The sequence below is a fragment of the Mya arenaria genome, chromosome 9 (assembly GCF_026914265.1).
Source record: "Mya arenaria isolate MELC-2E11 chromosome 9, ASM2691426v1".
NCBI classification, from domain to species: Eukaryota; Metazoa; Mollusca; class Bivalvia; order Myida; family Myidae; genus Mya; species Mya arenaria.
The window spans coordinates 29544012-29651137 of NC_069130.1; the positions used below are offsets into that span (position 1 = coordinate 29544012).

Consider the following 107126-nt stretch of genomic DNA (forward strand, 5'->3'; position numbering starts at 1 on the left):
GATTGCTACTATAGTATTTTCCCAGATCTACTGGCTTAATGAGATTGCTATTATAGTATTTTATCAGATCTGGCTTAATATGGGAGTGCTAGTCTAGTAATTTCCTAGATATACTGGCTTAATGAGGTTGCTAGTCTAGTATTTTCCCATACTTACTGGTTTAATGTGATTGCTAGTCCAGCATTTTCCAGTTATATTGGGTAAATGAGATTGCTAGTCTAGTTTTTGTTTACCAGTCTACTAAAAGATAAAGATAGAGCTGTTATCGTTTTCGCCCCATTTCCTCTTTTTCCTACGACGTAGACTCATGTTTATGATGAATGCCGCTCTTCCAAGTACTTCGTGGTAATATAAATATCCTACCGTTGCTTAGAACTTTACTTTCACCCGCAAATTAAAGTAAAACTTTAAGAAATGGTTCAAGTAGGTGGTCTACTGTGTGGTTCCTTTTTGATGTTATAATAAAAAAAAACGATAACAATATTCAGCTGATGCTCATTTTTTTCTCTATGTGCTTAACAGATGTCCTTTTTAAATAGAAGTCTTAATCTTATAAAAGTCAATTAGGCGAATGGAAGAAAAATCTAATTGTTCATGTCAATTTTTATCTGGCCACGTAAAATAGGAGAAAAATGCCCCTGTTCTTGAAATAGCAAGAAGTATGTGTATGCTTACGTATGAGCAATATATTGTATCTAATAAGTTCCCTGTTGTGTGTCAAATACTTCATGTTCAAGACAAGTGTCCACATTGAGCAATACTTTATAATTATGTAGCTAACCACTTTCTTCTCGTACAGTCTTTTCAAAACTGGCGTAAATGGTTTAAAAAATATAGACAATCGAGGCAGCCTGTAAAATTATTCGTAATCCAGACTATTTAAATAGGTAAATATAGTTTCAAACTTTCAGAATTGTATCTGCATAACATCCAGAAGGCCATGGCAAATGTAATATTCAGTATTTACAGGTGAACGCATATTCAAAAACAATATTACCAATATTATTTGTCCGTATACATAAAACATAAATAGCAAAAACAACAAGTAATAAAGCAAAAAAAACATGGATATTCCGAATTATTCCTGTGGCCATACTACTACTATAGTTTATTCTTGATGTAATAGTGCTCAGTGGTCAGTATGATATTTTACCCTTAGCTAACAATAGTTAAAACCAATTAAAAGCTTTGGTATGTCCACCTTACCACAGTCTCTGTGCACCATACCCTTGCGCTGCATCGTATAATATATTCTCATTTTCAAGGAGATAAATTAATATCAATTTAGGATTCATATTCAATAATAGGAATTTTATTCATCCATATATGTTTTCAACGATAGGATATATGCAAATGTAACGTCATTTTATGACGTACTTGGAATTTTGATCCAGTCTTGAGCACGCTGACGGTTAGTATGGGCATTAAACGTGATACAATAAAGAGAGAGAGAGAGAGAGAGAGAGAGAGAGAGAGAGAGAGAGAGAGAGATTCTTTATTTCCTCCGATATGAAGAGACAAAACACATTAATCAGAACATAATACAAAGAAACATGTAGAACAAAAGATTACTTATATTATATACAACAAACATATATATCAGGTAAGAAGGCTAACTTTAAATATTACAATGAATAATAATTTATGGTCACTATGAATCTATACATATATACATGTACTTATATTATTATATATAGTGAATGAAACAATAGTTTTTATAATTTTTATAATTTCATTTACCTTTCTTCATTCTACGACATTTTATTGTTAGTTTTTTTTACATATATAATCATTTCTTGTTTATATTTTGAATTTATTGCAAACTATTTTGTACAGACTTTTTCCTGGTTATAATTATTCGATGTGAATAACTGTCAACAAGCTATTATTAAAGACACGAATGCTTATCTTGTTGTCCTTCTTATCAAAAGCATGCCTCTAGTTATTGTTATTTTATCGTCAACAATGACGAAGTAAAATGAAGGTGTAGAACAGAATGATTATCGTAAATGTAATTGTCCGTATAATTTGAAGCTATTTTGTTGCCATGGTGATTTCGCGAATCATATGTTAGGCATGAAATCGTGACTTTTATAAAGTGCTCATGAATTAAGTAATAATCATAAACAGGGGGGAAAGGAAAGGATGGATTTTATTGTACAATGTAAGTAAGTAGACAAGGTAAATAAACCTATATGCACGCTCAATGACAATATACCAGTATTCAGTGTGGTCGCGAGGGCGGTGTTTCATTGTGCACGCTCTCCGCATAAATATTACAAAAAAAATCTAATTTACAAAAAACATAAAATGAACTATAATAAGTTCATTATTTCCAATCAATTTCAGGATGCGCTTTCCTTCACACCTGAATTAGTTTGTGAACATGGTAAATTTAGTCCACTAGTGTAGGTAAAGGTTTTAAAAACTGTATTTTTTACAACGATTGAACAAGTTGTTTCAACAATATATGTATCGTTGGCGTGTATGGAACCCGGAGGACAACATTTTATTAAGCACCCTTGTCGGCACGATGTAATTCGAGAAAGTGGTCTTGTCTTGTAGGAGTACCTGGAGAAAGCCCTCTTGTTCGGCTTGGTGACCACAAACTAAACTACCATGTGCCCAGGTCGGGAATCGAACACTGGCCATCTTCACTGTGTGGGAAGGGACACCGGATATAGCTCAAAAAGTGATAAGTAAACAGACAATTATGCAGTTGTTTTAATTTACCAGAGGTAAGATCTTGCTGTGTTAACGCATATCTACCGTATCCACAAATGAAGCAAGTGTTTGAACTAATAGCTGAATGCTAAATTTGGCCTATGGTATACTTTAAAGTGCTTACCATTTAGCAGACCTCGTTAAATGTTTCTTCAAATCTGAGATGATCACCTCAAAACTTACTGAATTTCGACAAGTATTGTTATTTTTAGGAAATATATCGAATAAATAAAAAATCTGAATCGAAGGATTTCACAAGAATAAGCTCAACTATTTTCATTGTAAGAAATGGCAATGTAACTTTTAAACTATTAAAGATATGCCCTTAGAATTGTTCACAGCACTGTACAGTATTACGTACTGGGGATGGTTTCAAAGTTGAGAAATGTGTGTCCTGGTGATAACATGTAAAATGGGAAAAAAATTGATAGTAACACTGTTAATATACACTATACATGTATATGTCTATTTCGAACTTTCAAATAATCTGCAAAAAGTGAGAGAACAATTTGATAAGAAATTATTGGGCAAACTTTAGTTAACAATGAGTTTGATCCGTGCTCTCCTAAATGCAAGCTGCGTAAATATCAGGGTTGGTCACAATACATTCTTTCTCACTGAAGTGAACGAGCAGAGACCATTATTCTGTTCTAAGTAATACCAATATCGACCCAAGCTTAGAAAAAACTTTACGTGTTCCAAATTTGATCACAATATCTCATTCCCTACTGGTGACTTTCTGTTTGCAAAAACATACCTACTTGATTTACAAAGCAATATTATATATATGAATAGCAAACACCATATAAATTCTACGGCCATATGTTTTGTGTTACTCAATAAATCAGATTACCGGCGTATTTCAAATATTTAGATATTGATGCTTGTGAAAAACAATATCATGGTTGACTAATATGTTTGAATGAAACAGTTTTAAGTGCATACAGATACAAAGAACAACAACATGTTGGACAACATCGAACAATTTCCCTCGAGCTCGCGTATAGATAAATAGCCGTAATCATTATCACAGTCTCGTTTTTCTAAATACATCGTTACTATCCTCAGTCCACTTAATAGCTATCCCCTTTGCAGATATTTATTTGCTTCATCTATCCCCAGTACACTGCCAGGGCATCAAAAGCTATGAATATCTCCGTAACAACAAGAGATATCATATTGATATTTTACACATTACTAGATTATGTAATTACAATGAAATCGTTCGATTCAGTTTTTATTTTTATTTTCAATTTGTTGATTTATGTTTGAAATCGTACCACATACATGAACATTTGTGAGCGATCATGCAACTTTCGGCGAGAATTGGGCTATTATACAAAAAGAAGAGACACATTTCCATCATAGTCGTATATTGCACAGTATCAAGTATTTCAACACTCTTCGATTTTGTTAAATATATCATCATAAAATACAAAAAAATGATAGAAAACTGTCCATGTGTCAAAATCAAACGCTTATCGATTGATCACTTTTTGAGCTATATCCGGTGTCCGTTCCCACACAATGATCTTTGTGAGGAGCAATTGCGCTAACCGGACAACCATTTAATGTGTTTGCGGCTTACGTTTGCGAGTTGGTTCCTCTCTTGCAGTGTATGCGCTGCGATGCAACAGGGATACAAAATAAAACAATTAGCTAGAGTGGGCGACTGTTAGCCTTACTTGAAATAAGGGCAGATATCATGATATTGCGATGCAGTTATCAAAATAAAATAATTTGCCTAATAACGGTCATCACGTGAACTTCAAACGCAGTGATTGCCCATGACATACTGCAAAGGGATCTATCCGCTGCGATATGTGTTTGTCAGGTATCAAGTTTTAAGTTTTATTCAATAATAAATTAAGGCATGTAACATGTCTGTGATTTACATATAAAACTGACACCAAATGTTTGAATTTACACAATGTAAGCTTAACTCAGAGGAATTGTATCAAGATATTCCTCAATAAAATATTTAATCTTTAATTTCCCAAAATATTTACAGAATATGAAGAAGTATATACTGAGCAATATAGAATAAAGAAACGAAGTAAACGTAGTAAACATATTTAGCATATGTGTGTTTTATTATGTATACATGGCATAAATTTAAGGTCTTGTATTTCAGTGTATTTTATAATGGGCCAACATTATGATTTGAACTAATGATTCTAACAGTATATGTAGTGCTTATTAAATTACTAAAAGGATACTGAAAGGAGTTTATGGGAATACTATAAATGAGAAGTATATTTAGAAGTTTTTTTTGTTTTTTTAAGTATATTTAGAAGTTACATTATATATGGCACATACAAATATTGCTTTGTAACTATCTTAACGAAATACAATTAAAGGGTTTTACGGCTATGTGTGTATATGCAGTTCAATTTAACACGTCATTTTAACAGCATGTATAAATAAAAGAAGGAAACAATAGAGAGTAATAGGTCCGCCCGGTTAGCTCAATCGGTAGAGCGTTGGACTGTAAATCGGACAACCCTGTTACGATTCCCGGGCGGACCAGGTTACTTCTGTTGTGATTAGTTATGAAATCCTTTCTACGACTAGTCGCACTGTACCACTGCCCCTGGCATGTACAGAAGTTGTCAGTTCCTTGCAGAGGTGAAGGCACCTAGTATTGGTTAACCGCCTGATAGTCTGCCCAGGATATGTGTGCGGTGGTTGAACTGTCACTCTGGGACCCTTCAATGTGCTCACGCCGGGGCCCGGATTATAAACTACTAACACCACCTAGAGCGTAATAATTAATCAGCAACGCGGCTACAGTCATTTTGGTAAACGTTATTTAATGGCGCTTATCTGTACTTCAGTCAAAGTAGGCCACGTATACACCGTTAAATATAATTGTATGCACTTTGTAGAAATAGTGCGCTGCTGTTAGTATACAAGGTTTTAAAGGTGCTCCATTCAAAAGTCGCATTGTCCATTGAATATGATCCAAGTTATTTAGGCATTCGTATTCCCAATTGCGTAATAAAGTCTGTTCTTACTATAAATGTTGTTGTTTTTTAAACAATTTATACACTAACACTGATGTTGGAGAACTAAAATAGTACCATTCCAGTCTTGTAAAACAGGCCATTGTACCTAATTTGTCACACGGGACTACCTACCGGAAGACGATTAGTATTCAGTGGTGCGACAGGGAATCGAAACTGCGACCCCTGGATTGCAGTCAAATGTGTTACCACTAGGCCACGGATTCGCCACGCACTGTTATCTTGTTGAAAGGTGGGGTTAAATACTGAATACCAAAAGTCAATGTCCGATTGGCAATATCAATATGTTATGTTTAACGACAGTAAACATAAAATTCGTAAATATAAGCTGAACATTTTCCAGAATATTAATCCTTACCAGATCTACAACCTACCTACTAATATATATTATAGTTATTCAAATTTAATATAAATTAAAAAAAACTCGTATATTAAATCAAAGGTATCATTTGCCGTCATCAAGTGATAAGTACATCAATACCGGAAGCCTTTGGCTAAATTTCATCCAATACTTTGAAGAAAAGTGTAACAAATAAGACAAACAAATCTTTAATTGTATTTCAATAACAAATTGTTAAGTTTCTGGCAAAAAACAATGAACAAGACAACACTTTGCTGACAAAAATAATAGGGGTTGAAAAGTCTTTGATATAAGGGTTGAAAAGTCTTCAATATGGCTATTAAAATATTTCAACTAGGGGTTGAAAAGTCTTTGATTTAGGGGTTGAAAGTCCAAACAGGTAGGGGTTGAAAAGTCTTTAAAATAGGGGTTGAAAAGTCGAAGGGTTGAAAAGTCTTCGTTTTGAGAAGGGGTTGAAAAATATCCTGCTCCCATATATATATATATATATATATAACAGTATACAAAATCTCAAATTCAGCTTACCATCAGAATTGCTTCAACAATGAAAAGAAGCCTGTGACAAGTTGGGTAAACCCTCAAACGAAGTTAACTTAACCTGATTTAGATCCTTCAGAAACGAAGGAAAAGTAAAGGTGACAAAGTTTAATCTCGCATCGCGGGATACCTGAATACCGGGACCGGTTTTTAGCTCACGACGATCTTTTTGTCACTCTCGCAGGTGCTCGAGATTTAGTTGCCAAAGTGTTTATGTCAACTAAATTTCAAGACTTTGCATACGAAAGGCAGAAATGAAACAATTTTATCAATAATCACCTATTGCTGGTACCATATGTTTTTTTTCTAATGTCTGTTATTAAAGCAGAATGTCAGCTGCTGTCTGAGTTTCCACAGTATTGATAAATTACTTAAAACAGTGCTTAAGTTAAGTGGGTGGAGTAAAATAATTATATTTTCATTTGAATATTTTACAAATGCTTTATCGGAATTGGACAAAACAGTCACAAAACACTTGGTTTTTTATGCTCTTTAATGTGTTTTCCCTGTTTTATATCGATCAGTTCTAAAATGTAAATGTTTTTGAGTAAAACAAAATATGTTCATGCAGACAGGTTGTAGTGTTGTGATTGGAACAAACTAGTTATCAGAGATTGTTAAATAATGTAGCAATTATATAATAAATTCTTGCTATTATTTGAATGATTAACTTAATAACAAACAAGGATGAAGTTAAAAATAAGATATAATTTTGGTGAGCAGTTACTGTTTTTAAAAAGAAAAAAAAGTCAGTTTCAATTTCTTTTTTTGAACACATATTTCACCTAGCCCGTTTGTAATGGCTTTGCATCTTTATAAATTTATGTTGTTCAGTTTATCAAATAGATGGGAAACATTTTGTGTTTCTCCTGATTCACTATGCGTATTCTAGTCATTGTTCCTCTCTCGTTACCATTTATTAGCTTACTAATTGTCTTTCAAGTTACTACTCATAATTTCACACTAGTAAGTGTAATGTAACAGGTAATGTGTGTAGGATAAACCCCCCACTAGTCATTCTAAAATGCCGTCCAGGCATTTTTTTTAATGATGGTTAGCCTATATTAAAAAAAAAAGCCTGGACGGCATTTTAGAATGACTAAACCCCCCACCTACATGTATTTTGGCAAATATGGACAAATCTCGCTTTCAACTGCCGCAAATGTCATATTCAACTTGCAATTGCATGCCCTAAAAAACGATCCTGTGTCTTTTTTGTGGGTCAGATTTCAGATTCTGTTATGTGAGCAGTGCTGACCTTCACTCTAAAATTAAAAAAAATAAAATTTGTTTGATGCAAAGTATTCCATCGCTACCATATTATAAAGCACCTGCTCAGGATGCTGATGTCATGCATATTCAGTATACCCTATTGTATACAATGACAGGTGCAGATGATAAAAGTCACATGATAATGAAAATGTCATGTGATGCGTTGTCAGGCAGAATAAATGTGTGTATTGATTTATTGAAGCTACGTGTTCCATGGACCATTTTTTTTTAATTAGACACCTGGATGTGTATACAGCTATGATGATTTTGATATTTTTGAATCTATACATGACTGATTAAAATAATCGAATTGAGCACATTTAAAAGCATGCAGAATGGGGAAGTATGGTTCTTATTTAGCATACAGGGTTCTCAAAAATACATCTTTAATGGGACATTTATGGTATTTCTGAGTAGAAATGTTGTCAAGTGTAATGCAATGATAAATTGTACGCTTTATAAGATATAAATATGGTAAATGACCCAAGTAAATGCCAGAGGAGAGAATTCGTCCATCTTCATGTATGCAGAAATTGGGGGTTGGCCTTTTTTATCCTTCTCCCATCAGTTACATGACAGTCTGATCATGTTCAAATTTAATATGATCTCCTGGTCATTGTTATGAACATGGTTAGCATTTTTTGTGTTTGTGTTCCACTTTTCAAATGATTGCCTCTCTTTACAAGGAGTTATACACACAATATTGAACTAGTATGTTAATACTTTTGTATACATGTATAATACTTTATATTTGCAGTCTACACATTATCTCCTTGCTGAAGTCTTAAAACAGCTGGAGCTAGCGAGATGGAAGAAATAAACAGTGACATGCCCTTGTTGGAGGGAGATGAGTTTTTCCGTAACCTGGATATGATGGAGCAGGATTTCCTCATTGAGGGGGACATTCAGGACTTTGACGGTGATGATGAAGAGGGAGAGCTACAGTCAGAAGAAGATGAGGAAACAATAATTGAGTAAGTTTGTTTTGGTTGTAACTAAGTTACACTGAGTTGTAACATAATACAGGGTCAATTTGAATAACAATTCAAGTTGTAAGGTACATGTATGAACTGTTCTACAAACATACCAAAAGTTTATATCCTATGGAAATAGTAGTGTACATGTAGTGGCTTATCAATGTAAAGCAGCTTTTATTGATTAAAATTGGAACATGGATTATGGATAGGCTGTTCAGTGTGTGGTTTAAAAAAACAATTATTACATGTATTTCATTTTTAAAGTAGCCAGTGTTGACACCTTCCCTGTCCTTGAATGAAACTCAAAATATTCATGTCTATACATGTACATGTAGCCGATATCATGTCTGATAGGATCTAAGATCACTCCCTTGTTTTATTTCAGGTCACCAGACTACCCTGAGACCCCAGATGAAAAGCTGTCAAAACAGGAGCAACTGCGGATGATGCATCTCCGCAGCCACCTTAACCAGCTCATGGAAAAGGTTAAACACCACCATTACATGACTGCCAAAACAAGGTGAAGAACAAATACAATTTGATTTCTCAAAGAAAATCTGTGGGCATGAAAAACATTAGTGTTTCATGAATATTGAACAATTCACAATGGTTTGTTGCTCATAAACTAAAATCATTATTGATTTGATAAATATCTACATATATTTAATTGCTTAAAATGTTATCCCAATTCATATGCAATGTTCATAGGTTCACCCCTCATATTTTAATACTACTTTCACATTCAGTGATGAGCTGAAGCAGAATAGGAACAAGATCTCTGAGTTAGAGGCAGAGAAAGGGAGGGTGAGAGAAGAGCTTCAGACCAGGAACACTGAAGGAAACCAGTGAGTGCTCTAGGGATGCTGATATCTTAAAAGGCTCTTATTAGTTACAGATGTTATCACTTATGTATCTACATTTAATGATGCTGTCTAATTTCTAAGACATAGTTTGTTCAGGGTTTCCATTCAAGGAAGTTTGGAAGTATATTACTCCCTAGTAGAAATGGGTTAAAACTTCCAAAATTGATTCGTTGGAAGTACAGCACTTCCATAGTTTTTAAGAAAACTTCCAAAGTAGAACTTAGCTTTGAAGTTCAAAATATCAAAACCTTGTGTCAATATTACTTTTATGGTCACAATTTCAATCAGTCTTTGAGTAAAATGAATTACTATGATATAAGTCTTTGATTTTGGCAAGTTAAAGTTACTTGATTTTTAACATACTAGTTGAAAAATAGTGGAAATGATATTGTATTCGGGAGACTTTAACTTCCACATTTCAGTGAAAACTTCCTAAATTGATGGACTTCCAGTTTCAAATTCTTAACGGAAGCCAGCACTGGCACTAACATGATACTAAATCACTATCAATCATCCTCTGCTCTCAATCTCATCACTTGTAAGTGAGATTTTTTTCTAAGTGGAGACACCCTAAGACATTTGTTCATGTAATACATATTTAACAGTGTTTATTTAATTTGTAAGAGATTTAGTAGTTACTATTTGCCCAATGTTCCCCAATCTCCAACCCTAGGTCAGCAGTGTACCGTCTCCGCTCCCAACATGACAAACTCTGCCAGGAGATACAGGATGAAAAAGAGGTGGAGAAACTCATATGTGAACGACTTGATAAGGAGGAGTAAGTCTTTTGCTATCAACCTTGTGATTTTATTTTTGAAATAAAGATGTCTGCTACCATATATATCAGAAAGTTGTGGTTGTAAGTACCCTACTGGTTTCAATGGAGGGTACTATAGATTGACCCTCTGTCTGTCCATCCCAAAAAACTGTATGCTGCAATAAATAAAGAAGTAATTAAGCTAGGCGAATGAAACTACATGTATGTCTCTGGATATAGAGAGGTCCTGGATGCATGGATTTTAATCATTAATAATGAAATCAGGTCTAGGACGACTTTGGTTTCAAATCACATCATTTGTATTGCCCTTTTCAACTTTCACCTTTGAATGAGCCAAAAAAATATACTTTGCTGAATATATGACTACCAAGACAATATGGTAATACAGTACACCATTTATTATGATTACTGGAAAATGGTCTGTCAGTTACACTGTTATATTCGCTCTATTTCTATTACAAGATTTCATTGATTTTTATAACCCTGGGGTCCAAACTTCACCTCATTAACATAAAACCCACATTCCACACTTCATATTTCCAAACATGTTGTGGAACAGAATGAAACAAGTATGGGGGGGAGACGTATGTTTTTGTTCCAAATCTTATTGTCTAGTTTAATATGTTATTGGTTATGGTTAAGGTAGAGACTTGTTGTGTTCACTGTTCTGATCATTTAAAATTGAGTTTTAAATTGGCTATTATGGCTCAGCTGGATGCTGCATTTCTTTAATATATTATATTTTAATATGAAAGCAAATATTAAAAAAAACACACACTTTTCCTGCAATATTGTACTAGTTTGATTATATACCATTGATATTGGTTTTGTAGAAGTAAATTAAACCAGCTCTGTACAGATTGTTATTTTGGTTGAAACATTATCATGTTGCCTGTTTGATTGAAACATTATCATGTTGCCTGTTTGATTGAAACATTATCATGTTGCCTGTTTGATTGAAACATTATCATGATGCCTGTTTGATTGAAACATTATCATGTTGCCTGTTTGATTGAAACATTATCATGTTGCCTGATTGATTGAAACATTATCATGTTGCCTGTTTGATTGAAACATTATCATGATGCCTGTTTGATTGAAACATTATCATGATGCCGGTTTGATTGAAACATTATCATGATGCCTGTTCGATTGAAACATTATTATGTTTCCTGTTCGATTGAAACATTACCATGTTGCCTGTTTGATTGAAACATTATCATGTTTCCTGTTTGATTGAAACATTATCATGTTTCCTGTTTGATTGAAACATTATCATGATGCCTGTTTGATTGAAACATTATTATGTTGCCTGTTTGATTGAAATATTATCATGATGCCTGTTTGATTGAAACATTATCATGTTGCCTGTTTGATTGAAACATTATCATGATGCCTGTTTGATTGAAACATTATCATGTTGCCTGTTTGATTGAAACATTAACATGTTGCCTGTTTGATTGAAACATTGTCATGTTGCCTATTACATTACCAGGTACGAGTTGAACAAGGTGGAGGTGGAGCGAGGCAAGTTTCTTCTGGCAGAAGATGAGCTGGTCAAGAAAGAGGACCGCCTGGCGAAGGAGAAGACAGACCTGGCTATACGTAGACTGCGGAAGGAAGAACGTAAGGCTGCCCAGGCTGAACGCAACCTGCGCAACCAACAGAGGTAGTTATGGGAATACATACTTGATGTTTAAGGAAAGGAAAACTCAGGACTGCTCAGGTTGAACGGCACATATATCAGTTATATGCAATTACATTTAACATGGGTAGGGATTGTTATGTAGAATTTATTACCTGGTAGTTTATAGATGTTATGAGATGATGTTTTCAAGGACTTTAGGTAGTATTATTTTGTTTTGAGTTCATCTTATAGTTTGTTTTGATGTCTAGTCTGTTTTCATCAGAGTCAAAGATAAAGACTGAAGCAACTTTTCATCGCTAGTTTCAACAGTTTCCGAGGGAAAAAAAAGAGTTTGACTGTCCACTTGTGTTATTGCAGGTTCCAGTATGAGACTATGAATCAGAAGCAGCAGTTACAGAGAACCCTGGCAGAACAGGCCATGCAGAGTCAGGAGAAACACAGCAAGTTTGTCTCAGAAACCATGGTCAAGTGAGTCCAAAATTGTTAAATTACAATAACTTCCATTTAAAGTTTGTTAATTGATGTTGAAAAAACACCATTGTTATTGTCATTTTACCATGGATAGTGTATGGTAAACAAACATAACACCAAAAAATAAACTCTAGCAACTATTTCAACATCAATTCACACATTTAATCCATGCATATTTGTCTGTTGTGCATTTACAGGCTGAAGAAGCGTCAAGAGGATGAAAACCAGCGGTACAAGGAGGAGATGAAACGCAAGATGGACATGTTGCTTAAACTGAAGTCAGACATACAGTCAAATAGGGTAGGAGGATACTATAGTTATAAGATAGTTATTATAGATTAGAACTTTGTGAGATGAATATTTTCATGGTTTTCCCTAAAGTGATTGTGTTGGGCTCTTTGCTAAAAACTGAAGAAATAATTAGAGAAAATCACAAATTGTAATAGTAATAAATAAAAATCCTTTTGCGATTTTGATTAAAAAAACAAAAGACAGGTTCATTGAGGTTCTTTGATAAAAATTTGAGAATGAAAAAACTTATGATTTTTACACATTTACAAATGCCAAAAATAACAATTTTGTAATTCTTTGCAATGTGTTTGACATCCAGGAAAACTTGAAGGCATTACGTGCTCGTGACAAAGCAGCAGAAAAACGTGAAGAAGAAAAATTGGAGCAGGTTAAACAGAAAATTCTTGATGAGGGAGGCAATCCTGACCAGATACTCCTGGTGCAGAAACGAATATCTGATATGCAACGGCAGAAAAGGTAAGAAACTAGAAGGCTGGGTTCTGGAGATGATGTGGCAGTGTTTTATAAAAGGGAGACAACCCTGACCAGATACTGCTTATGAGGAAATGTATGTGTGACCTGCAGGCACAGAAAATGTGCAGGCTTGACAATTTAGTTTGAAAATGGGTGTGAGAATGTTTGACAAGTAGTTGGCTCTTGACAACATTCCCTGGAATATATGAAGTGTTAGAAACTGAACTGAACTGAGTGTTATTTTTGTTCTGCCATTTAGTGGTTATTCTGCTGCTACATTATTGTTTATAGACATCTTTACTACAAAAAGTTATCAATATTTGTAATACACAGGAAGACTCACCATTGGTAATAAGACAAAAACCATGCTTCTGTAAACCTCATATCATGTCCACTTTCAGCACCTTTGAGCTGGAGCAGAAGGAGCGCCAGGCTGCAATCATGGACAAGATCCTTGCGGAGGAAGAACAGATGAGGCGTCGCAAGAAACAACAGCCCCTGCTCTGGTCAGATCCCAAACGGGAACAGACTAAGGTAGGATTTGAAACTTATGATCTTTAAATATGAAAAAAAAGTGGTATCAGACAAGGTGACCTATGACAAGCCAGCTCTTGGTTGATTAGGCAGAAGATCCTACCTTATGGATTTGTACACATTCTGGTTATATAAATATTATCTATAAATGGAACCAAAGAACTACATGTATTTCCTAGGGATTCCAAGCATTGTATTCTGCTCAGGAAACAGAATCCACAAGTGTTCTCTACATAATGAACTTTACAGAATGTAATATTGTCTGTTAAAAGATTAACATTTTTACTCCTAGATTCTAGGGCCCCCAAAGAAGAAGCCCCTGAAGACATTTCAAGAGTACACAAAGCTGAGTTCCGAGGATACAGATTTCAACCTAGACCTCCAAGATTCTCTAGATGATCAGGTAATGTATGGCTGATAGAAATATACTTTTAATTTATGATGCAATGAGTGACAGTTGTCCTTGATGTTGTTACGGGTTTAAATTGTTTCAAGTTTAAATCTGTAACCATATTATTTGGTGAACACAGACACTGGGGCTTTAAGAGATGAGATCCATTTTATTAAAGGGAGAGAAGTATGACATGGAGAAGTTTGCACCAGAAAACACAGGAGAGATAACTATACCTGAGCAGGGGCGAGATGAGGCGAGTTCGGACTCCAGTGACGAGGAGGATCAAGGTATGGTGTTCTTGCCACACTGCCAGTAATCTGCACACCTTTTGCTAGTCTTGTTCAGAAATAAAAACATCAAAGTACTGTCAGGGCTTTTGTGACATCTTAATAATTATGATGCCGATGGCTGTGTTGGCGCCATATTTTTTTATTGATCAATAAAGTATTTGTTGAGTTTTGCCCCTTTATGGACTGAGAAAAGCAGGCAGATGTTTGAATTCATACATGGAGACCTTTATAATGTTGATGTCATTAAACTTAGCATAGTAGAATAAACGGGTCCTACTAAACACTGCAAAGCCTAGCAAAGTCAAGCAAAGCCTAGCAAAGCCAAGCAAAGTCAGTTTTATTTTTATTTATTTTTATGAGTTTTATATATTTAGTTGGAAAAATGTATAATTTATTGCAAATATTGTGTTAAATTCATAAAATTACATTAGTTCAATATTGCAAAGTCCAGCAAAGCCTAGAAAACCCTTTCTAAACCTAGCGAAGTCAAGCAAAGTCTGTTTTATTTTTATTTATTTTTATGAGTTTTATATATTTAGTTGGAAAAATGTATATTTTATTGCAAATATCGTGTTAAATTCATAAAATTACATTAGTTCAATATTGCAAAGTCCAGCAAAGCCTAGCAAAGCCTATCAAAACATAGCAAAGTCAAGCAAAGTCTGTTTTATTTTTATTTATTTTTATGAGTTTTATTTATTTAGTTGGAAAAATTTATAATTTATTGCAAATATCGTGTTAAATTTTTAAAATTACATTACTTCAAGATTGCAAAGTCCAGCAAAGCCTAGCAAAGCCTATCAAAACATAGCAAAGTCAAGCAAAGTCTGTTTTATTTTTATTTATTTTTATGAGTTTTATATATATTTAGTTGGAAGAATGTATAATTTATTGCAAATATTGTGTTAAATTTGTAAATTACATTACTTCAAGATTGCAAAGTCCAGCAAAGCCTATCAAAACCTAGCAAAGCCAAGCAAAGTCAGTTTTATTTTTATTTATTTTTATGAGTTTATATATTTAGTTGGAAAATGTATATTTTATTGCAAATATTGTGTTAAATTTGTAAAATAACATTGCTTCAAGATTGCAAAGTCTAGCAAAGCCTACCGAGACCTAGCAAAGTCCAGCAAAGTTAGTTTTATTTTTATTTATTTTTATTTATTTTTATGAGTTTTATATATTTAGTTGGAAAAATGTATATTTTATTGCAAATATTGTGTTAAATTTGTAAAATTACATTACTTTAAGATTGCAAACTCCAGCAAAGCCTAGCAAAGCCTATCAAAACCTAGCAAAGCCAAGCGAAGTCTGTTTTATTTTTATTTATTTTTATGAGTTTTATATATTTAGTTGGAAAAATGTATAATTTATTGCAAATATTGTGATAAATTTTTAAAATTACATTACTTCAAGATTGCAAAGTCCAGCAAAGCCTAGCAAAACCTAGCAAAGCCTATCAAAACATAGCAAAGTCAAGCAAAGTCTGTTTTATTTTTATTTATTTTTATGAGTTTTATATATTTAGTTGGAAAAATGTATAATTTATTGCAAATATCGTGTTAAATTTTTAAAATTACATTACTTCAAGATTGCAAAGTCCAGCAAAGTCCAGCAAAGTCAGTTTTATTTTTATTTATTTTTATGAGTTTTATATATTTTGGTTTTACAACGTCTAGCAAAGTCAATAATCGTGTAGTAAAGCCAAGCAAAGTCTAGCAAAGTCAGTTGTATTTTTATTTTTATATGGAATTTAATTATTTTTAATAAGCTTTTGTTTATGTTAACTGCTTTTAATGCATTTAATGATGTATGTGTCATTACTTTAAGAACTTGTAGCAATGTACAAACTATGTAGAAATACAATCTTGCTTATGTTCTCGCTGTGCAATAAAACACAAAAATTTCACAGGAAGTTTGACTATCGTTAAGATACGTTTCTTAATAGAGCGTTCAGTTACCGTTGATCAAATATTAACAGAACTGTTGGTTCATGTTTGATCAACGGTATCCAGGCCACACCACGTGGAGGCACTCTTGCCACGGCCCTTTAATTCTTTTTAAGTTGTAGCATGTTATTATGAGATGTTTTGTTGTTGTTATTTACTGTAAGGAAGCATGTTATGTTTAAAGTTTTATCATGTTATTATGAGATGTTTTGTTGTTGTTATTTACCGTAAGGAAGCAGGTTATTTTTATAGTTTTAGCATGTATTTACGCGATGTTTTGTTGCTGGTGTATAGTCCCTTTAAGTGACACTTTTATATAAATAGTTTTTTTTGTGAAAATGAAGTTAAACAAAGACTTGTCACAGCCTTTGTGTTGTGGTCAGCATTGAAACTTAAACCAAGGCCATAGCTCAAAAATTAATGCTGTTCATGATTTTGATACTGAAAAATCTAACAGATTATATATGCAAAGAAAGGTACTTGGCAGGTGACATGTATAGAACTCGGTACATTACGGAAACACAAATAATACGACATTTGTCAGGTGTCAAATGGCTTCAGGTGTCTTTTAATGCACAGGGCCTAACTGACACAGGCCATAAACAACATCGCAGCCGGCCGCTGTCAAGTTTTCGGCCACTGAATACATTCACACCTCCGCCCCCCCGTCCACAGCCAATGAGAATATTCACACCTCTTACATAATGTGGCCTGTATTCCTTGGCCAATGAAAATATTCCGTCCCATCCCGCTCACTCCGCCTCTTTATAGGTTAAGCCAATCAAAATAATTCATCGCCATTATTCAAAATGGAACTGACTTAGCTCTAATTTCTTTTACTTTGCTAGACTCAGGTAGTGTATCATGCACATATGCCTTATTCTCTTTATCATAAAATCATTTCATCTACAAAGATGTCTTTTTGTATTTTAATATTACTTATGCGTGTTAATTCATTGACTTTGTTCAAAATATAACTGACTTTGATTGACTTTGCTAGACATTGCTTGACATTGCTATAATTTGCCTGACCTTGGTTGAATTAGATATTGTATCATGCAAGTATTTTCGTTCTCATAAAGTCTTTTATTCAACAAAGACATCCGTTTGTATTAAAATATTACTTAAAAATGTTAACATATTGAATTTTTTAGGAATATATCTGACTTTGCTAGGCTTTGCTAGACTATGCTTCGGCTCGACCTTGCTCAACGTAGATTGAATTTGATATTGCAGCATGCAAGTATGCCTAATGTTCGTTCCTATAACAACAATTACTCAATAAAGACAACTTTTTATAGATTTCAATCTTACTTATGAGTGTTAATTCATTGACTTTGTTCAAAATATCCCTGACTTTGCTAGAATTTGCTCGACGTAGCTCGACGTAGCTTGAATTAGAAGTTATATCAGGCAAATATGCCTAATTTTCGATCACATAAAGTCATTTATTCAACAAAGACATCCTTTTGTATTTGAATATTACTTCTGAGTGTTAATATATTGACTTTGTTCAGAATAAATCTGACTTTGTTCAGAATATATCTGACTTTGCTAGGCTTTGCTAGACTTTGCTTCGGCTCGACCTTGCTCGAAGTAGCTTGAATTAGATATTGTAGCATGCATATTTTTTGCTCTCATAAGAACAATTATCAAACAAAGACATCTTTTTTTAACATTTAAATTTTACTTATGAGTGTTAATTCATTGACTAGGTTCAAAATATCTCTGACTTTGCTAGGCTTTGCTTGACTTTGCTAGACGTAGCTTGGATTAGAAATTGTATCGTGCAAGTATACGGTATTTTATTTCTCATAAAGTCATTTATTCAACAAAGACATCTTTTTGTATTTTAATATTACTTATGCGTGTTATGTCATTGACTTTGTACAAAATAAAACTGACTTTGCTTCAATTTACTCGACTTTGCTTGACTCAGATATTGTATCATGCAGATATCATGCAAATATGCCTTATTCTCGTTCACAATAAGTCATTAATACGACAAAGTCATCTTTTCGGGATTAAATAACGATTATAAGTCCTACTAAACTTACTTTGTTAAAAAAAAAAATGACTTTGATTGACTTTGCTTGGCTTTGCTAGGCTTTGCTTGACTTTGCTAGGCTTTGCTTGGCTTTGCAGTGTTTAGTAGGACCGGAATAAACAAGTACTTGTGGTATACAAAGTTGTCAGGGTGAACTCTGTAAGATGGCTCTTCATTTGTTCCCAGTATTTAAAGGAACCTTGGGCTGTTAACAACCTACCGGTAAGTCTGTTTCATAGTGATATGCATAAATAGGACAACAAATCCTTAGCCCGCTTTCTTTCAGATGAGACAGCTGTTGACCTTGCAAAGCCTGAGTTTGAGGGGCTATGGGACCACCACAAGCCTTACACTGTGCCCAAAGATATTGACTCCTCTCCACTTAAAACACTGGGTGCTTCCAAGATGGACAAGGTAGGGAATGCTGGCTAATAGTTTAGTATTGAAAAAAGACAGAAACATATGGTGTGCATTATGTAGTGTTCCCTCTCACATTTAAATTAGAGAACAGTTGCTTTGACCCTGAAAATGCGTCTTCATAACAATACTAGGACCAAGATAGAGTTTAAATTATAGCCTATTACATTAATTCAAAAGTCTTTATAAGTGTATGCTTCTGTAATGCATTTGAACTTATATATAATAATATGCAACTAGCACGTAAATATATAAGGTTATGAACAGAACAACTTTTGACTTGGGCCAACCTGGGCATCTATTCCATAAACCAAAACATGATTTAGAAGTTATCAGTCACAGTTGTGCCTCTCTTTTCCAGGCGATTATGTCTGAAGTGTTGGAAAAACACCGGGCAGGGATAGTGGTGAAGCAGGTAGCTGCAGGGAGGGAGTTTAAGGGCTGTCCATTCTACAGCAAGCCGGATGTCATACACTTCAAGGTGGGTGTGAAAGTGGACTATTTAAAGTCGATGTTATGACACAGTTGGAAGGGAATCTAAGGGCGGTCTTCTTTACAGCAAGATAGTCTCCTTATGATAAGTTGAAGACATTTTTTATCAAAAGATGCTTTAAAATCACATGGATTTGTTTAAGTAAGAAAAAAAGTGATACAGACATTAAATGTCCAGTTCCTAGATTACTTGCTGACTTTCTTGTATGCATAATTTGCAGGACTTTGATGTAGGAAGATCGTACAAGAAGAAGGTGACACTGACCAATGTGTCCTACACTGTGAACTATTGCAAGTATATAGACATCACAGAGAGGCTCAAAGACTTCATACATATACAGTAAGTTATCACTTTTGTTGCAAAATTATACTTTAATAGATTTTAGATTGTATTCATTAGGTTTCGAAATAAAAATTACAACAATAAGCATAATCTGAAATAATCAAAGAATCATTGAATTCATGATAGAAACTGATTATGTTTAAATAGAAAGAAATATTGCAAAACTTCTACAAAAGTTATTTGACTGTTTTATGAAAGTGACAATCCGCCTTGTTGGCACATCAAGGAATACATTTTTAGCCTAAATTGTTTTGATATATAGCTTATTACTTCTATGTTTTGATTTGGTAAATTGATAATGTTTATTTTGTTGAAAGAAATATTTTGTAATTATTTGTTATATTCAATTTTTGTAAGTTGTAATTGATTAAAGCTAACTTTTGAGTCAAACAATTGATTTGTGACAATACTTGATCATGGTTATATCCCTAGTAGATAGCAAAGAAAACAAACATCCACTAAAGAGACTAGAAACTAAACTGTTACCATCTCATAACTGAACTATTATGAGCTGAGCTGTTACAACTTGTTTATTCATTATATGTCTTCTACATGTGTGTATGTTTTTATATATGATTAAAACTTGAACATGCAGGAAGTTCAACTATCCAATGTATTTTCAGCTTTGACCCTCCTGGACAAATGTCTGCAGGTCTCACATGTGAAGTTGTTGTCACATTTACCCCCATGGTAGGTGTATCATGTTATGTGATCAATGCAGCAGTCTAAGCTACAGGTCACTTTTAAAACAACAACAGAATATAAATATTTTTAGGTAGGGAAAATAGAGAAACTGTATTTGTAATTATGAAAAGTTTGAAACTCAACATAAAAAATAAAATCAAGGTTTGGAGACTATCCTTGCCTTTTTGGATATTCACTGTCTAGTGGCTGTTTTTTGACATGCTGATAGATCAATTAAAAACTGCTTTTCTTAAACCTCATGATATGTGAAAACTACTGACTTTGTATGTAGATAAACGAGGACCTGGAGGGGGAGGTGAAGTTCCTGTCACAGACTGGCCCATTCTCCATCCCGCTCAAATGTACCACCAAGAAATGTGACGTAAGTTAAACTGTAGTCATCCCAGGTAGTGTAATTGTAGGTATAGTCACCAATTGCATGTTTTAACCTTTCTCAAAGTCAGTCATTAAATGGTTAAATTACTCGTTTATATTCGATGCTTCAGAAACTGACAAAATTTATTGATTTCCTAGTCAGAAACTGAAATAAATTCAAAGTTTATGTATGACTTACAATGATGATTTTAAGAATGATTACCAACATGTACATGATAGCCATTTAAAGCCTGTCAATGCCAACATTGTTCTTTTGACATTTTTACTGCAAAACTGTTTAGTTTGACATAACCTACATATTGTTCTTAATGATTTGCAGCTGTCGGTGGACACTGATGTGATACAGTTCGGTACAACTGTTATAGATGAAACGTTGAAGAGGACCTTCATGCTCTCCAACAAGGGAGCCTTAGGGACAACTTTTCAATTCTTCAAAGTAACAGGTCTGTTACTGTGGTTCACAATTCAAATATGCCTACATTATTATGCACATATTAAAGTATGAATGTATTATCTACAAATATTCCATGTGAACACGGCAAATACATTTTGCCAGGCTGGATGTAGAAATATCAATTTAAGAGAGGAAAATATTATTGTTTTGTTTGAAACGCTCTTATAATTGTAGTGATGAATTATCAATAAATTCATGTTTTAATGTATGTCATCTGATTTTTACAGGTGTGAAGGCCAAGACAGCTACAAGCGCTCTGACATCCCTGGGCAGAATAGTAAGTGACTTGAGTATTGACTGTTACCAAGCCTCATTTAACAACATGATGTTGATCATACTATTCATGTTAAAAAGATGGTTAGCCGATGAGTTGTCAGCTAAATATGCTTATTATTTGGTAGCTTGACATTCTGTTCAAGACCCTGTAATTTTAACCCTTGATCTCAATATCAGACAGTTAATGAGACAGGCAGCCATCCACCTTCCCCTGCCCAGGAGACTGAACCAGACAAGTCTAGAAAGGAGACAACAGAAGCAGCTACCACAGAGAAAACGGCCACAGACAAGTCAACATCAGACAAGGATAAAACCAGTAAAAAAATTGTAGAATGAGAAGTTACACTTTTTACTAGACTTAAAAAACAATCAGAATGTGACCATTGTCAAACATGTCAAAACAAGTTTAGCTCTGCAGTGAACCACTCATTTGTAGCCATGAACAATATTATAAATGAGTTTTAGCTATTGACGATATAACAAATGACATGTAGCCATGAACAACATCTAATTACATGTAGCCATGAACAATATAACTTATCACTACTGACTTGAAGACATGGACAATATAAGGATTGAAGGTAGCAATGAGCTACAGGGGAAAGAGATGGAAATATAATAAGCTTTTATTTGTACACTCATTGTATTATTTTATTATATCTCCAGGTGAAGAAGATGGTGTATCCAAGGAGCCCACAGAGGGTCAAGGTGAAGGTCAGACTGAGGGAGATCAAGAGGAAGGTCAAGGCCAAGAAGGTAAAATAATCAATATGTTTGATACTTGTTCGAAGTATTTTTGTACATACAGAATAGTGATGATGTTAGGTCAGATTGTTTCGTGAATTATGCAAGTTTTTGAATTAGCTTAAATGTGAATGTATGTTTGTTTTTTTAAAATGGATACACCTTGGACTATCTACCTGTATAATCAAAATATCCGAAAGTTGGCAAAGTACAAGTCCTCGGCAGACCCAGGTTGTCATTGGTGCTGTACAAGGTCTAATAAGGTAGCTCAGCCAGTGTCTGATCATTTTGCGGATAGTTTTACCTTTGTTAACACTGGTCGTTTCTCCAAGCCTAAGGTTGGCAGTTTTGGGGCAAAGAAATTCACAAATAATGGCATAAATTTGTGGAATAGTCTTCCTCAAAATATAAGGAATATTTCGAAACCTAACCATTTCAAGTCTGCCATCAAACAGTACCTGTTACAGTCTTAAAGATCATTTTAAATTTTTATATTTAGCTATCATAATAATTTCATTTTTATTAGCATGTAGGGTTCTTATTCATACGTATTTCTTTATATCTTATCATATCTCATTGTGATATTAATAGAATAAATTTTTATTTTTAGCTATCATAATAATTTCATTTTTATTAGCATGTAGGGTTCTTATTCACACGTATTTCCTTATATCTTATCATATCTCATCGTGATATTAATAGAATAAATTTTTATTTTTAGCTATCATAATAATTTCATTTTTATTAGCATGTAGGGTTCTTATTCACACGTATTTCCTTATATCTTATCATATCTCATTGTGATATTAATATTGCTTTACAGTATTGCCATTTTGAATGGCATTTTTTTATTCCATACATTATGATCTCAAGTCTTCTGTTACAATACATAGGCCATGAATGCAGTGTAATAGGCTATGAATGCAGAGTAATAATGTTAATGAGTTCTGTGATATAATTTATGCAATTAATTATCTGTGATATAAGATTATAACTTGTCTAGATTTATTATCCTTGTACTTAACAATTTTGCTAAACTACATGACTATTCCATGGTTACTGCCACCAATTTTTCAAGGACCACAATGGAAATAAGTGAAAATCATTTTTCTCTTTTTTGTGTCATCCTTGGTATTGTGTGTGCATTTCATGGTTTCTATTGTCTATGCATTGATAATGATATGTTATTATTTGTCTGCATTATGACGTGCCATGTAATGTTCATGTCTTTTTACCGAATAAACCTACTTCCTACTACTACTATATGAAGTGGATTGTGAGAGTTGTGTGGATGAGGTGAACATTGGACACAATTAGTACCAAAGTTTTGTAAAAGAAACAGAATGGATTATGACAGTGTAACAGTCAGACAATTTCACAATTATTTTAAGTTATGGTGTACAATAAACTATGCTATTACATTGTTAGTCATATTCTAACGGTATTATAAAGTCTTATTTAGAATATAATACAGATTCATTACAATATTTGCTTGAATGATCCTAGCCATTTAGCTGGAATAGTTTACATTCCTTCACAGAATAAGTAAATAAAAACGTTTCAACAAACACTTTCATGTCACTGCTTGTGACCTTCACTGGATGAAACTTCCAGTGAACTTGTAAAGTAGCACTCATTACTGCAACATGGAGTGTGTCATTAATGGTAAAACTATTTTACTTTCTTTTTCATTGTTAGCTAGTTTTTTTTAAATCCCTGAAAAGTTTAAATGAGTAACTTGGATAAATGAAATAGGTAGCTTAAACCTTACACTTAATATATTTTGAGAAATTTTGGCTTTGTATGCGAGGTCCATACCTCCAGAGGAAAATTTTACTTTCTTATTAGGTGCACTATTTTTCTACCTATTTATTATATAACACAATGGTTTACTTCCAAGATGAAGATCTGATTCACAATAAATAAATGTTCCTACCTCTAAATGAAGAGCTTATTTGTTCTTATTCTACATCCAGATGAAGATCTCCCTGAGGATGCCTCCCCAGACCTTGCAGTCAGTGAATATGATGACTATGGGGCAATAGATGGAATGAAAGTGGGGCCAATTGCTACTGGTGAGATCCCTGCCTTCTCCTCTGTGAAACTGGAGATCATCTGGAACCCTTCACTGTCCGGGAAGGTGGATTCAGAGTTCCTGGTCAGATTTAGCGATCCACTCTCAGATAGTGTGAGTATTATTTAAGAATGTTTTTATCTTCTAGGTTTTAAAGGTAGATTGACTAGTTTAAATTCATGCTTATTTCTGTTTTGCAGTGTTAACGAAAAAGCAAGTTTCAATGATGTTTTGTACCATAGACGTTTCTAAAGGCAAACCTCCAGTTTTTGACACATGCACATTTATAATTGCAGATATCGATCCGAGCCCTTGGTTCAGCCATTGATGTGCCAGTGTGGGTAGAGAGACAGTCTGTAGACTTGAAGATCTGTATGTTAGATAGACTCTACCAGGATACCATCATAGTCAACAACAGGTAGAGCAGACATTAGTCTACTGAATCAAGATGGAGGATTTTATCCAGGACATCATGTTTCCTGTAAACAGCTCTAAAATATATTGCTGCCTTTATATTGATTGCAACTTTTTTTATAGTTTGTACTTAAAACTTATGTGTTTTGATAATTGATTAAGAACACAAAGTTGTACAATTTCAATGTATATTTCAGGGTAATTACATTTGAGTGCACCAATAAGGCTTGTGTGTATTATTTGTCAACTTTGTTTACACATAATCATCATTTTCGTTTCAGGGCCACCACAGCATTGAGACTGAAGTTTGAAGTATGTAAGGAGCTAAGAAATCACCTTGAGCTTCTCCCCAAGACTGGATACATCCAAGCACAGTCACAGTTCTCTGCACAACTCAAGTTCCTACCCAGGTAATTTCTTGTTCACAAAAGTCTGTACAATGATTTCCTTTGTCTTATTCCTGCCATATCAACCGTTGTATGAGGTGGCCTGACTGGCTCACTGAAATTCCTGCAGTATGATAATTTTATGTGACCTCTAATTTATTTAAGTTCTATTCTGTTTTGTTGGTAATTACTAAGCCTTAAACATTACTAAGTTGGGCTACTGACAAAGATTCTTCATCTTATATCATACCAGAAAATGTTATATATATTTGGAATATGTTAGGACTCACTTTGGCAAAGGGAGTTGTTAAGTGGAAAACTGACTTGAGTGAAAATTGATGAAGGAAGCATTTAAAAGCAAATACAACAACTCCTGCATTCTCTTTTTCTTACCAACAATCTTTGAAAAGCATAATGTGTGTTCGTGTCATGTTTTCAGAGCAAGTCTGTTTGAGGAGGGAGGGAAGTATTTTGACAAGGACACTGGAGTGCTGGAGGCCCCAATGACCATAAGAGTGGCTGACCAGGTTAGTAACCAGTCTGTTGTCATTCAAATTACATTATTATTTAGTGTTGGCAATTTTAAATTCTGACAAAAGAAAAAGCATCTATACTTTTAGACAAGTTAAAATTAAGGTAACCTTACCTTTAAAATAGGACTGTATGCCAAGCTTACAGCAAACTTTAACTTTCTTGTATGTGTAAGCATACTTACCATGATATTTTTATGTTCATATTGTCTAAATTGTATGTTGTATGATTATGAATCATATTCTGAAACAATATACAATATGCATCGCTTGTCCTTTTTATCCTTAGACTGCCCCAGTGCCATTCACATTAACTGCAGTGGTTACCAACTCGGAAATGGCATTTGATGTCTCTGAGATCGACTTTGGCTGCTGTACAATCTACGAGTCCAACAAGACAACCATCAAACTCACCAACATGTCTATCCTGCCACAGGAGTTTGGCTTTGTTGGACATCCTGATGTAAGTGATTCAGGAATGGGACAAATATTAGGGATGATTAAGTATCCTTTTTGATGTATGCCCCTTTTGCCACAAGAAACATGTGCCAACTTAGAATCAACTTCTTGATTATATGTGATGTTTGAAGTTGAATACTTAAAGAATATGTCATATACGGGTCAAGTACACTATTTATTCTCTCACTTAATGCAGCAACATGAGCATTGTATCTACACAAAACATGATACAGCACCATAACTGTATAGTACACTACAATTCAATGTATGAGATACAGCAATGCTAAACATGTATCAGAGACAAACAAGAATATCAGTTAAACGGGGAGGATACACCAATTAATCTTAACAGCATGTGAGTGTAGATAGTCGTAGCATATTTCTTTTTAGATATGTAATGGGGAAAAAAGCAGTTGGCAACTATTTTTTGTCTACAAAACAGAGTATATTTGATAATTTCAAATTTAAAAGTATACATTTTCAGAAATTAAGTTATATGTGTTAATATACATCTATCTTGTAAATGAACAAAGAATAAGGCTCTGTATGAGTCTATGTGTCCCATTTCAAGATGTGCCCATCTATTTGAACACTACCATTGGCAGCTAGGCAAAATAAGTATTCAAATAATCTCACTATATGTAGGTAAAATGTGTATTCCCATTTCAGTATGTGGAGGTCCAGCCCAATGATGGGTTTGGTACGCTGCTACCACTTGAAACTATAGAGCTAGATGTCATCTTTAGTCCCAAGAAGGCCAGAGACTATAAATTTGAACTCAACTGTAAATCACTCATCAACAGGTAGGTCATTCATGAAATTATTATTTTGTATATCTATCAATGTTATGTTTGCCCTGTTTATGTAATGTTCACAGACGCTCTTGACATACTTGTATGCTTTACCAATAGCAAACCCAACACCTCACTACATATTTAGAGCTTGTGGACATAAATAATTGATAAAAGCTTTCGACAAACGAAGTAAATACTTGCTCTTCATAATTGAAATATTTTTTAGCGCTAATATGTTTGTGAAATATACAACCTTTTCCCTTGTCTTTATTTCAGGGAGTTCAAGATCCAGTGTAAGGGAGTGGGTGTCCACCCACCGCTAGAACTGACCAATCAGGTGGTTCACTTGAAGGCCACATCACTGTACGATGTTTCCACAGCATCCCTACATGTGGTCAACTCTCATACCAGCATGAACGAGTTTACACATCCTGTACCAAGGATCGGCAAAGGTATTCGGTTGTTTCATTTTTGGCTCAGAAAAACATTTAAAAAATAATAATTAGAAATTTGGTCTTCAAAACATTTTCTTTTTAAAACATTTTTCTTCACAGTGTTGTGTTTTGTTACAAAAAATTCTATTAATATTTCCTATGGGTAAGTGTTTTAACTTCTATAAAAAGAAACTTTGAAGTAGAAATTGATCATATTTTAGTTTTTACTGGCAAACTATTTTACTGCTTGTCTTTCATGTTATGATCTTCCTATTCTAGGAGAGATAGCCCCTGTAGGCCCCACATCATTTGAGTTCAAGGTTCCTGAGGGTGTTCCCATCACAATGTCTCCCTCTGTGGGCACCATACAGCCAGGGGAGGTAAAAAGGATTGTCTGCCCTGTTTGTTATACAATCAAGTTTGGATATTTTATGCTTATTAATTTATAAAAAATGTTGATGGACGTAGATGAGAAAAAATAATAACATTGTCTTAATGTGGTAATTTTAAAAGTGCATTCTAGTGGTTCTGCTCAGAGGTGTTGTATCTGGACTTTCACTTTGACATAAAAGGAGATGATTCCTTGTGATTGATTTACCGTGCACTTGGTCACCAGCTCGAGGTCAGGCATAGAACTGGGTGGATATTTCTTGAATCAAAGAGTTTGTAGTTTCTTAACACATGAGAAGGAGATCTCTCTTGAGGCTGTGTGGATGAACTCCAAGCAGAACAAGGCCCGGTCAGAGGGTGGATTATTTTTGGTGTTTAGTTATATATTTATTGCAGAGATGTCGTGTGGAGGTGAGGTTTGCCCCTACTCTGGATGAGGAGGAGGTCCGTCGAGAGGCTGTACGGATGGCCACCAAGCAGATGGAGGCCCAGGCAGAAACGGAATACAAGGAGGCCCTGAAGAGGCAACAGGAGGCGGAGGAGGCACAGGTAGGGGGACAACTCTTGATTCATTTTGTGATAAAATTAAGATTGAGACAGACTTGAAAATTAAAATGATAAAAGGTATAAAGTTTGAAACTTTTTGAGTTACAGAGGTGGATGAGTTATTTAAAAATAGATTAAGTTAACTTCTATTGCTGCAGGGTAAAGCATCGATGTTTTATGATAAACATAAAGATATACATTTTGGAAAAATTGACAATCTCCCTTGAATGTAATATTTTGCACAATGTAAAGAATAACAATTTTCTTTCATATCAATTCTGAAATAATACCCATAAGGTAATAAACCATACTATTTTCATTGCAATACCTTTTTGTACCCCATACTCATTAGAAACCTAAGGAAAATGGGAATGGTGAAGATGTAAGTTTGGGAGATGATGTAAGTTTCCTCTCACATGACCGTGTGTCCACATGTTTACTGTATAATAGGCCTCACGCCACATGTTTATTGACATAAAACACATTCAGGGTGCAGGGGTGTTTTTGACCTGGTAGATAGTTATTAATATGTGCCAATGATTTAATAAATGATATTAAACTAATTATCATGGTATTTATTGTATGATTTGTAAGGCATATCAAACAAACAATATGGTGGTTTCTGGTTCCTGCCCTGTTGTTTTTGCCACCCAATCATTATTTAGAGATACGGAGAAACTTGAGCTCGCTTCTTAAGCCAGTCTCAACCTTTAACCAGAAAGTTGTAACCTTTATTATCAAATTGCAAAGAGTACATCTGTTAAATGGATAAAAATTACCTCCCTTAAAAGATATTTTCATCCAACACAGGCATAAAAACAAAAACCAACATATTATTACATATTGTTATGTCTATAAGAATGTATATTTTCAAATGTGCTGTTTGGTTTGTTTATCAATGTGATCATTTGATCACTATTTATTTGCGAAATTGCTACATGACTAGAATTTCCTAATAATGAATGCTTTTTAAAACAATCCTGTTGAGATAAAAATTCCTCCACATATTCCACAGGTTAAATATCTGTATGATATTCCAGCTCCAAGGATGATAGTGTCTGCGTGATGCTAAGGATATTTTCATGTTTTATAACTTTTATTTATACACAAAATTCTTGATTAAAACCTGTTGAAAAAACATCAAACCTAAATCTCTCTTTACCTACAAAAGGAATGGCTTAACAAAGGATATTTTTGAAATCTGATAAAAACCAAACTGCCATATTTTGCTTCCATGTTATACCCATGTACTCAGAGTTTTGTGTTTTTTTTAAAAAGTTTGAAATGTGTTGCCTTGCAAAAATTTCGGATGTTTATGACACCTGGGTTGCCTGGCAACCATATAGGAATCATGTTGTCATTGGCCGCGCTGTTGTCCGCATAATATCTTGACCGATGTCAATCAACAGTCGGATCATGCTATTAACTTTAGAGTTATGGCCCTTGAACCAAATTAATTCTTAAGGATATAGACACTCCCATAGGATGGCATATTCAAGTCACAGAATAAATGTTTTCTACAGTAAGGTTTTACAATAATGTATAATGAAGATAATGTCTGAAATTGTTAGTGAATATGATTATTTACAGGATATTTCCAAACATTGTTTATATTGTTTTGGACATTTTAGCAGTCCCATTTTAAAGTTAGAAGAAACTTCAAGGTAAAATTGGTTGATGGCTTTAAAAATCAAGATATTTTAATCATAGATGCTTCGCCTTTAGATATATTTTCATGACTAGATAGAGAGGTTTTTGGTCTATTTAGGAAAGAAGTATAAATATATTTTGCTACATTATGTCGAAGTTCATGTTTAATTAATGTAAATTTAGGCCATCTTTAAAGAACTTGTGGTTTGTATTTGCCCGACTCAGAATTTTTACATGGGTGATTGTCGGGGTTTATGGTGTTTTTGTGTTGTTGTTTTATCATACTAAGTAATTACTCAAAACAAAACAAGACAAGACATTATATAATAAACACTATTCTTTTTTACGGCACAGACAAAAAATGAGCCAGGGCATTTTTGGCAAGTTGGTCAGGTCATTGCAAATACACAATTCTTTAAGAAGGATATGTTATTAAACATTGCTAGACAATAAATGGAATAAAGTGGTAAAGATAACTGGCTTTACTTTGTATTGCACTTTCTCCTTAAATGGTGGTAGTAATGATTTAGGAAAAATAGATTTTGATATAATTATTCTATTGAAGCTAAAAAGGTAGTATGCTGACATTAAGTGAGAAATGCAATTATAATAAAATGGTGTTTATCTTTTGGTTAAGGTAAATATTGGTGTTTAAGGTAGAGTTGGATTGATATTTTACCAAGAATTGTACTGTGAACTCAAATATGGGAAATGCAGTTTTACATAGTGTTATATGTTGTATACTTTATATTGTTGCTACTTTACAGGGACAGTGTATTTGATTGCCATTTATACATATACTTGCTTATTGTACATATAATCAAAAACCTAAGATATTATAATCAAAAAACCTAAGATATTATAAATTAATGCTTAGTTAACATAATCTTTTACTTAATTTATAGAAAGTTATAAGAAAATTGTTCACAGAAAGATTGAGTTTCATTATCAATTAACCCTTAGTTTGTAGAAAGTCCTGTTAGAAAGCAATCATATAGAACAATAGTTAGATGACCTACCTCCTACCCTTTCTACGATCATAAAGTCAAGTTGCCAGTTTAAAATGTGAAACTACATTTACCATTTGTTTGACTGATAATTGAACTTATCACTCTTGGTTTACAGAAGACTGCTCAGGAGAAGGGGGGTAAAAAAGGGGCTGCCCCGGCTAAAGGGGCCCCTCCGAAGGGAAAACAGACCCCCGGCAACACCGTGGTAACAGTGACAGGCCCCACCCCTGTGACTCCTCCAAAACAGGATGAAATCACCAAGGAGTAAGTTTGTTTTAACTGATGGTATTTGACTTGTTTGGGTTGTGTGTTTTTTAATAACTGAAATTCCTAGCTGTAACAGAAAAACTCAGCTTTTGGATTATAATACCACTGAACACTTTTTCATTTATTTATGTAACATGATTTTTTAATAGAATGTTTGGAATTTATTATTTAAGAAAATATTGCTTTTTTGAGTGTCTGTTCACTAATGGGCTTACGGTCTGAAATGTTACGCATGGAAATAAATCTATATCTGCTATTATTGGATTGTCTAAGAGCACTGCATAAAGATAGAAAAAGTATCCTTGTGTAGCAAATGGACAAAATAAGCACTATAAACTCTCATTTGATATATATTCCAGCTCTACAGCATATGCTTTAGCTGTTGGTTCGTTGTTGCGTCAGTTCAGAGGCAAATTCCAGTCTGTGACCGTGCCGTGTTTTGTGGCATCAGGGGAGACAACAAATCCTGGGGAATTGCCTTACAGGTGAATACATAACAGATGCTGGATGTAAAATGTATAAGACAGAGTGACAGACCATAGATATTCTTGCATACCAGACATGTAACCTGTACTGGTAAAATCTGATAACCTGCCCCCATAGAAGAGGAGTCAAAACCAACAAGACGCTTATTGAAAATATCTTAATGTATAACCTTATGCAATTTAAACTATGACAAATCAAAAGAACCATGTAGAGGGTAGTTTAGAAACCCCTGTTTCCTGCTTTTACACATTCTCAGGGTCTGATTTTCCCATGTGCACCTGAAACATACAAAAAAAAATCTTAAAGTCAATATTTTTGTAAGAAAAATAATATTTATCATAAATGCATAGGTCCCTGTTTCCTGATGCTTTTCAGAATGGCTGAAAAGAACTAGCTGTTTGGGAAAAGGGCTATGATATTCCTGTTTAAGTCATTTATGATTGATATTAGGCAATGTTTAATACCATTACCCTTATATCTGTAATATAGGTTCACAAAGCCTTATTCTCAAAATTTCAGCCTGAAAAGGAATGCCTTTAAATGGCTATTTCAACATGTAGATTCATTGTAAACTTGCCCAGTTAATAATATTGAACACATGAAACAGAGAAATGAAGAATTAAAAGGATTTTTTTTAACATATCAATTTAATTGTACGGAGAGATGAGATTGTGTTGATGTGTGAAATGTCTCCTTTAATTCAGTATACACAACACCCTGTATGTGGAGGTCCACTGCCCTATGGTGAAGCCTGCCTTGGTGGTTATATCAGACAGTGGAAAAGCAACCACGGATTTTGGGGATGTGTCTCTCGGACAGAATATACTCAAGTCTGTCACGATACAGAACATCTCCAACAAAACTGTAGAGGTGTGGGAGGCTTTAAAAAGAAGGATATTGTTAAGTAGCATAGCTAGCTAAGGCTACATAAGCCCTATTTGTTATTTGATTTACAAAATAAATTTGGATAATTTTCATTATTACCCTTTTTACATTAAAATTGATTTTAGATTGGATTCAACAATGATAAGCACTCCCTACAGGCCTTATTCAATTTGCCGAATTCTAGTTCAAAAATATAATTATGAAAGAGCTTAGAAGGAATAGCTGAAAAATAAAATGTAGTTTGCTTTTTGTTGTGTTTCTAGGTAATTATAGAAGAAAATATCTGCCACCAAAACATAGCAATTCAAAGGAGTTATCTATATACATGTTTCAGCTGTCCTCGACTTCGCTGGATACAACTGGGCCATTTGATGTGGTTAATGCCTTCAGAATGTTGCCCCCTGATGCTACACATACAATGTTACTGTCATTTACTCCTACTGCTGGAAGAGTGGTAAGTCATCATTGTAATTTCCTGTCATATGTAAAAGTTAAAATATGAAAGGTGAAATCTTAATGATTAAGAAGGGTGCAGCAAGCGAGGCGATCAAGCCCTTTTAGACACCAAGTTTTTTGTGAAAGTAAATTATTTTGAAGAATGTTATGATAAACAAGATAAAATTGATAACAATTGTCTTTAGTTGATTTATTAAAATCATACCTGCCTGAAATGATTTGCAAAGGTTAAATTTTGTCTCAACTAACCATACATTTTATTTCCAAACAGTTCCAGGAGGTGCTACATATACAGTGTGAAAGTGGTGACCTTCACCTGACCTTAGTGGGTAAAGGGGTCAGTCCACTGGTCAGCCTGTCTCCAGCAATCGCGGATAATGGAGTTATGGATGTTGGTGCTGTGTTAGCTGGGGAATATCTCGAGAAAACATTCAAGGTCAGTTCTAACTTAGACTTTAGCTCTAATAAAGTGTGACCTTCACCTGACCTTATTGGGTGAAAGGATCTGTCTGTTGGTCAATTTCAGTTCATTTCTAAATACAATGTTATGAATGCTGTTGCTAACTTTCTATTCTAGATGGAAAATATTCCAACATTACATTCAGTGTAGGTTCTAAGTATATTTTTTTTTGAAAAAGGATTGGTAGTTGTAAAGAATTCTTTTAATTTTCCTTCAAATTTTTTTTTTCAACTAGTATGATCAGTTAAACGGATTTTTTTGTGCTTCATTTTTAAAGATATTTTTGCTTAAGATTACATGTAGAACTGTTACTTTTTAGAAGTCTTAAAACCAGTCATTATACTAAATAATAGGTAAACAATTTTGAGTGTAACTGAATTATACCTCACCCTTCCACAGATGCAGAACACCTCCTCTCTCTCCATCCAATACTCCATCAAGCTTGAGAGTTTGTCCTTGCTTCGGCACGCCCATGCTCAGGAGTTACCCCCCTTTGTGGCTGGAAAACGGGGCACACTTGTGGGCACACAAAACAACAATGGGCAAAATGTGTTTGATTTGGTTCCTGCAGAGGGGCATATTGCTCCAGGTACGTGGATTGTTTTCTTTGATTTTAAATTCAGGGCCCCATTTGCTAAAGGTCCTGTCACACAATACTGATGAGCCCACCTGGGTCTAAACCAGAGCAAAAAATTAACAGTGGCGAGAAAATTGGCAGAGCTCTGCCGAGAAATCACATGAACAATCACAACTGGCTGTCGCAACACTGACGTACAGTCGGCTGACGAATTGATGTTCTTCCGAATACATCTTTTCTGTCACTGATGTTATACTTAGTTTCCGCCATTGTTCTTCCGATGTGCTGCCCCTGACTAGAGTTATAGGGAAGTGATACTGTTGCCCTGCCATTGTATTATGATGAACAGTATCACATCGCTAAGAACTGTTGTACATTGGTTTAACATCAGCAGGACTACCAGAACAGTACACATTGAGGCCACCTGAGAGCTTCCCATACATTCAGGTGTGCAACTGCTGCTCTACCAACATTAACTAGGCCTTAGCTGCCAGTAGTTGTCCAATTGCTGGCCTGGGCAGTGCAAAGGCAGAAATTTTTGAGCATGCTCAAAAATTTATAACACCTCCCGCAAATACTCATTGTTTTGCCGATGTTCTGACAGTATCCTGATGACGTATTATCGATCTTAATGATGTGTTAATGTTGCAATGTCTTTCTAGAACCGATTTTCAAAAATTGCCAAATTTGTGCTCCAGTACAACTCCGGCGAGCCATATCGGTTAGGTGCTCTTTAAGTTTCTTGTTCTCTTTAATGGGGAAATGTTTGGACCATGAACTATTTGGATCATGATTTCCCTTAGGACATTTGCAAACATATTAATAGAAATTTAGATTATGGCCAGATGCCGAACTTACATGCCTTCCTCACTTAGAAACTTTAGTTTCATAATTTAACTATGTGAAGTCACTAAATATATTCCAAAAATAAAACAGATATAACAATGGAAAAACACTATCATTATCATTATCAATAACTGAAATTTAATACACTAGTATGTAGAAATTTCCCTATATTTATGAAATGTTTTGTGAGGTATGTTCCTGTGGTGTGCCCCGGACCACGCATACCATAAATGTACGGGGGAAAATAAAAGGTAGCACACCAAAAAAAACAAAAAACAATGGAAAAACACAATTTCTATACATTTATATATGCACATTTGTTCAAAAATCTTATTTATTAGTGATACTTTTGGCATTTTTAAGCTTTTTCATCAACATTTTGTTTCTGTTTGAATTATTCTGCCTTGTTTTGACATATCTACCAGTACTTGTTTTGACATATCTACTGGTGCTTTTTTTGCAGGCGGTAGTGTGGAGATTACATTGACTTTTGCCCCTGACCATACCAGTGACCTGTACTCAGATGGAGTGAAAATAGAACTCTTTGGAAAGGTAATCTATGATAGTTCATTGACTATTAAGTTTCATTAAATTATTATAGTTAATTGTGATCTCTCAGCTCTATTATTTAATGATTAAGATAAAATATGATGCCAGCCTTTAGATACGATAGAGGTTTCATCCTTTTCTTTAAATTGTATAAAAGAAAAAAAAAGCACAATGATTTCAAACAAGTCTTTCTAATGCTATATGGCCAAGCAAATAAAACCAGTTTTACCCACATTGCAGGAGGAGTGCCAGTCATTCCAGATAAAGGGAACAGCCAAGACCAAGATCATGTTTATAGATGGAGGGGACCCGCTACATCCAGAATTAGAGTCTCTTGCTGTACAATCACAGCCGCCTCTAGATGAAGATGGTAGGAGCATTTTTGCTTCTACATAAGCTTGTGAGATAATGACTACCAACCGATCATGAGTTTAATCTATGGAAGAGGCTACACAATGTGTATCCTAAAGCCCTTCATGTCAATCCTGTGTACTTATTTTACCAAGGAAACAGATTGGGTTCAGTACAATAAAGCTTTTTGCGTCCATTACAAAAAACATCTTTTATTAAAACCTGACAGTAATATTTATATCAATAACCATGTCCCTGCTTGTGAGTACCTAATACAAATCTATAAACTGACCTGGAACAGATTAGAAGGCAGTTCAATAGTTGAAAGCTACTTTATAATACTGCCATCTATAAACATACCACCTGGAACAGATTAGAAGGCAGTTCAATAGTTGAAAGCTACTTTATAATACTGCCATCTATAAACTTACCACCTGGAACAGATTAGAAGGCAGTTCAGTAGTTGAAAGCTACTTTATAATACTGCCATCTATAAACTTACCACCTGGAACAGATTAGAAGGCAGTTCAGTAGTTGAAAGCTACTTTATAATACTGCCATCTATAAACTTACCACCTGGAACAGATTAGAAGGCAGTTCAGTAGTTGAAAGCTACTTTATAATACTGCCATCTATAAACTTACCACCTGGTACAGATTAGAAGGCAGGTCAATAGTTGAAAGCTACTTTATAATACTGCCATCTATAAACGTACCACCTGGTACAGATAAGAAGGCAGTTCAGTAGTTGAAAGCTACTTTATAATACTGGCATCTATAAACTTACCACCTGGTACAGATTAGAAGACAGTTCAATAGTTGAAAGCTACTTTATAATACTGCCATCTATAAACTTACCACCTGGTACAGATTAGAAGACAGTTCAGTAGTTGAAAGCTACTTTATAATACTGCCATCTATAAACGTACCACCTGGAACAGATAAGAAGGTAGTTCAGTAGTTGAAAGCTACTTTATAATACTGCCATCTATAAACTTACCACCTGGTACAGATTAGAAGGCAGGTCAATAGTTGAAAGCTACTTTATAATACTGCCATCTATAAACTTACCACCTGGTACAGATTAGAAGGCAGTACAATAGTTGAAAGCTACTTTATAATACTGCCATCTATAAACATACCACCTGGTACAGATAAGAAGGCAGTACAACAGTTGAAAGCTACTTTATAATACTGCCATCTATAAACATACCACCTGGTACAGATAAGAAGGCAGTACAATTGTTGAAAGCTACTTTATAATATTGCCATCTATAAACTTACCACCTGGTACAGATTAGAAGGCAGTACAATAGTTAAAAGCTACTTTATAATACTGCCATCTATAAACATACCACCTGGTACAGATTAGAAGGCAGTACAATAGTTGAAAGCTACTTTATAATACTGCCATCTATAAACTTACCACCTGGTACAGATAAGAAGGCAGTACAATAGTTAAAAGCTACTTTATAATACTGCCATCTATAAACTTACCACCTGGTACAGATTAGAAGGCAGTACAATAGTTAAAAGCTACTTTATAATACTGCCATCTATAAACGTACCACCTGGAACAGATAAGAAGGTAGTTCAGTAGTTGAAAGCTACTTTATAATACTGCCATCTATAAACTTACCACCTGGTACAGATTAGAAGGCAGGTCAATAGTTGAAAGCTACTTTATAATACTGCCATCTATAAACTTACCACCTGGTACAGATTAGAAGGCAGTACAATAGTTGAAAGCTACTTTATAATACTGCCATCTATAAACATACCACCTGGTACAGATAAGAAGGCAGTACAACAGTTGAAAGCTACTTTATAATACTGCCATCTATAAACATACCACCTGGTACAGATAAGAAGGCAGTACAACTGTTGAAAGCTACTTTATAATATTGCCATCTATAAACTTACCACCTGGTACAGATTAGAAGGCAGTACAATAGTTAAAAGCTACTTTATAATACTGCCATCTATAAACATACCACCTGGTACAGATTAGAAGGCAGTACAATAGTTGAAAGCTACTTTATAATACTGCCATCTATAAACTTACCACCTGGTACAGATAAGAAGGCAGTACAATAGTTAAAAGCTACTTTATAATACTGCCATCTATAAACTTACCACCTGGTACAGATTAGAAGGCAGTACAATAGTTAAAAGCTACTTTATAATACTGCCATCTATAAACTTACCACCTGGTACAGATTAGAAGGCAGTACAATAGTTGAAAGCTACTTTATAATATTGCCATCTATAAACTTACCACCTGGTACAGATAAGAAGGCAGTACAATTGTTGAAAGGTGCTTTATAATATTGTTAGGGCAGATAACATCGTGAAACTAACTCAAATACTAATTACTCACTTTGATTTCACAGATCTGAGATTGCAAATGCAGCCAGTGCTGGTAACATTACAAAGTACAGCCCTAGAAGATAGTTATGAACCTGCCACACGTGAAATCTACATTGGTTGTGTACGAACAATGGCCGTCAGCCAAAAAAAGGTAAAGTGCTACTTCTGATAGTTTGTTAAATTACTATCAAATTTGTGGTTTTTGTAAGACGTTGATTAGAAACCTCCCTTTTTTCTACTGCTAATATTGTTACTTACTGCTAACATTTCACCACATATTGTTAGAGTTGATTGTGTTGCCAAATAAAAAAAATCTAGAATAAAATTGATGTTGATTTTGATTATATATACTGTCTAACATAATTACTAAAATAGCTTCATTTAACAAAATATAGTCAAATATAAAGCAGATATAGTCATTAACACCATTTATTATTCACAATATATAAAACATACTGGTAGAAAAACAATCTACTGCTGAAAACTTATGTAACAATTTCAAAAACATTATTAGTCACATTCTAGAATCAAAGAAAATTGCTCCTTTAACAAGATATAACTGCTTTAGCTCTCTGAGGTATGGGTTTATGTCATAAAGACAGTGTCTAGGTAAATGTGTTGTAAGGCAATGTAAATCATTAAGGCTGCTGCCAATGTTTAAAGCATGTTAAAGGTGCATGTATATATACTCAACCTTGTTTGCAAATTTACTGTTTACAAGATAACTGATACTGAATGCAAATGTCATCATAATTCCAACTGTGAATGTAACAGTTTCATTACTCATGTTTCTCATTCATGTTCATAATACATGTAACCTGGAGTTCACATGACAGGGGTTTCCCATGGTGGTAGAAATTAAAAGGTTTCAAGCTATCGAATTTAATGTAACAGATCAATGATTCTGTTGTTCCCTAAGTAACGTGTGTATTTTAAGGGTGTACAATTTTGTTTGTACCAGGGGGATTGATTAGCTTGAAAAAACTAGAATATTTATAATTCTGTGCTTCAGCTATTATGAAAATAAAGGCAGGCTCATTAGTAACTTAGGTTACTAATATTCTGAGATGTTTACGCTGTTTCAATAATGAGCTGTTTCTCACATGTACTTGTAGTTTGTGGCTTTTTGTGCAACCCATAAATATTAACGATGTATCTGCTTTGATTGAAGTGGATTGTTGAAATATCGGGTTGTAAATTTCATCACTGCTTTTTTGCTTAGATTTAACTGAAATGTTACATACTGCTTTGGGCCAAAAGTGTTTTATAATATTGCTATTTAACTGCATGTTGTAATGTCTGTATAACAGCTTATGGTATTAAAATGTAGTTCTTCTAATTATACTCACTATCTTAAACAATAACAGAAACACATTTTCCCTCCAAAGTACAGTTCTTTTCTTGAGGAAAATATAGTATGTTTAAGATTGTGGTCTGCTGAATGAAGAATTTATAATATACCTTTGAAATATTAATTTTCAAGGAAAATGTGTGTCTGAAAGTGTCAATAACAATGCTTATAGCTAATTTTAGTAGAGGTGAGTTTGTTCTATATTTATATGTATATATATATATACCAAAAGTTTTGATTTGTTGTTTTACCTTGTTTTTCCTTAATACAAACCTGTTTCACCTTGTGGCTGGTTGCTTATGTAGGACCCTCCAAAGCCGGGATATAAGGTGGGTAAAGAGTATTACCTTGTATGGATTTAACAGATCACTTTATATTTCTTTAGAATCCCCATATTTCACTACCATATATAAAACTAGCCATAGATAATCTGGCAAGTGCAATATGGAAGAAGTAGAGTAGATTTTCACAGAAAACTTTCTATATACTCATGAGAGCAGATATAATAGATGAAATCACACTGCACGCATTTATTATAAAATACTTTAAAAACAACATATTTACAGAATATATCAGATTCTAATATGGACATTGAATGACATAAGGAAATATACTTTTATGCTGTAAAATGATCAACAACCACTGATAATAATGTTCATCTCACTAATGAATCCTAAGTGTAAAGTTTTAAGTAATTTCTAATTTAATAATTTTGTATATTTAAGCTATTATTATCCCAATGCAAGACTTATTAAGAATTTGTTATTTAAGGACAAAGCAATAAGGGTAAAAGCATTGCACATGCACAGGAAATGATAAGGGCCTTGTTTTTCAATGGATTGATGTGCTTTGGTACAGGGCTATTTCTCCTAAAGAAAATATACAATTTATTGCATTCGGAGCTCCTCGGCCATTTTTTTCAAAAACAACCTCGGATGTATTTGGACGGTTTACATACTCAAAAAGTGGTACGTTTAAGTCCGCTGCAAGTAGATCGCGTAGTAATTTTATTTAGCAGTTAAACTTTGTGACATTACTCTTGGGATTCTTAAATATGTTTGCAATAATACAATTCAATGGCAATCAATTTAAACTTAGATTAATAAATACAACTCTAAAACACTACATTAAATTAATGATATAATTCAAAATTTTACCAACTACTTCAACTGATGTACCTGCATACATCCGAGGTTGTTTTTGAAAAAAATGGCCGAGGAGTTCAGAATGCAATTTATTGTTGACTAGCTGAACCTTTTAATGAATAAATCTTCAGAATATACTTTACAGCCTTATCTCTGATGTCAGTTTTGAAGTTTATCTCATAACATTTAATTATAAGCTTAAAAGTCTGTTTTGAAAGAAGAAAATGGAAGCATTGCAATAGCTTGTGTGACAGTTTAATGGCAACATGGGCATAGGCGTGCATACCGGGCGTCATGTGAAAAATACCATCTTTGCAATAACTGTTTTAAGTGATTGGTCTGAAACTGTTTAAGAAAATTCATGTGTTCACCTATTAACAACAACAATGTACATAAGTAAAGCAAATCCCACAACTAAAGTATTTATGGAATTGTGCCTCTTGGTTAAATGATAAAAATGGAAAAACTCTAGCAACTGCTTGCTTGTTGAAACTTTTTTGTCATTAAATAGTGTAAAAAATTATTTTATGTCTATCATTAATTTCTTCTACATTTTTCAGAAAGTACTGAAACTATATTTTGTGAAAAACATCCTTCTCTTGCAAATGCTTTCTTCATGTTTTTTTTTTCAGTTACAAACATTTTATTGCAGATTTCCTGAGTCATTTGAAGTTTAATGGAGCCTCTTATTAGCAATTGTATCATACGATAATTCTTCCATTTATTGACAAATCCAAATAATAATCTTTCTTATATGGAAACAAATTGTGCTATTGGTCATGTAATACATGGCAAGTTTGAGTTTTTGTTAAAAATTTCAATTCAATAAGTAATCTTAAGGCAGTCTGTACCTAAAATTCTTGATCTTACAATGTTTTGCCGTACACTCGCTGATAAGATGAGTACCAAAACTTGTTTTTCATGAATTGTAGAGTTTAGACATTTTAAAAAAAAATGATAAACAGTATCAATATTATATAGTATAATATAACATTATATTTAAAAATACGCAATGTTTGAAATAGCAATCGGCTGATGTCAGTTGCTATTAAGATCGAGCCATTGATGTTGTTAACACACTCCGGGATGATTGTTCAGAAATTTGTTAAAGTTAACAATGTTGTTATGGCATCATTGTGAAGTTTTAAAGGTGAAATCTTTCTGGTATATTTACCTAAAATTCAGCAAGTCATATGTGTCAGATGACAGGAGCACCAATAATTTTCTAGTATTAAAAGGTCACCATTTTCCAAAATCAAATGGGGGTTTATCTACGTAATCTTGTACATTACCTGTGCATACCAAGTTATTCCACACTTTTCAGATGGTACATTTAAACAAGCATAGCTGAAACAGTTGTCTCAGAATTGGTAATAAATACTGCAGATCACAGATTATGTGTCCATAAACCTTCAAGAGTTAACAAAGTTCTGAGCAATCATCCCTATATCTACAAAACACTTTGAAGTCTAATAGAGAGTTTCCATATTAATTCATATCTTAATAATTGTCACTAGAAAAAGTAACTTAAAATTTCCATTGATTATGTCAAAGTGTAATGTTGTGTCTTTCAGACTAAATATGTTATGCATATGAAAAAATGCCTTCTCTTATAACTGCAATGCCTGTTTTATATGGAGCAACCATTTTGAGTATTTTCCTTGTTGCGTGTATTTTATTTTGTACATGAGCCTTTTGTATTTTCAGAATGGAGAGTTTACCTTTGAGAATGTCCAGGCTTTGACTCAGAAAGGATTCAACATCGATCCACAAAAGGTATGTGCACTTTACAATCACTACTGAACATTGCTAACATTTATATCAATTTACACTATGGCAACGTTCATACAGTATTTACAGGCAACAGATACATTATTAAAATTCCGTAATTCCATTCCATTATAGAGGTGGACCTACAGAATATTGTACAAGAAAAGTCCTAGACATTAATAGATCTTCTGCTGTAAAAAGATTTTTGTTTAAATACTAAAGCATTTGTAAAATACATGTATATTTTCTTTGTTTACTGGTCAACTTATTTATTATGCCCCCTTTTGAAAAAAGTGGGGTATATTGTTTTGCACATGTCGGTCGGTCGGTCGGTCGGTCTGTCTGTCTGTCGGTCGGTCGGAATACCAAATGGTTTCCGATCAATAACTTGAGAACGCTTTGACCGAGGGACCTCATACTTGGTATGTGTATTGGTCATCACCAGCAGATGAACCCTATTGATTTTGAGGTCAGTGGGTCAAAGGTCAAGGTCAGTGTGACCTTTACATGAAAAACGGTTTCCGATCAATAACTTGTTTTACAATTTAGGCTCATGTTATGACAGAATTTTACAAAAGCAAGACCATATTTGTCCTTACTGATGCTCTATTTGACATTCAGGAGGTATTACGGTAACCTGGGAATTTTCAAAGATAATGTGCAATTGATGATATTTGTACTCAAGATTCAAATCACAAACTATTAAGCCAATTTTTCTGACAATTACAGTATTTCTCTTGTAGAAAAAAATGTTGGATTTTAATGATGTGATCCAAAATCAAATATAACTAATCCACAGCCTGGGCTACAACATCCAACCTCACATGCATTTTATGGTCTATGGAATGAAAAATTGAAGCAATAACAAATCAAGTTTCCATTAAACAATATCATTCTTTCAGGGTATGGTAGAGGCTGGTGTGCTGAAGCCAGTCACCATAACATGGACACCACCACCAGGTTTCAATGTAAGTTTATGATTCATACAGGAACTTGTAAATTGTCAACATTGGCATGTTTTGCTTCAGGAATATTTCATTATTATTTTAGTCTGCCCGAAATCTCCATAACTGCTGCAGGGATTTTGATAAAACTTCACAGGAATGTTGTGTTATGCAATAATCTAAGATTTTGCCCTTAGATTTTTACATATTGTGCAAATAGAGCATGAAGTTTGTCTGCACGAAATCTCCAAAATACTGGTGGGATTTTAATGAAACAGAATGATGTGTCGAGCCTTGTTATGCATTAACATTGGCATGTTTTGCTAGTGTAGTCCAGCGCAGAGTTTTGGCAATTGACTGTATACATATAGTGGACATTTAGCATAAGATTTTCTTTCCCTAGAAAAGAGTCTCTAATTTATAAGTTGTTTTTTTCTCAAAACTTGAAGTTTCATGCACATGGTTGTGCTGAAATTAAGTAATACTGACTGTTTTGTGAGTTTGCATCTTATCCAATAAGACAGAAACTGTTAAACTCTGGCCAACTGTGGTATGTTTGAGTGTTATTTTGTCAGGGGATAAACAAAATTTGTGAAAGGATTAAGAAAGTATGCAAATGAATCTTAACCCTACCAGCAGCTGCTTTATATTATTTATGAAAATAGGTCACTTTCTGTAACCTCAATATATTGCAATACAATGTCTGTTTCAAATCTGGTCATCAAATCCCTTTCTTTTGTTTCAACTTTCAGCCAAATGAGGTCTGTGAAGCTGTCGTTGTGGCAACCTTAAAAGGGGACGTAGCCGAGCAGTTACGAATACTGCTAAGGGCCATGGTTGTCTCAAAGTGATCCTGCCACCAGGAGGGATTGTCTCAACATCTTTTGAAGGAGTTGTCTCAGAACTGTCCAACATTTTAGTGACACTGTGATATCAAAATTCCATCAAAAATGAAACTGTGATATAAACATTCTGGAATACTATGTTCTGATTTTAAGCATGGTTTCGCTTTTTGATATTCATCTGTTAACTTTGTGATCTGTCTAAACAAAAATGATTAATCTATCTGTGATAAAAGTATTGCAAATGTTTATGGATATCATTCATATAGTTTCAAATGTTTTAGCTTATTTATTTATAAAACTGCCTTTGTTAAAAAATTATGGAGCAATAAACTCTCAAAACAACAGTACATTGTGTTTGTTTTCACTGAATGGTTATAAAAACGTATACAAGTTTAGGTTTTGTAGATCAGAAAAAAATATAACGAAATTGATTTAATATCAAAATCAGGCTTTTGGATGAACAAATCTAAATTCTTGCATACCGGACGTGTGTTTCTGGTCATCTGACCAGTGCTGGAAAAACCCATGATACAAACCCCATGTAAGATGAGACACCCGCAACTACGCGCCACTTCTTATTTCATAAATTGTATGATTTATGAAAAATATGTTATGCCATTTCAATAAAGCGCAATCAAATATATATGTTTGCAAGACTTTCAATTAAAATTAAAAACAAATAATCGTAAAAAACACTATTTTTAGTTATTTAAAATTACTGTGCTCTATGACATCAGTCAACAAAGTCGCACGCGCTTTTTGGTGTTATTGTACAAACATTCGTTTTCAACGTCATCTTTTCTACAAATTGATAAATTTAGATATGCAAGAAAAAATATCAATCATGTTTTTCCGGTCCGGATCGAAAAATCCGACCCTCAGGCACGCTGCATGGCCGGTAACTTGGCAAGCCTCGTTACCGGCTTACGCACGTGCCCTCGGGTCGGATTTTTCGATCCGTACCGGAAACACATGATAGATACTTATAATCTTACACTAGTGCCTGACATCAAAATATCGAACAAGTCCTGCTATATAGTTAACAATTTCAACAAACTTTGAAACCATCTGACTAGCGCAAGGCTTGCAGGGTTTTGCCAATTAAACCCCCTTGTATATATGTATATAAAATTATGTAGTAAACAAAGTATAGATTTTCATATTTTATTAGAAAATTACATGATTTAATGTACAGGTGAATCATTGAACAGTCATGTGAAAAAAGAATAATGATAATAATGTGAAGGTCATATTTACAAACAAAATTTCATTTAAGACCTTGGCCAGTATTTCATAAAATACTTTATTTCCGTTGATGTTTTCGAGACTAACAGTACATACTTATGTATTAAAAACACTTCTTGATTTGATGAGTTGGTACATTTAAAAACTGACGAAAGATATTTTTGTTTACTGGCCCTGCTCCCATTAAGTTTATTTACTACTTAACACAAACATTGAAATATCGGATAAACCATTTCAATAAAGGCCTCCATCTTTCGTAGAATCCTTCTATTGTTTACAATTGATGAACTGACTCCTCATTATTCCGCCATTATCTTGTAGCATCATCATAGATTCAATTAGATAGAAAGTATTCTTCCTGTATCCTCGCATTACAGTTCACATTACATTTCCCCACACTGTGTTATTACTACTGGAAGTTTGGGCTTATTGTTAGGTCCTGTGGGAACATTTTCTATTTTTCTCAGCACTAACAATCCATCTACAACTTTACCTGAAATGCAAAAGTCATTGAGAAACAAACATTTGAACTTCTTTTTTTAGAAAAGAATATTGATTAGCTGTTAATGAAGAGAAGTGTCAAGTGGACCCTGGTGTTGCCTGATAAATGGTTCATTTCACATGGATATACGCATGTAAGTTTACATAAGTGGGGTAAAGTGAGGCAAACTTGATTGAAACATTCATCTATAAATTCACAATCAGTAAAAGAGGGATCTGACAAGGTCTAGTTTTGACAATGTACGAGACAAGACTTTTTAAGTTGATGTAGATGATAGGTTCATTTGCCTCTGAAACTTTATTTAAATCATGTAGTTTTAAGTTGCCTGGAAATACGCTGTATTTCATCAAGAGAACATTTACTATACATGTATAACAAAAAAAACCATACCAAAGACAACATGTTTTCCATCCAGGAAATCACACTTGGCACAGGTGATGAAGAACTGACAGCCATTAGTATCCTTACCACTGTTAGCCTGAAAGTATCCACTAAGTATAATATAACAGCTCAAGTGGTGTAACATTGAATTAACTTTGTTATTTCCAAAAAAAATTGACGAAGACAAACACAAACAATACCTTTGGGAGGCACAGTTGAGCATTGAAGCAAATTCTGTTTACAAGGCATAAAATAAAGCTTAATTCTACAATGCTCTGTGAAGACCATAACTTAAAAACACTTTGAAGGTGATCGTAACTTCAGGTATTTTCTGTTGTCATTTTACCATCAATTCTCACCATGGAAAGTATGCCTGGTCCTGTGTGTTTTCTTTTAAAGCCTTCATCACTGAATGATCCTCCATAAATGCTGGTGAGACCGGTCCCATCACCCTGAAAACACAGTGTGTGAGCAAGGTCACTTGCATGTAATCAGTTGTAACACAAAAAATAAACACTATACCGGACTATGATACAGGTATTCCTGGGGTGGATACTACACAACAGCAAGTAAGATCAGAAAAGAATATCAGTAATCTGTCCATCTTCTACATGTATCAAGCAATAAGACACCATAAGTCATTTATTTAATTTTAAATATCCAACTACACTCTAGCCTCAAATATTCTTTGTCAAAATGATTTCTGAAAATCAGAGTCATACATAAATAATATATAAAATTTAAAACTTCAGGTCTTTCTCTGTATGAGTCCCTGCTTTATATTCATGTGAATTTACAACTGTTTCAGCATGTACACAAACAACATGACTCACATTAACAAAGTCTCCACCCTGGACCATGAAGTCTTTGATCACCCGGTGGAACGCACACTTTTTGTAGCCGATCGGAACTCCATCTTTTTTATACTCTCCCGTACAGAACTGCCTGTCCGGTATTGAAATGTTTAAACATTATGTTTTTGATATATCAAAATATCATAATGATAACAATATTAGGGAATAAAAGATCTGTAGGCAAAAATTAGTTTTGGTAATCAATGAGACCAGAGACAAATAGTTACCTATTTTTATCCCTCTCTGCACCTATCCTAAGGGTTCAAAATAAGTTCTCAAATTTGAACCAGCTAAATTGCCTATAGAACTGTCAGTTTGGGCCAGCAGCCAGTTCTTATATCTATCCTAACTCTCTGTCCAAACAAAAACATTTCATTTGACAAAATAATGTGCTTGACAAGAAGTGGTTGAAATGAAGCAGAAATATGAACGTAAATTTCCCAAAAAATAAAATGAATAAAGATTAAAATATTTCCCTTCCATTACCCTTTAAAAAACCTAAATGTCAGAGAATCCAAGTGTTTGTCAAAATGATTATTCACAAACAAATAAGCATTTGCAGTAAGAACTATAAAAACAGAATTTGCTATTGTAAAAGTGCATTTTTGGTTGTAGATTTATTGATACATGTAGATAAAATATTACCTTAGCAGCTAACCTTTTTTAGAATGTATTTCAAGTTCAACACCAGTTACTGTATAAGGGTGGGAAATAAAGAGTAAAACTGTGTTGGTTGGGAAATAAAGAGTATAACTGTGTTGGGTGGGAAATAAAGAGTATAACTGTGTTGGGTGGGAAATAAAGAGTATAACTGTGTTGGGTGGGAAATAAAGAGTATAACTGTGTTGGGTGGGAAATAAAGAGTATAACTGTGTTGGGTGGGAAATAAAGAGTAATACTGTATAGGTTGGGCTCAAAAGGGGTTTCTTTTCATAGGATGGAAAATAAACTGTGATGTTACACTGCAAATAATAATTATACTCTATTTATTTCATGCTTTTTGGTGGTTTATTGAAGAAATATCAGTAGATTATCTTGGATATACTCACTATCCTAAACAAGGAGTTTATCATAAGATAATGTCAGTGTTTCTTGAATTTTAGCCCACTTCAAAGTTAAAAATGACCTGAAATGTCCACAAAACTGGAAAGAAAATTAAGTCTGAATTTCCAGTATTACCCCATTAAGCTAAATCTTTGGCTAGGTTTTCCATTTAAATGTCAATATCAATTAACAAGAGCTGTCACAGAGACAGCGCGCTCGACTATTCCGCCGCTTTTCAGTGTATGGATTGAAAAGTTTTGGCGAAACATCCATGGATCACTGTTATATTAGATTTAAATGCAATACATGATGTGCTGAGATATTTACATAAATTGAATTGGAAAATGTTTGAGGTGGTACGCAAACTTTAATGTAAATTCTAAGTCGAAAAAGGGGCATTATTCTGTCAAAATGCTCGATACAGTGACCTCCTCCTGTGTACAGGTTGGGGGCATGATGGTGAACAAGCGTGCGAAGTTTCAAAGCCATATGTCATTGGACTTTGAAAATATTTGAGGTGGTACGCTAACTTTAACGTAATTTCTAAATCGAAAAAGGGGCATAATTTTGTCAAAATGCTTGATAGAGTTACCTCCTCCTGTGTACAGTTTGGGGCATGATGGTGAACAAGAGTGCAAAGTTTCAAAGCCAGATGTCAATAGACTTTGATAATATTTGAGGTGGTACGCAAACTTTCACATAAATTTTAAGTAGAAAAGGGGGCATACTTTTGTCAAAATGCTTGATAAGAGTTACCTTCTCCTGTTTATAGGTTAGGGGCATGATGGTGAACAAGTGTGCAAAGATTCAAAGCCATATGTCAATGGACTTTGAAAATATTTGAGGTGTTACGCAAACTTTAAAATAAGAGGTTACGCCCACGCCCACACTCGGGTGTGCAGGATAGCTTTCCTTATTCTACGAATAGTCAAGCTAAAAATGGTTTAATGATTAACAAGCATGAAATAAAAAAATAAAAATGTTTTATCTTATTTATTTATTACACTTTGAAAATGAAATACACCTCATGACCACCAAAAGAAAATACTTCAATTGAGGCAAAACCAGTCATGTATACAGACTTTGGTGCACACTCGGTGAAATATATAGCTACAAGGACACAAGCAATTATCCTTCGTATAATCTATAGTACCTGAAATTCTCAGCTGTTCTGGGAACTAGGTCAGCAAATAATTCAAACTTAACTCTGCCAATTTCCTGCAATGATAACATTCAATTTTACAATGTTACTGTAGTGTTGACATTATTGAAAATAAAGTTTAGAAGTTGTACAAATCATTTCATCAGTTTAAAGTGCAAACAAGTGTTATTAATAAACAACATTGTCATTGCTGACCAATTTATGCTTTTCAGTTAAAATACAATTACCAAAAAGCTTACTGGTAAGGATTGGAAGAATCCCGTATCACAAGTCTATTTTAGACTAAATTGTTTTATGACAATACCTTAATTGTATTTGTATTCATGTACAATAACTCGTTATCCTTAACTATGCTTATGTCAGGTGTTTGTTTGAAGTTATTTAGTGTTGTTGTTACTTTCGGTCATATTGTTTACTATAACAACACTATTACTGAACACTTCAGTGTGTATAAATGAACTCAAAGGAGAAAATTTGAGGCAATTAAAGGAACCAAAATAACGAGAGGAAAGAAAAAAATGCTGGTTGAATTGATGATCGATGATAACCAAGTACAATCAATTGTTGCCAATTTCAGACCCATCGGATCAATTTTCTATTATATTCGATCATTGGAACACCACTTATGCACCAGTCAATTGTAACCATTGTTTTACCTTCCCGGTGGCCCCGCATTTCCTGGTGAATGCGGTGGTTTTGTATTTGCGCCAAATATAGCGGGGAATGTGCCTTACTTAGGGTCCCTGGGTTGCGGGGGCATTTAGCGGGGATTTTACTAGCAGTTTGTCCTTGCAGAACAGGGATTTTAACCGGGCTTGGCTGGACCGAAAGTCAAAGTCCCCGCTATTCCCCGGACTAGTCCAAATAATTGTACGTTGACAGATTTTTTTTAGATTTTTGATATGGCAAATCCTTCACGTACAAATTGTTTAGTATCAAAAGTGGGTAGTTGTTCCTATCAGGATTCCGGGCATATAGCGTCTATAAAATATCATAAAAACAAGAAATATTACCAGATAATGTTATTTTATATTAGTTCCGTACACAAAAAATAAATATCCAACTTATAATTATGAGTTTGACGGCTTTTCTTCATTTCATTCTTTCAAAACATAAAGATATATACATGAAGGGCACCTGCATGGCTCTAGGGCACAGTTTTAAATCACTCGGAACATTTTGGCCATGGCCGAGTTGTTACGATTGTACAGCGAGGTCTATTTCGAAGCTTTGTCGGAGGAAGCAGAGTTTTTATGATTGTATGGAGTTGTTCCCCTTCGCATAATTGTTGTCTGTGTCAGTCAACTTTTGTTTTATTGGAAAGGTAAACAACTTGTTTTAATGCATTAAATGCTTGTTTAGTGCAAAATAACATTTCACTTACATGGCGAAATATGAATATAACTCTTTATGATCAATTTCAACCATAAAATACTTCACTTAAAATTATTTCAATATTTTTAAAACACCCCCGTTTTTAGCACATTCCCATTTAGACGTTAGGGATTGGAAGAATCCAGTATAACACGTCTATTATTTTAGACTATTCCCCGGACCTGAAGGGGCCGTGGTTACAATTGACTGGTGCATTATTAACACTATCGGAGTTCACTGATGAATCACCAATTTATTCCAGTCACATGCTGTTCTTTATTATTTATTATCCGATTTTGAAAACACTAGTTTGAAACACTAGATTGTTACAGATCGGATTTTCAACTTGATTGTCACTGATATGGTTGTTTTAGTTTAATGGTTATAGATTAACCTTTTTACAATGTACATGTGATAAAAACAGACACTTACAACATTCCCAATGGAGATGTCAAAGAAAACGATAGGATTATCAGTTTGTGACTTAGTAGTTGTCATTTTTGTAATGTTGTATTGACTTCTCAGAATCTGTTTCTTTTCGAGTAAGTACAAGTTGTTTGTCAAATCGGCATTTTACAAGGACTAAACGGTTGCATAAAGTTGCATCAAGTTCGGATTTATTTAAAAACAACAACATATAAACATTATCACAATCATTATCGGGGCCACCTTCTCTGACTCTGTTCCTGTCAATATCAAATTTGTCGCACCAAAGTGGATACAAACAAAAAATAGATTTCAAGGATTCCCCTATCAGTAATTTGAATAGACGTTTTAACTGACTACCGTCAATTTCGGTAAACGCTTTTTAGTAAAATTATGGCCGGCGAAGTTGTTGTCGACGCTCTACCCTATTTTGACCAAGGTTATGACGACCAGGGTGTTAGAGAAGCGGTAAGTTTTAACGTTAGGGGATTTTTTGGGGGTTTTGTGCATTAGAACGAAAATCATTAAATTCAGAAATAGTGTTAATATTTATCCGAAATATTGGTCCATTTTCCGGATACTGGACTAGCTACAATAATGAGGGATCAGGGATAATTTTTTTATCATTTTGACATTTCTTATGTATCCCTGCAACGCTACAACTCTCTACCATTCAACAACGGGCGAAATGATATACTGTAATAATATGCATTGATGTTGAATAATAATGACAAAGTTTTATCCCACAGTGATCTGAACTGGATTAAATTTGTCATTAGAGTTGTTATTTTCACATTAATATATTATTGGTCACAAATACCGTTAGACATGTACACAACCAGTCAGATTTGTCCCAGATTTACCGATATCGGGATACTTGATAAACAATCGACACTTGTAAGTGTTTTATGTTAACTTAAGATGTTTTTTGGGCATACTGACATAACTTAATATGTGTTTAATAGTAGGCAATAATATTTTCATAGAAATTTTGAATTTATAACAGAGATAATTTCAAAATTGTGGCCGCGAGGATTCTCTGCGCATGGACCGCTTGCTACTTTTTGCTGGGATGGTGGACGTCACGAGTCTGCCATATTAAAAAATCGTCAAAAGACTCGTTGACGGCCATTTAGGTGGACTAGATACTGGACATACCGAAATACGCTTTATTACTGAAAGACGCAAGAAAATTAACGAAAGATACATTCTATACATTCATTTTTATTGTTCTTATAATAATATTATATAAATACATTACCAACCCAAATTTTAGAGACAATTATTTTACCAGTTCGTTGAATAGAAACCAAATAAAAAACATTGACATTTCCTAAGTTTTACTTCTGCATAATAAATATTATAAACGTATAATAGCCTTGCTATATAGTAACTGCAATTGGTACAACAGCTTAACAAACAAAAATAAAAGGATTGGCAAAATATGGCCGTGAAAACGAACGGACTCCATGATAGGTCATAGTGACACACGCCTGGAAGCCCGAATGGAAAAGAACTACAAAAGCCGAGAGAGGCTAGGTTGAGCCGTTGTATTAAATGTATATTCAAAGTGTACTCTATAAATACTATAGTGTCCTATGATATGCCCGTGCTGGAATAGACTGTTTGGCAAAATGCGACAACCTAGCAACTACGGTCTATGTGCAAATGCTCCTTACCAAAAGCAACTGCAAAACCCGCAATATACCCGCAATCTCCTAGCAATGCATCAATGCAACCCACAATCGCCAACAGCCAATGCAACATCCGCAATATATCTCCGCAATCTCATGGCAACGCAACGCAACAATGCAACCACCGGGACGCCAAGTACTAGGACGTTCCCGGCCTTGAGCAACAGACATGCAACAGACTCCTTAAGAACTTGTTATTCCAGCAACGGGATAATAAACGTTATTTATATCTATATTCATCCTAATTTATTGATTTTAGTTTATAATTCCCAATTTCACATGTATAGCCCTCTTGTTGATTCCCATACCGAGTGATAACTACCACCGAGGTACTCGACCAAGGTAAAAGGTCTCAACAAGCCCTAATACATCTAAATCATAAATTATATATGTATGCATTTTTAAATTGAAATGGATGGCAGCCTATCCAGCTCTCGGTTTGCGATTTTTTTTCCCGCCACCAAATTGTTAAACAATCCCCCCCCCCCCCCAAATATGTTTATGAAATTATACGTAATGCATTATCGAATCCCTTAAAGCGTCAATATAAAATCCAATCCCCCAGGCGGGGAATGACTGCAATTAATCTCACTACAGCATGCCTTGCACCACACCATGAACAAACATGGTTAAATTTACACATGGCCCATGAGCAATTCCCTTTATTAAAATCAATGCACGCAAAACTTGTAGACGATCGTGTTTGTTATGGTTTACCGGGACTGTTTGAGTTCCCTGGGGCGTGTCACGAACAATCATACAACGCCACCACAGATCATTATTAATTTTGGTCCATGGTGACGGAGTTATGGCCTGGCGTAGCCTGAACTGCTCATCATATGAGCGCCATGCAAAGCCGCCTTGGCGTGAAGCACCCTTTATAACATTTCGTTTGTTTTATGGGGTTGCAAAGCCAGACAGATGGACATGTAAATCAAAAATGCATCAGTCCACTTTTCAACAGATTGTACCTTTTCCTTGCACTGTTTTGGTTTGGCCTCAAGGGAGCCATCTAGTGATATTGACAGTGTGGAACTTTTACACATATCGTTAAATTCAATTGCCCCTTTTAACAAGATAGCCAAATCTATGTATTCTCCCCTCATTATTTGTTGCTTCAATTGTGTTGGTACATGTGATGAAAGATCATCGTTCGCTAACCTATACATGTCCATGCTACCATCAAAATTTGCACCCATTTGGAACTCTCCACCTTGGCCAGACCCCGCCAAGCCACACCCAGTATCTGAAGGACTTTGCCTATTACCGGTAGGAACCACAGTTTCTGTGGTTAAAGGAGGCAAAATATGAGACCTAGTAATGATATCATGGAAGTCAATTACATTACCCATTGTTGTTTCCCAGCTCCGCGTCTGGCAAGGGTATCTGTGGCGCCTGTGGGAGTTGTGCTTCCAAATTGACACGAGGCGGTTGCCTTAGCCGCCGTGCACGTGGCTGTTTCTCTTCCCTTACTTCTGCTGCTTCCGCCACCTTCCTTTTCCTCCCTTTAGGGCGTCCTCTACCTGGCATTGTTGTAACAGGCATATTAAGCCGCGAGTGTCAGATATTAAAGTACTAAACTTCTTTATTTTCCTATTTATTCAAGAGCTTTTTAATTTAGGTCCTTTCTGCACGAGATTTCGCACGAGATTTCGCTAGCAAAGAAAGATTCCCCGTTAATAGACCGGTTTAATTTAATTCAAAAGTGCACTTTAAACTAGTGTCAAATATCGAGAACCAGTCGGCATTGACTTGACCGATAGAGGCCGAGAGTGTTCCGATTCCTTAGCAACGGAACAACAGACCTTAAATTCAATCTCCCAAAAATAATAAAATTTATTTTTAAGCAAAATAAATTAACATATTGAAATATAATGATATGGTAGGCATTTGAAATTTCATTTTTCGAGATCAAATTCCTTGTTCTGACTCTCCAACCGAAAGACAGATAAAACTTTTTAAAAGGTACCAAAGAAAACAATCCCATTATTGATAACCTCATGATATTTATATTATGAAAACACACAAATTCAAAAGAAATTTTAAAGAAAATTTAACTTCATCAGTTGGAATGAAAACAATATGTCAGTGAGAATTGTCTCCTTTCGCCAACCAAAAGATGATTTTTAAAACGCATCAGTTAAAGCTGCACTCTCACAGATTGAACTTTTTGTCAACTTTTTTATTTGCTCAGTTTCCAAGACAAAAAATTTAAAAAGTTGTTAAAATGGTCAATCTGTGACAGTGCACCTTTAATTTAACTTCTTAGTTGTTAGACGATGAAAATGACTAGAAATTATGATTCAAATGATCATATTCATATTTCATGATTATAGAAATGTTCGATCAATAAAGAGCAAATGAAAATATTTAGGAGTGTTCGAAACATTTTTGGAGAAATGAAAATATTTTTGGAGAAAAGGTCGAAAGTGTCATTAAAATCATTTTCGTATAAATTAACTTAGATCTATAGTTTAGGTCTTTCAAACTATTACAAAGTATATTGATATAGGGCAAAAAAGTTTTTAAACTGCAAAGTCCTCTTCTTCAAATAAATTTTCGTACTTATGGAAACTATGAACCTCAGACCACAGCAAGTACACAAAATCAGGTGATGTTTAAAACAACATCATTATCACCCGATTGATGATAAAGGTGACAAAGTGGTGGCACGTGTTTATTTACTATGTTCTTGAGTGACAGTTTGTTGATTGGGGCAATCCTTTTTCAGCAAAGTGATACATGTCGAGGGAATACAATAAAAATGCATTAAAGGACCGCAGTACGTGTACATTTATAATTGCGGGTAATTTTTCACACAAATGGACGGCGTTCTTTAACCATATAATAATTTTGAAAAATTATTTGATTTAACATTACGAACAATATTTAAACATTTTACCCCAGTAATATAGAGCGTCTACTCATACATGAAGAATTAAGGTATGTGTGCAAATAATACTTATTCCAGATACCTGTAGATAGAACGTTATTGTACCTTTTTGTAATATATATACATAGTAAGTTAAACAATCTCTTTTGTATTTGCAGCTTTCAATATGTTATGTTATATATAAGTTCAATTTTGTTTATTTCTTGTACAGCCTTCCATATTCTATGTTATCCATATGTATAGGTCATTTGTGTAAAGAATGATTGAAAAATAAAATAAATATTTAGTATAAAGATAACTGTATGTATTTGATTTTACTTCAGTTTAACCATATCCATAAATCGCGTTTCGGTTGACGACGGGAGAAAACACTTATTGGCTAAATAAAGGAACTAATTTTGTCAATAAACTCATTATTTCAGAAAAAAATGTGGAATACATTGGCTACAATGCGTATAATAAATATATTAATAGGATTCTTAAAAATATATACATTAGAAGTTGTCTTTCGGTAACATTCTTGCATATTTACTTCAGTTTAACCATATCCATAAATCGTATTTCGGTTGATGACGGGAGATAACTTATTGGTTAAAATAAGGAGAAATTCTTTTGTCAATAAACTCAATATTTCGAAATATTTTTTTATAATTGTTGGCTACAATACGTATAATAATTATATATATAGGATTATTAAAAGATAAATACATTAGAAGGCATCTTTCTGCAACTTTCTTGCATATTTCGGTAATTTTATTTGTCTTCGGTAAATAACCATATTTTGGTAAGTCCAGTAGCCCAGTATTTTCTATCCGAAAATGTATTCCTGATTACTGCCTTTGTTTTGTTCTGCATCTATGGCACAGGTAAGTTTTACAATTGGATTTGTTTGTTTAATCATTTCAGCGGCATTTGGGTGTTTTCTCAAGTCACGATTGTGACCATGTATACAAAAAGATATAAAAAAAAGTATTAAAAAATGATTTACCTGAACTATATTTTCTTACAGTACCCTCCTCGCGAAACTACCACTTTCCTCGGTCACTCCGAGGGTTTTTAAATTTATCGGGGACATCCGCCTAGTATGTAACTGGCTTTTCTTGCTAAAATCCGCTGAGTTTCGCCAAGTTGCGCATTTTCAGTCGAGGGTTTTATTGCCTGTATCGCTTGTGATCATGTTGTTTATTGGCCTCAAAGTGGAACTCTTAGTTGTATGCTTTGCTACTTCCTTGCTACTGTTGAAAATAATTATATGGTTCACTGATCAGCCTCAGAGGGTAAATGAGTGAAAACGTGGAGGAAAGCGGTTTATGGTAGGTTTTGTGTCCGCGATGACGAAAATCCGCTGAGGAAATTGAAAAGTGATACTTTTGCAAGGAGTGTACTGTAAGTAAACCTGGGAGGAAAAGTATGCCAGATGGCTGGTTTTTACCCACACAGACTACATTTCAATAATATGCAACAAACTCAACTTATCCAATGATGAATAACTGATATAAAATGCGTTGGGATGGCTTACAGTACTGATTTTGCCGTTAACTAGCTAAATATGTAATGTGCTACGCTGATCACTCTATAGCCTATATAAGTTAATTAGCAGACGCTTGCGGTCCAATCATGTGTATTGGACGGTCGCATGAGACACAATTAAACAAACTAGGTATGTATTAATTATGACTGTGCTTGCAGCTATCCTGATCAGGTGTTAAAATCAGTCCATATTTTCACATGGCAATATGCTATGTCTTCGTCGGTCATTACATGATATATCCGTTAACTTTGTTGATTCTCAAACTGTTAAATTTTAATTGTAATAAAGAACCATTGCTGGATAAAAACAGTTTTAAAGATAAATGCATTTGTCATTGTTAATCCGTGAAAGCATTAAAAATTCGAATTGATTAACCTAGTCAAATATAGGATATCAACAGCGACACACTTGATTAACTACATAGTCTGAAAGCTGAATGCGCCGCTTACGTAATTTTTATTCACAGTAATAAAAAAATTGTTGTCGATATTACACTTATAGCTTGAAGCCCCGATTAAAACTCTAGATATATTTTGTTTTTTTAAGATTATCAGTTGAATGTTGACCCACTGTAGAAGCATAAAGCAAATAAATTATTATATCATTGGTTCGATCCCTGGCCGCGTCATACCGAAAGACGTTAAAAGCACAGGCATCTGGATCATTGTTTGTCACTTAAATGTTGTTTAAAACCATTTTGGGTACATACAATGAGATAAACAACACATGTGAAGATATTTAGTGTCTTTTATATACAAAAAAGAAGTTTCTTTTTTGTATATCAAAGACACTAAATATCTTCAGATGTGTTGTTTATCTCATTGTATGTACCCAAAATGGTTTTAAACAACATTTAAGTGACAAACAATGATCCAGATGCCTGTGGTTAAAAGTTGGTACAAGTAGCTCCTTTGCCTGGCGTACTGTATAGTGCTGGAAAAAGGTCTACTCAGTACTGGTTTAACCCAGGAAAGTTGTACCCCGTGTATCGGTGCTTTACACCGAGCACGTTAAAGAACCAAGAGGTCTCTTCGAAAAGAGCTAGGGTATCGCACCCGGACTTCCTTGTATCCCACCACTGTCTCTTCTGCATCCTGTCCCTTCAGCAAAAACAAAGGACCCTGTTGGAAATAAGTGCTTGCACTTTCACGGGTTATCCTTGGCCACAAGGTCTAAAGAAATACATACTAGCTGTTTCACTTTTTTGTCGTCTGACCGCTTCCGGACGGCCACAGTTAATTACAATCGCAGTCGTCCTTGTTAGAAACGCCGCAGAACTCGGTGAGAATCTCATTTGAAGTAAGCTGGTATCAGTGACTATCTGAATCGACTATGCTGGCTCTAGAGCCCTCTTACGAATTGCCACATTGCGAAAAAATATTGACAGAAAAGACGTCGCGAAAATGTGTGACATTTCTATATAATCTGACTTTTGAACATGTCTTTTTTTTTGGGGGGGGGGTTGTCGCCGGGTCCTGACCGATTGAGGTTCCAAATTTTAAGAAGCCCTGAATGTGATGATCAAAAGAACTGTAAAATGTGATGAAGTAAAACTTGTGATTTTGGTTACTTTTAATGAGCAGAATACAAAAACACATTTAATAATGAGCATGTTCTGTTGTTGTTTTTTAAATCTTATTTTTCGATCAATTAAAATAGAAATAGATATGAGTTAACTTGATCATTCAACCAAAAAAATATGTTAAAAAATGCCAGATAACAGGTCTAGTCAAGTGATATATAAAGTTGATTTGTCCAAGCTTAGGAAAGTCCATGACATGCTAAAAACTCAAAACTTCAGCAGAAATGAATTGATTTGTTGTTTTATAAATCAATTTGTAAATTTGCTGAGGCAAGAAAAAAATGAATTTTTATTTCATCAAAAAAATTGCTGAATTTATGTTGTGCCATTTGCAAACTTAACATGGTGTAAGATCTCTATGAAATTATTAACACAGACATTGATTACATTTTGCTTATCATCTTTGAATCTGACATTGCATAAACAAATAGTCCACTATCATTGTTCACAAACTCTTTTATTGTTCAGGCATTGGCATTGGTAGAGGAGGAGACGCGGAGGTATCGGCCTACCAAGAATTACCTAGAATACCTGCCACAAGCTCATTATAACCAGTTTGAGGTATTAAATCTTTTCAATGATTTCTTTGTTTAATCTGAAATTTTAGTAGTGTTGGATTTTATTGGCACAAAATATTAATGAATAATTTTTAATAGATGGTATTAATTAATTTATTTATTGCTCACAACCACTACCTTTAATAACTTCCAGAATCTTTCAGCGATAAGTCTGATAAATACAAAAAAAATTCAAATTAACATTAATTTATTTGTATTTTCAGACTGAGATAATGAAAACAGAGTTTGAACGTCTCCAGTCTCGACTGCCAATGGAAATGATGAGTATGAAGCGTTATGAGCTGCCCCAGCCTCCACCAGGAAAGATGACCGACGTATCGTCCTGGACAGAATGTGTGGACAACTCACAGGCTCAGCTCGAACACCAGGCCCTTAGGTTTGTTTTTACACTGTTCCAGGCTTAGACTTATGTTATGATTCCCCCTTATGCAAGTCAAAGAAATTAGTTTTTGGGATGACCATATTCATTATGTAAGACGTGCTTAGAATAAATAGCTGTTTTTTTTCTGTTTAAAAAGTATTTTACTCGATCATATTAAAAAAAACAAAAAAAAAACATATGTTCATTTCCTTTGTTACACACTAAGAAAATCTGGTAACCAGCATATTCATCCTTTGTATGACAATGCTCCTGTTCACTGTCAAAGATTGGTGCTGACTAATTTCTAGAAATTTTCACCAACATCCACAATACTATATGATAACCAGATAACTTAAATGAAAATATTTTAACATGGGTACATCTACAGAACCAGACAAGCCTTGGGTTCAGCAGTATTCCAGTACCTCAAGGAAAAGCATTCAAAATTGGTTAAAATGTTAAAAAGTGTTTTTAAATGTTATAGGAGATAGAACTCTTTGAAGGAAATAATTTTATAAAAAAAAGATATAAAATCAGCTTTTTATATATATATATATATATATATATATATATATATATATATATATATATATATATATATATATATATATATATATATATAATGCAAGGAAACAGCATTTCGCAATAAACATCCCTTGTATGGTCAAGGTCATGGTGGGATGTTTGGTCAAGGTCATGGTTAATGTTCTTATAAATATTATAAATACAATCCTTAATTATTTTTTTTCTAAGAACCATGAAACTTCAGTGGTAGGTTTCCAATGACCAATAGATTGACCTCTATTGCTATTAGGGAGGGTGGGGGTCTTAAAGCAGCACTCTCACAGATTAAACGTTTTCACAACTTTTTAAAAAAAAATCGTCTTGGAACAAGCCATGTTTTGCGAAATTGCATTGACACCAGTTATATAAGACTGCTGACAAAAATTAGATCTCAAATTTTATATTTACGGTAACTTCAAAAATTGATGTTTTATCAATTTTTCTTAAACCATGAGTAACGGTTTAAGTCATAAAACATTACTTCGATCGGAAATATAAGAATCTGTGATCTGATCTTTTGTCAGCAATCTTTTATCATTGGTTTGCAGATATTTACGCAAAAAAAATGCTCTTTCCAAGACAAAAAAAGTTGTAAAAACGGTATATCTGTGAGAGTGCAGCTTAATGCAAGGTTCAAACCTTTTGTCTTCAATTTACTGTTTCAACATCAATAATCGATGCTTCTTAAAACACCTTCATTCAATATTCTACATGTTTTTGACAAAACTGCTCTCAGTGAAAATGTTTGACAAACACCTCTTGGTCAAGTTTATTTTCCAATTGTTCGACCCAGATTTCTTTCAAGTTGGAACAAGAACTTTAACAGAAAATCATGTAAACCGGTACATAATAAATATGACATTATACTCCGTGAATATTCCTAAAAAAAACAATGGTTGATCAAACAAAAAAACAACAAGAAAATGTGTTTTTGTAGGATATTGAACTTAGAGCTTCTACAAGAGTATGGCAGTCATTCGTGGAAATCCTACAATGAAACCCTGGTGAAACTGTTAGAGTCTGCACAGAAACAGTTAGCTGAGTTAAAGTAAGACATTTTATTTAGAATTTCAAGTCAAATTCTGAATTTGAAATATAGTGTCTACTCTAGGATGCCTTTGTTAGGTTCATCCTATTTTATTTTTTTAAAGATCATGTGCGTGAAAATCCTGCATAAGAATTGATTAATTTTTCTTGCATACCGGACGTGTGTTTCCGGTCATGTGACCAGTGCTGGAAAAACCCATCTTACATACCCCATGTAAGATGAGTCACGCGCAACAATGCCCCACTTCTTATTTCATATATTGCCTGGTTTATGAAAACTATATTATGCCATTTCAATAAAGCGCAATCAAATATATATGTTTGCAAGACTTTTAATTAAAATTGAAAATAAATAAAAAATGCTATTTTTAGCTTGACTATTCGAAGTATAAGGAGAGCTATACTACTCACCCTGGCGTCGGCGTTGGCGTCACACCTTGGTTAAGGTTTTGCATGTAAGTACCTTTAAGTCATTATCTCAGTAAATACATCAGTTATTGCATTGAAACTTTGGATATGTATTCCTAACTAACTTACATACTAAATTGATGAAGTTAGATAACAATTATTTGAATATAATGCAAATAATGGGCCTTTATTATTCAACTTAGAAATTCTGGTTAAGGTTTTGCGTGTTAGCACACATAGGTTAATATCTCAGCAACTACTTGAGGTATTGCATTGATACTTGATACAATGGTACTCAACCATCCAACCTACTAAATTAACCAAGTTAGATAACTCTAGTTTTGCATTTAATGCAAATAATTGCCCTTAATTATTCGACTTAGACATTCTGGTTAAGGTTTTGCGTGTAAGCACACATAGGTTAATATCTCAGCAACTACTTGAGGTATTGCATTGAGACTTTATACAATGGTAGTCAACCATCCAACCTACTTAATTAACCACGTTAGATAACTCTAGTTTGCATTTAATGCAAAATAATTGCCCTTTATTATTCGACTTAGAAATTCTGGTTAAGGTCTTGCATGTAACCACATTTAAGTCAATATCTCAGCAAATATGTCATGTATTGCATTGAAACATTAGATATGTATTCCCAGATAACACTTTTTTTTTAATATAATGCAAATTCCTTTATTATTTGACTTAGACATTCTGGTTAAGGTTTTGCATGTAAGCACACATAGGTTAATATCTCAGCAATTACTTGATGGATTGCATTGAGACTTTATACAATGGTACTCAACCATCCAATCTACTTAAATAACCAAGTAAGATAACTCCAGTTTGCATTTAATTAAAATAATTGCCCCTTTTTTATTCCACATAGAAATTCTGGTTAAGGTTTTGCATGTAACCACTTTTAAGTCAATACCTCAGCGAATACATCATGTATTGCATTGAAACTTGACACACAGGCTCCAATCTATTTAACCTTCTTATTTAATCAAGTAAGATAACTCTATCTTTTATAATATATAATTTTTGCCCCTTTATTATGCGACTTAGAAATTCTGGTTAAGGTCTTGCACACATAGGATAATATCTCAACAACTATTTGATGTATTGCATTGAGACTTTATACAATGTTATTCAACCACCCAACTGAATTGAATAACCAAGTTAGATAACTGTATTTTGCAAATAATGGCTCTTTATTATTAGACTTGGAAATTTTCATTAAAATTTTGCATGGAACCACATTTATGTTCATATCTCAGCACACTATGTATTGCATTGAAATCTAATCTATCAGTGATCCATGCATGTTTCGCCAAAACTTTTCAATCCTTACATTGAAAAGCAACGGAATAGTCGAGCGCACTGTCTCTGTGACAGCTCTTGTTAGTTATTTAAAATTACTGCACTCGGTGTCAGTAAACAACGTTGCAAACCCTTTTTTGTGTAATTGTACAAAAGTTTGATTTCAACGTCATTTTTACAAAAGTTTGTTTTCAACGTCATTTTTACAAAAGTTCGTTTTCAACGTCATTTTTCCCACAAATTGATAAGTTTAGATATGCAAGAAAAAATATCAATCACGTTTTTCCAGTCCGGATAAAAAAATCCAACCCTCAGGCACGCTGCATGGCCGGTAACTTGGCAAGCCTCGTTACCGGCTAACGCACATGCCCTCGGGTCCAATTTTTCTATCCGTACCGAAAACACATGATAGATACTTATAATCTTTTTTTCACAAACACTGGCATGATAAATGAAAGGGAGGCAACAAATACTCTTTTCATCCAAAAATATTAAAGGAGGCAACTTTAATATGAAAATCCCCCTTGGTTTTGAGAGGGGGGAAATTCCCCTGGTTTTGAATTTCTAAAGTAGACACTAAAAATAATTTGTTTCAGTGCATTGGAGATTTAAAGTGACTCTCTGATTCAAAATCAGTGAATACTAGGGATGCAAACGAATATTCAATCAAACGTTTGGTATTCGAATGTCAAAATCGGTATTCGAATATTCGCAAAAAAGAGAATAAAACACCTTTTGCCTACAACACTGTTTTTCTGTATAAAGTTTGTTTGTCTTGTTTTTACAACGATTGACCCATATTGCCAGAGGTGTGAATGTGATGACAATACACTAAACACGCGTCATATGTCATTAAGGGACATATCGGTGGGTACTATAAAGAGTCACCCTAATTTTACAATAACTGGCTAGGAATCGGCTTTAACACCAATGTGTTGTATTGGCTGCAAATTAAGTTGTGCAACATGGCTCAAATTGCGGTGATGATATGAATGTCATTTGCTACAATAATGTTGTGACATACATGTGCTTTAAACAGTTTTCCATGATTTTTCACAAAGGTCGTGCATTGAAATGTAAATGTATAATATGGGGGTTTAGGATACATTTCCTATATTGTTGTTAAGTAAATGAGTCAAATCCACATTTGTTTTCGTTTTAATATTTTACTTGTTCCCGAGTTGGTTTGGGTTTTCAATAGTTATATTTTGTTAATTTAGAGGTCAATCTCAGAACGAGGCTGCTCTATGGAAAGGCCCTCCATTGGTGCAAAACACTATTTGACAAGGAATCCATCTAATTTTACATTATTTAGAAATATAAAGGCTACGGAATTGAAATTATTCAATTTTGTTGTTTGTTCATCATGAATTGCCTTTTTTCTTCGTGAATATGAAAAAAACACAATCAAAGGCTGATTTGGGGAAAATCGGAATCTGCCGCTCGTACTTGCTATGACAAAGTAGGTTCAAATGCTCCAGCTATTACTTTAGCAAATAATTACAGTAGGTAACTACATCTTCTAAAGTATGTATTTTCGCAATCGAATATTCGATTGAAAGAATTACCGAATATTCGAATATCAGTTTTGCCATTCGTTTGCATCCCTAGTAAATACACATGTATAACAAACATAAATTTTGAGAGATAAACATTTTAACTACTAACTAAATAATGCATTTATGGAAAACATTCATTACTGATAACAAGCTTGTAACAATGTATTTAATAGCTTAAAACGCCAAAAATATTGAGTGATTAACAATCCTCTCATAGGGTAGAAATACCCTGTTTTCTGCACATTTCTTTCAAATTAAACTCGGTATCTTTCATAAAAAAACATTGTTTTCGACATTTATCCATCTTTCTTGGTAAATTTAACAATCATGATGTTGAAGACCACTTGTTTGTTACCATAATGTTTTCATTTACAAGTTGAAAAAGTGATCATCATCATTGCTTAAATGTACATTGTATCCTCATTTATTTTTGTTCAGAAAAAAGATACAAGAAATAAACTGGCAGAGAAAGAATGAGCAGTCACAAGCTGGTGGGAAGTTGAAAGATCTTGAAAATAGGTACGTAGCTGTCTCATACAAATGTTTATATTAGGGCCATTTCTAGCTGGGGGGTTTTCAGAATTTGTGGTAACATTGATGTTGGTGGTGTGAAAAAACTTGAATATTTACCATAACCTTTTTAATGATTATTAAATCGAGCAGGTGAGCATCTGCTTTCTGCTTATGAAACATAAGTGAGCATCTGCCTTCTGCATATGAATCGCAGAAAAGGGCATCTATTTCAAAAGCATCCTACATATCAAATCATGTATGTCCTTAGAACAAATGCCATGGTCAGTCTATAAGCATGTTCAGACACATGTAACAATTTAGTGATTTTTTTGTTTTAAAGTTTGGTTCGCCTCCTGTTGAAAACATATTCAATTTCATGTCAGTTTAAAATCATTCAATTCAAACCAAAAAAAGGCTTGTAGGAATCTCACAGTGTAAAATGATTGAGGTAATGCATTATGATATGGGCTTAGGAAGTTACATTACTGTAACTTGATGTATAATCACTGTTGTTTTATATTCACAGCTGGGTAGGACTTGTCAGTAAGAACTACGAGATTGAGCGAGCCTGTGTAGAGATGGAAAAAGAGCATGCTGAACTCGAGAAACAGAAAAAGGTGCATCTTTATTCTTGATTTTATGATAGTGTGAGGTAATACCAGCTTAGCTCAGTTCTTTGCATACGGTAATGAATTCAATAAATTGCTATCTAAAACTGAAACAAACAGTTATCTTCTGTATTGTCTTAAGCTGTGTTCTGTACATGGTTTTATTTAAGTCCCCTACCGCTTATACCCTCAATATCTCAAAAAGTATGCAAACTAGGTTTACAATATTTATGCAAAAGCTACAGAAACAAGCTCAGTAGCAAAAAGTTTAAACATAAACCCGGTTTAATGGCACTGGGTAAACGCCAAAGACATAGAACATAAAATCACGAACAAGAAACATGGAAAAACAACATAAAATCACGAACAAGAAACATGGAAAAACAGCACAAAACTCCACAAGCAGCACAGTGCATACATACTATATATTAAAAACTTGGTATGTTTATCAAGGCTTGTTAGGTACCGCCTTGGAACGGTACAAATTAAAATGTAAATTTACTGGGGGTTTAAACCAGTTACGTGCACAAACCTCACTCTTATCCCAACAATCCTAAATAAAGAAAAAACGCAAAAGGTACATCTTATCAAAGTAAGCATTAATTTGAGAAAACTTAACAATAAAACAAATAATAATAAACCTATAGGTAAACCCCAGGCGGTCCCAAGTACTTCTATGATTAGAGATCCCAACTCTATCTGTAGACCAAGGAATACAATTCAGAGCACCTAATGTAAAAACTTTTCAAAGGTACGATGCAGTCATTGTTTGAAACTATGAACATCACACACAGTCTGCCTTATAAAATAAAAGGTTTAAAACTGGTGTGATCATGGAGTTTCATAATAAAAAGCATCATTGTACTAAAACTGGGAACAAATAAAGAAAACATTATTAAAAATAAAAGCGACATGTATTAGCTAATCTTTCCTTCCAAATGATTTGAAAATGTAAAATATTTGAAGAAAATGAAGTCTTTGCATTTCAACTTTTAATAATGACAATATAGACATAATGCATGTAGTTCCAAAAAAAAATCTCAGGACAGAAAATGTTAAAGCTTCTGCATCATGAGGCATATGTAGTCAAAATAAATTTAATGGTAGAACAGCACTATCATTTAAATGTTGCTACATGTATGTATAATATAACTGCTTTTGCCATTACAGTCTGTTAGAGGGTCTTGAACACAGGAAGGACAGAGTTGGACCTTCGATCTCGTATGAACATTGCAGCACATAGCGACCCCTAATATAAGAAAGTGAATGCTTGGATTTTTACAATACAGGTCATTGAGACTTTGTTATTACTATGCCAGAGTTGCCTTCATCGTTTAAATGAACAAAATTGCACAATTTATAATACACCAACTTATTCATGGGTTTGAATGAGGATACATGTATTTGTTAACAGCTTTTATACTTTCCCAGTATAACTATGCTGATGAATATCTTTTGTGAATATATTCATCACAGGAAATTCATAGTATGATGTCCATTCATAATTGCATGTTGAACTAGCATAAATAGAAGTTACAGGACTGTACAAGTATCTTTTGAAAACATCAAATTGAAATGCTGACTTTTTAGTGTAATATTTTGTCATTCTACATGTATGTCATGATGTGTTATTTAGTAGAGAATAAACGATTTAAATGTTGGTTTGTTGTGCGTTTTTTTACGGAATTTCATATTTACAAACAATATTTCATTCATTTTCTTAAGCCACCTTTGGCTATCAGAAATATTGTATGATTTGTAGTTTTAGAGGACTCTCCCATAGGTCATGGTCAAATGTATGTGAAGATTATCGATTATTTGTAGAAATATTACCAGCGTCAGTCACACCATGCAGGTAATGATCTAATACTGTCTTTGAAGTCATCAAAATTGAACTGCATAAATAACAAGAGCTGTCACAGAGACAGTGCTTGTCTATTCCGCTGCTTTTCAGTGTAAGGATTGAAGTTTTGGCGAAACATGCATGGATCACTGTTAGATAAGATTTCAATTCAATACTTGATGTGCAGAGATATTAACATAAATGTGGCTACATGCAAAATTTTAACCAGAATTTTAAGTCTAATGATAAAGCCTATTAAAGGGCCATTATTTGCAAAATAAAGTTATCTCACTTGGATATTCAATTAGGTTGGGTGGTTGAATACCATTGTATAAAGTCTCAATGCAATACATTAAGTAGTTGCTGAGATATTATCCTATGTGTGCTAACATGCAAGATCTTAACCAGAATTTCTAAGTCGCATAATAAAGGGGCAAAAATTATATAATATGAAAGATACAGTTATCTTACTGAATCAAAGAAGAAGGTTAAATGGTTGGGAGCCTGTGTGTAAAGTTTCAATGCAATACATGATGTATTCGCTGAGGTATTGAATTAAAAGTGGATACATGCAAAACCTTTACCAGAATTTCTATGTCGAATAAAAAAGGGGCCATTATTTGAATTTAATGCACACTAGAGTTATCTTAATTGGTTATTTAAGTAGACTGGATGGTTGAGTACCATTGTATAAAGTCTCAATGCAATACATCAAGTAGTTGCTGAGATATTATCCTACGTGTGTTTACATGCAAAACCTTAACCAGAATTTCTAAGTCAAATCATAAAGGCCCATAATTTGCATAATATTCAAAAAGTGTTATCTTACTTCATTAATTTAGTAGGTAAGGTAGTTGGGAATACATATCTAAAGTTTCATTGCAATACATGATGTATTCGCTGAGGTATTGACTTAAATGTGGTTACATGCAAAACCTTAACCAGAATTTCTAAGTCGAATAATAAAGGGCAATTATTTTGCATTAAATGCAAACTAGAGTTATCAAACTTGGTTAATTAAGTAGGTTGGATGGTTAAGTACCATTGTATAAAGTCTTATTGCAATACCTCAAGTAGTTGCTGAGATATTAACCTATGTGTGCTTACACGCAAAACCTTAACCAGAATTTCTAAGTCGAATAATGAAAGCCTATTTTTTGCACTAAATGCAAACTAGAGTTATCTAACTTGGTTAATTAAGTAGGTTGGATGGTTGAGTACCATTGTATAAAGTCTCAATGCAATACCTCAAGTAGTCGCTGAGATATTAACCTATGTGTGCTTGCACGTGAAACCGTAACCAAGGTGTGAAGCAAACGCCGACGTGGATGCTTGGGTCAGTAGTTTAGCTTTCCGTATTCTTCGAATAGTCGAGCTAAAAACTAAAATGGGGTAGTGAACATGATACCACAGACAAAGAGACCATGAATTGGAAATTTTAATGTCTACCATTGTATTGATATTATTTTAAATGCTTATGAGCAGCAAGATTTCATTCACAATAAAAATCCAACTGGCAGATAATTTCAAAATACTCGCCCTGGTAAAGATCTTTGGTGAATAATTTATCCGATTGTTTCACAATTTGGCCTTGACTTTATATAGCATACTGAGGTTCTTTTAAAGATTTCTCTTACCTATTAATTTCTTAATTCTTAATTAATGTTTATTATCAATTAACATTAATCCATCACATGTGGATTACTTGTCTTGGCTAATAATCAGCAGAGCTGACAGAATTTAACTGAGATCGCTAATAATCTCCAACGGAATAACTGATATTCCCTTTACTTTATGACTGAGGTCGCTGATTATCTCCAACAGAATAATATTGCTGATTATCTCCAATGGAATAACTGATATTCGCTTTTCTTTCTGACTGAGATCACTGATTATCTCCAACAGAATAATATCGCTGATTATCTCCAACAGAATAACTGATATTCCCTTTACATTCTGACTGAGATCGCTGATTATCTCCACTAGAATAACTGATATTCCCTTTAGGTTCTGAGATCTCTGATTATCTCCACTAGAATAACTGATATTCCCTTTAGGTTCTGAGATCTCTGATTATCTCCAACAGAATAACTGATATTCCCTTTAGGTTCTGAGATCTCTGATTATCTCCAACAGAATAACTGATATTCCCTTTAGGTTCTGAGATCTCTGATTATCTCCAACGGAATAACTGATATTCCCTTTAGGTTCTGAGATCTCTGATTATCTCCAACGGAATAACTGATATTCCCTTTAGGTTCTGAGATCTCTGATTATCTCCAACGGAATAACTGATATTCCCTTTAGGTTCTGAGATCTCTGATTATCTCCAACGGAGTAACTGATATTCCCTTTAGGTTCTGAGATCTCTGATTATCTCCAACAGAATAACTGATATTCCCTTTAGGTTCTGAGATCTCTGATTATCTCCAACAGAATAACTGATATTCCCTTTAGGTTCTGAGATCTCTGATTATCTCCAACAGAATAACTGATATTCCCTTTAGGTTCTGAAATCTCTGATTATCTCCAACGGAATAACTGATATTCCCTTTAGGTTCTGAGATCGCTGATTATCTCCAACGGAGTAACTGATATTCCCTTTAGGTTCTGAGATCTCTGATTATCTCCAACAGAATAACTGATATTCCCTTTAGGTTCTGAGATCTCTGATTATCTCCAACAGAATAACTGATATTCCCTTTAGGTTCTGAGATCTCTGATTATCTCCAACAGAATAACTGATATTCCCTTTAGGTTCTGAGATCTCTGATTATCTCCAACAGAATAACTGATATTCCCTTTAGGTTCTGAGATCTCTGATTATCTCCAACAGAATAACTGATATTCCCTTTAGGTTCTGAGATCGCTGATTATCTCCAACGGAGTAACTGATATTCCCTTTTGGTTCTGAAATCTCTGATCATCTCCAACGGAATAACTGATATTCCCTTTAGGTTCTGAGATCGCTGATTATCTCCAACGGAGTAACTGATATTCCCTTTAGGTTCTGAGATCTCTGATTATCTCCAACAGAATAACTGATATTCCCTTTAGGTTCTGAGATCTCTGATTATCTCCAACAGAATAACTGATATTCCCTTTAGGTTCTGAGATCTCTGATTATCTCCAACAGAATAACTGATATTCCCTTTAGGTTCTGAGATCTCTGATTATCTCCACTAGAATAACTGATATTCCCTTTAGGTTCTGAGATCTCTGATTATCTCCAACAGAATAACTGATATTCCCTTTAGGTTCTGAAATCTCTGATTATCTCCAACGGAATAACTGATATTCCCTTTAGGTTCTGAGATCGCTGATTATCTCCAACGGAGTAACTGATATTCCCTTTAGGTTCTGAGATCTCTGATTATCTCCAACAGAATAACTGATATTCCCTTTAGGTTCTGAGATCTCTGATTATCTCCAACGGAATAACTGATATTCCCTTTAGGTTCTGAGATCTCTGATTATCTCCAACGGAGTAACTGATATTCCCTTTAGGTTCTGAGATCTCTGATTATCTCCAACAGAATAACTGATATTCCCTTTAGGTTCTAAGATCGCTGATTATCTCCAACAGAATAACTGATATTCCCTTTTGGTTCTGAGATCGCTGATTATCTCCAACGGAGTAACTGATATTCCCTTTACTTTCTGACTGAGATCGCTAATTATCTCCAACAGAACAAGCAAATTCGTTGAATTGATATCCCCCGCCTGATTGGGCAAGGAATGGAAGTCAATTGTTAATGAAATATATATGTGAGTTTGAGTGCAACTGTTTGAAAAAAAAAAATTGTATATAATGTAACATTAAGAATTGACCTAGAAACCTAGTGTATGACTCCATGTTACCCAGTTCCAAACTAATCTAAGATTCATCAAGGCAAACATTCTGATCAAGTTTCATGAAGATTGGTCCAGATATATTGCATAAATTATAGCCTCTAGAGTGTCCACAAGGGTTTTTTTAAGATTTGACTCAGTGACCTCATTTCTGACCCCACATGACCTACTAGTTTCAAACTATTCCAAGATTTCATTGTGGCATTTTGATTAATTTTCATGGAAATTAGATGTATTGCCTCTAGAGTGTTCCCAAATTTCTGTAAGATATGAACAAGTGACCCAGTTTTTGACCCACTTTTAAAACGCAGTCGAAATTTAAACCAAGAGAATATTCTGACCATGTTTGAACTTAATCAGACCAATCACCAACATAAAATAGTTTCGGACAAGATTTTTGAAAGATTTGACCTAGTGACCTAATTTCTTATCACATGTGACCCATTTTAAAATATATCGAAGAGCTCATCAAGGAAAACATTCTGATCAAGTTTAATGAATATAAGACCATACATATTGCCTCTTATGTGTTTCAAAGATTTTTCTAAGATTTGACCTAGTGACCTAATTTTGACCCCATGTGACCCTCTTTTTAAGAGGTCAATATATCTCCAAGGAGTCCAAGGGGTACATCATGACTTATTTAGAACATAACTTGACCAATTATTACCATGATATGGTTCTGGACAAGATTTTTCTACGATTTGACTTAGTGAGATAATTTTCAATCATATGTGACTCAGTTTTATTTACAACCAAGAGTTCAACAAGGAAAACATACTGATAAAGTTTCATGAATATTTGACCATGTATAATGCCTCTAGTATGTTCAAAATATTTTTCTAAGATTTGACCTAGTTTTTGACCCCATGTGACCCACTTTAAAAGTAGGTCGAGATATGATCAAGGGGAACATTCTGACCAAGTTTGAACATTTTCTGATCAATGCCTACCAAGATATGGTACCGGACGGACGGACAGACGGAATGACGGACGGACAACACCAAAACAATGTCCCCCTCCCGAAATCTTCGATTCGTTGGGGGATAATAACTGATATTCCCTTTACTTTCTCACTGAAATCGCTTATATGCTGAGCATATTGTGGATAAGTTAAAACTTATTGTTTCACCCATACCAGGCAGTTTCCAATGTTCGGTTTTATGACTGTGACGATACTTATAAATACAAGAGGCCCTTTGCTCTACTGGCATTTTCAATCCAGAGCATGTACGTTTGAGTAATGGGCAACAAATATATAGTTCACTTTTTGTGTTTGAAAAGCTGAAAACGCACGTTCAACATCTGCAGATAGGAAGTGTTGTAAGCAGATTAGTTGCATGAACTATTTTAATATGTGCCAAGTAAAGGTAATCTGAGGGTAAAAAATATTTGCTTTCAAAACTGTACTCATGGTCAAAATTTCATTTCTGTAGCTTTAAAAATAAAAAGTAGGTCAAAGGTCAATGTCAAGGACATCCGAGGACAACACTAATGCTTGTTTGCAAAACTGTTCACATGGTCAAAATTTAATTACTGTAGCTTTAAAAATTAAAAGTAAGTAAAAAGGGGTGGGGCCAGCTTTTGCCCAAGGGGCATTATTTCAAATGTTTTCAAATGCAACATATGATGCTCCACAACAAATATCAAAGGTATGGGCCTTGTGGTTTGAAACAAGAAGATTTTGAAAATATTTTTTTAAATAAGTCTCTAGGAAAATTGTGACACCCAGGGCAGTGCCAGTTTTGACCCAAGGGGCATAATTTGAACAACCATGGTAGTGGACCACTAAATAAAGCCTTGTTCAAATTAGCAAGGATTTGCATAGTGGTTTCAGACAAAAAGGCTTTGAACATTTCCAAATTTAAGTGGGGGGGGGGGGAGTCGGTCCCTTACAAAGAAAAGAGAACTCTTCCCGGGGCCTCTGCAAACGAGGTCGTTTGTGTTGCCGCACTGGTCCCTTGCGGGACGATCTCCATGGGGGGGGGGCAGTAATGACCCCAGGGGCATAATTTGAACAAACCTTCACAAGCAATTGTGACTTTACATGTAAACTTGGCTTAAAATAGACTTCGCTCATGTAGACTTGGCTAAAAATAGACTTGGCTAAAAAAAGCATTTTTTATACTTTCAAGACCCATAATCCAGGCATGCATGGGCAGATCTTGCTGGTTCTAAAGGATATCTTAATACTGTACAGGTTTCATCGAGATACAATCAAAACTGAAGACTGTATCATTTTCACAAGGAATTGTTTACAGAAAAACTGTTTTTTTTATACTTTCTAGGCCCATAATCTAGGCATGCATGGGCAGATCTCGCTGGTTTTCGAAAGCAACCGAGCTCTTATGGATATCTAAATACTGTACAAGTTTCATTGAGATACAATCAAAACTGAAGACTGTATCGTGTTCACAAGCTAGTGTTTACACAATAGCATTTTTTTATACTATCAAGGGCCCCAGGGGCATAATTTTAACAAACCTTGACAAGCAATTGTGACTTTACATGTTAACTTGGCTTAAAATAGACTTCGCTCATGTAAACTTGGCTAAAAATAGACTTGGCTAAAAATAGCATTTTTTTATACTTTCAAGACCCATAATACAGGCTGGCATGGGCGGACCTGGCTGGTTTTCGTAAGGCTCTAATGGATATCTAGATACTGAACAAGTTTCATCGAGATACAATCAAAACTGAAGACTGTATTGTGTTCACAAGCAATTGTTTACAGACGCACGGACGCACATACTATGTACACATTACCATCGCATAAGCTATTCTGGCCTTTGGCCAGTAGAGCTAACTAGAATGCAGGTGCTCACGATCAACATAAATCAGGTTTTCTCAGAAGATCCATTTTGGTATATTTTTGCCAAGATCAGTTCCTTTTCGAAAAGAATCTGTTATACATGTATAAGAATCTGTTATACATGTATAAAAATAAGTTTTAAACGGATATCGCATTTTGGTCTTTTGGTGCTATTAAAAAAAATATACCAACTTCTTTTTTAGAATTTATTTATTCATGTCCTATAATTCATAGTTTAAATGTTTAAATGTTGCTTGCATCACAATAATTTATTTACAATCACCTATAATTACATGTATATCATACAGTTACACAGAGTAGCAGGGTGATCATTTCCAACATAACTCAAAATCGTGTTTCCCTATAAGGTCAATCATCAAATTATTATGTTGTGTGAAAAGGGAATAAAATTCAAGTTTTAATAATAACACATCATCAAAAGTTCAACAGAGAGCTAGACTGCAAGACTGTGACAGAAAATACTCAATTTGGTAAAATATACATGCAGGTTGTCAGCTGCAACAGAACACATTCAACAAGAGGGCCAAGATAGCCCTATATCACTCACCGGAGTAAAACGTAAATGAAACGTAAATGGCGTTCTAGACATTTCTATTATTAAAGTGCTATCTCTGGGGTGATTTTAGTGTTTGGCTGGTTATTAAACTCATCAGAGATATTATGCCAATATATTCTGACCAAATTTGGTGATGATTGGACAAAGGTTTTTAAATTTATTGATTGGACAAGAACAATGTAAGGTATTTTCTATATTTAAAGGGTGGTAACTCTTTAGTGACTAGAGCGATATGGCTGATTATTGAACTTGTCCAATATATAATGCCCATATACATTCTGACCAAATTTGGTAATGAAAGGACAAAGGCTTTATAGGTAGTAATCTGACAAGACCTATTTTAGGTAATTTCTATAATTAAAAGGCGATAACTCTGGAATGACTTAAGCAATATGGCTGGATATCAAACTTGTCCAAGATATTATGCCCATTCATAATCTGAATAAATTTGGACATGATTGGACAAAAGGTTCTAAAGAGATTGATCAGACAAATATAGGATGTCATCCGCCCAAACGCCCGCCTGCCTGTAAGTAACCATGCAACCATATTTTATTTGTGAATAAACATGAGGTGAAGGAATTTAATAGAGAATCACCTAAGGAACATTTCTTTGAAATTATTTTAAAATCAGGCCAGCAGAGTCTGAGAAGATTTTCAAACTTTTCCATATAGACATATAGTAAAAAAAAAACGCTCCCTGGCAACCATTGTTTTTTTACAAATGAACTAGGGGTGAAGAAGTTTTATAGAGGGTGACCTAAGGCTCATTTCCAGCTGAGGGATTCTGTGGAGATTTTTGACTTTCATACAGATCTCCAAATCAACTAGTTATTTTATAGACAAAGTGAAAAATTGCCCAGGCCCCTTGCAGCCATTTTTTTTAAAAATCATATGGGGTGAATGAATTTGATACAGGTTCACCTTTGGAACATTTCTGAAATCGGGCAAAGAAGGTTTTCAAAGATTGTTCTTTCAGCTGCCATGGCAACCAGAGTTCTGCATGGTACCCCTTTTATTGGAGAATCTGGAGGTCCATACACAGAACATTCCTGTGAAGTTTGCTTGATTTTTTTTAAGTGTTTAAGAATGAGAAGTTGTTTGAAGGAAAATGTTGATGATGACAGAAAATCACCCAATCACAATATATCACGCTGAGCACCTTGTGCTCAGGTGAGGTAAAAATCATCTTTAAAAAAAATAAAAAATTGTGAACATGCCAAAGACAATTTGCAAAGCTTAAATATATTGTATTGCATGAAATGATGCATTTTTCTACAATATGTTCAATGATTGACTAAAAGTAATACTAGTAATCATCACAGCTTGATTGTTATTCACACTTGGACCATCTCAACATTTATAACAGATATGCTTCTGATCAATAAATTAAGTATAAATGTATTTAAACATGAGCGCTATGTTGTCAGGATTATATGATATATGCATGACCTAAAAATCCATAGGGGTCATCAACTGGTCACCCCAAACCCAATTGTCAAGTTTGAGGGCCATGGGTGCAGGCATTGTCGAGTTATTGACATATAGCTTTTTGCATCCAAAGTCACTGTGACCTTGACCTTTGACCTGATGATCCCTAAAATCAAAGGGTCATCTACTGGTCAGGCCCAACCCCCAAGTCAAGTGTGAGGGCCATGGGTGCAGGCATTGTCAAGTTATCTTTCGGACAACTTTTTATCATTCAAGGTCACCGTGATCTTAACCTTGTACCCAATGATCCCATTAACCAATAGGGATCATCTACTGGTCAAGCCCAGCCTCCATGTCAATTTTGATGAAAATAGGTCTAGGCATTTTAGTGTTTTAGTGTTATCACTCTGAGAATCTGTGTTAACCTTTTCACGGTAATGGTCACTGTGACCTTGACCTTTTGCCGGCTGACTCCTAAAATCAATCTGGGTTATCTACTGGTCAGGCCCTACCTCCAAATCAAGTTTGATGACCATAGGTCTAGGCATTTTCAGTTATCACTCGGACAAGCTTTGACAACCTTTGATTGTTAAGACAAAGTATTGGTGCTAAGGAGGTAAGTCGAGGTAGTCATGCTTAAAAAACTAGTGGTTGCTTGGGAAGTTGTTGGTTACTAAGGAGGTCCATGATTGATAAGGGCAGATATGGTTGCTAGGGAAACAAGCTGGTGCAAAGAAAGTCATAGATCACTAAGAAAAAATGTTGCCAGTGTTTGTGGTTACAATGGATGTCTAAGGCTGCTTAGGAAAGTGATGGTTGCTTTAGTGATTTAAAGAAAGATGGTAAAGGACTACTTAACCAAGTAAATATCTCGGCTCTGGGCAGTGCAGTTTTTGAAAACAAGATTCTTGAAACAAGTGACCACAGAAACATGATTTAAACAAATAGTTGATAACCACTAGGCAATGCTACATGCCAAACATCTACGCCCTAATCCTTACAGTTTAGAAAGAAGATTTTCCTGTAAGTCTATATAAAGTGACCTGGCAGCAATGTGTTTTAACAGGCTAACATCACTTGAAGGAACTTGATGGAGGGTAACATTTCTGTAATAAAAATATACTCATATGAGTGGTGTTTTCAAAGATTTTCATGAAGTCATAAAATGAAATGGCAGCCATGTTTTTGTACAAACCAAAATGGTTGGGAAGAGTTTCATTTGAAGAACATTTCTGTGAATTTATTAAGAAATCTGGTAGGCGGTTTCTGAGGAGATTTTTCAAGTTTTCCACATAGTGAAAACTAGCCTTGCCATCTGGCAGCCATGTTTTTAATGAACCCAGATGGCTTGAAGGAATAGATAGAGGGACACTTAAGGCTAAGAACTATTTCTGTGAATTTATTTTGAACTCAGGCCAGCAGTTTCTGAGGAGATGGCAACCGGAACCTGCAGGATACCTCTTTTTAAAAGAGTTTGAAAACCATCCAAGGATCTTTCCTCTTAAAAAAATGTGGATGATGGAGGGAAGGACAACAATGGAAAGTGACCAAATCCAATCGCCTTACCCTTTCTCAGATGAGCTTCAAGTACAGCTATTGATGTAAAGATCAAACAAGAGGTCTAACTGTTAAAAAGCATAAGAAAAATACTATGGATTTAAAATGTCATAATGGTTGATATCATTTCCAGCCAATGAGAGAGTATTTTTAAATTAATCAACATTTAATTTCCTATTGATCGTTTTGTCAGTAATAAAATAATTTTAAACGTCATATAATGGTTAAAGATTGAAGTTTTTCAGAGGTCAAAATTTAATTGTGTAAACTACCCACAGCCAGCTAGTGTTTATATCTACTGCTTCATTCAATTATAATCAATAACGGCTGACTGCTGATTTACTGAAATAAATGTATTTAAAAACTTGAATACTGCCTTCTCATTTAACAATATATAATGCTGACCACTAAACACTTAACGACACTTGAATGATAAACTTTCATAGAGACTTAAAAATCAACTAAAACTATAATGCTAAAACAAAACAAAAACAAAAACTCAATCTTTTTAAATCTTATGTAGACACACAAAAACATTTTAACAAAAATCATCAAAAACAACCAATAAATATTAGGTGAAAATTCAAGAAGTCTGCAGTTTTGTGCATAAGCAGTGTAAAGCAGTGTAAACATATATCACCTAGTCCCATGGTAGCAGAAGAAGGGAAATAGACATACCGTAGTCTGTATGCATTTTTAATCAGAAACCATTTTCGGTAATTACACAATTAACTTTCAGCTGTTGTATTTGGTAATATGCTTCACATAGTAGTCTTCTTATAAAAGTTTAATAACAGCATATAACAATGTGTGTATACCACGTGATAAATTACGTCATAATGCTACGTTGGAAGGCAACATTTTGCCTAAAATGAAGAGTTAAATCAAAGATAACTTTTCTTTTACAACTCCATTTTAAATGAAACAAAGGGCAGTCTAAAAAGCTTAAAGAGCCCCACATTTGTTTCATTACCGAAATTTGATAAGGTCATTAGTTTAATCAAACACTTTGACAAACCTGTTTCCAGAATAATGTATTGACAGTGCTCCGTCAGACAGCCGTATTGTGAAAAGATTTTTCGAAGTGTTTTAAGAAACTAAACTCTCAATCAAACTATGGTAAAAGACCGAAGGCAGGGCTCCGAAAGCGGCGTAGACTGGGCTATGTTGCATTTAAAATGGTGAAGAAATCTTGAAGTTATCTTAGTTTAAATGATTTTTCAAATCAAAATATTGCCTTCCGACATAGCATTTATGACGCAATTTATCACGTGGTATACACACACTGATATAAAAGAATGCTTAGAAAGAAAACAGCTTTAACTGTAAATGTTCCTTATTGCCCCTGCAGACTGTACAGGGCAAAGGAATGGCTCATCATTTTGTAATATTCAATTTTCTGTGTTTGTATATAATAACAGACAGTAGGTCACTGCCTTATGAATTAAATACAAAATATTGAAGCTGTAGCTGAAGCTTTGTTATATATCTAGCAAAGTAATTAGAATAGTGCACCTAGAATACTTCACTTCACATAGTAAGCTTTAAATTTTATCAAATATTATTTGATTTATTCTTACTAGCCTATACCCTCCATTAAGTGGGGGGGGGGGGTTTGATAAAAAAAAATACTAGAAGAAAAATAAGCACTTTAAACACAGAATGCATCAATCCATTCTTTTGTTCAAAAAATGTAACTAATGAACTAAAATGTTACATCATTCACAACCTCATTAAACTGTTGACAGAACTGAAACAATACCCACTTTTTTAAAACCAGCCCAAACCCAGTCTTTTATACAAATTTATATGGTGCAAAGAAGTGCAATGATTTATGAAAATTTACAAAGTCATTGTTAGGTACTTTGGATTAGCTAAGACATTAAGTCATCAAAATTCAAATCAAGATACAACTCAATGATGTTGTTTTTTCTAAATTTTAATATTGTCAAAATTGAAAATGGATGTCCCATGGCAATTAAGGGTTTAATTTTCTTGTTATTCAACGTAAAAAGTGTTGAAGTAGAGTGTGAAATTCCATTGACTTTCATTGACAAGTTTAAATTAAGAAAACATATTAATTAAGAAAAATATTTAGTCAGATTTAAATATCAAATACATGGAAATACACACCCAGTGTTGGTAGCTACATTGTCATATATACATGTATATCACAGACCAAGCATGTCATATGGAGGCTTAAACTTTGCGCTATCTTCTAGTTTACTCACTCTTCATTGTGATGTGAACCTCAGATAAATCTATAAATAATAAACATTGTTATCAATGTGATGTGAACCTCTGATAAATCTATAAATAACAAACATTATTATCATTGTGATGTAAACGTCTGTTAAATCTATAAATAGCCAATGGCATTGTCATAATTTATTCTTACTTCGAAATAATAAAAAAAAATTGTTGTGGCCTAGTAATTAATGTTCCTGTAAATGTATGTGATAAGACACTTGCAAACATTTATATAACATGTTTTTCCAAAACACCAGACAATTAGCAAAAAATGCTTATTATTTTCATTTATGTTATTGAATATACATTCTTTTATTCTAAAATCACTTTTTATTTATATTTTAATTTCACCATGAACATTCTTCAGCTGCACTCTCACAGAGTTTCAACTTTGACACTTTAAAAACACATGTCTCAGAATTGGCTGTTTTGGGCATCATGGTGCAATGCCTTCAATTCAGTCATTTTAGATAATATACAATATAACAGATCTCAAATGTTTGGTTAAACTGCCAAAAGTTCCATAAAACATCAATTTTTGAACTAAATTATGATAAGTTGGGATCTGATCATTTGTAAGCCGTCTTAAATCACTGGTTTTCAGAATAGGCTCATTCAAAGACATCCCTGCAAACAATCAGGATTATCAATGTAGATCAATTCAAATGGATTTACAACAGAATAATGTTTATATTCATTAAGGATTTGCTCATATGTAAATTATGCAAAAGTTTGAATATCACACATTGCTGTATAACATTCTTAACATCATCTGGCAAAATAAAACAAATTAGTATAACATTTGCAGCGCACATAAGAACCTCAGTCACTATCTGTATAAATTTGTCTATTATTCATATGGAAATTGAACCTTTAATAACATAAAATGTCTTAATATCTCAAATATTTCCCTATATTTTGTAATTGAATATGAATTCATTAAAATCAACATTGTGCCCCCCTGTACATCAAGAAAAGCTTTAAGTGTATTATATAACAACACATAATTTGTTGATGCAAACATTTTTTTTTTCATAAGTATTCCTGAGAAGGGTTTAATAAATCGAAGTCCATTTCATTTAAAAAAGGCCATTTTAAGTCATGGAATTTGCAACAGTGTGATGATATCAAATATTAAATAAGGTTGATTTTGAAAAGCCATTACACATACGGATAGCGGGAACATGAATAAGGGTTATTTTACCGGTGACTAAAATTAAACATGTTTAAGCTATAAAACTATCAGAGTGTTGTAAGCTGAAAAAGAGGCAGATTCATCTAGATGGAGACAGAGGTTCTTTACAGCAGTAACCAAGCAGTTAACAAAATACCTGCTTAATAATAATTACATAATTATATATATAAACCCATCTAATTTAAACCAAATCAAGATTTATCAACTGATAATTTTTTAGCACCTGAGCTATGTACATGCACTGGTATTTCTTGATCCTTAGCCATCTTCAAAGCAAGACGAACACCGTCTATTTGTTTGGCTTTTGTATAACACAGCACGCCGATTGTCACTACAATAGTTCCCAGACCACTAAGGAACGTCACAGGGTTAGAGAACACTATTACTGACAGCCATATAAGGAATGCTCGTTTCACTGTGTTAGCAACACTGAAATAAAGAAGATAAACCATCATCATCATCATCATCATCATCATCATCATCATCATCATCATCATCATGTTCTGTTTCAAGTCATATTTTAGCGCAGATTTTTTTTTTTTAAATCAAAGCATTTTAAACTGCTCACCTATGAGTAACCGGAGAGATATATCCCATGAGGACATACGCAGATATACTTTGGAAGTGGAAGAAGACTCCATTGATGATGAATGCCGTGAGAATAGTAATATCCATGGTGTTCCGCGCCTTCTGGAAGTCGATCATAAATACACATGCTGGGATTTGTACTATCACAGACGATATACTGGTGAAAAACTGAAGTTCAGCAGGCCTGTGAAAAGATCATAAAATCAGTTTTAGCAGTGACAATGAAGTTTATTACATGTACTAGGAATCAGGAATAAGACAATTCAACTTCTGACTATCGTACATTTGAGAAATGTGTCTTAACAAGACTTTTTATTAAGGAATAGAAAGAATTAGTTGAAATGTATATACTTGGCTTTAAAAACAAATTCCACAGAGATAAAGGACCTTAACACAGCTGGGGGTCTTAATCCCACACACTCAAACACTGTCATGTACACCCTCTTTCAAACAAAATGAACACCTGAAAATTATATCATTACTACTTACGTATATCTGTACTTTTCACCACTTATAAGCAGTTTTGAATATACATTCTGTAAACTGAAATGATAGAGAAACAAAGAGCAATTTTATTAAACACAAATAAATCTCATTAGACAAATACATTATAAACAAGAGATGCTTGTAAAACATTATGCCCCACTGAGTGCATTTATGCCAGAAACATGGAAGAATGGATCAAGGTGTTAAAGATGAAATGCATTGATAATGGTTGCACCAACTTTTCAATGAAAATGAAGTGATCTACAGAAAAAGTTCTCATAAGATTTGTGACCTTGACCATCTACAATAGGGGTCATCTAAGTGGCTTTAACCTTTGACCTTATAAGCAATACGAATCATTTATTGGTCATGGGCAACATATGACTAAAGTGTCATGGTCCTAGGTCTATCAGTTCTCAAGTTCTTGGGTGGACAAAGATTTTGTAAACTATTGACCATGACCTTGACTATTGATTTCAATAAGATTAGGGGTCATCTACTGGTCAAGCACAACATACCACTTAAGTATCATGGTCCTAGCTCAAGACAGTCAAATTAAGTTACTACATGAAACAAAGTTTCATAATCATCTTGACTGTGACTTTGTCTGCAAATCTGTGTGCCCTCTTTTTTCAAAAATGTTATCTTAATTGGAAAATACTCACATTCTTCTTACAAATTACAGTACAGTCAAGCCCCGTTGGCTTTACCTCCTGGGGACCAGTGAAAAATACCTCGAGCATCGGAAAACTCGAGCTAAGTGGGAATGCTTATATTCAGTATAAAGAAATCGGTCCTTTATATCCAGTTTGAGCCAATGAGGAACTCGAGCCAAGCAAGTTTAAGCCAATGGCAATGGAGTTTGACTGTACATGTTTTACTAACATGTTAAAATAAAATATTTCTCAAGAATGGCTGTTAGACTGTATATAAATTGTGTAGTGACAATAAATGCACACACCGGTACTCATACACATACTATCTAAATCATTTTTTATTAGTTTAAGTTTTACTCCATTTTTAAACAAAATTTCTTAAATAACTAATTCCAAAATATAAACTTCTCACCATTCAGTAATATTTGTGGCAAGAGCCGCTAAAAATCCCTCTATATTAAAACTGAGTTCATAAGTTGAGCAAAGCCCCAGTCCAAACATAATTGGCACAAGAGACATCATGGTAAATAATCCTGTATATTCGCCCAACATCATGTATGAGATCCCCACAGTAAATATTGGTGCAGAACTTTTCACCGTCTCTGTGAAAGATACTGCTACAAACTTCAAGGCCACAAGTCCAAGAACAACAGTGGAAAATCTGCAAAAACAAAAGTCAAGGCAGCTGTATAAAACAGAATAATAAAAAAGGCTCAATGCTTGAACATTATTTACTTGTTATGAGACATATTTTGTCTTTATTTCCATCAGTCGGTGATTTAATACTCGACTTGATTTAATGGAAAATTGGCACCTTTATGTACTTCAAACCACAACAGTCAACGACTTTCTGTCCTTAACATTAGCACACACATGTACTTCAAACCTCAACAGTCAACTACTTTCTGTCCTTAACATTGGCACACACATGTACTTCAAACCTCAACAGTCAACTACTTTCTGTCCTTAACATTGGCACACACATGTACTTTAAACCTCAACAGTCAACTACTTTCTGTCCTTAACATTGGCACACACATGTACTTCAAACCTCAACAGTCAACTACTTTCTGCCCTTAACATTAGCACACACATGTACTTTAAACCTCAACAGTCAACTACTTTCTGTCCTTAACATTGGCACACACATGTACTTCAAGCCTCAACAGTCAACTACTTTCTGTCCTTACCATTAGCACACACATGTACTTCAAACCTCAACAGTCAACTACTTTCTGTCCTTAACATTGGCACACACATGTACTTCAAACCACAACAGTCAACTACTTTCTGTCCTATCCATTAGCACACACATGTACTTCAAACCTCAACAGTCAACTACTTTCTGTCCTTACCATTAGCACACACATGTACTTTAAACCTCAACAGTCAACTACTTTCTGTCCTTAACATTGGCACACACATGTACTTCAAACCTCAACAGTCAACTACTTTCTGCCCTTACCATTGGCACATACATGTACTTCAAACCTCAACAGTCAACTACTTTCTGTCCTTACCATTAGCACACACATGTACTTCAAACCTCAACAGTCAACTACTTTCTGCCCTTAACATTGGCACACACATGTACTTCAAACCTCAACAGTCAACTACTTTCTGTCCTTACCATTGGCACACACATGTACTTTAAACCTCAACAGTCAACTACTTTCTGCCCTTACCATTGGCACACACATGTACTTCAAACCTCAACAGTCAACTACTTTCTGCCCTTACCATTGGCGCACACATGTACTTCAAACCTCAACAGTCAACTACTTTCTGTCCTTACCATTGGCACACACATGTACTTCAAACCTCAACAGTCAACTACTTTCTGCCCTTACCATTGGCACACACATGTACTTCAAACCTCAACAGTCAACTACTTTCTGCCCTTACCATTGGCGCACACATGTACTTCAAACCTCAACAGTCAACTACTTTCTGTCCTTACCATTGGCGCACACATGTACTTTAAACCTCAACAGTCAACTACTTTCTGCCCTTACCATTGGCGCACACATGTACTTCAAACCTCAACAGTCAACTACTTTCTGCCCTTACCATTGGCGCACACATGTACTTCAAACCTCAACAGTCAACTACTTTCTGTCCTTACCATTGGCACACACATGTACTTCAAACCTCAACAGTCAACTACTTTCTGTCCTTACCATTGGCACACACATGTACTTCAAACCTCAACAGTCAACTACTTTCTGTCCTTACCATTGGCACACACATGTACTTCAAACCTCAACAGTCAACTACTTTCTATCCTTACCATTGGCACACACATGTACTTTAAACCTCAACAGTCAACTACTTTCTGCCCTTACCATTAGCACACACATGTACTTCAAACCTCAACAGTCAACTACTTTCTATCCTTACCATTGGCACACACATGTACTTCAAACCTCAACAGTCAACTACTTTCTGTCCTTACCATTGGCACACACATGTACTTTAAACCTCAACAGTCAACTACTTTCTGCCCTTACCATTAGCACACACATGTACTTCAAACCTCAACAGTCAACTACTTTCTGTCCTTACCATTAGCACACACATGTACTTTAAACCTCAACAGTCAACTACTTTCTGTCCTTACCATTAGCACACACATGTACTTCAAACCTCAACAGTCAACTACTTTCTGCCCTTACCATTGGCACACACATGTACTTTAAACCACAACAGTCAACTACTTTCTGTCCTTACCATTAGCACACACATGTACTTCAAACCTCAACAGTCAACTACTTTCTGTCCTTACCATTGGCGCACACATGTACTTCAAACCTCAACAGTCAACTACTTTCTGCCCTTACCATTAGCACACACATGTACTTTAAACCTCAACAGTCAACTACTTTCTATCCTTACCATTAGCACACACATGTACTTCAAACCTCAACAGTCAACTACTTTCTGTCCTTAACATTAGCACACACATGTACTTCAAACCTCAACAGTCAACTACTTTCTATCCTTACCATTAGCACACACATGTACTTTAAACCTCAACAGTCAACTACTTTCTATCCTTACCATTAGCACACACATGTACTTCAAACCTCAACAGTCAACTACTTTCTGTCCTTAACATTGGCACACACATGTACTTCAAACCTCAACAGTCAACTACTTTCTGTCCTTAACATTGGCACACACATGTACTTTAAACCTCAACAGTCAACTACTTTCTGTCCTTACCATTAGCACACACATGTACTTCAAACCTCAACAGTCAACTACTTTCTGTCCTTACCATTGGCACACACATGTACTTCAAACCTCAACAGTCAACTACTTTCTGCCCTTACCATTGGCACACACATGTACTTCAAACCTCAACAGTCAACTACTTTCTGCCCTTACCATTGGCGCACACATGTACTTCAAACCTCAACAGTCAACTACTTTCTGTCCTTACCATTGGCGCACACATGTACTTTAAACCTCAACAGTCAACTACTTTCTGCCCTTACCATTGGCGCACACATGTACTTCAAACCTCAACAGTCAACTACTTTCTGCCCTTACCATTGGCGCACACATGTACTTCAAACCTCAACAGTCAACTACTTTCTGTCCTTACCATTGGCACACACATGTACTTCAAACCTCAACAGTCAACTACTTTCTGTCCTTACCATTGGCACACACATGTACTTCAAACCTCAACAGTCAACTACTTTCTGTCCTTACCATTGGCACACACATGTACTTCAAACCTCAACAGTCAACTACTTTCTATCCTTACCATTGGCACACACATGTACTTTAAACCTCAACAGTCAACTACTTTCTGCCCTTACCATTAGCACACACATGTACTTCAAACCTCAACAGTCAACTACTTTCTATCCTTACCATTAGCACACACATGTACTTCAAACCTCAACAGTCAACTACTTTCTGTCCTTACCATTGGCACACACATGTACTTTAAACATCAACAGTCAACTACTTTCTGCCCTTACCATTAGCACACACATGTACTTCAAACCTCAACAGTCAACTACTTTCTGTCCTTACCATTAGCACACACATGTACTTCAAACCTCAACAGTCAACTACTTTCTGTCCTTACCATTGGCACACACATGTACTTTAAACCTCAACAGTCAACTACTTTCTGTCCTTACCATTAGCACACACATGTACTTCAAACCTCAACAGTCAACTACTTTCTGCCCTTACCATTGGCACACACATGTACTTTAAACCACAACAGTCAACTACTTTCTGTCCTTACCATTAGCACACACATGTACTTCAAACCTCAACAGTCAACTACTTTCTGTCCTTACCATTGGCGCACACATGTACTTCAAACCTCAACAGTCAACTACTTTCTGCCCTTACCATTAGCACACACATGTACTTTAAACCTCAACAGTCAACTACTTTCTATCCTTACCATTAGCACACACATGTACTTCAAACCTCAACAGTCAACTACTTTCTGTCCTTAACATTAGCACACACATGTACTTCAAACCTCAACAGTCAACTACTTTCTATCCTTACCATTAGCACACACATGTACTTTAAACCTCAACAGTCAACTACTTTCTGCCCTTACCATTAGCACACACATGTACTTTAAACCTCAACAGTCAACTACTTTCTATCCTTACCATTAGCACACACATGTACTTCAAACCTCAACAGTCAACTACTTTCTGTCCTTAACATTGGCACACACATGTACTTCAAACCTCAACAGTCAACTACTTTCTGTCCTTACCATTAGCACACACATGTACTTCAAACCTCAACAGTCAACTACTTTCTGTCCTTAACATTGGCACACACATGTACTTCAAACCTCAACAGTCAACAACTTTCTGTCCTTACCATTGGCACACACATGTACTTCAAACCTCAACAGTCAACGACTTTCTGTCCTAACCATTGGCACACACATGTACTTCAAACCTCAACAGTCAACTACTTTCTGTCCTTACCATTGGCACACACATGTACAACCTCAACAAGTCAACTACTTTCTGTCCTTACCATTGGCACATACATGTACTTCAACTTCAACAAGTGAACTATTTTCAATCCTTACCATTGGCACATACATGTACTTCAAACCTCAACAGTCAACGACTTTCTGTCCTTAACATTGGCACATACATGTACTTCAAACCTCAACAGTCAACTATTTTCTGTCCTTACCATTGGCACATACATGTAGTTCAAACCTCAACAGTCAACGACTTTCTGTCCTTACCATTGGCACACACATGTACTTCAAACCTCAACAGTCAACTACTTTCTGTCCTTACCATTGGCACACACATGTATTTCAACTTCAACAAGTCAACTACTTTCAATCCTTACCATTGGAACATACATGTACTTCAAACCTCAACAGTCAACTTCTTTCTATCCTTACCATTGGCACACACATGTACTTCAAACCTATCCTTGCCATTGGCACATACATGTACTTCAAACCTCAACAGTCAACTACTTTCTGTCCTTACCATTGGCACACACATGTACTTCAAACCTCAACAGTCAACTACTTTCTGTCCTTACCATTAGCACACACATGTACTTCAAACCTCAACAGTCAACTACTTTCTGTCCTTACCATTGGCACACACATGTACTTTAAACCTCAACAGTCAACTACTTTCTGTCCTTACCATTAGCACACACATGTACTTCAAACCTCAACAGTCAACTACTTTCTGCCCTTACCATTGGCACACACATGTACTTCAAACCTCAACAGTCAACTACTTTCTGTCCTTACCATTAGCACACACATGTACTTCAAACCTCAACAGTCAACTACTTTCTGTCCTTACCATTGGCACACACATGTACTTTAAACCTCAACAGTCAACTACTTTCTGTCCTTAACATTAGCACACACATGTACTTCAAACCTCAACAGTCAACTACTTTCTGCCCTTACCATTGGCACACACATGTACTTCAAACCTCAACAGTCAACTACTTTCTGTCCTTACCATTAGCACACACATGTACTTCAAACCTCAACAGTCAACTACTTTCTGTCCTTACCATTGGCACACACATGTACTTTAAACCTCAACAGTCAACTACTTTCTGTCCTTACCATTGGCACACACATGTATTTTAAACCTCAACAGTCAACTACTTTCTGTCCTTACCATTGGCACACACATGTACTTTAAACCTCAACAGTCAACTACTTTCTGTCCTTACCATTGGCACACACATGTACTTTAAACCTCAACAGTCAACTACTTTCTGCCCTTACCATTGGCACACACATGTACTTTAAACCTCAACAGTCAACTACTTTCTGTCCTTACCATTGGCACACACATGTACTTCAAACCTCAACAGTCAACTACTTTCTGTCCTTACCATTAGCACATACACTGTACTTCAAACCTCAACAGTCAACTACTTTCTGTCCTTACCATTGGCACATACACTGTACTTCAAACCTCAACAGTCAACTACTTTCTGTCCTTACCATTGGCACACACATGTACTTCAAACCTCAACAGTCAACTACTTTCTGTCCTTACCATTAGCACACACATGTACTTCAAACCTCAACAGTCAACTACTTTCTGCCCTTACCATTGGCACACACATGTACTTCAAACCTCAACAGTCAACTACTTTCTGTCCTTACCATTAGCACACACATGTACTTCAAACCTCAACAGTCAACTACTTTCTGTCCTTACCATTGGCACACACATGTACTTTAAACCTCAACAGTCAACTACTTTCTGTCCTTACCATTGGCACACACATGTATTTTAAACCTCAACAGTCAACTACTTTCTGTCCTTACCATTGGCACACACATGTACTTTAAACCTCAACAGTCAACTACTTTCTGTCCTTACCATTGGCACACACATGTACTTTAAACCTCAACAGTCAACTACTTTCTGCCCTTACCATTGGCACACACATGTACTTTAAACCTCAACAGTCAACTACTTTCTGTCCTTACCATTGGCACACACATGTACTTCAAACCTCAACAGTCAACTACTTTCTGCCCTTACCATTGGCACACACATGTACTTTAAACCTCAACAGTCAACTACTTTCTGTCCTTACCATTGGCACACACATGTACTTCAAACCTCAACAGTCAACTACTTTCTGTCCTTACCATTAGCACATACACATGTACTTCAAACCTCAACAGTCAACTACTTTCTGTCCTTACCATTGGCACATACACTGTACTTCAAACCTCAACAGTCAACTACTTTCTGTCCTTACCATTGGCACACACATGTACTTCAAACCTCAACAGTCAACTACTTTCTGTCCTTACCATTAGCACACACATGTACTTTAAACCTCAACAGTCAACTACTTTCTGCCCTTACCATTGGCACACACATGTACTTCAAACCTCAACAGTCAACTACTTTCTGTCCTTACCATTAGCACACACATGTACTTCAAACCTCAACAGTCAACTACTTTCTGCCCTTACCATTGGCGCACACATGTACTTCAAACCTCAACAGTCAACTACTTTCTGTCCTTACCATTGGCACACACATGTACTTCAAACCTCAACAGTCAACTACTTTCTGTCCTTACCATTGGCACACACATGTACTTCAAACCTCAACAGTCAACTACTTTCTGTCCTTACCATTAGCACACACATGTACTTCAAACCTCAACAGTCAACTACTTTCTGTCCTTACCATTAGCACACACATGTACTTCAAACCTCAACAGTCAACTACTTTCTGTCCTTACCATTAGCACACACATGTACTTCAAACCTCAACAGTCAACTACTTTCTGTCCTTACCATTGGCGCACACATGTACTTCAAGCCTCAACAGTCAACTACTTTCTGTCCTTACAATTAGCACACACATGTACTTCAAACCTCAACAGTCAACTACTTTCTGTCCTTACCATTAGCACACACATGTACTTCAAACCTCAACAGTCAACTACTTTCTGTTCTTACCATTAGCACATACATGTACTTCAAACCTCAACAGTCAACTACCGGTACTTTCAATCCTTACCGTTAGCACATACATGTACTTCAAACCTCAACGGTCAACTACCGGTACTTTCAATCCTTACTGTTAGCACATACATGTACTTCAAACCTCAACAGTCAACTACCGGTACTTTCAATCCTTACCATTAGCACATACATGTACTTCAAACCTCAACGGTCAACTACCGGTACTTTCAATCCTTACCATTAGCACATACATGTACTTCAAACCTCAACAGTCAACTACCGTTACTTTCAATCCTTACCATTAGCACATACATGTACTTCAAACCTCAACGGTCAACTACCGGTACTTTCAATCCTTACTGTTAGCACATACATGTACTTCAAACCTCAACGGTCAACTACCGGTACTTTCAATCCTTATCGTTAGCACATACATGGACTTCAAACCTCAACGGTCAACTACCGGTACTTTCAATCCTTACCGTTAGCACACACATGTACTTCAAACCTCAACGGTCAACTACCGGTACTTTCAATCCTTACCGTTAGCACATACATGTACTTCAAACCTCAACAGTCAACTACCGGTACTTTCAATCCTTACCGTTAGCACATACATGTACTTTAAACCTCAACAGTCAACTACCGGTACTTTCAATCCTTACCGTTAGCACATACATGTACATGGACTTCAAACCTCAACAGTCAACTACTGGCACTTTCAATCCTTACCGTTAGCACATACATGTACTTTAAACCTCAACAGTCAACTACCGGTACTTTCAATCCTTACCGTTAGCACATACATGGACTTCAAACCTCAACAGTCAACTACCGGTACTTTCAATCCTTACCATTAGCACATACATGTACTTTAAACCTCAACGGTCAACTACCGGTACTTTCAATCCTTACCGTTAGCACATACATGGACTTCAAACCTCAACAGTCAACTACCGGTACTTTCAATCCTTACCGTTAGCACATACATGGACTTCAAACCTCAACAGTCAACTACTGGCACTTTCAATCCTTACCGTTAGCACATACATGTACTTCAAACCTCAACAGTCAACTACCGGTACTTTCAATCCTTACCGTTAGCACATACATGTACTTTAAACCTCAACAGTAAACTACCGGTACTTTCAATCCTTACCGTTAGCACATACATGGACTTCAAACCTCAACAGTCAACTACCGGTACTTTCAATCCTTACCGTTAGCACATACATGGACTTCAAACCTCAACGGTCAACTACCGGTACTTTCAATCCTTACCGTTAGCACATACATGTACTTCAAACCTCAATGGTCAACTACCGGTACTTTCAATCCTTACCGTTAGCACATACATGTACTTTAAACCTCAAGAGTCAACTACCGGTACTTTCAATCCTTACCGTTAGCACATACATGTACTTCAAACCTCAACAGTCAACTACCGGTACTTTCAATCCTTACGTTAGCACATACATGGACTTCAAACCTTATCAGTCAACTACTTTCTTTTCCTTGCCATTGGTACATACACGGATTGTTGTTAAAGTTTCAATGCAGTACATCAAGTAGGTGTTGAGTGATTGACTTATATGTGCTTACATGCAAAACCTTAACTAGAATTTCTGAGTCAAATAATAAAAGGGCAAAATTTATACCATTTGCATTAGAGTAATCTCACTTGATTAATAAAGAAGGTTGACAGGTTGGGAGCCATTGTCTAAAGTTTCAATGCAATACAGGATGTATTTGCTGAGCTATTGATTTAAATGTTGAAACATACAAAACCTTAAAGTATTTCTAAGTCAAGTAATAAAGTGCAAAAATTTGCATTATATGCAATTATCAAACTAGCTTATTTAAGTAGGTTGAATGATTGGGTACTGTTGTAAAAAGTCTTATTGAGGAGTTACTGATATATCAAAATCTTAACCAGAATTTCTAAGTCTAACAATAAAGGGCCGTAATTTGCATTTATGCAAAATACAGTGATGTAACTTGGATATTTCTGTAAGTTGGATGTTTGCGTACGGTTGTATACAGTTTTAATGCAATACATCAAGTAGTTCTTGAGATATTAACCTATGTGTGTTTACATGCAATACCAAAACCAGAATTTATAAGATAAAATAATAAAGGCCCATAACTTGCATTTCATTAACAATAGTGTCATCTAACTACATTAATAAAGTAGGTTGGATTGTTGGAAAAACATATCAATGCATAAATTTCAATGCAATACATTTATAATGTATTTGCTGTGATAATGACTTAAAGGTGATTACACGCAAAACCTTAACATAGGGCAGGGCTCATCCTACCAGGCGACTTAGGCGATAAAGTCGCCCTGCCGCGGCAACTTCCCTATTTTCTAAGATGAAAGCGAAGTCAACTTCGCCGACTTTTTCAGAGATCAAAAAACCAATATCGCTCTCACCTGACATCGTTTTAAAACTACCCCTTGTCATAATGCAGAGCGACTCCGCCTCCCGTCTGTCAGTGCAATTGACAAACAGCCAATCGTGTTAAACCTAGTAAATTTGCTACATTGACTTCGGCCAATGAGAACGCTTGTTTTATTCAATCGAGGCAGGTGTTTGCAACATTGAATTTGTGTACATGCACGTCATCGATGTAATAAAATTATAAGGGATTAATATTTACACTTGCCGTTGTGTGTAAATGTCAATTAGTGCTAAATAGGACAATAACGGTTTAAACGATGTGCATTGATGACAAATGAACTTAACTGGGTGTGATTACCGCGAAGTTAGCGAGAAGGGCAAGTGCGAATCACACTTCCAGGTTTGTTGTTTTTATTTCAGAAATGCTTTCATTATTATTTTTTCTTTGATCGGTTTACATCAATATTCTATAAATGAGATATTTTGCATTCTGTTTAATAGTAATCATGCTTTCTACGTGGCTTCTGCGGGATTCCCCAGGCCTGAAACGTAATGCTGTGTGTTTTTAGCCAATTAGCACATGGCCACCTTAGAAAACACAGTTCTGCAGTTCAAGGAGCCCATGAAAAAAATTGTACTGGCCAAACTGTCCAAGGTTGACGAGATTGGGGTCAAGCTCTTTAAGACTGCCTACAACCTGGCCAAGCAGGAGCTCCCCAAGGAGTAGTTTTGATATATTGACTAGTTTTGTTTTGACTTGAGGGAGGGGGAAACCCCCTCCCACACCCTCCCTGATCTCACTTCTCCCTAAAATTTCTGTGTAGGATGAGCCCTGTAGGGGTGATGCTGACAATGGGGTGAGTAGTAAAGCTCTCCTTATTCTTCAAATAGTCGAGCTAAAAATACACCTTAAAAGACACCTTAACCTTATCTGTATGAGCCATTATTGTACCTCATTGTTCCTACAATGACCATGTTTCTCCAGAAATTTGGTGGTTTGCCTGCACGGTTTACATTTGTGTAGAAGCCCAAGGGCAGGTACATCTGGAGAAACCCTAGACTTGTTGTCATCACCATCTGCATGGCTCCTGGTAGGAGAATGGGAAGGTTTATTGGAAATATGTAAATACTTGTTGTGGATTAAGCTCAGTGTTTCCACTCAATTACCAAGTGTAGGGGACTCTCCAATCAAACTAATTCAGAGTTATCAAGTTTGATGCAGGTCATAATTTAAATTGGTTGCTTTCAAACATGCACCAATTCCTACATGTATGTAAAAGTAGTGTACTTTGCATTTCAGTAATGCTCCCAGCATAGAGAGAAAAAATTAAAAAGTCTTAAGTGGGAAAATAGCAGCATTTGTTATTTAAGGAATAAATTGCGGGGTTGATGTCATTATCGGGGTATGAACGCAATTGGGCTGGTCAAAGTGTGTGGAGTACAATACTTTTACATAATGGCAACAATACAATGAAAAGATAATAAATTAACACTTTCTAAAATGTTGATTCATATTTTACGGGACCTGCTGACACAATGCAAACACTAACAAGATCAATAGTTTTCATGTATATTGTTATGCGATGAATTGCGATCCGAACATATCCGAAGATGTTGCGTTCATCGATTGATGAACGCAATTGCCGAAAGGCAGTTCATTTAGGGAATGGAAGTTGAGGTGTAAATATTATCAGTTATTGAAAGTATATATTTAAAGTGACCCTCTTATTCAAAATCAATCATACACATATATAACAAACATAAGTTTTAAGTGATAACCCTTTAGCTACTTACTAAAAATTGCATTTATAGAAAAAATAGTTACTGATAACAAGATTTATTGTGATCTTCTATCATTTAATAAGGAAGAAAAAAACATGTTTTATGCACCTTTCTTTCAAATTAAACTTGGTATCCTTCATAAGAACCATTGTTTTTGACATTTATTCATCCTTTTTGGTAAATTAAAACAATTGTTATAAATGTGGTAAATTTTATTTGGGAGTAAGAGTGCATCTTTAGCTGTCTTTCCATAATTTTGAATTAATTTCCTAAAAAAAATCTTTTGTCACAACTTAAGTTTTCCCTTATAGATTCATCAGTTTTAATTTGTTTTAGATGAACAATAAAAAAATTCATAACAAAATGCATATATTAAATGAAATTAATATTTTTAAATAATGAAGCCAAATAGCAAATGCTTGTACATTTTTTATTTTTAATAAATTATTGACCTGTTCGATATTAGAAATGTTTTAATTTCTAACACTTAATTCTCACCTAGAAGTGTGGGATCGCCTTGCAGAGTGGAGAGTATATACTTGTTGAGAAAGAGTGTACAGAAGCTGAAGAAGTACCACATGACCAGAAACAACATGGCCCGTGGATTCATCAGTCCCTTTTTGTCATCTAGATCACTGCTCTCCTGTGAAATAAAGCGGCATTAGAATTTGGAAGATGCTTTTTCATTCATATATTTATATTTACATGCATCTTACAAAGTGATGTACATCAACTGAATTTTACTTGTATTTAGTCTAAAGCAAGTGTTTAATCAGAATTAATTGTACATTATAGATCAATGTATTCTAAATTAAGTTACCTTGATGATAATGGCATTTGTGGCTGGAAGAAGTTTCGCCTTCTCCAGGGCCATGTCCACCATGTGGAATGGATTTAATTTCTCGCTGTTTGTCGGCATTTTCTGGCTGAAGCTTCACAATGTATTTTATGTTCTCAGGCTGGTATTGGAGGATTTTTGCGTATCATGGTTACATGTGCCATTTATCATAAATAATTATAAGTATCAGTGTCACTGGCCATTGCCACTTGTCTAAATGTCATTTTTGAAATAGTTCACAACTGAAGCCCAGATATGGATGTCCATCTATTCATTGCCATTCACTACTTACCTGAAATATATGAATAACATATTAACATATTTGTGTAAAAGAACATAAATGATAACAGCTGATGGATGAATAATGTAATGAAATAATGCTATGAAATCATCCTCAGCCTGTTTGCTTAAATGCCCTGCCTTCTTATACACTGTAATGTGTGGGGGTAAGAATCAGCTGCCCGGTAAGCTTGGTTGGATAGAGCACTGCGCTGGTGTTAAGGGGGTATAGGGTTCGATCCCGCCCTGGGGTACTTTTCCTCTGAGGTTTACTTTACTGGTGTCAGAAGTAAAAGGCAAGAGTGTGTGAATCAGCCTGAGAGGTGAATTAGGGGAGGAGTGTAGTGTGTTTTGGTAAGAACCAGACGTCTGGTTAGCTCAGTTGGTTAGAACACTGTACTACTGTTCTGACGGTGGGTTCAAGTCCCACACTTGGCGCATTTTTCTTCTGAGGTTTACCTCTTTTTTAACTCAACACTCATAATTCTGACTAAAGACAATACCATACTTCATTTCAGTCCTAAAAGCAACCAGAAAATAACAATAGTTAATGATGGATTTATCAATTGCAATGAAAATATACATCAATTTAATGTTTAATTCAACATGCCATTAAACATGAAAGCAATTCTAAGTAATAAACATCCGAAATATCTGTCCGATATAACATACAACTGCTGACGTGGAATACATATTGAACCCAATTGGCATGCTTTTAAACTATAAAAAAAAGAAATACGTGGATACATAACCATGCTTTTAAATTAGTGAATAACATAGGAATATATTTTAAGGACAAGTGAAATATTATGTTTTTATATATCTACGATCGTCGGTGTCAAAATTTTGCCACATGTCACAATTGCTTACAGTGAGGTTATAAAACACTATTACCTGGGTGGTGCTAAAAGCCGGTACCCGGTATCGATATTGGGAAAAGCCGGTATCACTGTTTATGATACCAGATTATGTTGATACCGGTTTTTCGTCACAGACGGCACCAGGTTATATAATATTCTCTTAAGAAATCCCGGTTTCGATAGGCCCGGCATCAATGTCCCCAACAATCAACCATGGCTTTTGCTATTGTTGTTTATGCATGCATATGTTTATTAATTTTCTCGTTCACTTATATGCTTAACATGCAATAAATTGATAAGAAATAACTATGTCACATGATATATAATCTAAATTAAACTTATCATGTAACAAGAAACATTATGTTTATGGTACCTAATAAACATGATTGATTCTTGAATCTTGAATCTTTGACTATGTTACACAATTAACAACAGAATAGTGAGTCCTTAGCAGGAATATATACAAATACATCAAGAAATGAAATATTGTGTAAAACATGTAATATTATATATAATTATATTTGTAACAGAACATCTTTCTCTTTAAGTATGTTCAAAAAACATAGAAGTAAGAAAAACACAACATATTTTGCCATTAATAAAAAAGACACTTTAATCATATAAAATTCTTCATAATAATAGCTTAGCGCTAACTGCTATATTGTTAAACACGACTTGGTGTAGCATAATATTTTATTAACATGTTTTCTTCAGATCAGAACATTCTATTATAAAGTTGTTAATATGTAAAATAAATGTTTCTATAAACATTGTACTGTTTTATGCAATTAAAGAATTGAATGAAGGGAACATTCCGACACTGACACTTGCACATCATTTAATTGGCAACACGTGCGACACGTGTCATAAAGGGGCTTCATAACACCTTTAATTTAGGTATTTCTGATATTGCAGTCGAGTTTACTGCACACACGTCAGACATTATTACACACATTGAGAAACGAAAAATCAAAACAAAGTAAATTATTATCTTCGTCAGCTTACCATGGATCAGGAGAATAGATCAGGATGATTTCCATACTTGGCTCAATAACTATTAGTATAGTAAATGTATGCCAAAATAGATTCTTTATGTTACCCGGTATCGACATTGGGAAGAGCCAGTATCATAGTTTATGGTACCGGATTATGTTGATACCGGGTTTTACGTCACAGTCGGTACCGGGTTATATACATGTAATACTCTCTTCAGAAATCCCGGTATCGATAGGCCCGGTATCCAATGTCCACAAATGTCCACCGATGGTCACGGGATGCATGTTTAAATTATAACATTGATTGAAAATGCGTATTGCACATCATGGCTTGTGCAATTACCTATGCTTTTTGTGTGAGGTAATATTTTCGTTACATGCTTACGAACTTATATGAATCATGCAATTATAACAATAATTAAACATGCGTAATGCACATCTTTTCTGTGCAATTACCTATGCCTTAATTGTGTTTTGGTACAGTTATTGCTTTATACCGCAAACAATTTTACAAACCAGGTAAAATAGAACAAAAAAGCATATCGCCAACATCAAAGATCTTTATTCGATAATGATACCGTCAAAAGGCAATAAAAAGCCGGTCATGTCATATTGAAATTAGTCATCTGATAACATTCCGGTAGCACTTAATCCGGTATCGACAAGTGGTACCGGGTGCATGGCGATACCGGATACCGGCTTTAGCACCACCCCTATTACTTTGAGAAGTTAAGCAACCTAAACTCATTCAAAAAATAAATATAAATAAAAATTATATTTGTTACAGACTTATACGAACTTCGTGTGCTCGGTACGAAGAGCATTTTAATAGGACTTCGATAGTGTACCCACCTCGGTTCTTGCATCAACAACCTTTTGCTACCAGACACTGACAGAACAAATATGCTGTATTACATGTACACAATTGGGCCAATGATAAACATCATACTCCCAACTGCTACCACTGTTGTTTTAAAGTTAATAATGGGAACGTGTATATGTATTGGGTATGATGGGAAGAAGGACAGTTGGGTAGTACATTTAATTTAAGTTCCACAAAAATAGATTTTTATTCAATATTTCTCAACGGGATTCGGAGTACACAAATTATGTATTGTGTGTACAGTATGTATCTCGCATCTGATATTGTAAAAAATGTTTTGATCAATATTAAAATTTGGATTGTTAAGCGCGAAGATGATTTTGATTCTGTCAAAAATATAAAAAAACGCACCTCTGATTTTCCGTTTCCGGGCTGTAACTTTGTTATATAGGACGTGATTTAAAAAAATTACTTGGCATATGTGTTGGGTACATACAGATGACATGTTGCGTGCAAAACCCACATCCCTTCATCAAAAGACACGGCCACACATAGGTTTATCATAACGGAATGTTTTCCGTCTCCAGACTGTAAAAATGCATGCATGCATGTCTTTGTCATGCAGGAAGGGATTAAAATTACTTGACATATGTGTAAAGACAGTGTGTAGCATGCAAGATCCCCGTCCCGATCTCACACTTAGCGGCTTATTAAAATGCAATGTTGTAATATGTTTGTACAGTATAGTTGGTCGTGTCCGGGCTGTAATTTCGACCTGCAAGGCATTTAACAAATTGACAAATGTGTTTGGTACACAAAGGCGACGTATTGGGTGCAATGCCCCAACACTACCTTAAAGGTCAAACTAAGAGTCATATAATTTTAGAATTATGCATATATGAACACAGATAAAGATGGTTGTGTCCGGGCTGTAACTTCAGGCACGGAGAGATTTTAAAATGAATTGCCTCATGTGTAAGTTGGGAAGGAAGGTTAGGGCGTAGTAGTTATAGTTTGTGGCCTCATTAAGGCCGCATAATCACAGGTGGTACTTTGGTTTGAGGAAGGTTTAGGCGGTGCAAATTTATTAGGGGCGTCATTGAGGCCGCATAATCACAGGTGGTACTTTGGTTTGAGGAAGGTTTAGGCGGTGCAGGTTTATGAGGGACGTCATTAAGGTCATATAATAACAGGTGGTACTTTGATTGGGGAGAGGTTTAGGCGGTGCAGGTTGATGAGGGGCGTGAATAAGGCCGCATAATTACAGGTGGTACGTTGATTTGGGAAATGTAAAGGCGATGCCGGTTTATAAGGAGCGTCATTAAGGCCGCATAATTACATGTGGTACTTTGGTTGGGGAAAGGTTTAGGCGGTGCAGGTTTATTAGGGGCGTCATTGAGGCCCCATAATTACAGGTGATACTTTGGTTGGGGAAAGGTTTAGGCTGGGCAGGTTTATTAGGGGCGTCATTGAGGCCCCATAATAACAGGTGGTACTTTGGTTGGGGAAAGGTTTAGGCTGGGCAGGTTTATTAGGGGCGACATTGAGGCCCCATAATTACAGGTGGTACTTTGGTTGGGGAAAGGTTTAGGCGGTGCAGGTTTATTAGGGGCGTCATTGAGGCCCCATAATTACAGGTGATACTTTGGTTGGGGAAAGGTTTAGGCTGGGCAGGTTTATTAGGGGCGTCATTGAGGCCCCATAATAACAGGTGGTACTTTGGTTGGGGAAAGGTTTAGGCGGTGCAGGTTTATTAGGGGCGTCATTGAGGCCCCATAATAACAGGTGGTACTTTGGTTGGGGAAAGGTTTAGGCTGGGCAGGTTTATTAGGGGCATCATTAAGGCCGCATAATTACAGGTGGTACTTTGGTTGGGGAAAGGTTTAGGCTGGGCAGGTTTATTAGGGGCGTCATTGAGGCCCCATAATTACAGGTGATACTTTGGTTGGGGAAAGGTTAAGGCGGTGCATGTTTATTAGGGGCATCATTGAGGCCGCATAATTACAGGTGGTACTTTGGTTGGGGAAAGGTTTAGGCTGGGCAGGTTTATTAGGGGCGACATTGAGGCCGCATAATTACAGGTGGTACTTTGGTTGGGGAAAGGTTTAGGCGGTGCAGGTTTATTAGGGGCGACATTGAGGCCGCATAATTACAGGTGGTACTTTGGTTGGGGAAAGGTTTAGGCGGTGCAGGTTTATTAGGGGCGACATTGAGGCCGCATAATTACAGGTGGTACTTTGGTTGGGGAAAGGTTTAGGCTGGGCAGGTTTATTAGGGGCGACATTGAGGCCGCATAATTACAGGTGGTACTTTGGTTGGGGAAAGGTTTAGGCGGTGCAGGTTTATTAGGGCCGTCATTAAGGCCGCATAATTACAGGTGGTACTTTGGTTGGGAAAGGTTTAGGCGGTGCAATTTTATTACGGACGTCATTAAGGCCGCATAATTACAGGTGGTACTTTGGTTGGGGAAAGGTTTAGGCGGGGCAGGTTTATTACGGACGTCATTAAGGCCGCATAATTACAGGTGGTACTTTGTTTTGAGAAATGTAAAGTCGGTGCAGGTTTATTAGGGGCGTCATTTAGACCGCATAATTACAGGTGGTACTTTGCTTTGTGAAATGTAAAGGCGTTGCAGGTTTAGTAGGGACGTCATTAAGGCCGCAATATAACAGGTGGTACTTACGTTGGGCAAAGGTTTACGCGGGGCAGGTTTATGATATGCGTCATTAAGCCCGCATAATTACAGGCGGTTCTTTGATTTGGGAAATGTAAAGGCGGTGCAGGTTTATTAGGGACGTCGTTAAGGCCGCATAATTACAGGTGGTACCTTATTTGGGGAAAGGTTTAGGCGGTGCAGGTTTATGAGGGCGTCATTAAGGTCGCATAATTACAGGTGGTACTTTGTTTTCGGAAAGGTTTAGGCGGGGGAAATTAATGAGGGGCGTCATTAAGGCCGCATAATTACAAGTCGTACTTTGGTTTGTCAAAGGTTTAGGCGGGGCAGTTGATATTAGGGGCGTCATTAAGGCTGCATAACTACAGGCGGTACTTTAGTTTGGGAAAGGTTTAGGCGGGGCAGGTTTATGAGGGGCCTCATTGAGGCCGCATAATTACAGGAGGTACTTTGGCCTGGGGAAAGGTTTAGGCGGTGCAGGTTTATTAGATGTCATTAAGGCCGCATAGTTACAGTTGGTACTTTGGTTTGGAAAATGTAAAGACGGTGCAGGTTTATTAGGGGCGTCATTAAGGCCGCATTATAACAGGTGGTACTTTGGTTGGGGAAAGGTTTAGGCGGTGCAGGTTTATGCGGGGCGTCATTAAGGCCGCATAATTACAGGTGGTATTTTGGTTGGGAAAAGGTTTAGGCGGCGTAGGATTATTAGGGACGTAATTACGGCCGCATTATTACAGGTGGTAATTTGGTTTGGGAAAGGTTTAGGCATGGCATGTTTATGAGGGATGTCATTAAGGCCGCATAAATACAGGTGGTACTTTGGTGATGGAAATGTAAAAGTGGTGAAGGTTTATACGGGGCGTCATTAAGACTGCATATTTACAGGTTGTACTTTGTTTTGGGAAATGTAAAGGCGATGCAGGTTTATAAGGGGCTTCATTGAGGCCGAATAATTATAGGTGGTACTTTATTTGGGTTAAGATTAAGGCGGTGCATGTTTATGAGGGGCGTCATTGAACCGCATAATTACAGGTGGTTCTTTGGTTGTGGAAAGGTTAAGGCGGTGCAGGTTTATGAGAAGCGTAATTAAGGCCGAATAATTACAGGTGGTACTTTGGTTGAGGAACGGTTTAGGCGGTGCAAATTTATGAGGGGCGGCATTAAAGCCGCATAATTACAGGTGGTACTTTGGTTGCGGGGAGGTTTAGGCAGTGTAGGTATATTAGGGACGTAATTAAAGCCGCATAATAACAGGTGGTACTTTGGTTGGGGAAAGGTTTAGGCGGGGCAGGTTTATTACGGACGTCATTAAGGCCGCATAATTACAGGTGGTACTTTGTTTTGGGAAATGTAAAGGTGGTGCAGGTTTATTATGGGCGTCATTGAGACCGCATAATTACAGGTGGTACTTTGGTTTGGGAAAGGTTTAGACGGTGCAGGTTTATTAGGGGCGTCATTAAGGCCGCATAATTACCGGTGGTACTTTGGTTGGGGAAAGGTTAAGGCGGTGCAGGTTTATGAGGGGCGTCAATAAGGCTGCATATTACAGGTGGTACATTGATTTGGAAAATGTAAAGGCAATGCAGGATTATAAGGGTCGTCATTAAGGCCGCATAATTACAGGTGGTACTTTGGTTGGTGAAAGGTTTAGGCGGTGAAGGTTTATGAGGGATGTCATTAAGGCCGCATAATTACAGGTGGTACTTTGGTTGGAAAAAGGTCGATGCGGTGCAGGTTTATAAGGGGCGTCATTGAGGCCGCATAATTACAGGTGATATTCTGGTTTTGCAAAAGTTTAGGCGGTGCAGGTTTAGGACGGGTGTCATTGAGGCTGCCTAATAACAGGTGATACTTTGGTTTGGGAAAGGTTTCGATGGGGCAGGTTTATTAGGGACCTCATTAAGGCCATATAATTACAGTTGGTATTTTGGTTGTGTAAAGGTTTAGGCGGGCAGGTTTATGAGTGGCGTCGATAATGCTGCATAATTATGGGTGGTACTTTGTTTTGGGAAATGTAAAGGCGGTTCAGGTTGATGAGGGGCGTCATAAAGGCCGATGATTACAGGTGGTACTTTGTTTGAGGAAACGTAAAGGCGGTGCAGCTTTATTAGGGACGTCATTAAGGCCGCATTATTACAGGTGGTACTTTGGTTGAGGAAATGTAAAGGCGGTGAAGGTTTATTGGGGGCGTCATTAAGGCCGCATAATTTCAGCTGGTAGTTTGGTGTTGGAAATGTAAAGGCGGTGAAGGTTTATAAGGGGCGTCATTAAGGCCGCATAATAACAGGTGGTACTTTAGTTGGGCAAAGGTTTACGCGGGGCAGGTTTATGAGATGCGTCTTTAAGGCCGCATAATTACATGTGGTACTTTGTTTTGGGAAATGTAAAGGCGGTGCAGGTTTATTAGGGACGTCGTTAAGGCCGCATAATTACAGGTGGTACTTTGTTTGGGGAAAGGTTTAGGCGGGCCAGGTTTATGAGGGGCGTCATTAAGGCCGCATAATTACAGGTGGTACTTTGGTACGGGAAAGGTTTAGGCGGGGCAGGTTTATGAGGGGCGTCATTAAGGCCGCATAATTACAGGTGGTACTTTGTTTGGGGAAAGGTTTAGGCGGGTCAGGTTTATGAGGGGCGTCATTAAGGCCACATAATTACAGGTTGTACTTTGGTACGGGAAAGGTTTAGGCGGGCCAGGTTTATGAGGGGCGTCATTAAGGCCGCATAATTACAGGTAGTACTTTGGTACGGGAAAGGTTTAGGCGGGGCAGGTTTATGAGGGGCGTCATTAAGGCCGCATAATTACAGGTGGTATTTTGTTTTGGGAAAATGTAAAGGCGGTGCAGGTTTGTTAGGGGCGTCGTTTAGGCCGCATAATTACAGGTGGTACTTTGGTTGAGGATATGTTAAGGCGGTACAGGTTAATTTGGGGCGTCATTAAGGCCGCATCATTACAGGTGGTACTTTGGTCGAGGATATGTAAAGGCGGTGCAGGTTTATTAGGGGCGTAATTAAGGCCGCATAATTACAGGTGGTACTTAACACAATGGTACTTGGTCATAAACCTGCCTCGCCTAAACCTTTCTCAAACCAAAGTACCATCTGTAATTGTGCGGCCTTAATGACACCCCTAATAAACCTACACCGCCTTTACATTTCCCCAAAAAGTATCACTTGTTACAATGCGGCTTTAATTACGTCCATAATAAAGCTACACCGCCTAAACCTTTCCCCAACCAAAATACCACCTGTAATTATGCGGCCTTAATGACGCCCCTCATTAACCTGCACGGCCTAAACCATTACCCAACCAAAGTACCACCTATTATTATGCGGCCTTAATGACGCCCCTAATAAAACTGCACCGTCTTTACATTTCCCAAACCAAAGTACCACCTGTAATTATGCGGCCTTAATGACGCCCCTTATAAACTTGCACTGCCTTTCCATTTCCTCAACCAAAGTACCACTAGTAATTATGCGGCCTTAATGACGCCCCTCATAAACCTGCACAGCCTAAACCTTTCCCCAACCAAAGTACCACCTGTTATTATGCGGCCTTAATGACGCCCCTCATAAATCTTCACCGTCTTTACATTTCCCAAACCAAAATACCACCTGTAATTATGCGGCATTAATGACGCCCCTTATAAACTTGCAATGCATTTACATTTCCTCAACCAAAGTACCATCTGTAATTATGCGGCCTTAATGACGCCCCTCATTAACCTGCCCCGCGTAAACCTTTCCGAAACCAAAGTACCAACTGTATTTCTGCGGCCTAAATGACGTCCGTTATAAACCTGCACCGCCTTAAGCTTTCCCCAAATGTAAAAGCGGTGCTTGTTTATAAGGGGCTTCATTGAGGCCGAATAATCACAGGTGGTACTTTATTTGGGTTAAGATTTAGGCGTTGCATGTTTATGAGGGGCGTCATTGAACCGCATAATTACAGGTGATACTTTGTTTGGGGAAAGTTTAAGGCGGTGCAGGTTTATGAGAGGCGTCATTTAGGCCGCATAATTACAGGTGGTACTTTGGTTGGGCAAAGGTTTAGGCGGTGCAGGTTTATGAGGGGCGTCAATAAGGCCGCATAATTACAGGTGGTACTTTGGTTTGGGAAAGTTCTATGCGGGGCAGGTTTATGAGGGGCGTCATTAAGGCCGCATAATTACAGGTGGTAATTTGGTTGGGGAAAGGTATAGGCGTTGAAAGTTTATTAGGGAGGTAATTAATGCCGCATAATAACAGATGGTACTTTGTTTGGGGAAAGGTTTAGGCGGTGCAGGTTTATAATAGACGTCATTAAACCCTCATAATAACAGATGGTACTTTGGTTGGGGAAAGGTTTAGGCGTTGAAGGTTTATTAGGGAGGTAATTAATGCCGCATAATAACAGATGGTACTTTGTTTGGGGAAAGGTTTAGGCGGTGCAGGTTTATAATAGACGTCATTAAACCCTCATAATAACAGATGGTACTTTGGTTGGGGAAAGGTTTAGGCGTTGAAGGTTTATTAGAGACGTAATTAAACCCTCATAATAACAGATGGTACTTTGGTTTTGGAAAGGTTTAGGCGGTGCAAGTTTATGAGGGGCGTCATTAAAGCCGTATAATTACAGATGGTACTTTGGTTGGGGGAAGGTTTAGGCGGTGTAGGTTTATTAGGGACCTTATTAAAGCCGCATTATAACAGGTGGTTCTTTGGTTGGGTAAAGGTTTAGGCGGTGCAGGTTTATAATAGACGTCATTAAACCCTCATAATAACAGATGGTACTTTGGTTGGGGGAAAGTTTAGGTGGTGCAGGTTTATTAGGGACGTCATTAAGGCCGCATGATTACAGGTGGTACTTTGTTTTGGGAAAGGTTTAGGCGGTGCAGGTTTATAAGGGGCGTCATTAAGGCCGCATAATTACAGGTGGTACTTTGATTGGGGAAAGGTTTAGGCGGTGTAGGTTAATTAGGGACGTAATTAAAGCCGCATTATAACAGATGGTATAAAGTCATTATACTCAGATACGTTCAGGTGGAACTTTGTTTTGGGAAAGGTAAATGCTCGGTAGGTAATGTGAGGGGCGTCTTTAATGATACATGAATACAATATGGAGTGACACCGGCAGAAATACGACTTGGACATTCTTTGAACTGC

The 107126-nt window shown here is 35.5% G+C and overlaps 4 protein-coding genes across 12 annotated transcripts; 2 read left to right on the forward strand and 2 right to left on the reverse strand.

The window, feature by feature from the left end:
* The first annotated feature begins 6825 nt into the window (after positions 1-6825).
* LOC128202741 (cilia- and flagella-associated protein 74-like) lies at positions 6826-44777 on the forward strand. 7 transcript variants are annotated; one of them, XM_052903834.1, is made up of 45 exons: positions 6826-6936; positions 8678-8894; positions 9283-9417; positions 9644-9742; positions 10434-10538; positions 12034-12207; positions 12544-12654; positions 12855-12957; positions 13268-13425; positions 13824-13956; positions 14249-14359; positions 14526-14637; positions 18923-19050; positions 19415-19534; positions 19767-19885; positions 20512-20578; positions 20865-20954; positions 21288-21411; positions 21650-21699; positions 21876-22014; positions 22365-22454; positions 24419-24630; positions 24813-24934; positions 25212-25340; positions 25756-25843; positions 26136-26309; positions 26975-27108; positions 27376-27551; positions 27813-27913; positions 28320-28472; positions 28822-28869; positions 31245-31393; positions 31756-31881; positions 32587-32752; positions 33102-33221; positions 33495-33659; positions 34083-34272; positions 35570-35658; positions 35896-36025; positions 38399-38526; positions 40032-40055; positions 40498-40512; positions 42579-42647; positions 43544-43609; positions 44338-44777. In XM_052903834.1, the coding sequence occupies exons 2-45, from the start codon at positions 8728-8730 to the stop codon at positions 44434-44436; spliced, it is 5208 nt and encodes a 1735-aa protein (XP_052759794.1). In that variant the 5' UTR covers positions 6826-6936; positions 8678-8727; the 3' UTR covers positions 44437-44777. The 7 variants fall into 7 exon arrangements, with proteins under 7 accessions (XP_052759794.1, XP_052759797.1, XP_052759796.1 ...); XM_052903837.1 differs by having other exon boundaries at positions 28822-28851; XM_052903836.1 differs by lacking the exon at positions 28822-28869 and adding an exon at positions 30101-30133.
* An 803-nt stretch (positions 44778-45580) lies between these two features.
* On the reverse strand, positions 45581-51567 carry LOC128203754 (peptidyl-prolyl cis-trans isomerase H-like). The gene is made up of 6 exons (XM_052905294.1): positions 51425-51567; positions 49610-49674; positions 47392-47503; positions 46918-47010; positions 46568-46655; positions 45581-46168 (listed from the first exon to the last, which is right to left on the reverse strand). Exons 1-6 carry the CDS (start codon positions 51488-51490, stop codon positions 46059-46061), a joined length of 534 nt encoding a protein of 177 aa, XP_052761254.1. The 5' UTR covers positions 51491-51567; the 3' UTR covers positions 45581-46058.
* A 212-nt stretch (positions 51568-51779) lies between these two features.
* LOC128245418 (pre-mRNA-splicing factor SPF27-like) lies at positions 51780-67739 on the forward strand. The gene is made up of 7 exons (XM_052963557.1): positions 51780-51886; positions 59587-59679; positions 59900-60072; positions 61559-61669; positions 65397-65477; positions 65998-66088; positions 67250-67739. Exons 1-7 carry the CDS (start codon positions 51812-51814, stop codon positions 67265-67267), a joined length of 642 nt encoding a protein of 213 aa, XP_052819517.1. The 5' UTR covers positions 51780-51811; the 3' UTR covers positions 67268-67739.
* A 7071-nt stretch (positions 67740-74810) lies between these two features.
* On the reverse strand, positions 74811-97489 carry LOC128202766 (solute carrier family 35 member E2A-like). Of its 3 annotated transcripts, none has more exons than XM_052903901.1 (9): positions 97457-97489; positions 96333-96642; positions 96011-96155; positions 94683-94818; positions 83739-83987; positions 82674-82727; positions 82165-82368; positions 81820-82025; positions 74811-80412 (listed from the first exon to the last, which is right to left on the reverse strand). In XM_052903901.1, the coding sequence occupies exons 2-9, from the start codon at positions 96429-96431 to the stop codon at positions 80375-80377; spliced, it is 1131 nt and encodes a 376-aa protein (XP_052759861.1). In that variant the 5' UTR covers positions 96432-96642; positions 97457-97489; the 3' UTR covers positions 74811-80374. The 3 variants fall into 3 exon arrangements, with proteins under 3 accessions (XP_052759861.1, XP_052759860.1, XP_052759862.1); XM_052903900.1 differs by having other exon boundaries at positions 97382-97482; XM_052903902.1 differs by lacking the exon at positions 97457-97489 and adding an exon at positions 97302-97398.
* Positions 97490-107126: the final 9637 nt, after the last annotated feature.

Bases quoted from the DNA above. Each gene is read 5' to 3' on its own strand.
- LOC128245418 (XM_052963557.1), top strand. From the start codon at position 51,812: ATGGCCGGCGAAGTTGTTGTCGACGCTCTACCCTATTTTGACCAAGGT. The intron at 51,887-59,586 runs GTAAGTTTTAAC...TTTATTGTTCAG, and splicing joins ACCAGGGTGTTAGAGAAGCG to GCATTGGCATTGGTAGAGGA. The intron at 61,670-65,396 runs GTAAGACATTTT...ATTTTTGTTCAG, and splicing joins AAACAGTTAGCTGAGTTAAA to AAAAAAGATACAAGAAATAA.
- LOC128202766 (XM_052903901.1), bottom strand. From the start codon at position 96,431: ATGCCGACAAACAGCGAGAAATTAAATCCATTCCACATGGTGGACATG. The intron at 82,026-82,164 runs GTGAGCAGTTTA...TCTTTATTTCAG, and splicing joins ATCTCTCCGGTTACTCATAG to TGTTGCTAACACAGTGAAAC. The intron at 80,413-81,819 runs GTGCTAAAAAAT...TATTATTTATAG, and splicing joins AGTGCATGTACATAGCTCAG to ATTTATCTGAGGTTCACATC.
- LOC128202741 (XM_052903834.1), top strand. From the start codon at position 8,728: ATGGAAGAAATAAACAGTGACATGCCCTTGTTGGAGGGAGATGAGTTT. The intron at 20,955-21,287 runs GTAAGTTAAACT...AATGATTTGCAG, and splicing joins GTACCACCAAGAAATGTGAC to CTGTCGGTGGACACTGATGT. The intron at 33,222-33,494 runs GTAAGTCATCAT...ATTTCCAAACAG, and splicing joins CTCCTACTGCTGGAAGAGTG to TTCCAGGAGGTGCTACATAT.
- LOC128203754 (XM_052905294.1), bottom strand. From the start codon at position 51,490: ATGACAACTACTAAGTCACAAACTGATAATCCTATCGTTTTCTTTGAC. The intron at 47,504-49,609 runs GTACTATAGATT...AATACCGGACAG, and splicing joins AGAACAGCTGAGAATTTCAG to GCAGTTCTGTACGGGAGAGT. The intron at 47,011-47,391 runs GTGAGTCATGTT...CTGTGTTTTCAG, and splicing joins AGGGTGGAGACTTTGTTAAT to GGTGATGGGACCGGTCTCAC.